This window comes from Sturnira hondurensis, unplaced genomic scaffold, assembly GCF_014824575.4.
Source record: "Sturnira hondurensis isolate 20B ecotype Veracruz unplaced genomic scaffold, ASM1482457v3 Scaffold0012488, whole genome shotgun sequence".
Classification (NCBI taxonomy): Eukaryota; Metazoa; Chordata; class Mammalia; order Chiroptera; family Phyllostomidae; genus Sturnira; species Sturnira hondurensis.
The window spans coordinates 1,739,134-1,883,312 of record NW_028085119.1 but is presented as its reverse complement, the minus strand read 5'-3'; the positions used below and the strand labels follow the sequence as shown (position 1 = coordinate 1,883,312).

General features: G+C 38.3%; 1 protein-coding gene, 1 long non-coding RNA gene and 2 pseudogenes across 6 annotated transcripts in view; 3 read left to right on the top strand and 1 right to left on the bottom strand.

Moving 5' to 3' along the window:
- Positions 1–10,602, top strand: part of LOC118997133 (uncharacterized) — a 15,322-nt gene extending 4,720 nt beyond the window's left edge. Inside the window, exons 2-3 of one of the 2 annotated variants that reach the window (XR_005068620.1) lie at positions 7,894–7,971; positions 10,368–10,602. This is a non-coding gene — a long non-coding RNA (uncharacterized LOC118997133). Of the gene's footprint in view, positions 1–7,893; positions 8,051–10,367 lie in introns of both variants that reach the window. The other variant, XR_005068619.1, reaches the window with a different exon arrangement.
- Positions 10,603–33,735: 23,133 nt separating this feature from the next.
- Positions 33,736–35,227, bottom strand: LOC118997156 (keratin, type II cytoskeletal 8-like; annotated as a pseudogene).
- A 12,680-nt stretch (positions 35,228–47,907) lies between these two features.
- MINDY3 (MINDY lysine 48 deubiquitinase 3) lies at positions 47,908–143,213 on the top strand. 4 transcript variants are annotated; one of them, XR_005068618.1, is made up of 16 exons: positions 47,908–48,227; positions 55,639–55,718; positions 60,043–60,103; positions 61,756–61,932; positions 65,078–65,129; positions 65,945–66,059; positions 68,914–68,987; positions 69,875–69,954; positions 86,904–86,974; positions 91,536–91,616; positions 111,154–111,226; positions 131,509–131,581; positions 134,116–134,203; positions 139,179–139,250; positions 140,378–140,504; positions 142,282–143,213. XR_005068618.1 is itself a non-coding variant. In XM_037060760.1 (15 exons), the coding sequence occupies exons 1-15, from the start codon at positions 48,134–48,136 to the stop codon at positions 142,429–142,431; spliced, it is 1,341 nt and encodes a 446-aa protein (XP_036916655.1). In that variant the 5' UTR covers positions 47,908–48,133; the 3' UTR covers positions 142,432–143,205. The 4 variants fall into 4 exon arrangements, 3 of the variants coding, with proteins under 3 accessions (XP_036916655.1, XP_036916657.1, XP_036916656.1); XM_037060760.1 differs by lacking the exon at positions 140,378–140,504 and having other exon boundaries at positions 142,282–143,205; XM_037060761.1 differs by lacking the exon at positions 140,378–140,504 and having other exon boundaries at positions 47,939–48,227; positions 65,052–65,129; positions 142,282–143,205.
- LOC118997132 (voltage-dependent anion-selective channel protein 2-like) lies at positions 89,438–90,373 on the top strand (annotated as a pseudogene).
- Positions 143,214–144,179: the final 966 nt, after the last annotated feature.

Genomic DNA, 144,179 nt, shown 5'->3' with positions numbered 1-144,179 from the left:
CTTCCCTCCATTGCCTTTGTCTTTGGGTCCTTTATACGTATTCCTTGGTATTTTAAAATTCCTCAAAATGGCTCCTGCCACCAATCTCCACGGCCAGAAGCACCGAGCTGGGCAGCAACAGCGGCAGCTGCTCCACCAGAAGGGGTTGGGCAACACTTCACGTGCACCTACGTACTTGGCCTGCATACACGTTCGCTCCACTCACAAACTGTCACTCACACTCACCTGGATTTTTGAGTTGATTGCTCTGTGGTTTAGCTGCAAGACGGGTGTGAGGCTGGGAGCAAGTGGATGAAACTTCCAGCTACTCTGCATCATCTTGGATTCCTTGGTCATTATTTCTTCAGTTACATTTTCAACCCCTTGGTCTCTCTCTGGTAGCCCTATGATGCAAATGTTGGTATACTCAATGCTGTCCCGGGGTCCCTTAAACTATGTTCATTTTTTAATTTCTTTTTTCTTTTTCTTTTTTTAAAAAGATTTTATTTATTTTTAGAGAGTGGGGAAGGGAGAGAGAAAGAGTAGAAGAGAAACATCAATGTGAGAAAGAGAAACATCAATTAGTTGCCTCCTGTACATGCCCAGACCAGGGCCTGACACTGCAGCCCAGGCCTGTGCCCTGACTGAATCCAGCCGCCGACCTTTTGTCTCGCGGGATGATGTTCAACCAGCAGAGCCACACTGGGCAGGGCTGGAGTCGTTTCCTTTTGCAGTTCCCGTTGGGTGTTTTCTGCTATTTTGTCTCCCAGATGACTGAGTTGCTCCTCTCTGCTCCATCTACTCTGCTGATGATTTCCTCTAATGTATTTTTCACTTCAGTTACTGTGTTCTCATTTCCAACTGGCTGTTTCTTATGTTTTCTGTCTCTTTGTTGAAGTTCTCACTGAGATCATCTATTTTTCTCCTAAGTTATTGATCATCCTTATAACCACTGTTTCAGTGTTTCGAACATTCAGTACTTGGTACATTGCTTATCTCCATTTTCTTTAATTTTTTTCTGAAGTTTTGTTTGGTTCTTTGTTTTGGGACGTGTTTCTTGGTCTCATTTTGGGTGATTCCCCGTGTTTCTATATATTAGGTAGATCTCCTCTGTCTCCCACTCTTGGCAGTGGGGCTTTGCATAGTCTGTGTCCTGTGAGACCTAATGGTGGAGTCTCCTTATCACCTGAGCCACATGCTCCAGGGATGTCCCCTGTCCCCTGTCCCCTGTGTGAGTTATGTGTGCCCTTCTTTTGTACTTGAGACTTGATTGCTGTTGACACAGCTGTGAATAGGATTGACCTTCAGGCTGACTGGCTGTGAGGGCTAAAAATGATTACAGCAGACAAGCTGTTATGTGGGATCTGGCTGCATGAAATGGGAGTTGTTTTCGGGGGCCTCTGGTGCCAGTTAAGTCTACCTTTCCTGTGTGTTGTTTGTGGTGCAGTGCTCAGGTGTCATCTGAAGCCAGCCACTAGGTATGTCAGTTCCGGAGCCTCTGAAGAGGGGCTCCAGCGCAGGTCAATTCAGCTTCCTTTTGGGCCCTGGTCAGGGCCACCCGGTGGGAGTTACAAAGTGATCTGTGCTTGGTTGCTGCTTGTACTGGGCTTGGAGGCACTTGGGAGAGGCCGTGCTGTGAACTGAGGTGAGCTACCACTAATGTCAGCCTTGGACTCATTGGTGGGCTCCACAGTGGGCTCCTGGCAAATTAGGTCCGTTATTTGCCAGGTTGAGGGCCACCTTACGGAAGTTACAATGCAAGTCGAGACTCAGCCAGGCTCAGGCTTGCTTAGCAAGGGGTACAGGCCACACGGAGGCCAACCACTGTTTGTCTGGTACTTTTGGACCTCTGAAAGATTTTAGGGACATCTTCAACACCTGCCGAGAAAAGCTGCGGGTGTGGAAAGGCCTCCACAAGTGGCTCCAGCCAGGTGCGCGATTTGGTGGGACGGGGTCTCAAGGAATCACCAGTGCTGGCTGAACAGTTTCAGCTATGTCAGTGGAGAGCTCAGATTTGGCACCTGACAGTTGGTCCTTCCCAGGAGAGACTTGCCCTTACCTCTGCCCTTCCAGCCTTTGCCCTGAATTTAGTCAGTTTAATTCCTCCCTGTATGTCCCTGTACTTGTGAGTTGCTGCCTATGTGTTGGAGCCCAGGGTGAGAGAGTTTACAAGTAAGGGGGTCTGTGCTCAGGCCCTTTAAGAGCATGTCTTGGTCTTCATTAGTCCTCTTTCTTACTCAGAAGCAGTTCTTGCTGGTTTTCACAGGCAGATGTTATTGGAGCTCCTTCCCGGCACTGGTGTCCCAGGTTTAAGAACCTGGTGTGAGGCTGGACCCCTCACTCTACAGGGGGGGGCCCTCTGCATCCGAGAAATCCTTCCTGATTTGGAACCGCAGCACAGTGGGCTCCATGTCTCTCTCCTCCTGCCAGTCACATAGCAGTGACTTCTCTAGATCCTTATTTATAGGGTCCTGTTCATCTCTTCTTTAGGCGGATCTCAGTGACGGTGGTTCTGTAACTTAGTTGTAATTTGGGCCTGGTCTAAGAAACTGCTGCAAGTCCGTGAACCGTGTTTTGAGAATTGATTATCTAGGCTTAAAATGTTGTTCAGTGTGTTCAATGAAATTGAGACATGGGAGTAAAAGATGTTAGTTATAGATTAGTTCATGGACTCTGGCTTGCTGAGTCCTTTACTTTCTTGCTGTATATCTGTTCTTTCTGAGAGGACATCATATGTGTTTGTCAGCGTATTTATTTAAAATATGGCAATTACCTGCTACATAGTCAAAGGAACAATTTGTGATGCCAAAATAACATTTTGGGCGTGGAGAACTGTAGCTTGGGCTGCGGGATAGTACAAAGACCTTAAGGAACAGAGTTCTAGTCCTGCCTCTTACTCATGAGACTGAGTGATGGGGTTGTCACCTTTCTAATTCTTAATGTGTCTCCCCTCTACCACGAGATTCATGTTATTTGTCCCCACCTTTCTTAGGGTACTTTTGGGTTTTGTTTTTTTAAGATTTTACTTATTTATCTTTAGAGGGTAAGGGAAGGAGAGAAGGAGAGAAGTATCAATGTATGGTTGCCTCTCGCGCATCCCCTGCTGGGAACTAGCCTGCAACCCAGGCACGTGCCCTGACTGGGATCGAACTGTGATCCTTTGCTTCTCAGGCCTGCGCTCAATGCACTGAGCTACGCCAGCCAGGACGTCAGGGTGGTTTTGATACTCAGATGGTAGCATCAGTTCCTTAGCCCAGGTCTAGCTCCATCGTTACATCTATAAAGCTGTACTAGGTGTGTGGTAGATGTTTATTGAGTTAATGTATTTTAATATATATTAAATGTACTTTAAATATATTAAAATGTTTAATATATTTTATTATGAAAGTTTTAAACATTCCTGAAAACATAATTGTATAATGAGCCCCTGTCTGCTCTTTGCTTAATACATTTGTAACTCTAGAAAACATGAACATGTTTTTATATAAACAAAATGGCACATAACAAAATTAAAATTAGGCCCCTGATATCATCAAATACTCCTTTCACATTCAGCTATCTGCAATTGAATTAAAATATACACATACATATCTTTTTATAGTTAATTTGTTCAAATCAGCCCCACACAGAGCACAGTCACAGTCATTCATCTGTTTGTTTTGACTCCTGGTTTCTTTTCATTGTAAACATCTTTATTCCCTTAGATCTGCCCCTCTTGGATGTTGTTTATTTGTTGGGGAAACTGGGGGTGGTTTTGTAAGACTTTAGTGTTTGATTGTTTCCCGGGGGTGTTATTTACCTCGTTCCTCTGTTTCCTTCATTTCTGGTGAGCTTGGCGGTAGCCCCGAGTGTTTGATTAGGTTCACACTGACCTTTTTGGCAGGAATACTGTATCAGCATGTACCTTCTACATGTATCACACAGGACAAAATGTTCACACAGTATAAAACAAAATGTTGTCTTGGTGCCAGGCTTGATCAGGGCTCTGGTTAGCAGCTTGGCCTTTCCATTGTCCACTGTCAACCTTTCCTGTGATGGTCTTAGCATCCATTGGTGGTCATTGCCTGAGCGAATGAGCTTTGGACCATAGTGCTAAATACCTGAGGGGGTGGTCCTGAAGTACTGTTAAAATTCTTGCTGGTAAAATAAGGCATCATCTTTAGTTAAGCACAGTCATCAGTGGAATAAGAGCTATGGATAGTAACAAGCCTCCAAATTAGGGACTATATAGACTGAACAGCAAGTAAAGGCAAAAATAAATGAATGAGACTCTATCAAACTAAAAAGCTTCTGTCAAACAAAAGCACAGCAAAAAAAACCCACCTGCAAAACAAAAAGCTTCCCTGGCCGAGTGGCACAGTTGGTTGGAGCATCTTTTCATTTGCTTATTGAACCTTTGCAAGTTTTCAGGTCCTTTGCCCATTTTTAATCACGTGTGTTGTTTTTTGTTCTTAAGTTGTAGGAGTTTCTGTGTATTCTGGATATCAGCCTTTGTCCCATATACGATTTACAGATACCTTCTCCCTTTCCGTAGGTTATGTTTTTCACTCTGTTGATCAGGTCTTTGAGGCATAAATGTTCTTTAATTTTGATGAGGTCCCACGTACCTATTTTTGTTGCGGTGTGTGCTTTGGTGTAAATAAGAAAGCATTCCCAAATCCAGTGTCATGAAGCTGCCCCCTCCCTATGCTTCCTTCTAAGAGTTTTATCATTTTAGCTCTTACGTTTACATCATTGGTCCATTTTGAGTTAATTTTTATAAATGGTGTACAGTAAGGATCCAGTTTTAAGGCTCCCGTTTTTATTAAATGTTCACAAGCTGGATGTGACTAGAATGTGGAATTTGCTGCTTGTTAGAGACGTGGTGATAGCCTGTGGTATAGATGAGACAGTAGTTATACTGTTGGCATTCACAGCAGTCCACAGGTGGTTCTCCGTGATGGCAGGCTGTCCTTTAACTGTGATTGCCTTGCAGTCAGGGGACGAGCAGGGACGGTGTTTACTGACTCCTCCATCTCCACCAGTCATCTGAGATGAAGTACACTTACTAGTGGTAAAAAATTAAGTGAAACCTTGGTGAAATTTCATACTGCGTTTAACTTTCACCTTTCTCAGGGATTGCAGAGTGATCTGAAAGCAGCTTTGGATAAGATTGAGCGGCAGTAAGGAACCTGGAGAGGAAGGCACACAGAATGATTTGAAATTTCGTTTAAAAAACGCCACGTTGAAGAGTTAGGGGTGACTGCTACACTCGCTCTACCTCATCCCCTATCACACCTCTCACTCCCTGCCACAGATGGTGGAGTTCGTCAGTCTGCTCAGTGCAGAGCACACTGCTGTCTCTGGTCATCACAGAGGCTCTCCTTTTGTTCCATGCTTTTTATTTATTACCTCTTTTTTTCTCATTCTCTGCCCGCATTCCCCTACTTCCTGTCTTCAAAAGCAGTCATTCTGATGTTTGATGTACATTGTTTTACTTGTTGGTGGTCTTCTAAAACCAGCAGTGTTTTGTGTGAATGTTATTTCCATAAATAGCATTGTACTGTGAAATTCTTCTTCCTGTTTTTTTTTACTTTTCCTTTTTATACTTTGAACTATGTTTTTAATAGCCAATCTTGATGCGTTATGTACAGCTAAATCTATGCATTTAACTGCTAAGTAATAGTTCATACCCTGTGGTATTCATTGCCTTTGGCTTTTGTCCCCCACTCTCAGTCCTGCAATGACAGACAACTAGGTTACTCCAGCTCCCCACCCGCACAGACAGCTCTGCGGTGAATAATGTTGCACACCACCACTCCGGTCTGAACCCCACCAGCAGGGTGTCTCTTACATCCCTTCATTTTTTCCAGCACTGGCCAGTCTTTTGCTTTCTAACTTTTGCCAGTGTGCTGAATGTGGAGTGATGTTTATAATCTCAATTGTGAGCAATGTTGTATCACCCAAATAGCAAACAGTGTGGCTTAATTAAAGCTCTTAATACTTAATAAAATGTAAACTATTAGTGTCCTTTTTCCTTTCATTGCCAGCTCTGACACCTGCTAGGGCAGGAGTTTGCATGCCCTAAACGTTACTAATTTAAAGTGTACACGCAATTCAGTGGTTTTTAGTATGAGTATAGTACAGTTATCACCACAATCTAATTTTAAAGGAGTTTCGTTCCCCTGAGAAGAAATCTCCTGTGCATTAGCAGCCACTCCCCTTGCCCAGTCTCTGTCTTTTGATCCATGAAGATAACGTGCTTTCACAATTTAAATGGCAAATCAGTGTTTTTAAAAACATTTATCTAGAAATTCCATCAGGTTTTCAAATAGCAATTAGACAGTTTCGTAATAAAAGGCCACCTTTAGACTGGCATTGATAACATTCAGACTGGCGTTGATAGCACATCCGTTCAGTGGTTGCTCTTCGCTCATGAGCAGGGGCGTTGTTTTTCCTCAGGCCTTGGGAGAGTCTCCAGGGAAAGGTGAGGACCACAGAGACGTGGGCATCACCACCACGTTCTGTAAGTTCTGTAAGCTGTGTGCCGTTAGGCTGAGAAAGGAGGACGTTTGGGTTGGTTTATAGTTTTGGACTGTCGATCGTTAAAGAGTGGGAAGGGAAGGTCAGTAAGCATTTCTGGCATGCGCGCTGTTTATGATGCTCCTCTGTACTTGGATGTGGAAGTTAATTGAAGACTGTATATTTATGTTCCTCTGACACTTCTTTAAAGCTGACTTACTAACATAAACACAAAGAAAAGAATTACAGCAATGGAATGAACAAGAAGTTTGGAGAGTTCTATTTTTTTTTTAAATGCTAAGAAGTAGTGTAGTGAAGGGAGAGTTCTGGAAGCTTTTATGAGGGGTGATGACAGTGAGGCAAGGAAGGAGGGAGGAAGACATTGCCAGTGAAAAGAGCAAACACATGAGTAACCGTTCAGAGACTGTTCATTTTCTCAGTTCTGCAGACAGCTGCTTAGTCTTGTCATGATAGGCTCATTCCATCTTCCTTCTCAGCATTTCTGTCTTTAGTAAACAGTTTTCTTAGAGGGTATGCAAATTCCAGATTTATTTCAGCATTTATTTACAACTTATTTGTGTTCAGACCACACAATTTAAATGCGGTAAATGCTTTTACTTACATTTACAGTTTAAGTGTAGCATATCAGTCATCCAGATTCTGAGTCTGTTGAGGAAATGATGTGGAACTAGGTAGGGCATGGGAACTAGTTATGAACCAGAGTTTTCTCTTGGAGTCAGCCTCTCTGTATAGGACTGCAGAGGCCATGCCACTGGGGGCTATGTTCTCCTCAGCCTCCCCTGTTTATCTGCCCCTAGGTGCTCTTTGTACAGGTAAACCCAAGGCACCAAGGTGGTTTTCTGGGGTGGGGGAAGGTCGGGGGAGGGTGTGGGTCATAGTTTTTTTTTTTTATTTCTGTTCCTTTTTTTCTTTCCTTCTCCTTTAGTTAGGTCCTTTGGTGGGAATTTTTAATTGGATTTTTTTCTATTGTGAAAATAGTCCAAATACTATAACAACATACTTGGGGGATTATCACAGCACTTATGGTATTATGGCTGATAATCTAGATGGGTGAATTTTATAATATGTAATAGAAATATGAATAAAAGTATTTCTATCCAATAGTTATGATATTTGTGTAATTTGGTAATTCTCTTTAGGGAGAAATGGATTATCTTTGAGCTAGGAATATAGAATAGGGATGTTTATGAATTGCTGAAGGCACTACTTGAAAACATACATAACAGAATAAGCAGATATAGTTCATTAATTAAATATTAGTGGATGATTTGTAATCAGTTGAGATATTTACTCTAAAGGTGACAATTATACTGTTTTATGTGTTAGGAAACTTTTAAAGTTGTTCAACCACTGGGTGGCACTGTAGTCTAAATTTACCCATTCTTTCCACAGTTCCTTCTCAGTGTTTGGGCTGAAGGATTGAATGCCAGAGATCGTGTGGAAGATGCAGTGTGCAGGTAACCTGTGCAGGTAAGCTGACCAGTGCTGCTTAGAAACAGGCAGAATCCTGTCTCAGACACCTTTTCAGAAAGCTTGAGAAAAGGGTGAGGTTTCTCAAAAAACAGTTTTAGTAACTGACTTTTTAAAATAGAATATATAAAATCAGAATAAATGCAGTCTGTAACTACACACAGTAGCTTCCAAAATTAGTTATGCTTCTATTCTTTTCCAGAAGTTTTCTGCTGATATTAAAGAATTCATAACAGATACTATTAAATTCATGTTACAGAGAAACTGTGAAAATATGCTATCTGCTGTGCATTGGAAGTATGAGTATCAGCCTATTTAGTTTGTGTGCATAGTATGTGCATTTAGTGTGGCAGTGTTTTATGTAGGAGATTAAGAATAAATGTGAAATGAATTAATGGTAAAAAAAAACCATTTTTTTAAACGTATTGTCGGCTTTATTGTTGAGCATTCAGTATTAAACTTTCAGACCACACTGTGGTCTGAAAATATTTTTTAGTCATTTCTTAGTCATTTAAAGTAGATATAAAGATTCTTTAGATCATAAACTTGGTATACGTAATGTTCATTTCATGAATGGGACTAAATTTCAAAATTTCACAGGCCAGCTGTAAAAAAATTCATAATAGAGTTTGTACTGTTATGAATAGTACCACCCTTTGCACTTGTTTCTATGAGAATGTGTCCCATGGCAGCCTGCCAGCGCTCACCTCTCCCATTTCAGGACTGAAGCAGTCGCAGACCCCTTGTTGGGGAAGACTTGCCCCTGGCTCCCTCCTGAATGGGCCCTGGGAGGCGGTGGCGGTGGCGTGGGGAAAGAGCTCCGGTGCCCACGCTCGGCTGGGGTAGAGTTTAGAAAGGGGAGAGTGGGGGGCTGTCCGTTGGTGGAGCAGAAGGAGAAGAGAAGGGTCTGGTGCACCAGCGGTGGAGACGGGAAATGGGACGCTGCTCGGTGGGCCGTAAGCTGGGGGTGAGGAGCGGGGCTTCTGGTGGCTGTGCCTCCCGTGAGAGTGGCGGTGGGGAGTATCGGTGCAGCGGTTCCCGTGCAGCAGTTCCGGGTCAGTAGGCAGGGCCCCGACAGAAGGGCGGGAACGCCATTGCTTCTCCCTGTGCTCTGCGTGTCTGTGCTCAGAAGGGGCCGCTGGCCTTCCTGGGCGACTGGGTGGGCTCCTTGATCAGAGCCTCATGAGGCTAAAGTATTGTTTTTACTCTCTCTGCATGGGAGCCAGTTAGTTTTATCAAGGAAGATGTTTTTGTTTTTATGGCTATAAATTCCATTTTTGGATAGTTTCTGTTAGTTGCATGCTGCTTACCAAGGACAGCATTGGAATGGATGGATAAGGCCACCATCACTTCGAAAGAACTCAGTCACCTGCCTTTCCTCTTGTTATGTTTCTCATCCTCATATATAAGAAGGTTTATACTGTATAAACTGCACAAAGAACCAAGAAACTAATAACCTATTGGAGAGCTTTCTTTGGAAATTTAGGGAATCTAAATATTGGAAATTTTCTCAGTTAATATCTAGTGTTAAAATTTACACACATGGGGATCAGTGATAAAAATGTATATATGCCCTTTAGAAATTAAACTTTTAAAAAAATGAGTAGAGCTATTTGTGGTGTTTGACTTTTTTTTTTAAATTAAAATCTCTTTGAGGCCTGGCTATATAGGCTTCCCTGAAGCCCTCAGGGTGTTTTAGAATTTCCTTGCTCTCTGTTTTGTTTTTCTTCCTCTTCCTTCCTCACAAGTTGCCAGGCTTGGTTTAAAAAAAGAGACGTTTGCCTTTATTGGTTTCTGTCTTTATATTTTATAGCTTTTATTTTAAGGGTCTTGGCAGATGGGAGGTTGGGAGGGCCTGAGTGAGCCAATCCCACCCTTGAGCTCTTTGACTCCAGGGCCATATTCATTCTCCGTTTAACCCCCTGCCGTGGGCCTATGTGTGGCCCCCGAGTGCAGAGCCCCCGCTGCTGCCAGAGGTCTGACTGCTGTGCAGGGAGCGGCACCGTTTCAGGTTGGACTGTGAGGAACTAGTCAGCCCGTGTTCTGTGTGACCACCTGTGGGGAAGACCGGGTGGAAAGGGGATCCAAACTCGAGCGTTCCGTCAGTACATCAGATTACCTGCCTGGTGATTCCAGATCAAAATGCAGTAACACTCAGTGCACAAAGGCTGCCGAGGAATGTTTGTCTTTTTACTCACAAGGTTAGCTTTGGTTTCAGTTTTTCCATGGACATTTGTGGTCTGGGCAGGGCAGTCAGTCATCCCATACTTTAATTTCTTTTGTTCAGGTAAGGGGAATGAAAATTATACCATGAAAAGCTGTGAGATACTTGAAATAAAAATTTGGATCAACATAATATTTCTGATTTTCTGATCTCTTCTGAATCTTTTTTTTAGGCTAGTGATGCTTGTCTTCAGGCGGCCATTGGAAATGCCCTTTGGCACACTCGTGTCGCTATCCATGCCAGAGCTGGTAGGGAAAAGATTTCCCCCAAGATGTTGCAAATGTTCTGAATGGTGAAACAGAGTGGAAATATATTCAGGTAAGCAGCTTGGAGGGAAGACATTTCCCTGGAGGTTAACATTCTCCAGTTCGAAAACTGTACATTTTGAGAGCAAAAGAACCATGGCAAATAAGGTGTAGCGTGATAGGATACAAGTCCATATAAATACTTGTTTTAAGACATCTTCACTGAATAAAGTATAAGGAGAAACCAAAAAACACCCAGAATGTATTTATAAAAAATTGTATTTATTCTTACAAATATAAACTTTAGTCACCTTCAGAATACCTTATTTGATGCAATACACCTATCGAGCCTTTTTTTTGCATTGTTTAAAACATTTTGAACGCATCGATGTTGATGCCTTTTAGTGCTTCTGCCATTGTTTGTTTGACCTCTTCCACATCAGTAAAATGTTTCCCTTTGAGTACTTTTCTCATTAGGGAAACAAAAAAAGTTGCTTGTGGTGAATAAGGAGGGTTGGGCATGGGGGTCATGCCATTATTGGTCAGAAACTGCTAGACACTCACTCAGCACAGTGTGGGCAGGTGTGCGCGTAAATCCCCCATCATGAAATGGGCAAACATGTTGAAAGAGTCAAAAAAATTCACTGAAGCTGAACACATCCTCTCACACCAACATCAGCTGGTGCACTGATACCGATGGGCTCCTAGAATATCCACCTTGGGGGGAAGCTTGTATTACCAGGGGTCTGTCCTCCTGAGGATAATTCCAGTTTTGGGGGTGTCCATTCTCATAAAACCTTTCGAGTTTTGTATATGTTGCAAGACAGGGTGAAGGGTTGTGCTTTTAGTTCCCTTAGCATTGAAATAAGACTGTTGTGTGTTTGCTTTGAGAGTTTAGCGAAGAGCAGCAAATTTAGAGTATTTTGCGGTAAATCTCATTTTGTTATTTTTAGGTAGATTTAATATCTACTAGTATAAAAGGTGTAAATTAGTAGAGATTTGGTTTTAATGAACATAATTTTTAAGTAGTATAAAACAACATTTCTCTACACAAATAGGTCTGAAGTACTTTTAGTTTATTTTCTTAGTTGTATTACACATACCTTGCATGAACTTGTGTGCACTTGTTACAGGTTAAATTTTTCTGCTTAGTGAGAAAAAAAATCAACTGTATTCTTAGCTTTTGCCTTGTTGTCAAGAATCCCAGGCTGTGGCTGTGTAATGACTTTTGCTGGATATTCTAAAGCTGGAAGACGATACTCGGGAAGTTAACTTAAAATTGAACATTCACTTAAAATGCACGAAATGCTTTCAGATTTTGTGCCAGAGAGCAGTCATTACCATATTCATGAATTGTCTTTTTGTTTGTATTTCACTTCCAAGTGCTGAATGTTAATTTATGCTATGCTTTATTCACATATATTAGCATTTTAAAAAATGATTTTAACCTGTTTTTTTGTATAAATGGTAGAATTTATAGAAGTTCTAATATACTTATGGAAATTTTAGAACATTTCCATTTTTTTAAATAACTACCAGTGAATGTATTGAAAGCAAAAAAAAAAAAAACTTTTAGTAGGAAGTTATTTGGCTCTAACAATAGAAAACAGTTTCCAGTGAAAATTTGTTAGTGTTCAGCTATACCTTGTTCAAAGTACAGTATGTAGAAAAGTTCATATAATTATATAAATTGACTTAACTAAGTGCATTTTTAAAAAAATGGTACCTCCTCATAAACTGATTTTCTTTTTCAAAGTATACCTAATATTTACTTTTAAAGCTTTCTGATTCATATTGGAAGCTAGATACTGACCTATTCTCCTTCAGTAGTTCATCCCTTTTAACTGTTACCTCCTCATTTTAAAAAATTAGTATTTTATTGTTTATACTTTTACACTTGTCCTAATTTTTGCACCTTTGCCCCTTCTACCCAGCCTACACACACACACACACACACACACACACACACACACACTCACTCTCTCTCCCTCTCTCCCTCTCTCCCTCTCTCCCTCTCTCCCTCTCTCCCTCTCTCCCTCTCTCCCTCTCTCCCTCTCTCCCTCAGGCCATTCCCACACTGTTGTCTTTACATGGTGAATAGGGAATGTCAGTGTAAAAATAAATAAATTTTTCCCACCAAGATTATTAGGGAAAATTGGTAAATGTACCGCATCTGAACTTTGGGAGGGAGTTTGGCCTAAACCAAATAATGTCTTTGTGGGCAAGTGTAGACACAACAGTGCAGTCAGGTGGTTCCCGGCTTGCTGAGTGAGGGGGGTCATGTAGCACTGAGTAATGAATCCCTGTCTACTGGGGTGCGTGCTAGTGACGTATGCTGTACGTTCTTAGTGACCGCAGTGCTGTCCTGGTCAACACTGTAGTGACCTATTCAGGTGGTTATACAGAGAGGTATATTTATCAGATTTACAGACAGCAAGATAGTAGAATGTATAGGGTGGGTGCTAAGAGGTAGGAAAGAACTGGTATACAAGTTCTTGACAGACTGAAGAAAAGGGCAGATTCTAAAAATACAACATTTAGCAAATAAAGAAATTTGGATCCAATAACCTAGTTGTTTTGAGTATACATCTGAGCAATGTATAAGAAGAAGAATTTGGGAATTTAGTGGGCTATAAGCATGATAAAATTAGTAATATATTACCACTGGGAAGTCTAATAATAGCTTGTTACATTAGCAGGTGTAATAATTTAGTGTTGGTTCCACAAAGCAAGAACATAGTTCACTGCTATACCCCCCGAGTCTAGAACATCCTACACTTACGGTGGGTGCTCAGTGAATGTTTGCTGATTGAATGAATGCTCTGTGGCAGCAGTCCCCAACCTTTTTGGCACCAGGGACCAGTTTTGTGGAAGACAATTTTTCCACAGACTGGGGTTGGGGAGATGGTTTCGGGATGATTCAAGTGCAATACATTCAAGCTGGCCTCCTGCTGTTCGGCCTGGTTCCTAACAGGCTCTGGCCGTACCATTCCATGACCCCTGGAGGTTGGGGACCCCCTGCTCTACAGGACAAGAGAGTCCTTGAGAAAGGAGACTCTTGGCAGGGACCTGGGCAAGAGAGTTACAGATACTGGAAGAGCTTTCTGGTGGAAGAGGGATTAAACTTGTCATACGGTATGTGGTTACAGACTGACTTACAGGAAGGAAGACAGATTTCCAATCAGTGTAAGGAAATGCTCTCTTAAACATTTTATTTTGAAATAAACATAGGTTCACAGAGGTTGCACAAATAGTGTGAAGAATCTCTTTACTAAGCATAATTACCCGAGGTAGGAATAGGGCCGCTCTGGAAGAGATGGGGGAGGTCCCTGCCACTCTGTCGGCAAGCTTCGAGTTCCCTGTGCCCTTCCTGGTCCTTCTGGCCCTCAGGTTGCTCTGGTTCTTTTCTGTCATTGTCCTAGAGGCCACTGCTCGCACCTGAGGTTGTGCACTTGCATGCCCTGGACAGCCAGGTAACAAGTGAGCTGTGCGTGGAGGAACACCTGACTTTCATGTCCCCACTTTTCCCGCGGGCGCTCCCAGCAGCAGTGTTCGTTTCTGCTCAGCGCTGCTGTGAGAAAAGTGGGCGGTGCCAGCACCAAGTGAGTGTCAGCCGGCGCTGGGGCAGGTGGTGTCGGGGTCACTGCGGCTCGTTTCGGTGAAGGAATGTGAGTCCAGTGTTGCTCTGTCTTCCTTTCTTTGTCTGAGCAGCCAAATCTTGGTGGTTTTTATTTTAAGTGGACACCCCTATTTTTAAAAAATTAACACCAGGGGAGCACTGGGGTGGGGGGGCAGAGCAGGGAATATAACAGAAAACTATACTTGAATAAGAATTAAATAAATTAAAAATAATAAAAATAATAAAAATTTAACACCAAATTTTAAAAAATTAACATTGTGTAAGACCAAATAAAATTTTAATGTGTGACCTGTGTCATTACGCCCATAGTGCATGCAGCTCAAGGCCAAAGAAGGCTGCCTCCCCTGTGGTAGAGGTTTATGAAATTTCTTAGTTACTTTAACTGAGTGATTTTCCAAAATCTCCTTGTTACTTTAGTATCTGGTTGAGGTTGATTTGAATTATCCTAAAAAAGGGACAGTTTAAAGATGTCACTTGAAGTTTAAGTCTGGTGTCGGCAAACCTTTCGTTAAAGGATCACAGGCCTCTGTTGCAACTACTCACCCCAGCAGCTGCCGTGCGGACGCTGCCTGTGGCTGTGTCCCCTGACACCTCCTTTATAAAACGGAGTGTGAAGGGCACTCATCTTGATTGCAGAGCTCAGTGATTCTTGATGTGTGTAGTTTGTATTAAGATGTGAAACGAGATCTAAATCTAGAACATTTCTAGCAGCACCCAGAGTTGCCTTCATGCCTTTTCCCAGCCTGAATCAGACCAATAAAAAGTTATTAGGGAAAGTTATTTCTTACAGTTGATATGCTAAGAATATCACATTTTTTGGTGATTGCTTTCGTAAAGCAACTTGGAATCCGGTTTTAGTAAATGAGGCATCCAGTGTAAATAAAATAAAACTGTTAAATGAAAACATTGAAAAATTGTATTGTCATTAGAGTACATAAAGTAATTGAAGCCTTGAGTATAGAAGTGATTCCTTTGAAAAGTTATGTATAAGGAAAAAAGGGGACTTGGAGAGTAGGGAGATTTAAGTGAAGCCTGTAAAAGTGAGCAGTGGCAGTAAACAAACCCGAGTATTTGCAGAACTGCTTGACCCGATGAGCCCCATGAGGGACCCCATCCGCCTTTCGTTTCTGTTACAGCAGCACCTACCCCAGGGCCAGGCTGGTAGGCACTCCACACATGATTTCCTACGCACAGTCGAATGTTGTGGGGAGGGCGGGAAAGCTGCAGATGCCCTTGGCTATGGCAGCTGGATGACCGGGGGTGTGTGCCAGCAGGATGGCGGGTAGTGAGTGAAGAGTGAGTAGGGCGTGAGAAAGAGAAGACGGCAATGGAGGGCACGTCTCTTCCCAAACGGTTTGGCTCAGAAGAGAGATGTGGTAGTAGTTAGAGGGAGATAGACTGTTAGGACTTTTTTTTAAAATTTAATTCTTGTTCAAGTACAGTTTTCTGTCTAGGACTTTTTATTTTAAGATGAAATATATTGTTGTAAGATGTGAGCATATTCATACGTTTAAGGGTAAGAGCTGATGGAGGAGTAAAAAAGGATGAAGTTAGAGGAGAAGGGAGAATGACAGAGCGAGGCCCCCAAGAAGGCAGAAGTGGGGGTGCACTTGTGGGGGTGCACTCAGAGCAGGGATGGATTAGCTTCAGGAAGACAGGGAATCGGGGAGGGAGAAAGGACCTGTGTGGCCACTGAGGCATTTCTGGCAGAGGAGAGATTTAGAAAGAGCTCACGGGATGACCTCTGTTTTTCTCTATTTTGATAGTCTTCTATTTGGGAAGCTACTCTGGGAAAGAAGATAATGTGTAGACAACTCTACACTTCAGAAAAGCTCAAAGTTCCTAACAAAAAGCAAGTATCTTTCCTCAAAGGTAGATTGAGAAAGAAATTTAAGCAGGTCCAGGAACTCTCCTATGAATAGGTATGTGACTAAAGTAGAAGAGAAGGCTTAATCATTTCTCCCAAATAATTAAAAGGCAACAACTTTTTGGAGTACAGAAAAAATATTAAGAAGAAAATGATGTATTTCAAAAAAGTGTGAACATTTACAAACTCTTTAATCACATAAGGTGCTAAAAGGCCCAGAGAGTGTGTTCCCCTGTATTAAAAGGATAGCAGAAGAGAAAGGTCACCTCAGAAATCAGGGAGAGTTAATATTTAATTTAATAGTTTAAAAGATACAAGTTGGGTTTGGTGACAAGAATGGGCAATGTGTTGAAATGTGGGTGACCACAGTGGAATGGGGAAGGATTTGATGAAGTTCAGGTTCAGTAAACAGCATCTAGTTAAATCCTTAGGACCTAGTGACTGCATTCCATGGTGGTAATAATGTCTAAAGTTCTAGGAATGGTACCATTAGATACCATTGTAGGTGATTCTTGTGAACTTGAGACAGTGGCTGAGAATAACGCATCGAATAGTGCCTGTATTTACACACAAATAGAAGTGCATGACCTTGAAAATTAAAGAGTTTTAAACGTGCTTAGCAAACATATCTATACATATATGTGTGTGTACATATATACACACATATATACATGTACATATATACACACACATGCATACACACATTTGGAAGAATTGTTAGGAAAATATATTTCAAAATATTTTGTTTTTGGATAACACTGGACAGCAGTAAAAAAAAATCACAGCCCTCTCCTTCTGTAACAGTGGCAAGTCTGGGAGAGCAAAGGAAAGCTAATAGGAGTAATGAGATTTAATTAAGGAAGAGTTTGATTTTTGTGATAAAAGCAGAGACCTTGCTGCTGATGGCAGAATATTCTCTGGGAGGACTTTATGATCGGTGTTTTACAAGGTCTGGAGTAAACTTACCCGTTTATTCATTCAATACCTGAGCCCTTACCATATGCCATGCACTTTTTAGGTGTTATTTTCAAATTTCTCTTAGAGTAAGAAATGGCTGTGAGAGAAGTAAACTGTCCTCTTAGTATCTGTCATGAATATAAAAGATATATGAGAAAATGCATAATTGCAATTTTATCATTTGAGGGGAGTGTCTTGATATGTTTTGACTTGTTATTACTACAATTCTTTCTAAGACAGTGACTCACATGACACTAACCTGGGCCGGAACAGTACATGTGTTTTTTGTCTTTTATAAAAAAATGTTTTCATCTAAAATTTGGAAATTGGCTTGTCCTTTATATAACAGCAGATTTTAGAGCCGTTGAGTCTGTGTTTTGACTAGGAATGTGGGAGCCATCGGTGAGTGGACCAGGCACCACTCAGGGGAAACACCAGCTGGGCTGCTGGCCCGTGGGCGCTGGTTGTGAAGATGCTCTCTCTCAGCTCCCACTGCACCTTCATGCTCTGCTCGGCGAGGAGACTCTGCAGGCAGATCACAGTTCTCCTTCGCCGGCTGGCGTTCTGGGAGGTGGTTCCACCAGTAGTAAGCATGTGAGAGACTGGAGCCAGAGGAAGGAAGAAGGGATCTGCTGCTCCGTGTCAGCTCCGTCCCTAATAGCGATGCCACAGCCTTGGTTCTGCAGCCCATTGGCAGCAGCTACTTCCTGGAGGAGGAGTTGGTGCCCCTTCCACGTTTTCCATACTTGTACAATTTTGTTGTCGCACTCAAAGATCACAGGTACTGTCGGACAGTGCCCCCTCTATGGAGGTTTGAACCTGGCTCTAGGGCCCTGCTAAGGTCCCAAGGCACAGGTGCCAGCGGAGCAGCATCCACTCCTCAGGTCAGATCCCCAGCTCCTCAGGCTGCCACCTACATGCAAGCTTCTACGTCCTAATAATCCCTTGTCTTTGTTCCCATTCCTAAGAGCAGCAGCTGCTTCCTGTGCGTATCATCTCTGTGACATCTCACTGTCCTCCTTTCACTCTGTCACCTCTTCACAATCTGGTTAACAATTTTTTTTAAATCTCTGTTAAAATAATTGGTGTGGGTTTGGTCTCCAGTGAAATAGGCAGCCAGATTCGCAGCTCTTGCACAAAGGGGATGAGACCCAGGTGCTCATCCCAGCAACCCCGAGCTCAGATTGACATTCACTAGCATGTGTCAGCACGACAGAGGGACTTTTCCATGTTTCAGTTATTGGATTGCATGGTTCTCTCCACACAGGGGTAGCCAAGGTTATGGGAAAACCAGTATTTACCGGCTGTCCTGTCACGGAGCCCTGCCCTTGCTCCTTCACTCCTTTATTTCTCTCTCTCTACCCTTTTGTCTCTCTGCCACGCCACACTGTAAAACCTAAGCCTCTGTCATTCCCCCGTCTCCTCCCATGCCGTGGCTAGTCTAAGGTGCCAGGAGGGAATGCACAGCCACCAAGTGTCCAGTGGCGGCTGGGCCCTCAGTGAGGCCTGGAGGGCATCCTCCGTCTTTATTTCCTCTCGGCTGCTCTGTTGTACAACCTGGTCCTCGGGACTCCACTCCGTCCTGACCTCACTCCCTCTTGCCCCTCTCACCCGGAGCGTGGTCTCACCTGTCTGTTCTCGCAGCTGGGTGAGTCTAGAGCAAGCTTAAGGCCTCTTTGCACTTCCACACCTGCCAGCAGCTTTTCTTGCCTGACTTGGAGGAAAAGGTATGCCTCCTGCTTGTCAGAGGCTAAATCCCCCACTGTCCCTGCGTTCTTATCATGTTGTACACCTTATATACTTTACCTTTTTCTTTTCTCCAGCCCTCCACCCCACCCTCAAATATCATATAAATCTCTTAAATGCAGGGATTTGACATCCATGTGTTTCGCTGCAGACGTGGGGTGTGAGAGGCAGAAAGCGATCGTGGATGAGTCCCAGATTTTTGGCCCAGGCACTGGAAGGCTGGAGCTGCCCGAGATGGAGCTAAGGAAGGTCATTAATACAGCAGCCGTGACGGGAGGGCCAGATTCCCGTCTGGACACATTAGCACCTTAGACATCTGAGTGGAGGTGTAGGAAGCCCAAGTCTCAGAGAGGAGGCCCAGGATGTAGGGACGAGTGTAGCTGCCACCAGCACAGAGATGACCTTTAAAACCACGAGGTGACATGCGAGCTACAAGAAGAGTGATTGTGGGTAATGAGAAGAGAAGGAGCCCAAGAACTGAGCCCTGGGTCATTCCGCTGCTAAGAAGTCAGGAGGTGAAGAAATACTCCCAAGGGGACTAGGAAGGCGTCCTGTACTCACAGGAGGAAAACCTGGGGTCCAAGGGAAGAAACGTTACAGTGAAGGAAGCTCCTAAGAGGGATAGGCTGTGTGCAAGAGGGCTCGACCGGCGAGTCCCACAAAGTGAAAACAGATGGAGTTGGCCTTGTGGGGGTCATTCTTGACCTTGACAAGAGTGGTTTTGGTAGAACAGGGGGAATGAAAGCATGATTGGAGTGAGTTTGATAAGAAATGGATGAGTGAATGAGAAATAAAACTTGTAAGTTTGTGGGGATACAAATTAATGAAGAGGAAAAAAGTGTTTGTGAACAAAAGTACTGTGGGCAATTATAAATGAGCTGTATCAAATAATCTGCTCACTGTTCGAAGTCCTGAATTGCAACCCAGGCCCCCCAGCTCTTGCCCGAATAGATACTGACTGTGCTGGAGGCATGGCCTTGTCCCAGGCCAAAGAGGTGGTAGCTCTGCGGGTTCTTTCGGCCTTTCTCTGCCATCTCTTTGACCAGCCACCTCCTTGGATGAGGAATCAGTGAGATCCTGTTTACTCACTCGTTGATCTCTTATTCCTGGGACTCATTTTAATCTTTTTCTTCTGTTTCATGCTGGTGAACTGGCTTTTCTCTATGCTGTGGTCATGTGCCTGTTCCGTCTAATACTTCAAAGTATAAGCTTTTGAAGACCTGGAGCGGCACGGAACATGCAAGTGAGAGACTTCAACTGCATCCTGATGGATCTGTGGCTTTCTCCTCTCTTTTTAGAATAGCACACTTAATGTTAATCACCTCCAATGCCATTTTTGGTGTAAATTATTTTAAGGTTTCTCAGCTTGGGTTCACAAAAACTAAAATCACCCAGTTCCTATCACAATCACAGCAACAATGGAATCCTATCAGAGGACAAAGGTTGACTAGGTTCAGGCTTATATTAGACATTGAATATGAAAGTGTATATAATACACCCTGCCTGGTACTTAATTAGTATTTCCCCCCCACTCCCCAAATTCATTTTCTGTTCTTGAAACAATACAGTGAAATATCATCTGCTCTTAAAAGAAGCAAGAGCCTCGTGCCTTAGTGGGAAAGCAGGGCACGTGGCTACGCCTGCCCAGTGCGACAACAGAAGAGCGGCCCCGGGAGCCTGAGGAGGAGAGGTAAGGAACCGCCTGGAAATGTTGGCAGATGTAACAGGTACCCCACCTGAAACACCACCAGGCATGTAGAACTCTTAATTACTCTGTAATTACCTAAGTATTCAAACAAGTCTCAAGTTCAGTGAAACTACCGAAAACAAAACAAATAACAAAAATCCCTGCAAAATCTCTTTGGTCCCATAGTAGGGAGACAACACAAATATGAATTACTTCTATGAACTGAGCATTAATTCGACAGATTCAACATCAGTGAAAGATAATTTTCAAACATTTTACTTAAAGCAATTTGTAGGTTCAAAGACTGTCCACACGGTGCTATTTAAGCATCAGGAGTGTGGAGGGAGGTCGTTTTTCATCCGATTTCCAAGAAAAAAGACTTTTGCAGCGAAGAAAGACCATATAACTTACTTTGTTCCTTTTTTTTCCTTTTTCTTTTTGGTTTTCTTGTGCTAATCAGATGTTTGCTTTAGATAAAGACCATTCCTTCGTGGTCCAGCTTCTTCTGCTGTGAAATCTAATCTTTTGTATGCAGAATTGTGATCTATATGGGTGATATCAGTAATCTGTCACCTGAGATTTCCTGAAGGAATAGCTGAGAAAAGAGGTGAAGCAAAGAAGAATAATACTTGATTAAAGACAAATAGCTTTAGTGAGCAGAAAAATATTGCAAAAATTAGGATGAGCAAGTAAAAGGCAAAACTGATGGAGGTAATTTTTCTTATAAGAACTGAAATCTTAGGAACTTGCCCCTGAAAGAAGGTATCTGTGAGGTTGATGTACCCACACCAAGCAGAATCTGATTTAAAAATCAATGCTAGTACCTTGTCTGAGATGGTAACTGCCAAAAGTTCGGAAATCAGTAGTCCAAGCCATAAGCAGCTTACAGTACGATAAATTTTGCAGTGAGGACTGACCGTACACGGCACAGATTTTTAACTTGAAGGGCCAGTTTCAGGACAGCATGGGGTTATTTTCCAAATGGAAAGAAACTTTTTCAACTGGGTCCTCAGGATTTCACTGTCAAATTGTCTGTGATGCTTAGACTAGTGAGGCAGAGAGCTGTTTAACTCACTGCAAATAGCTTCTTAAACACTGGTGGTATTTTTGCATACAGTCTTTATTTTTATAATAGAAAAATACTTCTTTGTTAAATCTTTACTCAGGGCCTATTATGTGCCAAGCACTCTCCCGGGCTCTGGGAATACAGCTGAGAACAAAACAAAAACTCCCCACCCGCAATAAGGTTATGTTCTAATAAGGGCAGTCAGACAAGAAACAAAACAAGTATGTAACACACCTCACACGTTAGATCACAGTAAGCACTATGGACAAGTGTAAAGCAGGGAAGGGTGGTGTGGAGGTGAGGGGCATGACTGAAAGGCCTTGGCTTGCTCCAGGCGAACTAGGGGACCACTGTGGGGCTCTGGGCAAGAGAGAGACAGAATCAGGTCTATGACTTCACTAGATCACTCTGGGTGCTGTGCCCAACTGAAAGGGCAGGGACAGGAGCGCAGAGGCCACAGCGGAGACACTGCAGATGACAGAGGTGGCATCTGGACCCAGGTGTCAGCAGTGGAGGTGGTGAGAAGGGATAGGATTTCAGACCTACTTCGAATAGAGAGCCAGCAAGGTTTGGAACAGATAGGATAGGGACTGAACTATGGAGAATAGTCGAGAATAATTCCATGTGTTGTGTGTTGTTATGAAAAAGAAAGCACATAGCTCTTCCGTCAGACAAGAGCAGTCCTGTGCCCCACCCTTTCCAATCCCTCATTACAGTGCCCCAGAGGCAACCTTCCAAATTTCTTAAGTGTTTCTTCTGGTATTTACTGCCCTATTTCCAAATACTATGCTGAAACTGCTTGTTTTATTGTGATTGACTGATTTTTTTTAACCTACTGACTTCCAACCATGAAAGCTGAGGATTTAATTCTCTACATCACGCCCACTGGCTGCACATAAGCACGCACACAACTGAACACACTTTCCCCACCCTCCCAATCACAATACTTAGGGAACACAGTATTGAGCGTGTACCTTACAACATCCACACAGATACTCTTCAAACGGAACCACACAGTGTGTGACGCCAACCTCTCTTTGCACAGGTGTTCTTCCCCATCTTTGTGCTCTTCTATGCAGACACCACCTTTCGCTCTCATTGTGAGAAACTGTCAGTGTGACCAAACACATCGGTACTGGTCTGTGCCCACCTTTTTTCTTCCTGGAGCCCTCTGCCTGCCTGTGCCAATCCAGGCCGGCTGGATTCCGGACCTCCTTGTATACTGCTGCCATCTGAGAGCATCCCTTCTCCTTCAGCCTGGGAGCTCCTTTTCCCTGCTCCTGGGCTGGATCTCACCTCCCGAAGCCTTTTTGTTTGTTTCCTTCACATGGGGAACACATCCTGAAGTAGAGGCAGTATCACGTAGTGGAGTTAAGACAAGCCAGGTTCAAATCCCAACCTCGCCACTTCCTAGCTGTGTGGCCTTGAGAACTTAATTCACTGTGCCTCGGTTTCCCCACTTGTCAAACAGAGAAATCGTAATATCCTCACGCTGTTGCTCTAAACTGGTGAAGTGAAGCACACAGATGGCATCACAGAAGTGCTAGCTGTCACTGTGGCAATTCCCGAGACGGGTATGTGAGAGGGCACATTTTGAGACTTCACTGTCTGGAGATGCCTTGAGCCTATATTCACAATTGACTGTTCAGATGGAAAGGGAATCCATTCAAAATTATCTCCCTTACTATTATGGAGGCATTGCTCCACTGTCTCCTGGCTTCCAATACTCTTAGTGAGAAGTGTGACGGCATTTCAATCCCTGAGCCATTATAGATGCCTTGTTTCATTCCTCCAGAAGCATTTAAAATCCTTCTCTTTATTCTTACCCTCCAATATTTCATTATATTTTGCCTTGATGTGAGTTCTTTCCTATTCATTTGCCTGTGTACCTGGTAAATTCTTGTTTTAATTTTGGGATCTCCTGTCCTTCAGCTCTGGGAAGCTTTCCTGCATTCAGTGTTTATGTCCTTACCCTCCAATTAATTTCTCTGTTCTCCTTTCCCCAGCATTTGGACAGTTGCAGACCTTACAGGTTGATTCCTTCATTCTTTTATCTTTCACATGGCCAAGATTTCCTCAACTTTATCTTTTTTTTATTTAATCTTTACATTTCTGCCACAATGTTTAAGTTCTAAGAGCTCATTTTCACCCTCTGCCCTCTCTCTCTTCATAGTGTATTGTTCTTATTTCACAGCTGTGACTTCATCTAAGGCTGTTCAGTTTTTAACTGAGGCTGTTTTCTCTTCCCTATTCTGTAACCTTCTCCCTGAGCCCCTCCTTTTCCCTGTTTGTTTTGGCCTCTGTCTTTTATGTTGGAAACTTTCTCTAAATCTCTGAGGGTCCCAGGTGAACATTCATGTTACTGAGTAGGGCTCTAAATGGCTAAAGGGAACCCCCTGAATAAGGAGGCCTCGTCAGTGGAACCTCATCTTCGGACACTAGGGCAGCAAGCCAGTTTTGTCACTGGGTAATACTAAGTGTTAGTGATTGTAGGTCTTTTCTCCTGGATCAGTTCACAGAGACCAAGCTCCAATTTCCTGACTAGGGTTAAAAGCCCGCTGTCAGCATCAGAGCAGCCAGTGGAGAACAGGAACTGGAAAGCTCATTGTTCAGCTCATAGACTTGCAAACACCACAATCTTTAAGAAATTGTTTATCAGAGCCAAGAATGCCAGGAAGTAGCATGAACCACATGATGTATGATGTATGACTTGATGCATGAGAGTGTTTGCCAATCAACTGTGATATTATACCTTAATATATTCAACGTATGGACCAAGTTGTGATCACTCATTGCAGTATTGCTTCTGTTACACCATTTTGGCAATACATGAACATAGTATAAATTTATAAACATCCCATGAACAAAGAAATATGGCAAATGCTAATATAGAAGACATAGCCATAACCTGAAATATGAATTGAAGTCACGGATATAAAATGTTGGAATGACATCTTCACTAGGGAATTTACAAGCAACTTGGTCAGGTTGATAAAAGCCAGGTTTCCAGGACATGGGACAAGGTGAGGAAGGATGGAGAGGGGTCTTCAGAGGACATAGCCCTTTGATGTCAACCTCACGCTTTCACGCTTCCCTTCCACACTGGCAAGAAACCGCAAGATGAATCTTTTCAAGAGATGTCTTGAAGTGACCTGAATTTTCAAGTCTCTAAATAATCAAGGGCTTCCTATAATCTGTATAAAGGGAGCTTTATACTCAAATCTGGGTCAAAAGCTACAACTCTATTTGGCAGAAGGAACAAAGTCTTTGAAGTTACTGTCATCAATTTATTTTTTTAATATATTTTATTGATTATGTTATTACAGTTGTCCCATTTCCTCCTTCATTCCCCTCCACCCTGCACACCCCTCCCACCCACATTCCCCCCCTTTAGTTCATGTCCATGCGTCATAAGTTATTTAGCTTCTACATTTCCCATACTGTTCTTGCCCTCCCCTTGTCTATTTTCTACCTACCATCTATGCTACTTATTCTCTGTACCTTTCCCCCCTTCTCCTCCTCCCACTCCCCTGTTGCTAACCCTCCATGTGATCTCCATTTCTGTGGTTCCGTTCCTGTTCTGGTTGTTTCCTTAGTTTGTTTTTATCTTAGATGTGGTTGTTAGTAATTGTGAGTTTGCTGTCATTTTAGTATACATGTTTTTTATCTTCTTTTTCTTAGCTAAGTCCCTTTAATGTTTCATGAAATAAGGGCTTGGTGATGATGAACTCCTTGAATTTGACCTTATCTGAGAAGCACTTTATCTGCCCTTCCATTCTAAATGAAAGCTTTGCTGGATAGAGCAATCTTGGATGTAGGTCCTTGTCTTTCATTAGTTGGAATACTTCCCTTAGATTTGAGGCTACCTAATAAGCTACAGAACTTTGCCTTGCATGGTGAGAAAATCCTCCCTGAGGTACATTTAGTTTTGGGGAGAAAGGGAACACTTCAACCAACTTGCACAGTTCGATTCTACAGAAGTTTGCATAAAACCCAAGGATGAAATCATATTATAGTTTAATACTCCCTTGATTGCTTCCTACCATATTTCATAAAACAGATATTTTTCACCAGTATTTCTAAGTAAAAGAACAATCATTCCACACTTTGCAAGATTCCATTAAAATGATGTTGGAGAACAAGCAAAGTTAACCAATAATGACACAAATCAGAACAGTTGCTATGGGAGGAGGATTCAGGCTGGGAAAAGGCATGAAGGCAACTCTGGGTGCTGCTAGAAATGTTCTAGATTTAGATCTTGTTTCACATCTTAATACAAACTACGTACATCAAGAATCACTGAGCTCTGCAATCAAGATGAGTGCCCTTCACACTCCGTTTTATAAAGGAGGTGTCAGGGGACACAGCCACAGGCAGCGTCCGCACGGCAGCTGCTGGGGTGAGTAGTTGCGACAGAGGCCTGTGATCCTTTAACGAAAGGTTTGCCGACACCAGACTTAAACTTCAAGTGACATCTTTAAACTGTCCCTTTTTTAGGATAATTCAAATCAACCTCAACCAGATACTAGAGTAACAAGGAGATTCATAGGACAGCTTAGAAAATTACTCAGTTAAAGTAACTAAGAATTTCATAAAACTCTAACACAGGGGCAGCAGCCTTCTTTAGCCTTGAACTACACTATGGGCGTAATGACACAGGTCACACATTAAGATTTTATTTGGTCTTGACAGAGTGCTAATTTTTTAAAAATTTGGGGCTAATATTTTAAAAATAGTAGTGTCCACCTGAAATTAAAAAACAAAATCAAAATTTGGCTGCTCAAACAAAGAAAGGAAGCTGGAGCAACATTGGAACCACATTCCCATAGGCAAGGGTGTCAAACTCATTTTCACTGGGGGCCACATCAGCCTCGTGGTTGCCTTCAAAGAGCCAAATGTCATTTTTGGACTCTATAAATGTAACTACTCTTTAACAGTTAAGCGAGAGCTCGGTGTTGCCCCTGGGTAGAAACAAGGTGCTGGGCCACATAAAACAAGGTGGAGGGCTGGATTTGCCCGTGGGCCTTGTGTTTGCCACCTGTGCCATGAAGTAACAATGAGATGCAGTGACTCCGACGCCACCAGCCCCAGCACCGGCTGACACTCACTCAGTGTCGGCACTGCCCGCTTTTCTCACAGCAGCGCTGAGCGGAAACGAACACTGCTGCTGGGAGTGCCCGCGGGAAAAGTGGGGACACGAAAGTCAGGTGTTCCTCCACATGCAGCTCACTTGTTACCTGGCTGTCCAGGGCATGCAAGTGCACAACCTCAGGTGTGAGCTGTGGCCTCCACCAAACACGTCTTGTTTGCTGTTGTGCAGGTGCACTGTTTTTTTCTTTCTGTGTCTGGCTCCGGTGATATCAGATGTTGAACTCTTCTGAGACTTCCAGGGATCTACTGTCTGTGGCTGTCTCCTTTAGTTGTTAAACCTGGTTGCTCTGCACTCAGCAGTCAGGCTTAAGCACCATATGGTGGGGCAGAATCCCTCCTGGGGTTGGGGCTATCATTTCTCTTCAGGATACTTCTGTTCAGAGGGGAGTGGACTGCCTGAACATTATGGCTGCTGCTGTCTGGGGGATGACTCAGCACTGGGACCCCAGCTTCTACTCTCTCAGTTCTCTCTCCAAAGCTTCCACCCCCAGTCTCTCCTCAGGCATCTCTAGTCACTCTGTCCCTCACTTTTGCTGGATCCCAGGGTAAGTGGCTGCAAACAAAAACTTGCTCATTGGTCCTTTAAACAGCTCTTTGTATCTCCAGCTATCCATCTCTTGCAGAGAGCAACCCTGCCACTTTTCGACACTAAAAGACTGGTTGTTATCTGTGTATTTTGGGGGCTTTAGTGCACCACGCTGGAATCCCAGCTTAGGGTTTAGACCCACTCTTCTCAGGGGGATCCAACTGGCCACTTAGTTATCCCTCTGACGCTGCCACCTATGGGTGCTCAACCAGCCTTCTTGAGTCTCTCCACTGCACTCCTTACCAGTCAGGTTGTGATGAAGTTGATTTTTCTGTCTGTCTGAGGTTAAAAGGCTTCTCTCTTGCTATTGTTCAGTTGTTTGTTCTGAGTGATTTCTCCTCTATTTAGTTGTAATTCCAGATTGGTCCTGGGAGAAGGTGAGTGTGACTTCCATCCACTCCCCTGCCATCTTCTAGTATACCAGTTTCTTATGAGCCTGTTAGTACCCACCCTCTCCCTTCTAGTTTCTTGCTGTCTATAAGTCTAATAAATATTTCAGATTTATCTATCTGTATAATCATCTGAATTGGTCATTAAAATGTTGACCAGGACAGCCCTGAATGGTGTGACTCAGTGGATTGAGTGCCGGCCTGCAAACCAAAGGGTCATCAGTTCAAATCTCAGTCTAGGGCACATGCCTGGGTTGCAGGCCAGGTCCCCAGTAGGGGTCAGGTGATAGGCAACCACACATTGATGTATCTGCCCTTCTCTTTCTCCCTCCCTTGCCCTCTCTAAAAATAAACAAATAAAATCTTTTAAAAAATTGACCAGAACATGTAGCTCAGTGGATTGAGCACAGGCCTGTGAACCAGAGGATCGTAGTTCGATTCCCAGTCAGGGCACATGCCTGGGTTGCAGGTTGGTTCCCTACAGGCCAACTCCCAGCAGGGGATGCATGAAAGGCAACCATACATTGATGTTTCTCTTCCTCTCTCCTTCCCCTCTAAAGATAAATAAATAAATAAAATATTTAAAAAAAATTGATCAGAACAGTACTGCAGTCACTAAGAACCTATGGTGTTTGTCACTAACATGCACCCTAGTAGTCACCTGACTGCATTGTCATGTCTACATCTGTCCACAAAGACATTGTTTGGTTTAGGCCAGACACCTTCCCAAAGTTCAAATATAGCATGTTCACAGGTTTCCTCTAGTCGTCTTGGAAAAGAAGGAGAATTTTTTAAAATGCTAAGATAATAGTTAAAAAGAATGAACAACTGTGGAAGGATAGGTCACTGTGTAGTTTCTGATATAAACCAAAAAGCTTTAAAAATAAATACTAGGTATACTTTTAAAAAGAAAATCAATTTATGGGGAGGTACCATTATTTTTAAAATGCTTCTTAATGAAGACAATTTATCCAATTATATGAACTCTTGTACACACTATAGCTTTAACCAGGGTATAGCTGAACAATTAACAAATTTAATTATTGGAAGTTGTTTTTTATTGTTAAAGCAAACATCTTTTTTTCCCCGCCAACTAAAAGCTTTTTGCCTCCCATAACATCACTGGCTCTTAATAAAATAGATATGTCCTAAGTTTTCTATAAGTATATTTGAACTCTATACCAGGGATTCAGATTGAAATCATTTTGAAAAATGTTAATACAGGTGAAGAAAGCATAAAGCTTAACATAAATTAATATCTACCACTTGGAAGTGAAATACAAACAAAAAGACAATTCATGATATCGTAATGATAGTTCTTTGGCACAAAATCTGAAAGCATTTTATGCATTTTAGTTAAATTTTAAATTTTAAGTAAACTTCTTGAGTATTGTCTTCCAGGTTTAGAATGAACATCCAGCAAAAGTCATTACACAGCCACAGCCTGGGATTCTTGACAACCTGGCAAAAGCTAAGCATACAGTTGATTTTTTTTTTCAGTGGGAAGAAAAATTTAACGAATAACATTGAACACAAGTTTATGTGAGGTATGTACTACTAAGAAAATAAACTATAAACACTTTAGGTCTATTTGTGTAGAGAAGTGTTGTTAAATATTATTTAAAATATGTTCATTAAAACCAAATTTTTACTGTTCATACCTTTTATCCTAGTATATGTTAAATCTACCTTAAAAGTAACAAAATGAAATTTATTGCAAAATACTCTAAATTTGCTTTTTTCACTAAACTCCCAAAGCAAACACAATAGTCTTATTTCAATGTTAAGGTAATTACAGCATAACCCTTCACCCTGTCTCGCATCATATATGAAACTTAAAAGGTTTTTATTTTATTCAGCAAAGATGTCTTAACACAAGTATTTACAAAAAGTGGACTTACATCATATCATGCTGTGTCATATTCGCTATATTTCTTTTGCTCACCAAATACACAGTTTTGGAGTTGGAGAATGTTCACCTGCAGAGAAGGCTTTTCCCCCTCGGGACTGCTTACCTGAATACATTTCTGCTTGCTTTCATTGTTTAAAATACGTGCACTATGCTTGGAGAACATCTTTTCCCTACTAGTTCTGGCATGAGTTCCAACCACAGTGACACCAACGGCCACCTGAAGATAAGCATCATTAGCCTAAAAATAAAGATTCAGAAGAGATTAAAAAAAGCAGAAATATTATGTTGCTCCAAATTTTTATTTCAAGTATTTCACAGCTTTTTATGGTGTAATTTTCATTCCTTTTATCCAAACAAAAGAAATTAAAGTATGGGATGACTGACTGCCCTGCCCAGACCACAAATGTCCATGGAAAAACTGAAACCAAAGCCAACCTTGTGACTAAGACAAACATTCCTCGGCAGCCTCTGTGCACTGAATATCACTGCATTTTGATCTGGAATCACCAGGCAGGTAATCTGATGTACTGACGGAACACTCGAGTTTGGATCCCCTTTCCACCCGGTCTTCCCCACAGGTGGTCACACAGAACACGGGCTGACTAGCTCCTCACAGTCCAACCTGAAACGGTGCCGCTCCCTGCACAGCAGTCAGACCTCTGGCAGCAGCGGGGGCTCTGCACGGGGGGGCCACACATAGGCCCACGGCAGGGGTGTAAACAGAGAATACTGGCCCTTGAATCAGCTAAAGCGTGGGATCGCTTCACCCTGGCCCACAAACCTCCCACCCGCTTAGAACCTTAAATTATTGTAAAGCTATAAAATGTAAAGACAGAAACCAATGAAGACAGATGGCTTTTTCTAAACCAAGCCTGGTGACTTGCGAGGAAGGAAAAGAAGAAGAAAAAAGTAGGAAGCAAGGAAATTCTGAAAGATCTGGAAGATTTCAGAGAAGCCTGTAGAGTCAAGCCTCAAAGAAATTTTAATTAAAAAAAATCAAACACTTATGTGATTGATATATAGGGTTGATTTTTTAAAAAACAGGTACTACAAATAGGTTAACTAAAAGATCGTTTCTACCCTAAAGATAACTTTGGATTTGCTGTATGCAATTTTTTCTTTTAGAAATTTTAAGGATTTTATTTTATCTATTTTTAGAGAGAGGGGAAGGGAGGGAGAGAGCAAGAAGGAGAGAAGAAACATCCAGGTGAGAGAGAAACATCCATCAGTTGCCTCTCTCACACTCCCAACTGGGGGCCCAGCCTGCAACTCAGTCATGTGCCTTGACCAAGAATCAGTGACCTTTTGGTTCACATGCTGGTCTTCAACCCACTGAGCCACACCAGCTAAGGCTCTACTCAAGTTTTTCAAAGCTTAATTTTTAAATGGCATATATACCTTTTTATCACTGGATATTAACAGATAAAATTTCCTATATTTAGTTTCCCAAAACTTGCAAAGAAAGTTCTCCAAACAGGTTATTAGTTTCTTGGTTCTTTGTGCAGTTTATACAACATAAACCTTCACCTGATTCTCCTATATGAGGATGAGAAACGTAACAAGAGGAAAGGCAGGTGACTGAGTTCTTTCGCAGTGATGGTGGCCTTATCCATCCATTCCAATGCTGTCCTTGGTAAGCAGCATGCAACTAACAGAAACTATCCAAAAATGGAATTTATAGCCATAAAAACAAAAACATCTTCCTTGATAAAACTAACTGGCTCCCATGCAGAGAGAGTAAAAACAATACTTTAGCCTCATGAGGCTCTGATCAAGGAGCCCACCCAGTCGCCCAGGAAGGCCAGCGGCCCCTTCTGAGCACAGACACGCAGAGCACAGGGAGAAGCAATGGCGTTCCCGCCCTTCTGTCGGGGCCCTGCCTACTGATCTGGAACTGCTGCACCGATACTCTCCACCGCCACTCTCACGGGAGGCACAGCCACCAGAAGCCCTGCTCCTCACCCCCAGCTTCCGGCCCACCGAGCAGCGTCCCATTTCCCGTCTCCACCGCCGGTGCACCAGGCCCTTCTCTTCTCGTTAAGCTCCACCAACGGACAGCCCCCCACTCTCCCCTTTCTAAACTCTACCCCAGCCGAGCGTGGGCACCAGAGCTCTTTCCCCACACCACCACCACCGCCTCCCAGGGCCCATTCAGGAGGGAGCCAGGGGCAAGTCTTCCCCAACAAGGGGTCTGCGACTGCTTCGGTCCTGAAATGGGAGAGGTGAGCGCTGGCAGGCTGCCATGGGACACATTCTCATAGAAACAAGTGCAAAGGGTGGTCAGATTCCACGGCATCTTTAGTACAGTGTTGAGCTCTATTATGAGTAGTAGGTACTTAGAGCTACATAAACATTGTTTCTATGGAAAAATTTGTTCCAGGCTATAACCAACAATCTGCAAATTTTGAAATTTACTACCATTCATGAAATGAACATTACCTATATGTAGTTCATGACCTGAAAAATCTTTAAATCTACCTTAAACATGTCTATAAAATACATTGTGGTCTAAAAGTTTAGTATTGAATGCCCAGCAATAAAGCTGACAATAGATAAGAAAGAAGGTTACTGCTAATTAATTCATTTCACATTTATTCTTAAATCTCATGTGTAAAACATTCCCATGCTAAATGAATATATTATGTACACAACCTAGATAGACTCATAACCATGATTCCAATGCACAGGATGGCAATGTACCTTCACATATTCTCTCTGCAACATGAATTTAATAATATCTGTTGTGGGTTATTTAATATCAGCAGGAAGATTCTAGAAAAAAGTATAATTAATTCTAGAAGCCACTGTATATAGTTACAGATTGCATTTATTCAAATCTTATATATTCTATTTTTTAAAAAGTCAGTTAAAAAAGCATTTTTTGAGAAACCTCATCTTTTTCCATAGCTTTCTGAAAAGGGGTGTGAGACAGGATTCAGTCTGTTTCTAAGTGGCTCTGGTCAGTTTACCTGCACACTGTGCTTCACCTAGACTTCTCTGGCATTCAATTCTCCAGCCTGAAAACCTAGAAGGAACTGTTGAAAGAGTGAGTAAATTTAGACTACAATGCCACCCAGTGGTTGAACAAGTTTAAAAGTTTCCTAACACACAAAAACAATGTAGCTGACCTCTTAAATTTCTCTACTGATTACAATATCACCCACTGATATTTCTTTCTTTCTTTCTTTTTAAAAGATTTTATTTAGTTATTTTAGAGAGAGGGAAAGGAAGGAAGGGAGGGAGAAAGAGAAGGAGAGAAACACCAATGTGTGGTTGTCTATTGTGTTCTCCCTACTGAGGACCTGGCCCGCAACCCAGGCACGTACCTTGACTGGGAATTGAACCGGCAAGCCTTTGGTTTGCAGGGGGGTGCTCAATCCACTGAGCGACACCAGCCAGGGCCTCGTCCACTAATATTTCATTGATGAACTATACCTACTTATTCTGTCATGTATGTTTTGAAGTAGTGTGATTGGCAAGTCACAACTTCCCTACTGTATATATATTCCTAGTTCAAAGATAATTCATTTCCCCCTAAAAAGAATGACCAAATGGCATAAATAATTTTCACAGAAATAAATTTTTACTTGTATTTCTATTACATAAAATTCAACCTGCCTAGATTATCAGCCAGAATACTATACGTGCTGTGATATTTAATCAGTTCCCCAAGTATGTTGTTGTAGGGTGTGGACTTTGGACTTTTGCAGTAGAAACAGTAATTCAATGACAAATTTCCATTAAAGCCCCTAACTAAAGGGAAAGGAAAGAAAACAAGGAATAGAAATAAAAGTAACGATGGCCCATACCCTCCCTCCACCCCACCCCAGGAAACTACAGCAGTGTCCCTTTCTTGGGTTTACCTGTGCAAAGAGCACCCCTCTATGTGTGAGAAGAGGCAGATTAACAGGGAAGGCTGAGGAGAACATGCCCGCCCCAGCAGCAATGCAGTCCTGTCCAGGGAGAGGCTGCAATTCCAACAGAAAACTCTAGTTCATGCCTAGTTCCCATGCCATTTCCTCAACAGATTCAGAATCTGGATGAACGATACAACTATGTTGTATGTATGTATGTATGTGTGTATGTATGTGTGTATGTATTAGGGTTGGCAGAGCCAGCTGAGACTTTATTTTGGGTAAAGAACAATTGATTTGGGTTTTAGTCTGGAGCACAGGTAAGAGGGGGTCCCCAGGCAATAAACTCCCCCACCCAAGGGTGAGCTGAAGACCAGAGCTGAGCCGCAAGGGGGTCTCCTGTGCCCTCTGGTCCCCAGCATGACTCCTTTCCTGCTGGCTCAGAGGACAGGAGGGACCGCAGTGATCATTCCCTTGGGCAGGACATCAGATGACTCAGACACCAGCTTCCTATGGTGGGTCTCAATCTTCCTCACAACCACCATCTTGGAGGAGCTGGTGCTGGTGCAGCTGAAGGATCCAGAGGCCCCACCAGGGCCCACATTGGCCTGGAAGCCCAGGTCGTTGTGGAGGTTCCTGGAAGCCAGGTTCAGCCCACCTGAGTAGTGGCTGGCAGTCTCAGTATAGATACTCATATTCTGAATCCCAGACCCCGTTCAGTTCTCCTCACCCTTCAGCAGCTTGTGGTCAGCAGGTCCAGGGCCAGCTTGACGTTCACGAGCTCCTAGTACTGTGCAGCTTCTAGGCTATGTCCTGCTTGGTTGTTCTCAGAGCAGCTTCCAGCTCAGTCATTTTGGCCTGAGCAACCTTGATGGCCAGCTCCCCACACTGTTTGGCATCAATGCTGGTGGCCTCCAGGGAAGCCCTCAGGCCTTTGAGGCTTTCGATCTCAGCCTGAAGTTGGCTGATGTTCCAGTACACCTCAGAAATCTCTGACTTTGTGTGATGCAGGTCATCCCATGTTTCCCAGCCGATGTCTGCAGCTCCTCATACTTGACCTGGTGCGTGGTGTCAGCCTCAGCCCAGCTGCAGTTGGTGATCTCCTTGTTCTGGGCCTCGACTTCAGCAATGCTGCTGTTCAAGTCCAGGGAGCAGTTGTTTTCTATGGACAGCACCACGGACACGGCAGAGATCTGGGTCTGCAGCTCGGGATTCTCCTCTTCATACAGCTGCCTGTAGACGTTGATCTCATTGGTCAGCCTTTCCCAGTGGACTCCAGCTCTATCTTGTTCGTGTAAGCTTCATCCACATCCTTCTTGATGAGGACAAATTCATTCCCCATCTCTGTGCTTGTTGATCTTGTCCTCGTACTTATTTTTCAAGTCTTGCACCAGCCCCTGCACATTTCCAAACTTTGCCTCTAGCCTCAGTTTCTCCTGGGCCAGCCTTTCCAGCTGCCACTGAGGATTGTTGATATAGCTCTCCAACGTGTCATTCATTTTACTCTGAGTTATCTGCTGCTGCTGCAGGAAGGTCCACTTGGTCTCCAGAATCTTATTCTGCTGCTCCAGACTCCACACCTTATCAATGAAGGAAACAAATTTGTTATTGAGGCTCTTGATCTATTCCTTTTCCTGGTTGCACATGGCCTGGATGTGCAGGCCATGCCATGGTGGGGCTCAGGGGGCTCAGCAGGCTCTGGTTCACTTGGATGACTCTGATGCTCCGCATATGCCCAGCTCTGCCAAAACCCTTGGCCAGATTCATGTTGGCACCCAGGCTAACATGGTAGCTGCTGCCCCCCTGGGAAAAGGTTGAGAAGCTGATGCTGGGTCCGTTTTAGTCTAAGAAGCTGCTGAAGGCCTGGAGACCAGAGGTGGACACCTTGTAGGTCTTCTGGGTCACCCTTGTGGCCATGGTGGAGGCTGGAGTGGAGGCCAGGAGGCTAAACCAGACAGAGATTCAAGAAAGAGCCAAAAACTCTTGCTTCTCAACTATGTTGTATTTAAACTGTAAATGTAAGTAACAGTATTTGTTGCCTTTCAATCTCATGGCCTGAACACAACACAAAAAATTTGTGAAGAAATGTTGAAATGAATCTGGGATTTGCACATACTCTACCTAAACTACTAGAGAGAGAAATGCTGAGAAGAAAGATGGAAAGGGCATATCACAGCAAGAATAAGCAGCTACCTGTAGAACTGAGAAAGTGAACAATGTCTGAGAGGTTATTGATGTGTTTGCTTTTTTCACTGGCAATGTCCTCCTTCCTCCTCGCTTTCCTCACTGTCGTTACCCCCCATGAAAGCTTTTAGAACTCTCCCCTCACTGCACTACTGCCCAGAATGTTTTTTAAAATGTAGAACCCCTCAAACTTCTTGTTCATTCCACTGCTGTAATTCTTCTCTTGGTGTTTATGTTAGTAAGTCAGCTTTAAGGGAAAGTGCCACAAGGAACATAAATATCCCTTGTCTTCGGTTAAACCTCTATACCCAAGTACAGGGCAAAATCATAAATAGTGCACATGGCAGAAATGCTTATCGAGCTTCCCCCTACCAACCTCTAACCTCCATAATCTAAAGATATAAAAACAGTTATTAACCAACAAAAGGCCCTCCTTTCTTAGCCCAATGGCACACAGCTTACAGAACGTGGTGGTGATGCCCACGTCTCTGTGGTCCTCACCTTTCCCTGGAGACTCTCCCAAGGCCTGAGGAAAAACAACGCCCCTGCTCATGAGCGAAGAGCAGCAACTGAACAGATGTGCTATCAACGCCGGTCTGAATGTTATCAACGCCAGTCTAAAGGTGGCCTTTTATTACACAAACTGTCTAATTGCTATTTGAAAACCTGATGGAATTTCTAGATAAGCATTTTTAAAATAACACTGATTTGCCATATAAATTGTGAAAGCACGTTATCTTTACGAATTAAAAGACAGAAAATGGGGCAAGGAGAGCGGCTGCTAATGCACAGGAGACTTCTTCTCGGGGGAATGACATTGTCCTAAAATTAGGTTGTGGTGATAACTGTACTACGTCATGCATACACTAAAAACCATTGACTTGTGTGTACACTTTAAATTGTGTGTACACAATAAATTTTAAGGTATGCATATTTCTCAGTAAAGTTGTTAAAGAGACAGAAAGGAAGAAAAAAGGCCCGGAAGTGGTTTCTCACACCAGTTATTCCAATAAAATGTAGAGCCCATAGACAGGTCTTGAGGTTGGGGGTACAATTAAAAGGACGTCCTCCTCAACGATGACATCTGCATGTGTCAGAGCTAGCAATGAAAGGAAAAAGGAAACTAATAGTTTACATTTTATTAAGTGTTAAGAGCTTTAATTAAGCCATACTGTTTGCTATTTGGGTGATACAACATTGCTCACAATTGAGATTACAAACATCACTCCACATTCGGCACACTGGCAAAAGTTAGAAAGCAAAAGACTGGCCAGTGCTGGAAGGAATGAGGGATGTAAGAGATACCCTGCTGGTGGGGTTCAGACTGCTGCAGCCCTTCTGAAGAGCGACTCAGCAGGCCTTAGACCAGCTAAAGTGCATACACCCAGCCACCCCACTCCTGGGTCTGGAGGGGTGAAGTGCAACATTACTCACCGCAGAGCTGTTTGTGGGGGTGAGGAGCTGGGGCAATCAAATTGTCCATCATTATAGGGGAACAATAGTAAAAGGCAGTGAACCCCACAGGATATGGAATATTACTTAGCTGTTAAAGGCAAAGATTTAGATTTACATACGGCTTCAAGGATGGACATTAAAAACACAGTTCAAAGTATAAAGAGAAAAAGTAAAAGCAGAATGAACAATTTCATAGTACAGTACACTTATGGAAATAAAAAACACATGTACACATAACACTACTGGTTTTAGAAGACCATCAACAAATAAAACAATGCACATCAAGCACATTAGAATGACTACTTTTGAAGGCAGGAAATAGGGGAATGTGAGCAGAGAATGAGAAAAACAGGGAGTAAATAAATAAAAGCATGAAACAAAAGAAGGGCATTTGTAATGACAAAAAATAACAGTGTTCTCTGAACTGAGCAAACTGAAGAACTCAACCATTTCCTCCATGGAGTGAGAGGTGTGACGGGGGATGAGTTAAGGTATGGCTAGCAATTACTTCTAATACTTCAACTGTGTTGTTTTCTTCATGAACTTTCTTTCTTTTTTTAATTCTTTTTTTGTTTGTTTTTATTAAAATTTGGGGGGTGACACTGGTTAATAAAATTATGTAGGTTTCAGGTGTACAATTCTATAATACATCATCTGTGTATTGTATTGTGTGTTCACCATCCAAAGTCAAGTCTCCTTCCATCTCCATTAATCCCCCCATTTATCCCCCCTTTACTCTCTTCTATCTCCCCCAACCCCCTTTCCCTCTGGTAATCACCAAATTGTTGTCTTTGTCTCTGAGGTTTTTTCCTTAATCCTTTTATCTCCCCTTCCAACTCTCCTCCCCTCTGAAGATGTCATGGTTCTCTGTCTCTATGAGTTGGTTTCTATTTTGTTAATTTTGCTCACTAGATTCCACATATGAGCGAAATCATAATGGTATTTGTCTTTCTCTGACTGGCATATTTCCCTTAGCACAATGTTCTCCAGGTCCATCCATGCTGTCTCAAAGTATAGAACCTCCTTTTTCACAGGCCAGTAGAATTCCAATGTGTAAATGTACCAAAGCTTTTTTATCCGCTCGTGTATTGATGGCCACTTGATCTGCTTCCATAGCTTGGCTATTGTAAATAACCTGCAATAAACCTAGGGGAGCATACATTCTTTGAAATTAGTGTTTTAGTTTTCTTTGGGTACATTCACAGAGTGGAATTCCTAGGTCATAAGGCATTTCCATTTTTAATTTTTTGAGGTAACTCCATACTGCTTTCCACAGTGACTGTACCAGTCTGCATTCCACCAAGAGTCCACAAGTGTTCCCTTTCCTCCACATTCTCACCAACACTTACATGTTTATTGACGATAACCAGTCATAAAGGTGTGAGCTGGTATCTCATTGTAGTTTTAATTTGCATTTCTCTGATGATTAGTGACATTGAGCATCCTTTTATATGGCTATTGGCCATTGGTATGTCCTCTTTGGACAAGTGTCTGTCTATTCGGGTCTTTTGCCCACTTTTAATTGGATTATTTGTTTTTCATGTTTTCTTTTTGATGGAGAGTTTTATAAGTTCTTTATAATATTAGGATGTTATGTCCTCTTATCAGATGCATCAGGGGTGAATTTATTCTCCCATTCAGTGGGTTGCCTTTACATTTTGTTGATAGTTTCCTTTGCTGTGCAACAAACTTTGAGATCATTCTTGATCACCTACAAGTTCATCGAGGTATTGCAGGTTGATTTTTTCCACAGCTGCTTTCAGATCATTCCTCAATTCCCTGAGAAAGGTAAACAATTCATATAACATTTCATTTGATCTTTCCCATGTTTTTTGCTAATAATAAGTACAATTCATCTCAGATTACCAGTTAAGATGGTGGAGTCAGTAAACACTGTGCTTGCCTCCTCCCACGACCACATAAAAATTCCAACTAAATAATAAAACAACCATCCCCAAGAACCACCTCCAGACTACTTTAAAATCCAAAAACTAGTGTCTTATTTATATCCTAGGCCACCAGTTCATTTCTAGCACCAGCAAATTCCACATTCTAGTCACATCCAGTTTGTGACCATTTAATAAACATGGAATCCTTAAGGCTAGACCCTTACCTTACATCATATGCAAAAATAAACTCAAAATGAATCAAAGATCTAAATATAAGAGCTAACACTATAAAACTCTTAGAAGAGAACATAAGGGGAATGCTTTATAACACTGAATTTGGGAATGATTTCTTGAATACAATGCCAAAAGAATAAGCAACAATAAACAACAAAAATTGATAAGTTGGACTTCATCAAAATTAAAAAGTTTAATGGATCAAATACACTATCAGTAGAGTGAAAGATAACCCCTGACTAGCGGGGAAATATTTGGAAGTCATATATCTTACAAGAATTGATATCCAGAATACATAGAAACTCCTACAACTTAACAATAAAAACCAACAAGTATTAAAATGGGCAAAGGACCTGAATAGACTTGCAAATGGCCAATAATAAAATGAAAAGATTCTCAACACCACTACTAAGTAGGGACATGCAAATCAAAAACACAATGAAATATTACTTCATACCCATTAAGATGGCTGATCAAAAACAAAACAAACATTCCTGGCTGGGTCATTGAGTTCATTCCAATACACTAAGGTTGTGGGTTCAATTCCTGGTCAGGGCACATACAAGAATCAACCAAGGAATGTATAGATAAATGGAACAACAAATAAGTGTTTTTCTCTCTCTCTCCCTTCCCCTCTCTCTCTTAAAAAATCAATAAAACCCCCCAAAAGTTAAACAAAACAAACAAACAAAAATCCCAACTCAGAAGCTAGGATATGAAGAAATGGAACACTTGTACATTGCGGGAAATGTACAATGGAGCTACCTATGTCTTTTGATTGTGAATATTGTACCAACCTTGCATCCCCTGAATAAATCTGACATGATCATAGGATATGATCTCTTCAATATATTCCTGGACCAGGTTTGCTAATATTTTTTGAGGATTTTAGCATATATGTTAATCAGCGACCTTGGCCTATAATTTTTTTTGAGTGTCTGTCTATATTTGGTTTTGGATAGGATAATGCTGGCTTGTAAAACTAGTTTGAGAGTCTTCTCTTCTTTTGAAATTTTTGGATTAGTTTGAGAAGGATAGGTGTTAGTTCTTTGACGTATGGTAAAATTCACCTGTGTTTGCTGGGAGATTTTTGATTGCTGCTTAGATTCCATTAATTGTAATTGGTCCAGTCAGATTTTCTGATTCTTCCTGATTCATTTTTTGGAAGATTGTATGCTTCTAGAAATGTGCGCATTTTATTCAGGTTGTTCAATTTGTTGGCATATAGTCATTGGTAAAATTTTCTTATAACCTTTTGTATTTCTGTGTAGTCAGTTGTTACTTTACTTTCATTTATGATTTTATTTATTTGGATCTTCTTTGTTTTTTACTTTATGAGCCTAGCTATCATTTCAAAGAAAAAGCTGTTGGTTTCATTGACCTTTTTATTGTTTTTTAGACCCTAAGTCATTTATTTCTACTATAGTCTTTATTATTTCCTCCCTTCTACTTACTCTAGGCTTTGTTGTTCTTTTTCTAGTTCTTTAGGTGTAAGGTCAGACTGTGTGAGATTTTTCTTTAGGTAGGCTTGTAATGCTATGAATTTCCTCTTAAGACGGCTTTTGCTCTACCATAGATTTTGGTTTTTGTGCATTCATCTTCATTTGTCTCAAGGCAATTTTTTCTTCCTTGATCTCATTGTTGACCGATTCATTGTTTAGTAATATGTTATTTAGCCTCCATGCCTTTATGTGTTTTACAGTTTTTTCAATTCTAATTGCTTTCTAGCTCCATACCATTGTGGTTGGAGAAGTTGCTTTATGATTTCAATCTTCTAGACATTATTAAGACTTGTTTTGTGTTCTAACATGTAGTCTATCCTAGAAAATATAGAATGTATATTTTGCCGCTTTGGGATGAAATACTCTGTGAATATCAGTTGAATCTGTCTGGTCTAGAGTATCATTTAAGGCCACTGTTGTCTTGATTTTTTGTCTGGAAGATCTATCCATTGATGTCAATTGGGTATTAAAATCCCCTATTATGACTGCATTACTTTCAACACCTTCTTTTATGTCCATCAAAATTTTCTTTATATATTTAGGTGCTCTCATTTTGGGTGCATATGTGTTTACTAAGGTTATATTCTTTTGTTGGACTGATCCCTTTAGCATTATGTAATATCCTTCTTTGTCCCTTCTTATGGCCTTTGTTTCCAAGTCTCTTTTGTTTGACATAAGTATGGCTACCCAGGGTTTTTTTTGTTTGTTTCCTTTTGCATGGAATATCCTTTTCTATTCCCTCACTTTCAGTCTGTGTGTATCTTTCATTCTGAAGCGGGTCTTTTGTAAGCAGCTTGTATGTGAGTCATGTTGTCTTATCCATTCAGCTACCCTATGTCTTTGACTGGAGCATTTAGTTAATGTACATTTAAAATGATTGAGAAGTACTTACTTATTGCCATTTTGTTCTTTCTACCTATGTTTCTTTTTCTGTCTTTTTCTATTTTTTTCTTCTTTAAGAAGATCCTCTAACATACTAATTTGGTGGTATTGAACTTCTTTAGTTTTTTTTTGTCTTAATTTTGCTTTCAATTTTTAAATGATAGCTTTGCTCAATAGAGTAGTGTTGGATGTAGGTCCTTGCTTTTTATCATTTTGAACATTTCATGCCAATCCCTTTTGGGTTGAACTGTTTCTGTTGAGAAATTAGCTGACAGCTTTATGGTAGCTCCCTTGTAGGTAACTCTCTTTTTCTTGCTGTTCTTAATATTTTCACTTTATCTTTAAACTTTGCTATTTTAATTATGATGTGTCTTGGTGTGGCCCTCTTTGGTTTCATTGTTTGGGGGTCTTTGTGCTCCCTGGACTTCTGTGTCTTTTTCTTCTACCAGGTTAGAAAAGTTTTCAGCCATTATTCCTTCAAATAGGTTCTGTATACCTTGCTCTGTCTCTTCTCCTAATGGTATCCCTGTGATGCACATGTTGCTGTACTTGATGTTGTCCAAGAGTTTCCTTAGCACTTCCTCATTTTTTAAAAATTATTTTTTCTTTTCGTTGCTCTGTTATCTTGTCCTGCAAATTGCTGATTCGATCCTCTGTTTCACCTAACTTGTTGCTGATTCCTTCTACTACATTCTTTACATCAGATATTGTATTCTTCATTTCTGATTGGTTCTTTTTAATGGTTTCTATATCCCTTTTCATGCTTACTACCTCTTGGTTTAAGTTCTCACTGAGATCATCTGTTCTTCCCTTATGGTCCTTGGGCATCATTTTAACCATTGTTTTTAATTCTGCATCTAGCTTCTTGGTTGCTTGCATTTCCTTTCATTGTTTTCTGGGATTTCTCTTGTTCTTTCATTTGGGGCATATTTCTTTACCTCTCAATTTTGTCTGTTTTTTTGTGCTTGTCTGTATTAAGTAGATTTGCTATGACTCTCAAACTTTTTATGCTGGCTCCATGATGTAGGTATCTTGTGAGGCTCAGTGGTGCGATATTCTAGATCACTAAACATAGGTGCTCCAGGGACACCTCTTATATCATTTATGTGCACCCTCCAGTTGTGGCTGAGTCTTGAATGTTGTTGGCCCATTCGTGGGTAGACTTAACCTTCAGGTAGCTGACTATAAGGATAGACCTGGGTCATGGTGTATGTGTTGCTACACAGGGGCTACCCCCTGAAGCAGTTGATCCCATCAGGTCTGGTGCCTCATGGAATCCCCCTTTGGGTGTGCTGCCTGTGTGGCTAGTTAAGTTGAGCTCTGGTGTGGTCCAAGTCCGCCACTGGTTGTGTTGATCCTGGGTCCATTTTGTCATGGTTCTGGTGCCAGCTACTGCATGTGACTTGCCTTGGGCTACTATCTGGAGCTACCACACAATTCACACTGTTTGTGGCTGCTCTACTGGGCCTGAGTGTGCATGAGAGGAGCCAAGGTGAGTACAAGAAAACACCCATATTCTGAAAAATGTTTCAGCGTACATTCTGGGATGGAAAAGCCTGGGTTTGCCCCTTAGTTTTTCCATTTATTGCATGATACAGGGCAAAGTTACTATCCTTTGAGGAGATTATTATTATCATATTTATTTCACAAAATTGTGAGGGTTCTGTGCCATAATTCATGTAAAGAGCTTAGTACTGTGACTACTACAAAATGTGATCAATAAATCTTACCTTTATATTCAATGTTCTTAAGATTCTGGTCCTTTATAGAATGATCTGCTCCAGATGTCATAACAAAATATCAGAGATTGGGTAGCTAGGTTTTTTGCAGTTTTGGAGGCTGCAAGTATTAAGTTATTGTGCCATCAGGGTTGGTTAATGGTGAAGCCTCTCTTACTGCCTTATAGACAACCATATCCTTGTGTCCTCAAATGGCCTTTTGTTTGTTTTCATGTGGAGTGAGAGAGAGAGATCTCTGGTGTATCTTCTTCTTATTATTAGGACACTAGTTCTATTAAATTAGGAACATATATCTTGACTTCATTTAACCATAGTTATCTCTTTTAAGACCTCATCTCCAAATACAGTCATGTTGGGGGTTATGGCTTTAACATATGGATTCAAGGAGGACACAATTCAGTTTATAGCACCCTCCTTAATGTGCCACTGACAACTCATCTCTCTCTAGTGACACAAATGCCAGGCTCTGCCACAGTAATGCTTCATGACTAAAATCACATCTTCTCTTTTGTTTCTAGTCAAAAGTCTATCCAGTTCAAACTTCTCTGAAGATTTCTCTAGTACAAATGAAGAAACAACTCATTTCTCATCTTTGCTCCTATGGTATTTTCTTCAACTCATTAATAAAGGTAAAGTAGGAATAGTATTTCTAAATGTACATATTTCTTTTATATACAGTTTTCTCTGTTAAATCCCATAATCATTATATGTAATTATTATTAATAAGCTTACTTTATTAATTTTGCAAGTGAGCCTCAGAGAGGGTATTTAACAGTACTTATTCAATCAAAATTGAGAACACTAAAATATGTGCTTGTTTGTAGATGATGGTACCATTCACTGATTATGAAGCATTGAAGGAGGAGCAGGTTTTATGGGAAAACATGTTTGATTTGACACATACTGAGTTTATGGTGCATGGTGCATCCAAGTGTGCAAACATCATATATTTAATATAGCCATTCTTAGATTGATACACAAGTTGAGCTTTGATTTTCTCATTTTATAATATTAGCATGAGTAGGTGATAGGTGGCAAATAACCTCTTTTATTCTATGTTAAGAATAGTGCTAAATGATTTCTTGCTCAATGTTCTTCTTCCCACTCTTTCCATGTATTTTAACTTCTACACAGCTATTTTTTAATATCATAGACCTGGACAGGATCTGAAGTGAACAGGATCTTAAGAGATTATCTAAATTATTTCCCTTCATTTATAGATGAAGAAAGCACAGTATAGCTAGTTAAGTGACTCATCCAGGTCATAGTTAGTACCCAAATAAGAACTAGCATTCTTATTTTCTAACTCCAATTGAAAGTCTATTCCATTATACCAGCAATTCCCAAACAATATTCTACAGAACAAAACTGTGTGAGAAGCTCAATGGGTGAAATAATTCAGATGTAACTTTTAACACTGAGTACAACCCCTTCTCTTGGAGAGTTACAGTGAACAACTTGTTTAACTTTACTTAAATCAGCATTTAACGATTTAACCCCTTTCCCACCATATGGATATGGTTCAGGCACTCTGAAAACTTCCTTTTGACTACAGAAAAGGTTGCTGCAGTCAGAAATGGAGTATAATGCTAATAGGAACTGCTTTGGGAATGCACTACGCCCTATTTATGATGATGCTGGCCTTAAAAGGAACTTGGTAGGCTTAGTAGAAAAACTACCTGGCTGAGATAAGGTGAGGATGATGCAAACGGAGGGCTTTTGTTTCCATGACAGATTAGTGTTGTTCTGGGAAGACATAGAGCATAGAAATTAAATACTTTTTATTGACTATTTAATAAAAGGCATGAGATTGTTTTATTAACCTGCCTAGAATTTGTTCGTTTTACTGTAGGGTAAATTTTTTTTTAAAGATTTGACCTCTCCTTGATAAGTGGTGGTGCAAATACTCTGAATTAGGAGTTGAGGACTCCCAGTTGGAGAATTGTTCTTCTCATGGTAATTTACAGGACACAGGTAATGAAGCTGTTGTGCTTTTATTTGTCACAGGAATTTTGGGAAAAACAGGAAAATAATTACACACAGAGTTAGAGTTTCATGAGGATTTAATTTTGTTACTGTAATGTAGTAAAGATGGCTACAGAGAGTTAATCATGATGGAAATCTTAGCCCAGTTTTATGAAAGTGCCTTGACTTGAGTTAGAAAGAGAAGTATTACTAATAAAACTTTCTATAAACTTTAAGTTTCTGGTATTTTAGGACTCTTTTAGGACTAAAGATCATTCATGCAACCTATGTACATCCTGATATTACATATCAGTTTAATCAAAACTACAGATTGTCCTGAAGGGGAAAAGTGAAAAATATAAAGTAATACATATACTTGAAAGAAAATTTAGATAATTTTTAAGCCATTGTAATAAAAGAGAAAGGCCTTATTGTCATATAGCCAACATAGATCCCACAAACTTCACTGCTTCCAGTATGTATTATTGTTACATATAATTACTAAGAAAAATTTAAATAAATATTAATTTGCATTTCTATTGTAGTCTAAGCAAGACTACTATTTTATAATTATAAAATTTATAATTTGTTATAACTAATGAGTCATTGAGCAATAAAAATAATTTAACAATAATCAAATATTTCTTCTTGAAAATGTCAGGCTAATTTAAAAATTTTAAACGTTGAAAATAAAGACTATAAAGTAAAGGTGGAAGGGATAGATATATATATATCAATATCTACCCAAGAGTTTGTCAGCTTCACTACAGCTGGACACTAAGAAAAATCACAGCTCAAGAAATCTTCCATTTTTAAAAGTACATTTTGAAAGGATAGATTTTTCTTCATATCTATAGTTAATCAAATCTATAACAACTATATGTATATTAGTAAAATGAATATGATGTGGTATTATATATACTATACCATTAATATTTCCTGTAACAAAGGAGCTCCAAACCTGGGAGATGCTTAAGCATTCGTGGTGTTCTGACAAAACCACCCGGAGGACTAGCAGATGTGGACCTGCCCTTTGTTACCCACATTACAGGGGAACGCACTGATGGCTGCAGGTTGGTGAGCCTGCACTTTCCCGAGCTGGAGACTTATTTTAAGGAGTCCCAGACAAAGGAGGCACATGTCCTATGCTTGACTCTTAACTATATTACCTCAGTGTGTACAAGTAGAAAGAAGACATCAAGAAACAGTCATAGGACAAGAAGATGCTCCCACAAGGAGACAAGGAGAGAGCTACAATCATTCCCAAAACAATACAAATTCCTTCTGGCCAGTAGCCCACCTGACTAGCCCTCAGTCATGGGAGGGGGAAGGGTCACCCATGTATTGACCCCACATTTTCATATATTAATGGAAAGAAAAATATGGCAAACCTCTACATTCTGAATTTAGAAGTTCATCACTTTTAGGGTCTATGAACACAGACCCTTCTATATCTTTCAGGAAGGAAAATAATTATGTAAGTTGTAGACCACTATGCAAATGATATTTAACTGGACTAGTCAATACTATATTCCCTGATTCCTTATTCACTGGAAGGTAGTGAATTATTATGTTCCAGTAAAGACACATTTCATTTCTTCAACTAATACTTACTGAAATCCAGCAATGTTCAAGGCTGCATACTAAGTACTATGAATAAGACAGGTCATTGGCTTTCTTAAATTGATAACATAGGAGACAAGTAAATAATTCTTCGCAAATATAAAGACGACAGTAATTGTCATAAGGAAATTCCAGATAAGATAGAAACTATGAAATTTTAGAAACCCAAGTTTTTATTTTAGGTTGCAAAGACAGAAGAAAGCTTTATTATATATGGAATTTATATTAAGTCAAGGACTGGGTAAGATTGATTTGTAAAAAATAGGGTAAAGGAAATAAAAATTAGGAGGAAGGCTATGGATATGATTTGGGCACTGTGATCAATTCTTTTTAACAACAGCAAAGGTTGCTGAAGTCAGAATTGAAGTGTAAATTAGCAAAACCTTTTAATTTGCAACCTGGAAGGAACCTGACAGATTTTGTCCTTTTTTTAAAATTTAAAGTTCAGAGAATATTCTTTTTAAGTAGCACAAATAGAAGTTTTCACACACACTAAATTTAACTGATTGCTTGGTAATGGTTAAAACCCTGACTTTAGGTCAGGTGTTGCCCATAAACCCTACAATCTCGATAGGTAGAGATGAAAATGCTCTACCATTTACAAACCGGCTGCTTTGAAGCTGTTTTCCTACAAATAGCTTTGTCATTCTGCCTCACCCTTGGTGGAGACATTACTAACGTACATTATGCTGCATTCAGTTATGCCGTTAATAGTTTGTTCAACTTTATATGATCTCTTGAGGTACAGAGGCTGAGAGCCTTCAAATTAATGGGGGCTGGGGTTCTCAAACACATGCATGTTTCTTCATTGAGACTCAACCACCGTCTTACACTTTAGTTTAGCATAATTAACATTACGAAATTTAAGGAATAGGCTATGTTCCAGGCCCTTGGGCTTGGGCTTGATAGCTCCAGCTAAGATCATAGCAGGGAGGAAGTGTTCCAGGATTTCAGAAACATGGCAGCGCCCACGGTAGTGGCGTACCTGCTAACACAAAAGCTTCTACTCCACCAACTGGCCGTGGATTGCGCTCAGAAAGACCAGTAGCCTGTACAGTGGTCCGCAACAATTTCCACGCCCCACTTCCGCTTCCGGGAGGTGACTCGGTGCCCGCCGGAGTGGGGGAGGTAGCGAAAGAGGAGCCGGAAGTGGCCCAGGCACTTCCGGTAGGGGAAACTTAGCTGCTGCTTTAAGAGGTCTTGACAGGCGGGGTCTCTGCTTGTAGCTCTCTCCGTCTTTTTCGCGTCTAAACTTCCAACCGCTTTGCTGCTGCTGTCCCGCAACTCCTGTCTCCGGAGTCGCTCCTTCCCCATGTTTCGGGGCAGGAGTTCTGAAAGCAAAGATCCGCTGGCCCGTACCCCATCATGTCCGAACTGACTAAAGAGCTGGTGGAGCTGGTGTGGGGCACCAAGAGCAGTCCCGGTCTCTCTGACACCATCTTCTGCCGCTGGACGCAAGGTACCCAGGCTGGGCTCCCACTTCCAGCGCCGCTTCCTTTGCTCTGTGAGAGTCTGGCTGTGACGCCTCTCGCGCCAGCCAGCCCTCTCGCGTGCCCCGCACTCTGTCCCAATTCCCCTGCCCAGCTCAGAAACTGGAAGTTTCTAGAAACGCCCTGCCTGACCTGGAGGGAGAGGTTGAGTAGGAAAATGGTTACAGCTGTCCATTAAAGACCCGCAGTGCCTCAGCCTCTCCCTGGACTGCCCTTCCGCTGGAGAAGAAAAGGGTGGTTTTTGAGCTGCAATGGCCCTGAAGGTGTGCCTTGTGCTCGAGTGTCAGTTTCTCGAGCAGTGCTGTCTGTGGCTGCCTGAATCTTTAGCCCCTAACAAGGAAGGCTTTATGTTATTGGCGTTTGGTCTGATTTCGAAGGAAGGGACTTCCACTGTAAAGTCAAACTGGCTTTAAAGTCAAAATCCCAGAAAGCAATTTTGTTGTTTTTATTTTAATTATGTGGTTAGGCATGGTACTCTTGCATGAATACAGCGTTGCTTGCTACAAAGTGTTCTCTTAAACCAAAGAACCCCTGGGTTAGAGTTGGTTTAGTATCTGTTACAGTTAAAAAGACCCTTTTTGAAAATGAATCATAGCACTTCCTTTTGAGTTACATAAGAAATTTTGTTGATAATATGAGTGATAATGAAATGAAGTGACCATTTGTCAAATTCATGCACTGTGCCAGGCCTTACGCTAGGCACTTTATACCTGATTCTTAAGTTTTAATATGAAAACACAACGGACACATTACTTAAGGTGACTTAACAAAGATTGGTGAAGTGAGATTAAGAGTATAGCCTTTGGAGTCAGTAATGTATCAGTAATATATGTGTGTATGTAAAACAGGTCAACAAATAATAGCCGTTTATTATGACTTATTAAAATATTTATTTAGAGAATACCTGTTGTTAGAAGATTTGGAGGAATTTTAACAGTAAATCTATCCCCTTTTCACAATGTGTATTTTGTAACAAAACTTCAGGGTGTAAATAAGCCTTCCCTCCCTCCCGGATATTTTTCTTTTAATAGCTGGTAAAATTAGAATCATAATGTAGTAGAGTCAAGTTGTTTAGTCTATCACTCTTATTTTGCAGGTGAGTGAGGAAGAAAGAGTAAATGATCAGGCCAAAGTTGCACCCAAATTGATAGAATGGGGAGTGAATTACGTGTAATTAGTTTGGCTCTTTTACTTGTTTAATGGTCACTTAACTAATATTTTCTAAAATCTTGGACACCCACATTTGCAGACTTTATTTTAAAACTTATTTTCCTCTTTGACTTATCCTAGTAGTAAAGTAGGGGAAGGATTTACTTCCCCTGTAATTAGCCAACACTAATTAAGCTTTTACAGTGTAGAATAAATACCATTCAGCGTCATTTGCATTTTAATACTGTGATGCAGAACTCGAGGGGAACTAGATTCAGGCAGTTCTAGTAATGGTTGAGAGCCCACTTTGGAATAGGCACACTTGAATTCTTGGTTGAAGTTGTGTCATTTATTTAAGCCTCAGTTTTCTTCTCTGCAGATAACAGTAGTGTCAACCTTATAGGGTTGTTGCGAGGATTAAAGACATGTAAATACACTCAGGCACTTAGCACAATATCTGACATATTATAAACACTCAGAAAGTGGTAGCTTAATTTAAAATGTGGTTGCAGAGTAAGCCAAAGATCCCTCTCTGGCAGTGGCCTGACAATTACGTGAAATTATTATTTATTTTATAGGTAACCATTATTTAAAATAGAACTTTATAATGACATTATAATGCTCTGCCTCCCTTTAGTTATACACATTCCTTAACAGGGTTCATTCAATCAATATGATTTTAAAATAAATGATTTGTTTGTTTATTTTTCAGAGAGTGCTGTTATACTGTGTCGATGTAATTCTTCAAGGTCTTACATTGACCAAGGTCTTTTAAAGCAACCAAATGATGTGTTTAAGTTTGCACCTCTGAATCAGAAGGATATTGTTACTGGTTTTGCTGTATTTACCATTGTGTTCATTAATTTGTAGAGGCGGAAACCATTCATTGTTAAAGGTTGCTGGGGCAGTCACTTGGGATTATGGGGCTAGGCACAAGGGACACTGCATTCAAAATATGCCATTAACTTTGAATTGGCAACAGTAATGTCATTAGTCTTTTGGAAGCAAATTATAGGTATAAGTAGTTTGGGGCAAATATTTATAAAATTGGTAGGAGAGTTGTCTAGCAATGGAAGCGTTGTGGGTCCCCTGGTCTGAGCACAGAAGATCCGGGGTCCCTGTCCCCAGTCCTCATCCCAGGTATGAATGGGAGGCAATCAGTCAGTGTTTCTCTCTCCCTCCTTCTCTCTCTAAACGCAATGAAATAAAAATGTTCTCAGGTTAGGATAAATTTTTTTTTCTAGAGATATTTCATTTATGAAACTATGTTGATTTGTCATGTTAAATTCTTTTGATATGTGAAAACAGTAAGCTGCAGGAGTTTGGGTTTTTTGCTTTGTTTTAATTGTTTAGCATTTTTAGATAATATGTTCACCATTAAGCCTCAACAGTGGCACATAGCTGTTTTTAAAATTCATTTGGCAGTTTTAGGTAATTCTCTTTTGCAAATCCTTGGGTTTTTTGTGTGTAGGGGGTTTGCCAGTTTTTATTTTAAAGGCAATAAGTCACATTGATTTAAAGGTTTAAAGTTGTTTTTTAACTTGGAAATTTATTCTCTACTCTTGCCTGCTTTCCTCTTATTCAGTTGGAAGATAAGCGTGTGTTTTCTACTTTCTTATTTATAAGCATCGTTTATTCTCCCTTCCTTTTTCCCCACAACAGTGTTCCAGGCCTCTGCAACTTAGATTCGGTAGGGTGGGATAGAAGGCAAATCATAAACATGATACAGCATAAATTAATACATAACAGTTAGAAGGTAAATAATTAGGGAGTTATGGGATGGGGTAGCCTGGATAGGCCTCATTTGAAGATGAGATTTGAGCAAGACTGGAAATAACTGAGTTAGTCATGCCGATAACTGGAAAAAAAAAAAAAGTTCCAGGCAGAGAGAATGGCCATTATAAAAGACTTAATGCAGAATGTTCATGTTTTTTTGTTCAAGCAACAGGACAGAGGTTGGTTTGGCTGGAGAGGGGATGAGGGAAGGGGAGAGTAATAAAAGATGTGGCAAGACATCTGTAATATAAAAGACACATTTTTTCAATTCACCAATAACTTTATTGAATTGGATACTTTGAGTATGTTGGCTCTCTCCTGCTCTTGGCTTCTAGTGTGTAGAGGCCAAGTGTGCTGTTAAACATCTTCCAATGCATAACACAGTCCCACAGCCAAGAATTATTTACCCAAAATGTCAGTAGTACCAAGAAACTTCGCAAACCACTTTTGACATGTTTGATCAGTCATACCACACTCTGAGGAGTTAATACCTTAGCTGAGTCGTTACAAATGTGAAGAATTCAGCTATGTGGAGAGAGAAAGAGCATTTCATGCAGAGGGCACAGCAAACATCAAGGCCTCAGGTGAAGACTTGGGATGTTCTAAGGGCTTGACGTCAAGATGACGAAGGTGAGGGCGAACTGAGGAAAGATGGATGTGATTATACATTGTCTTTAGGTCATAAAAAGGAGCTGGGTTGTTATTCTAATTGCAGTGAGAAACCATTGAAATGTTTTGAGCAGGCTGTGACAAAAATCACAATTGCATTTCTAAAATATCCCACTGGTAACTCTGGTGAAACCTTGTTGGAGGCTTGGGGGTATGGAATGGAAAGATCTGGTTGGAAATTCTTAAGAGTATTCTATTCTAGGTGAGAGATTACAATGGTTTGAACTTGTTGGTAGACTAGAGAGGGGATAGAAATGGACAGACAACAAGATATGTTTTGGAGCCTTGAACTAAGAGGACCTTATCTTAAGGTGAAGCCTAAAAGATGTTGGAGTTTTTCAGAGACAAGATTAGCATGTGTTTCAAGCTGAGGCAACATTCAAAGGGTAAGAAATCAGAGGAAAAAAATGGGTATTTGAGGACCTGAAAGAAGCTCAGCATGTTTGGAGCCTAAAGAGGGAGAGTGACAAAGGATGAGGTAGGAAATACACCCAGAAGCCAGATCCTCCAGGACCACGTTGAAGCACTTAGAGCCTGTCTGTGACTGGGCTGAAGAAGACCAGCTACCCAGGGAGAATGTTCGGAATAGAAGGGGACGTGGGCACTGGGAGGGTGGGGCGCCGGGGGCAGTGGAACAGGGACACCTGCAGTAGTGTCAACAGTAAAAACAACGAACATAGATTCCAAAGCCAACTCCTAAGGAACATTTAAAAGGAGTTGATTAAGGAGACTAAGAAGAAACAGAAGAAAACAAACTTGGAGCCAGAGGGACCAATAAAGCCAAGGGACAAAGGTTTTTGAGAAGTCAGTGGTGAGCACTTCAGATGATTCTCTGGGAGACTGAAAAAGAAAAGACTTGAAGGAATAGCTTTCATTGGTCAGTGGTGAACTTTGTGAGAATGAGTTTGGGGTAGCCACAGGTTGAAAACCAGATTATTGTGGGATAAGTAGATTGTGAGGTAAGGAAATTGAGACAGTGCATATAGACAGCTAGGTGGGCTTTGAGAGAGAGTGGTTGGAGTTTTGGGTGGAATGTTTTTTTTTTAAATGGTCAAATGATTGTTTAATTAAAACTTTACTTTTTTAGAGTAGTTTTAGGTTCACAGCAAAATCGTGGGTAAGGTACGGGGATTTTCCATGTGCCTCCTGCTCCCACAACAGAATGCATAGCCTTCCCTGTATGAATATCCTCCAGGAGAGTAGTAGGTACATTTGTTATAATCAGTGAACCTGTATCAATACATCATTATCATCCAAAGCCCATACTTTACATTAGGGCTTACTCTTGGTAAGAGTAAGCCCATGCTGTGGGCCTTGGCAATTGTACAAACTCCTTTGGGCAAATACTGATGAGCTTTTGGTGGAATCCTAAGATGTTTTGTTCTTAAATATGTAAGATGCATGTTTAAGTGCTGTTTAAAAGAGAGAGATGAAAGGTAAAGAGGAAGGATGTGCGTTGGGATGGGAAGGATGTGCGTTGATTTCTTACCCTTTGAATGTTGCCTCTTCTACTTGTCATGGCACCCATACATTGATTGCTAAAATTCTGCCACACACCAAAAAATAAATTGTTGCCAGTCTAACAAAAAATAGGTATAATTTTGAGTGATTTACAAAAATAATAATAATAGTAATTATCTATCCTTTTTGCTCCAAAGTGACTTTTTAAAAAATCAGGCGCCTGTACTTATATATAAGGATTTCTGGTACCAAGAATTAACCAATCTGATGCAACCTTGTTGTGCAATGTGACCGATGAGATGCAGCTCTGTTACATGACCTATATAGCTATGGTTGAAGACAGGGCATTCACACTGGATCGCTGTTGTTGTGTTGGTTGTTGTCATTTTTTTTTTATTTGACAGTCTAAAGTACAGGTGGCAAACACAAGGCCCATGGGCCAAATCTGGCCCAGCACCCTGTTTCTACCCAGCAGTGCTGTGCTCTTGCTTAACTGTTAAGAAGTAGTTACAGTTATACAGTCCTACAATTACATTCAGCCCTTTGAAAGCAACCATGAGGCTGATGTGGCCCCCATTGAAAATGAGTTTGACACCCCTGGTCTAAAGGAAAAGAGGTCAGTGCCCCTGACTGAATAGTCAGATGTTGTACGTTGTAAGCATTCTTGAGCACACTGGTTGAAAAATCGCTTGCTATCACTTAGTATCTCAAGCTAGGTACTTCTGTGTGTGTGCACATGCGCACGTGTGTGTTATGTGGCTGATAAAACAGGCTCATCCTCATTCTGGTCACGTAAAAAAGAAAAAGTGTGATCATATTACTACTTTAATTAGTACTTGTTATGGTGTGGCCCTCTCCACTGTCAACCTCTTGTCAGTGTCCCCTCCTCCTGTGCATGCTCTCCCCTGTCCTACCCCGACACTGCTTTTCAGGTACGTTAAAATTTCCTCCATATACCTGCCCTGCTCTGACTAACCCTTTGCCTTTAATAAAGGTGTTTTCTTTACCTGAAAGTCATCCTTCCACTCTTGCTTCTCTGGCAGATTCCCATTCCAGATCAGCCTCAAACTCACCTGTTAGCACTTGACTCAGGCAGAGTGAGCCATGTCCACAACACTGCTGTCTTCCTTCTGTTGTGTCATTCATTTCTTTATTTTGGTGATTATTTGTTTGTGTGTTTGTCTTCACCTGGACTGTAGGCTCCTCCGTACTAGGGAGTCAGTCACTCATGTGTATATCCTAGATGCTTAGTATAGTATTTGATGCTCATTAAATAGTTGTTAGATGAATGACCAAGTATAATCTCTTAGTGAAACTTTACATATTCCTAGTCTGTTGGAATCGTAGTGATCCTTTTAAAGATAAATACACTGAGGCTAAGAGAGGAGAAATGATTTCCTAAACCAAGAAATCACACTGTAATTCTCAATTACAACTCAATTCTCCTCACTTCTGTATGTGCTACAAGGTGCCAGTGCTCTCTGCAACAGCTTCTACTAGCTGCTCTCAGTCGGTATTGGTCAGGTAATATTTAAATTAAGAGGTACCCTGGCCAGTGTGGCTCAGTTGGTTGGAGCATTATCCCATAGACGGAAATGTTGTGAGTTTGATTCCTGGTCAGGGCACATACCCAGGTTACAGGTTTCGATCCCTGGTTGGGACAAGTAGGAGAAGGCAGCCAATCAATGTTTCTCTCTCTCCCCTTCTCTCTCCCTTCTCCTCTTCTCCTTCTCTCCTTCCCTCCTCCTGCTTTCTCCCTTTCTCCCTCTCTTCCTCTCTCCTCACCCCGTCCCCTCTGTTTAGAAGCAATGAAAAAACATCCTCAGGTGAGGATAAAAAAATTAAGACAGAGCCAGTGTGAGTACGTTCACTGTTGTGTATGATGATTTAATTTTTAACTTACAGAATGTGACACAAAGATTGGGGCAAAATATACATGTATTATACGGAAAGGGTCCTAAAATTTTTGTTTGAATTCAGTAGACTGTCTAGTCTTCCTTCAAGTAAAATGAAACTATATAAAACTCAGATGTGGTGTCCTTTTCCATACTTTATCCCCCTCATCCACTTAGAGGGGTCACTGGATACAAACTATTATGTATATATGTACATATGTATGTGTTTATGTACATTTTGTGGGTGGGAATAGGTTCCATATCTTTTTTCAAGGGTTTCTTGATCCTCCTTGAAGTTACCACTGCTCCTGGCTGAAAGATACTGTGCTGCTGTGATAAGTGATCTTTCTCCAAGCAAAGTACATTAAAAATTCTTTTGGCTGCTGTTTGAATTGCATTTTAAATCTTTGCTACTTGCTTTCATTTTTAGGGTTTGTGTTTAGTGAATCAGAAGGATCTGCATTAGAACAGTTTGAAGGTGGCCCCTGTGCTGTTATTGCACCTGTTCAGGTAACAGATTACTTTACCAACTCCTTAGTGGGACATGTTCAAATGTTTCATGCTATACTTTTTGTTTTCTAGTATATGTACTCTGTAATCATGAAACTTGATCAGTTAACTCTTAACTTTTGTTCATATAAATTGCTGTAGGTATCCAAAATAAAAGTGAATCAGCAGAGACAGACAACAATATGGTGACTACCAGAGGGGAAGGGGATTGTGGGGAGGCGGAGGAGGGTGTAAGAGGGGTAGGTGGGGATGGAAGGAGACTTGACTTGGGGTGGCAAACACACAAGGCAATATGCAGATGATGCGTTATGGAATTGTACACCTGAAACCTATGTAACTGTACTAACCAGTGTCACCCCAATAGATTCAATAAAGAAAGTAAAGTGAATTCAGAACCTGAGTAGGTTACATGGCAAGAGCCTTTTGGCTATATTTTCAAGAAAACAAAATAAGTGTTCCCTGATTTTCAGGAAATTAGGAATTAATGATCATGTCATCTTTCTAATACAATGATCCTATTGAGTACTAGCATTTTCATTCTACAGATTAAATTGTAGCAATGGTACTGTTTTCATGTGATCTCTCTATAAGAATGATTTTACTAAAAAGTTGGATATGAGCTAATACTTTCATGGCCTAAAACTTAATAAATTATTAAAATAAGTTGGCAGTTTATGATATTTTAGGCTACAGCTTTGGCCTTTAAAATAAAATCGGTTGCAACTGATTTGAAACAGAATTCCCAAAATGAAAAATTATTTTTATCTTTATTTTATTAACCCCGTAAAAGATAGGGTTAATCTGAATATGTGTATTTGATTTTGAATCTTGATGTGTTACATTATTTGAATTTCAAAGGCTTGTTTGTTATAAACTGTTACATTGTTAAGACAAAATATTGAATTTTTGGTTTACTATTATACTTCCATCTGAGTTATAAAAGAAGTTAAATTTATTGTTTATGTTTTAATAAGTGGGTTTTGAAAATACATATTTAATGTTATATTTATTATTCATTGTACATAAAGAATGAATTCCTGAACTGTTGGCTGCAAAGTAAATTTCTCTCTCAAAACTTATATTTATACACTTACATAATTAAATTAAATATGTATTTTTCTGAAGGAGGAAATAAATCTCCCTTCATAGCTGATTACAAAATATATTCTTTATAGTTCATTATTTTATTTCTTATAGAGTTGACATGTATTTTTTTGCATTAGCGGAATTATTAAAAATTTTTATTTTTATTTTATTTTTTTTAAAGATTTTATTTATTTATTTATCTTTAGAGGGGAGGGAGAGAGGGAGAGAAACATCAATGTATGGTTGCCTTTTGTGCATCCCCTGCTGGTAGTTAGCCTGCAAGGAACCGGCCTGCAACCCAGGCACGTGCCCTGACTGGGAATCGAACTGCAATCCTCTGGTTCGCAGGCCCACGCTCAATCCACTGAGCTACACCAGCCAGGGCTAAAAATTTTTAAAAAATGAGTGCTTGAACTTTCCTTGGGAGTTACTGAATATAAAGAATAAAGTTTAACTATAAATTAGTTATTAGAGCTACTTGTGTTGAATAATTGAGGCAGATTTTGCTTGCTAGTAGGAATATTATTATCTGAATTTGAATATTCCTTGCACTTCTCATTTGCCAATTAGATTATATTAACACTGTCCCTCTTGGGCCATTAATACTACTTCGGGTATTTATTGGAAGTCTGTGAATGTAGTTAAATGCAAGGTATGCCATAGGAGTTTTGTGTTTTATGAAATTCCAGAATGGTAGTTATTTTTGCAGGTAGGGGTGCTGTGTAACGAGGGATAATTGTAGTGGTCGAAATCCTGCTGTATCTTGGAGGTAGTGATTTTTAGTTTCATAGTCACATAAATCTTTTCAGTCATAGAGCAATTTTGTTTGTATTACAATTTCAATTAAAAGTCAAAGTAAATCATTAGGAGTGGTGAAGGGAAAGGAGCAAGTCCAGATGTTAAAACTTTTAAATTGTAAAAATTAAAACATGGCACTGTTGCTAGAAGAATAGTCATACTATGGAACCATTAGATAATACAGTGGTAGACCACATTACATGTAACAGTTTACCAAGAATTTATCAGGTACTGTGATAAAGAAGCTGTATATATCAGTGGTGCTAAATGGTAATGGAAAAAATACAATAAAGATTAAATTAAAAAATAAATCAGTGGTGGAATAAAATGAAATTTACTAAATGTCACTGATATGATTGCCTGGCAATTTGAAGGGAAAATGAATTTTGATCATCTAATACCATATATCAAACATATTCTTAGTGTAATATTCAGCTACAGGAAAACTAAAAACAATGTATTGTCAGCTGTCTAAGAAAAAGGATGAGTTCCAAGTACGAAACAATATTTTCAGTGAATCTGAACAATAAATGGATATTGTCTTTTCTTATACAAAAGAACTTATACAAGTTGGTTATAACCCAGACCACAGAGGTGGAATGAGCATTCATACGCAACCGTAACAGGTGCAGTGATGCTGGACAGCCAAAGAACCAAGACATGCGAACTCAGTAGGAATCCAAGAAATACAAATAAAACTGTAACCAGACCCTACTGCTTACTCTTTCTAATCTTTTTTAACAATCATTTTTATTTCTCAGTTACAGTTTCCATAAGTTATTATATCAGTTTTGGGTGTACAACCCAGTGACTAGACATTAAATAACTTACTAAGTGATCACCCTGGTAAATCTCACATTCACTGGCAACACTCATAATTATTAGAGTGTTATAAACGGGAAAATAGTTTCCAGTGCATCTAAGGTAGGATGGTTTTGACATACTCATGTATCGCTATGTAGTGCAAATTTGTACTTTGATTTTTTGGGAAGGAATTTTACATTATACTTGGAACTATGATAATGCAGATTTTTTATCTTTATTAGATGTACTTCTGTGGATCTTAACTAAAGAAATCATCTTTAATATGGGAAATATTATATTCAAGAAGTAGCTTTTAAAAAATCTGCAAACAACCTAATGTACAGTCATTTAAACATGAAGTAATGTTTAAGTAAATATTGGTAGCTTGATAGAAATTTAGTGATTAAGAATTATAATTATGAATTCTGTGGGAAAAATTAAAACGGAAAATAATCACGTACTTGTTATGCTTCTATTAAGTTTTGTAATAAAATTTACAAAAGTTGCGAAAGAAAGACTAGAAATAAATATATCAAAGTGCTAAGTGGTTGTATTAGTGGTGAAATAATGAGTGACCCACCTCACTTTCCCCAAATTTTATTTCCTCACTACTTCATTTTATGGTTGTTACCATTTTGGGTAAAAATCAGAAGCACTTGATTGTAAAATTTGTAGATTTTATTTCCATGAGAATATGTCATATTTAGTTTTTTCTTAAAATTCTTTGAAATAATTGCTTGTTAGATGCCAGGTACTGTGCTAAGTGCATTACATAGATTATCTCATGTAACCCTCACTGCAACCTTTTGAAGTTTGTGTTATTTTTATTTTTAACTAGTAGAGTAGTAAGACTTACGATTTAAACCTGTGTCTGTCTGACTCAAAGCAGTCCTCTTATCTGTTACCACTGCTTTCAAACACATATGAATAAGAATCACCATAGTAACCTCTTTTTCTTGAATCTGCCCCCTTGAGATTCAGAGACAATAGAGCATAAGAATCTCCATTTTAAATAAGACTAGGTTGCAGATAGTCCCTGAACTGTAGTTTGAGAAGGAAACATTGTATTACACTGCACTGCTTTTGCATTAAATCACTGCTTTGTAGCGGAGTTGGCTCATTTAAGGAAAAGGTTAGAAATCAGTTTGTTTTTTCTTTTAAACCTTACATCTGTGAGTTAGACCAGGAAGTTAGAAGCTTCTTATAATAATGACCTTGCAGTGGTATTCTTGTATCACAAATCAGAGCTAATAGAGCTATGACTTCTTAGATTTTGTATTTAGATTTCTTTCCTCCCAAGAAATCAGAGAAATGTAGACTTGTTCCTATTCTGTAGGGCCTTCCCATTATGTTTCTTCAATTTTCCAGTTTTGTGTCTTATTTTGAGTCAATTCTTCTATTTACCAGGAATTGTGTGTTATAAAAGAAGAAGAATTTTATGGCTATAGAATTAAGTTTATAATAGTACATTCTGAATAGATAATTATGCCCAGTTACTATTGAATGTGAAGGGGAGCCATTTGAAATTTTTATAGGCCTATTCAAAAGATTATATAGGAGGTACAAATTAGTTTTTTTTCCATTTCGATTTATGTTTATAATGTATGCTAATAATTATTGCTTTAATTGTATAAAGGCATTTCTTTTGAAGAAGCTCCTATTTTCTTCTGAGAAGTCTTCTTGGAGGGATTGCCCAGGTATGTTAGCTGTCTTTCATAAAGTTTTACCCAGCTTTTGTTTTATGGATGACCCGTGCAGAATTCATTGGTAATAGTTTAGTTAAAATTATCTCTCGTAAACTATAAACTATTAATGGGATATTTTTTCCTGAGGTTTATTTTTTTTCATATTTTAGAAAGATTCATGGACAGTGACTCCAAGTTTTAAAATACATATATTTCCAAATTTGGTTTCCTATAAGATAGGATAATATAACAATATAAGGGAAAAAGCTTTGGCCTCTTGCTAAAACAGTGTACATTTAAATTAAATGTTAAACTGTTAAATTAAAGCATACCATAAGGAATAGTCATTTATGCATGTTTGTTTTGTCTTATTTAGCTTTGAGCAAGAACTCAGAGTTATTTTTATATTTCTGCATCTTTTGGTATAATGTTTTACACTGTAAATAATATTGCAAATCTGAACTAAATTGCACATGAAGCTGTCATAGCTTGTGCAATATAATTAGGGCAGAGAACTGTATGGTACTACCTGATAATAAAAAAATTTGCATTCCACCTGACAGTTTACAAGGATTTTTACTTCACTTACACAATTTCATGAGGACCTCACAATAACTTCTAGAAGGAGGTAGGATATACTGTAACCTCAGTTAGTGTATTAGGGCAAAACAACTTCCAAACCATGCATGTAGAATCTACTGGTGATCTGTAATTCAAGAGTTAAAATGTTACTGCCTTGCACTTTTAATTCATTAATAGTGGGAATGCAAAATAAATTTTAGTGAGAAGATGCTGTTTAAGAGATACTATTAACATGAATTTTTAATAAGATTTCTTGCACAGAAATATATTCACATTAATAAAAAATTTATATTGCATTGTCATAAGTGCTGTGAAGGTTATGAAGTGAATGGCACAGTTTCTGCCTTTAAAGACCATTAAATCTGTCAGGAGAGGTGGAAACCTCTGTAGCATAAAATTTTACATGGGATGTTTATACATCTTATTCCTTCTGAAAGTTTAGAAAGCAGTACTGCTTTCAGAGAGTAATACTCCCTGAAAAGAGGAAGGTGGCCAAGGTTCAGAAAGAAATTGAGCATTTATGCTTTTAAAATAAAAATCTATAGATCAAATTATAGCAATACAGTCTCAGTAGCATCTGTCACGAGGTGTAACAACAGTGGCCTCTGCTAATGTAATGGGCTGAAGGTATATTAGCTCATTATTTTTACCCTGTGGGGCAGGGAGATCAAAGACATTAGACTAATTCAGAAGTGGGGAAAATATAGAGGTCTCAACAGGCCCTTACACAGTGCCTGCTTCTACAATAAAGGCAACCTCATGGCTTAAATGCTTCAGTTGCAGCTAAGAGAGAGGTGATCAGTATCAGGTAATATTTTTTTCCTCCTAATGTTTAATTCTGCATTTTTCAGGATTCTTTTTCTCATTAATGGAATTATTTAGTGATGGTGACATTGTAACTCTCATGTACATTATTTCCTAAAATATAATTTAAGATCAGTTGTGGATTTTTCTCCTACTTAAAACACTTGATTTTCACCATTAAATTAACACATTCTTAGGATTTGTATTCATGCCTGGATTATTTTTGTTTGTTTTTTTCCCAAAGAAAACCATTATGACTTATACTTTGGTTATTTTAGAGGAAGAGCGGAAGGAGCTCCTTTGTCACACCTTATGTGATATTTTGGAAAGTGCCTGTTGTGACAACTCTGGATCATACTGCTTGGTTTCATGGTTAAAAGGAAAGACAACGGAGGAAACTGCTAGTATTTCCGGGAGCCCTGCAGAGTCCAGTTGCCAAGTGGAGCATTCTTCTTGTAAGATACATTTTTTTCCTGAAGTAATTTCTTATACCTTTGTTTTAATAAAACTATTGAAACTTTTAAAGAAGTAAAGATTAAAATTTTCATAACATATCTAATTAGCCTAAGCTTAATTCATGAGCCTTAGTTTTTTTCATTTCCTTTTTGATGATTCTGATTACTAGAGGATACTGCATTTATTTATTTTTGCTTTCATTTTTGGAAAAAAAGGAAATGTATCTCTTAAACTTAAAAAAATGTTCTAGTTAACCTGCTTGATGACATTCTCTTGTGAGCTTTAGAACTGTCATTTAGAAAGTTTAAAGAACATATTTCTATATACTTTAATTTCAAATGCCTTAATTGTTTGCTTTGGTATTGGGGAAAAAAGTTTTTTTGTGACATTAGGAAATTCTTAAAATATTTTTAGTTGCTTCATAGAGCAAAGATGGGGACTATTTTTTTCACTACGTTTTCTTTCCTCCTAAACTTTTTGGACTTTGTTACTGTATATGAATTGTTTTAAAGTAATTTTAATTATGAGTTTTAATTTTACATTTATTTAAGTTTTCCGACTTTGGAGGTTTCTCTTTAAAAGAAATAAAGTAACCACTTTTCTTATAAAAATCATATATCCTGTGATTTTTAGCCTTTGAAAATTCTTATGTAACTGGACTAAAAACTGCCAGAATGAACTAGTGGTACAGAAGTGGATAAAAGGAGTTGCTGTTCTGTTTTTCTGTTCAGGAACTGTCTTGCCTGTAGGTGGCTTTTGATAATTGGTATTTCCAAGTGCTTATATTGAATACCTGGCTTACTCTCCCTCTAATGCTTTCCATTAACGATCATCTATGGAAGTGGTTATCAAAGAAATTAGTGGACTTCCAGAAAGTAAATTTTGATTGTTTGTGATATACAGCTTGCTCTCCCTGTAGGACTGACTGTCTGCAACGCACTGTTGCCCCCTGGAGCTGGAGTGTGTCTGTGACGTCAGTGTTTGCTCTGTGCTGCTGCAGTTGCAGCAGCGCATTCTCATGACTGAGCATCTGCAGGAAGAATTTTTAAAACTAACTTCAGTGGCGTTGCTTTCTCAGGCCTTTCAACATAAACTTTCAAAAAATTTAACATATTTTTAGAGTTGATAATACAGCTGAAGGAAATGAGTGGGACATATTCACAAGGATAATAGTAAAAATGGCATTAAGATTGGTTTTAAATATTTTCCAGTTTTGGTGGGTTGCATGTAAGCATGTTTAAGAGTTTCATGAAGGTGATCAAAATTTTAACAGGAATAGTTGAACTAATTCAAAGTTCTTTTAAAGACTAGGTGCTTAAAGCCAGACTATATTGAAATGTAAGAAAATAGTAAGATCTTTTTTTATAACATTTTTTATTGGTATCTTATTATATACTGTGTGCTTACTATGGATTATGCTATACATTCCATAGTGATGTTAAATGGCCTCACAAAATGTTAATGTAGGGACTTCAATAACTAATTTAGGTAGGCTTACTGTAGTGAATTTCCCTTTGAAAAACATATTTTAGTAATCTTTCAGTTTACTTTGCCTCATTCTAATAGTGGACATGAATAAAACCAGATTTACAATTTGTTTTTTTTATAATCATAGAACTTTGAAAAAGTTTTGTTAACTGAAAATTTGAGAATTTACCCTTAGATGTTGACAAATGTAATGAACTTACATTAAAATTTTATTCCATGTAACAATCTGCTTTACCTATTCTTTCCTTTATTCCCAGCTATGTTCTTTTTCTTGTGTTTTATAGTTTTTCACCATCCTGCCTGCTAAGCTTTTTATTTTGCTTGCCTCCTTTCTCTAAAATTACTATCTCTATGTCAACTTTTGTAGTGTATGCCCAGTAAAATTATTTAGATAATCAGGCACAGAAAGAGTAATAGTACAGTTTGGAAAAGGTTAGATAGAATTTTAATTTTTTTCTGAAATTTTAAATGTGATATTTTCCCCATTATCAATATTACATTCTGTGCAAACATTTATTTCACTGGCTTGTGTGGTGTGTATAGTTTTGGCTTCTGGTGACGCACAATTGTTTGCAGTAGTGAATACTCAGGTTCAATTTCAGTTTGTTTCCTACACAAATGAAAAGATTATTTAAAGATTTTAAAAAGTAATTTGAAACATTTGCAAATTGAAACTAGACTTTGAGAAGCTAGCATATTGTGATCTTTTAAATTGTAAATAAAAATTTTTAAATTTTGAATTCTTGCTGAATCAATTTCCATAGTGAGAATTAAGTACTACGCTCTGCTTCATAAATGCATATACACATAAGAAATTGTTCATTTTGATCAACTAGAGTTGGCATTTGGATTCGACTTTGCCTGTGGGGAGCCAAGACTCTCTGGGCCGCAGTCTCAGCTCTGCTGTTCACAGCTGCGGGCGGGCACATGGGAGGGCTCTCCTGGGAGCCCTCTGCCTCCTCTGGGAAGGGGGGACCAACAGGGCTGTGCTGCGGACTGAGTGAGGAAAGGGGCCGGGCACTGGGAAAGTGCTAAAGATTGCCTCTGATTTAAGTGCTTTCTTTGATTTATTTTTATTTAATTTTTAAATTTATAATTGTACAGCATTAATTCACATAATCTAAATAAGTTATTGCAAACTTTTCAACAACTGTATGAATTAACGAGGAAACAAACTTAAAGCTGTCGTTGAACCTGTATAGTTTCAGAGTGCTGTGCCTTTTTATACATACTTGTTTAACAATTAAGCATTAAACCTAAAGATTTTATACTATATAAAGGAAGACTAGTTTTGTCATTTTACTTGGATCTGTGGATCAAGAGAGTATTTAAAAGTGCAGGACACATTACAGTGATGTGGCGCTATGATTGCCAATAATTTCTCATTTTATAAACTTTCTGAACTGAATTAAAAGAAGTGTTTATTATTTAACCATCCTTCTACACTCTTATAATTGTGTCCATTTAGTTATAATCATGGTAACTAAGATGTTGAAATATAAATTTATATTATAATGAAGTTGAAAACAAACAGGATTTTAAGGGAGTAAGGAAAGAGGGAAAATTTTGATTGCTTGAAATATTTACAGCCTGCTGTGTGTATCTTGTGTCATTTATTTGCCATGTGTAGTGCTGAAAAGTGTCTTTTATGTATAGCTGCCTTGGCTGTCGAAGAGCTTGGCTTTGAGCGATTTCATGCATTAATTCAGTAAGTAACATTGGGACATTTAAAATACTTACATTGCCATTTTAAGTCTGTTCATACTGGGGAAAGGTATTTAGATTTATATGCCTGAGGATTAATTTGTGTTCAGATTAAAAAAATAATTTGTAAATGTGTACTTAAATTATTTGGATTCCTAAATTAACTATCAAAATACACTTTTTATAACATTAAAAACTTTTTCATCATTATGATAAAAAGTAATTTTAACTGAATGTTTCTCTGTCCTGAGTTTAATGGTTTCTAGTAGAATAAATATTTTAGTTATTATTTATCATTTGCCAAAATATGCTTTCTATAATTTTCATTAAAAGTGCCATGTTTTCATTAGAGCTTTTAAACATTTTTTAACAAAATAGACAGTAAGGATAGCTATAGTGATAGCAGTATAGTGGCATTTGACTTGAAATAAAACTTCTATTTCTTTTAAAAGAAGTTACAAAGGTACAGAAGTCAAGTTTTGTTTGTTCTTAAGCTCATCTCAGAAGAGGGCCACTTTATTCCTAAATACCAGTATAATTAGTGAAGAATTTATCAATGCCAGACAGTGCACCTAAGAGATGATGAGGTTCCCTACAAAGTAGACATTCTACCTTAATGAGATGTGTTATATACAGGGACAGTTGTCAGCAATAGCTTTTGTTCTTAATGGCTAAACTTGTGTTTGAATATTTGAGACACTTGCAAAAATCTATTTGTATGTATACATTTTGATGTATAAGACAGTTTAAGCATTTTCCCATTTATGAATGTAGTATGCCTCAGGATGGTACTAATACTTAGTTCTTTTCACCCTCCAGAAAAAGATCATTCAGAAGTTTATCCGAATTAAAAGATGCTGTCTTGGACCAGTATTCAATGTGGGGAAACAAATTTGGAGTATTGCTTTTTCTGTATTCTGTGTTACTGACAAAGGTGTGTTTAAGAAGATGCTTCTGCTGGTTTTTGTTAGTTTGACTTTAGTATATTTTCTTCTCCTATGAGGAAAATTATTCTTGGTTCTGTTTCTAAATCTCAGAATAAACATCTCTTAATGCAGTCCCTGGCTTGTGTGGCTCAGTGGATTGAGCACCAGCCTACAAACCAAGGGGTCGCTGGTTCGATTCCCAGTCAGGGCTCATGCCTGGGTTGCGGGCCAGGTCCTCAACAGGGGCCATGTGAGAGGCAATCACACATTGATGTTTCTCTCCCTCCCTTTCTCCTTCCCTCCCTTCTCCTCTGTCTAAAAATAAATTTAAAAACTCTCATGCTGATAATAATTCTCTTTCCTCATCACTCACTTGTTAACCACTTTGAAAGTTACTTTCACTCATGGTCTTCTGGACTGCAAAGGTTATCAGTAATGTACTAATCATGAAGTGTACTCAGTTCTTAGTTTCTGAGTTCTTAGTTCTGAATTTTAGTTTCTTTGTTCTTAGGAATGCCTGGCAATTGATACCTTAACCTGCTAGAAGGTCTTTCTAACCTCTCCTCCCTTTCTTAACTTAGCTAATAAATCATTGTACAATGTTCTTTCTGTGGCGTCCCATAATTACTTTTTTGTTTATATCTTTCTTTCCTTCTTTACCTGTTATTTCCTGGTTCTTTCTCTTCTCTACTAAGCTTTCATATTTCAAAAATTTCTGTCCCTAGGTTCTGTACTCTGCTTCTTTTATGGGTGGTTTATCCTCTCAGCTTACCCTTCTGTGTTTCAATCCAGTACGTACAGCCGGAGTCTCATGTCTGCAGTAGCCTGATAATCTCAGTTATCCTGCTAGATTCACCATGTCTACAGTCAGACTTCTTATATCGGACAAGTGTTTACTGAGTATCTCTCTACTAAGTGCTGGACTTATAACGTGGGATATACTTGTGTTTAATGATTCCTCTTTGGTGTCATAAAGAACAATTGACACACATTAACTATTTCCATTATGGCAGTGTGTGTGTGTGTGTGTGTGTGTGTTGTGTGGACAAAGCATGAAGGGAAAACAGTACTGGTATGCCTAAGATTATTTGGTGTAGTCAAAGGAGAACTTAGATGAGGCAAAATTTTCTAGATGAAAGAGCTCTGGGAAGATTTTCCAAGCAGTGGGAATAGCAAGTATAAATGTACGGCCACTTGGGGGTGTAACACATGTCTGGGGAACCTTAAGTAGGTACCTCCGTACGACTGTGGCATAATACACCAGGAAGGCAACTGTGGGAGATGAGGCTGGGCAGTTATGTAGATAAGGCTTGGACTATGAAGGCCTTTGTATATTATGGAAAAACAGTTTAGATTTCATGTGGCCAAAATGAGTACACAACAAGAATTTTCAACAAGGAAGTAGCAAGATGGTTTTGTTAATAAAAGATTCTGTAAATTGGGATAAGAGTTGTGCTGGAGGGAGTTGGCGTGTGGAGAACACATGGAGGTTCAGGGAAACTAGAAAAGTGGTTTTGAAATAGATGAGCCTAAGCTAGGGCAGCGACGGTGGGAATGGAAAAGGAAAGAAGCATATTTAGAAGGATGTTTTAAGTTTAGAAATTTAAAAACACTTAGGAGGATGTTTAAGTGAAAGCACCAAAAGTATTTTGTAGTTGGTTGGAAGCAGTGAATGACAGTGGTGTCGAACTAAGGTAACTGGCTTCTTATGCCTTCATCTTAACCATTCATTGTTTGGCAGTTTTTTTATGCTCAAGGCTCGTGATATTTCCTCTGTCTCTTGCCCTTCACAGCCAATAAACCATCATGTTAGTTGTTCTTCCTTGAGCCTGTCTTTGAAATGATGGCCCTTCCCTCCCTGATGAGTGTGTCACTTGTTCCTGTGGTTCATTTTGGCTGTATCAGAGCCTGCTTTGTCGTGTTGTTTGCAAGGAGGGCAGGTGCAGGATCTCATGCTTGTTTTGCCCTCCTACATGTACTTACACAGGCATTACATATTTTGATCATTGATTAATAATCTCATTAATCCTTAGAAGTGGACTGTAATCTGATAGAACCAATGGTTGAAGTTAAATGAGTAGCTCAACAAATGGCAGATTATCTTTGTTGTTTCGGAGCTGATCAAGTGAAGATGCCTAGGCCTTTTTGTAGTGATCCAGTATCTAGACCTTTTAGGATTTGGATGCCATTTTGGGGATTAAAAAATATCATAAAATTGTTTTCAAGAAAATAAGAAGCTTCCTGGCTCTCTTAATTTATATTTTTGTCAGTACACATTTAAATTACCAGTACTTGTGAGAATACACAATCAGAAGCAAACCTTTCATTTTCTTATGTATTGGTTATACCTTTTGGATTTAAATTTATTATGTCTATCAATACACCTTTTGGATTTAAATTTATTATCTCCAAAGCTTTTGGATTTAAATTTATTGGTATGTATTTAGTACCAATATGCTTTTAAATGCCCTAGGAAAATATAGCACATGCTTTAGCCAGGTATATTAGTTTTCAATTTAGCCTAAAGTTAAATAAATACCAACTTTTGGGTTAAATAATTTTCTCTTTCTTCCTCTTGAAACTTAAGCATTCTCTCTCTCTACGTGTTAGTCAACATTAGATCTATTACCTGTATTCTTTATATAGAGCCCATGAAAGAAAATAAAAAGATATTCTTGGGGAAATTTCCATTACCATCTCAAATGCACCCCTTATTCAAATCTTTTAAATTCTTGGCGGGGCGGGGGGATTAGTTAAATAATTGTGTTTTATTAATGTGTAGAATGAACTGTTCAGTTTTTAAACTACTGTGATTTTCATTTCTAGTTTTTGAAGTAAGCCAAGAATATTTGGGTTTTTTAGGGCATTGAAAACATCAAAAATGAAATTGAAGATTCAACTGAACCTTTAATAGATCCTGTGTACGGACATGGCAGGTAATTTGCTAAACTTCATTATTTCCTCAAATGAACTTTAATTTTTAAGAACTTGACTTAGAGTGAATAAAGTTCTACAGAGTCAGAAAATTTTGCTTGCCAGTTTTGAGAGCATTAAGTCTATGAATTTGAGCAGCCTTGTGCTTTATGCATTGCTTTCCTTACGTATGCAATGTCAGTTTCCACTTTAGGTTGATGTATGTGGTGCATTTGTTGTAGCAAATATTTTGTTTCGAGATGGCATGAGAGTATTGTAACAACTTGTACTTGATGTTCCATTAACGAAACTTGAATAAGTGAAATTTATTCATTTTGACTAGAAATAAGTATATCCTTAGCTATTTATAAAGGCTTTCCTGTGTGGATGAAAAGTTTTGTTTCTTATTTTTCTGTATGAAACTGCCTTCTCTCCCAAGTATTTTTCTAGCTCTTTTATTTAAAATTGATAAAAGAGTGAAAGCTCACTCTAAAAAAAGTTCATATTTATGAACTTTATATTACTTCTCTTTAGAACTTTCTGCCTCAGAGGTCACATAGGTTCCATCAAACACAAAATAATAACATTTATATATGTATTTTAAAAGATGATTATAAATATTAAGTAAATTATCAGTCTGTCTTTATTCATTTAAATGTGGTATGTTGGATAAAGTTGTTAAATTTATGTGAAAATACAGAACAACAGGCACCATTGTGGTGATTCATGTAGTGATACACAGTTAACAGTTGTTGAATGCACAAAATGAAAGATGTCAAGTTTTTTTAAACTTTGTTTCATAAACAACATAATTTAAAGAGTCATTGCTTTGTGCCTTACCATAAGAATAATTTTTTATTTGAAAATACATTTATTCATACTTTAATTACTTTTTAACTTTTATTAATAGCCAAAGTTTGATTAACCTCCTATTGACGGGACATGCTGTTTCTAATGTATGGGATGGTGATAGAGAATGCTCAGGAATGAGTAAGTATATTTTTGTGTGTGTTGATCTCTTTTATGATTAATACTTCACTAGAACATAGTTGGTTGCTAGACATCTGTTTAATGGCTTGCGTTACTTGGAAGTTAAGATAAGTGCTTTAGCCCTGGCCGGGTAGTTCTGCTGGCTGGAGCATCATTCTGATACACTAAGGTTGTGGGTTCTCTCTAAGGTTGAGGGTCAGGGCACATACAAGAATCTGCCCATGAATGCATGGATAGGTGGAACAACAAATTGATCTTTCTCTCTCTCCCCCCCTTCCATTCCTCTGTCCCTCTGTCTCTAAAATCAATAAAAAATCTTTAAAAAGTTTTTAAAATGATAAGTGCTTTATAATAGTAAAATCCTTTATAGTTTTGAAGTCACCATAACCTATAGAACATATTTTTTGGAGGCAAACTTGGGCTATCAGTGTTTGGAGGCAAACACTGCTACCAAGACTTCACAAGGATAACACTAAAAACAACTACAGACCAATGTCTCTGATGAATACAGAATCAAAACTCCTAAAGAAAATACTAGCAAATCAAATACAACAATACATTAAAAAAAATAATACAATACAACCAAGTAGGGTGTATTCCAGATGTGCAAGAATTGTGCAACATATGCAAATTGATCACTGTAATATACCATACTAACATAACAAAGGGTAAAGATCATATGATTTTAACAGCAGATGCATAAAAAGCATTTGCCAAGCAACAACATCTATTTATGATTAAAATATCCAATAAACGGAGTATAGAAGGAAAATACCCCAACGTAATAAAGACCATATATGACAGACCCTCAACCGGTATCATACTTGGTAGTGGAACACTGAAAGCTTTCCCGGGAAAATCAGGAACAAGACAAGGACGCCCTCTCTCACCACTCTTCTTCAACGTGGTTTTGGAGGTCCTGGCCAGAGCAATCAGACAAGAGAAAAATAAAAAGCATCCAAATGATTTGGAAGGAAGAAGTACAAGTGTCACTTTTTGCATGTGACATGATTCTGTATATAAAAACCCTAAAGACTCCTCCAAAACAGTATCAGAAACAATAAATAAATAGAATAAAGTTGCAGGACACAAAATCAATGTATGAAAATCCACTGCGTTCCTATATACTAACAGTGGAATTCAGAAAAAGAAATGAAAAAAGCAGTCCTTCTGCAATTACAACCAAAAGGGGGTCAAATATATGGTGATGGAGGAGATTTGACTTGGGTGGTGAACACACATTGTGTGATAAAGCTGATGTATTATAGAATTATACTCTTGAAGCCTGTATAATTTTATTAACCAATGCCACCCACAAATAATAAATAAATTTAAAAAAATTGTATAACTTTAGAATGAAGAAGTGCTTTGGCATTATCCATCCCTTCATTTTACTGTTTAAGAAATTTAAGAACTACCCTCCCTCCTTACATTAGATAATATAAGGAAATTATTCACTTCATGATGAGGTTAGGGTGAGAACCCGATTTTACTAATTTCTGGTAAAGGTCAACATTTAAACACTAATATTCACAGGCAAATAACTACTCAAGTTATCTTGCTCAACTTTTGTGATTGAGCCCCTCCTCTTTTCCTGAATCCTCGTTCTGATTGACAGCTGAAAGCACTTCATCCTGCCAGTTAAAGATGTCAGTCTCTCTGGAGTGATGTGCAGGTTTCTCCCCACCCTCCCCACGATGCCCTCTGCACATCTCCTCTTCCTTCTTCTCTCAATGGTTTCCAGGCACTGAGGTATCTTACGTCATAGGAGAAGATTAGGGAGGGGGTATCTGGTTCCTGCTGAACTTTACTGGAGGTCTCATCCCACCTGGCCTCTGTTCAGACTCTGTGTGGTGTGGCTCAGAACTCTTTCCACCTGGACTTCTGTGCCTTGCTCTGGCTCTTGGTACTAGTTAGCAAGCTCCTTCTTTCTACACATTTTGTAGATGCTCCCAGGCCTCTCCTTTTCCCAGAACCAGAATATTCTTCTTGTTTCCCTAGGCATTTCCTCACCCAGCCACCTATAGGCTTTTTTTTTCTTGTCATGTACTATCTTTACAGAATATTAGTCAATTATTCAAGTTTTGGTTCTTGATATGTACAAATTCATCCTTTTCTGTTTCTTAAAATACTGGCTTTCAGAGCTGTTGCCTTGCCATAGGTTTATATTAAGAATAGTTTAAATATCAGAACTAAGCAATGACTTTGAAATAATTCTTTTGGAAAAGAAGATAGCCAGGGTGTATTTCTTTCATTTTCCCTCAACTGGTAGGAATGTTGAGTTGAAGTTGAATTTGTTTTCAGTCACCAAACTTAAAATAAAAACTTTATAGCCATTCAGCATTTATTGGATGTTTTTCTGCTCTTACAATAGGGAGGAAGCTGTAGAATGTGTAATATACAAAGAAAAATTATAATTACGGTTAAAATCCTTAGGCAAGCCATTTCTCATTGTTTCAGTTTCCTTACTCATAAAATATGGAGTTTATACCTTCCTTAAAGGAGGGAATGTTGTAGGGATTAAGATTAAATTTCTGAAATGCCTCAACTTGTCATAAGAAGAATTCAAGTTTCCCTCAAATGCCTAGTTTGGGGAAACAAGAACATGCCCACAAATAACTATAGTGCAAGGTAAAATGAAGCATATTGAAATCAATTATTACAGAAGTTCAGAGGAAAGAGAAAACTTTCTTTACTGTGTTTATGTTGGGGTAAAGGAAGAGATTTTATATAGGAGTTAACATTTTAATGGGGCCAGATGGAATGAGTAAGAGGGTATTTTGGGAAAAGTACAGGTTATGGTTCAAGACAGGAAGGTGGATCAGCCTGATTGGAACAATGTTTTTTATTTATTTTTATTTTTTATTTGATTATTTTTTAAAGATTTTATTTATTTATTTTTAGAGAGGGGAAGGGAGGAAGATAGAGAGGGAGAGAAATATCAGCGTGTGGCTGCTCTTCGCACACCCCCACTGGGGACATGGCCTGCAACCCAGACGTGTGCTGTGACTGGAAATCGAACTAGTGACATTTTGGTTTCACTCAATCCACTGAGCTATACCAGCCAGGGTGGAGCAGTGGTTTCTAATCCTGACTACATTATCATTTGGGGAGCTTGAAAATATGTCAGTGCTCAGGCTCCAACTGAGAATGAATGAATGGATGAGAGAAAAAGAGAAAGAGTCTGTAGCTAGTGGGGCCTAGGCATGATAATTTTCAAGTGACCCCAACTAGATGATTCTGGTACAGTCAGGTTTCGGATCCAATGGATAAGAGCATTGGAACTGTGAAGGAGACTGGTAAAGTGAAACAGCATAAATGTAGGGTTGGGTAAGAACACAGGATTTTAAATTCCTAGAAGTTTTAAACTTTAGTTGGCAAGCACTAGGAAGAGATTCATTGAAGACGTTTCAAAAGAGCAACAACATAAGACTTTTAGAACAACATTAATCTGTCAGTTTGTAGAATGTATTGAATGGGATGACATCTCAAAAGCAGGTAGTCCTGACAGGTAAGAGGTAATGAGATGAAAACAGTCTTGGCAAAGAAAGAAACAAAGAGATCATCTAGTATTTATGTACTTGGTGTGCTAAGCAGTATGTTTTGCTATGTGTCTTCATAAGCTCAATCTATAGTCATAGAAGATGAAGCTGAGACAGTTGAGTAACTTGCCCAGCATCGCACAGCAGAGACTTTGCTGCATGGATCACACCCAAGGCCCATGTTCATTCCACCATAGCACTTTCTCCTGCTGCACCACTGCCTCTGTGGGAGAGACTGCAGGAGAGCAGTTAGTCTCGACCTCAGCAACTAGTTATATAGATGAGGGAATATATTAATTATTGAATTAATGAACACATGAAAGAAACATCATGGCAAGTTCACTTGAAGCCACTGTATATGTTTTGGCAGTGGGAAAGACATACTTTGTCCTCAAGTGTTTCATTTTCTTAGAAGAGCAGTTACAGCTATTGATTAAGAATGCTCATTATGCAGCAGTAGCAAACATTTATATAATAATGCCAAACATTATTCTTAGTACTTAGTAATTATATATATGTATATTTCCATTTACTCACTTCGTTCTTTTAACTGTGAATGTCATAGAACAGAGGAAACTGAGGCACATAGTCATTGAATATCTTTTTTCATTTCATGCAGCTTAATGTCAACGTAAGAAACGTCCAAACCTGTGAGCATTTTGGAATTAATTTGAGCCAAACGGATGCCAATTGGGGAGCTTGAAAATATGTCAGTGCTCAGGCTCCAGCTGAGAATGAATGAATGGATGAGAGAAAAAGAGAAAGAGTCTGTAGCTAGTGGGAATTGCTGGGAAGTAAAATCTCAATGAATTGAGAACATGCTCAGGAGAATGACAATTTTGCAACTTATTTTATAATTAGAATCAAGGGAGGAGTTGTAAGGAGAGTTATGTAAAATTCATTGGTAGTAGATTATGGAGTGGGGAGAAATCAAAGCAGGGAATCTCTGAGACTGGATGAAAAATAAAACAGGCAGTTCTTTTACATTGAGGGGTACGGGGTAGTTAACAGTTAACAGTTACAGCACACAGAGATTGATGTGGGAGAACAAGAAACTTATTGGTGGGAGATTGTGCCCTAGGAGGTCTGGAAAAAGGGGATTGCCCTGACATTCCAAAGGTATTTATTGGAGATGCAAAAAGACAGACAGGCTCACTTAAGGTAAGGGTTGACCTTTGTCAAGAAAGACACTGGTCAGGATATGACTACCCACTGTTACTTGCTTTTAATTTCAGACCACCCTATGTGGTTACTTTAGGCTTCTGAGTTTATAAGGGCCACCATGCAGGCCTGCACTTAGCTTGTCAGGTTATGTGGCCACTTTTTTATGCGCATTAGTAAATAGAGCTGAGATTTGAACCACGAATATCTGATTCCATATAACCAGCATATATTTATTAATATTATAATATATTAATCTTAATATACTGCCTTATATGCTACACTTAACAGAATCTTGAGTGAAGTAATGAAAGATGATTTGGAATAAATTTATTTATTACATTTCACAGTAGTCCTAAGAGGAAATTTGCTTCATTGATAAGAGAAACAGACTGAGAATTTAATCCAAAGACTCTTGTCTGTCATGTAGAGTTAGTGAAGGAGCTATGCTTTACATCTCACTCAAGGAGAATGAGGACTAAGAATAGGCTATGAATGTTCACCACCCAAAGTCAAGTCTCCTTCTGTCACCTTTATTTCCCCTTTACTCTCCTTTACCTCCCTCCACCTCACTGACCCTCTGGTAATCACCATACTGTTGTCTGTGTCCATCTGTGTCCATGAGTTTTTTGGGGGGTAGGGGTGGTGGTGGTGAACACAGTACAATATACAGATGGTGTATTGTAGAGTTGTGCACTTGAAAACTATATAATTTTATTTATCCAATGTTACTTCAATAAATTCAATTAAAAAAAAAGTACATATGAATTTAGCAATTAGCAAGGTCTTTGCTTTAAAAGACCCATTGAGATAAAAGCCCAATCATAGAGAGTAAATATTTTAGCATCATAAGTAAGTAAGTTTGCTAGTGAAAGGATGGAATGATAAGATTTCAGTTACTTGTTCGTAACAAGGCCAAGGGGTGATGTACATAGTTCTTTTGTTTTAAGGGATAGATCCCCTAAATTGTTGGCCAGGGGAAGTCAATCTCTTTTAATAGAAGAGATACTAAGTGGGATCCAGAATAACAATAACCTTGGAAAGATGCACAATTCTTTTAAAACAGGAGGAAAGAATGTGGTGAGAAAAGAAAAAGGCATTTTGAGGTGTGAAAGATTTAAATTGGGAGAACTGGAGATTTAAAATCTGCTGAGAGAATGGACATGTTAGAGGCATATAAAAGTATGAAAGGAGTTGAATCTACTGCTTTAATAAGAAATAGAAAAAGGGTTGTGGCTGGTGTGGCTCAGTGGATTGAGTACTGGACTGTGAAGCAAAGGGTTGCCAGTTCAATTCCCAGTCAGGGCACATGCCTGGGTTGCAGGCCAGGTTGCCTGTAGGGGGTACATGAGAGACAACTACACATTTAAGTTTCTTTCCCTCTCTTTCTCCCTCCCTTCCCGGTCTCTAAAAATAAATAAATTTAAAAAGAAAAAGGAATTATGAGAGAAAATTATTATAAAAGTGTAATCAACAGTAGAGTTGAGATTAGGTTATGAAGAGTATTTTTTAGAGTGGAACAAACCAGGAAAGCTTATTTTTTAAAAAGTATTTTTCTAGCACTAATTGTCAGTATGGCATTGAGTAAGAAATTGGATGCTTATGTGTATGCCAGGAAAAAAGACCAGCAAGTTTCAAGTGAAACTTGAAATATTAGGCACTCATCTTGATGAAGGATATCAATACTTTATCTGTCATACATAGTAAACGCTTTTTCTGAGTTTGTCATTTGCTTTGAGTTTACTTACAGTGAACATTTAGATGGTTTGTATTTTGGGCTATTATAAGCAGTGCTGAAGTAAACATTTTTTAAAGTGTATGTCTTTTTGTGCATATTCAAGAAGTCCTGTAGGATAGATTCCTAAAAGTAAAATGTGTGTTACAAATTTTGGCATGTGTTAATTTTTTTCACACATAGGGTTATTGAGAAATAATTCACATATCATATAAATTATCTGTTTAAAGTGGACAAGTCAGTGGTTTTCAATATTAGAACTGTACAGCCATCACTGCTTCAATTTTAGAATATTTTATCACCCCTAAAAGAACCCTTGTACCCGTTAGCTGTCACTCCTCATAATTTCCTCCCCCTCAGCTCCTAGCAACTATTCATCTCCTTTGTGTTTCTATAGATTTGCCTATTCTAGACATTTCTTATGAAGAGAACCATACAACATCTGATCTTCTGTGATTGGCTTCTTTCACTTAGCATAATGTTTTTAAGGTTCACCCAGGTTTTAGCATATACTGGCACTTTACTCTTTTTTATTGATTAATTCTATTGTGTGGTTATACCTACCACATTTTAGTCATTCATTCATCATTTGACTTCCTTCCATTTGGCCATCATGAATAATGTGGTCAGGAACTTTTGTGAGAATATATGTTTTTCCTTTTCTTTGGTCCTGCACTCATATGATAACTCTACTATGTTTAACCTGTTGAGAAACTCCTGTTAAACTTCAATAATGCCAAATGACCTTCTAAAAGTTACCGGACTGGCAAAGTACAGACTCACGTCTCCAACAGTATAGAGAGTTCCTATTTTCCTGCAGTGTGGCCAACACTGAGAATTCTCCATCTTTAATATATTGCCAGTTTATTAACAACTGACAGCCTATTTTAATTCACATTTCTCTGATTCCTAGCAAGCCTGTTCTTGATCATTTTTTGTGTGTGTGTGTTTGTCAGCTTTTAGTATTTCTGCTTGGGGGAATTATTTCTTTATATTATTTTGGCATTTGGGGCTGGGGTTATTTTTTTTAATTCAAAATTTTTAGGAACTCTTTTATAAATTCTCTCAGGTTTTTTTTTGTGTTAAATGTGTGTGGCAAATATTTTCCCTCATTCTGTTTCCTTCAGTCTGTTAACTTTGCTAATGGTATCTTAATGTTTGGTGCTTTATTCCTCTTTCCAAAAGAATTACATAATATCCTAACTCCAGTCAATTCTGCACAGATAGGAAACATCTTCTCTATCAGATACATTTTCCCATATGTGTGAGTCATTTTTTGGACCTTTCTATTCCATTAATCTATTTGTGAGTTCTTAAGCCCAGACAATCCTGTCATATAGTTTTATAAATATACTTTGATATTAATCAGCACATATTTCCTAATACTATACTTTTTCAAAATTGTCATAGTTATTTCTGCATTATTCCAATTGAACATTTTTTCAGCTTTTGCTTTAAGTTTCAGTTTTAAGAAATCTGTTAGGATTTTAATTGAGGTTACATTAAATTTATAGATTTTTTTTTTTTACTTATTTTCTCAAGTCCATGAAATTTCTATTTTATTACAGTTTTATATCATAGTAGTTCAGATGTGTTTCTCTACAACTACTGCATTGTAGTTCCTTTGGATTTCAGTTATTTTGAACATGTGACTTGACCAAAGACTTTGAATCTAAATAAACGTAAAATTTCAAGTCATTAACTTTTAGATGAAATGGTTAAGAAATAAAGTCTTAGGTGATGGTTGGGGTTGTTGATTCCCAACAACACAGTGTGTTGAAATGTTTCTTCTGATATAGCAGGGGTTTTTTTGTTAACATATTTTATTTATTTATTTTTAGAGAGAGGGGACGGGAAGGGGAGAGTGAGAGAAACATCAATGTATGGTTGCTTCTCGTGAGTCCCCTACTGGGGAACTGGCCCGCAACCCAGGCATGTGCCCTGACTGGAAATTGAACCTGCGACCCTTTGCTTCACAGGCCCACACTCAATCCACTGAGCTATACCAGCCAGGGCTGATTCAGCCGTTTTAAATGAGAACCTTCAAAAAACAAGGACAGAATCAAAGTACAGTAAAAGTTTCTACAGCTTAAGCCAGGAATAGTCCTAAGCCTCTGATAGAAGCAAGGTAAAGCATCTTTCCTGAATATTAAGTGGGTTTCCAGTATTTTCCTTGCAGTTGAGCTTTCAGAGATAGATGTTCAACACTTATCATTAATGTGTATGTACCACCTTAGCTCTGATTGTATTCATTTTGCTGAAGATTTAATACCCATCCAAGTCCAAAGGTGGAAGCACACCTACATTGGTATGGTCATGGGCAAGAGCAGACTGTAAAAACACAGGCTGGTTGAGCTTCGGCAGCCCTGCAGGAGTTTTCTTCCACAGTGGCCGAGTAGAACAACAGTCCTGCCAAAGAGACCAATGGGATAAGGGCAGCCAGCGTAGGAGGAGATAGAAACAGTCTTCTCTCTCACCAATTACCTGCCACCCTGACTTTTTAAAAGGTAGATGGTATTAAGAAAATTTAGTTGTATTTGTTGTTATTTTTAATTATGATCTAGTGATGCTCCGTGTCTTCTTGTCTTTTGGTTTTGTTGTGTTATCCTAGCTGCCTATGGTATCATATTAGGAATCTCATCAATAATTGGGTAGGCTCTTCATTAATCAATTTATTTGTCACATCTGGGCAGCTTCTTGGAGAGGGGCATGTCAGGAATGACGCTACACCAGGTTGAAGGCATGGCGTGGGTCCCCACCATCCTCTGCCAGACCCAGCTGCTCAAGCTGACCTCCCTGTAGATTCTTTGAAAAAAATGACATCTTTACAATATTAAGTCTTTCCATCTAGCTTGTTTTTATGTCTTATTTTATTTTTAAAAAACTCTTCTACTTACTGTTTAAAGATTTTATCTACTTTTAGAGAGAGGGGAAGGGAAGGAGAAAGAGAGGGAAAGAAACATTGATGTGAGAGAGAAACATTGATAGGTCGCCTCTCCCCAAATGGGGACCAAACCAGCAACCTAGGCACATGCGCTGACCAGGAATTGAACTGGTGACCTTTCACTTTGTGGAATGATACTCAGCCAACTGAGCCACATAGGTCAGAGCTGTTTTTATGTCTTTTAATAAAATTATATATTGTTGATCACATAGATCATATAGTTCCTAAAACCATGTACTGTATTCTACCTTACTTGTTAGAACTGTTTTCTGCTTCTGCAGTAGACTAGAAATAAAACTGCAGTGGAACTAGTCACCTAGTTTCCTTCTTGCCCACTCCCTCAGTCCTTCACAGCGGCCACCATCATATACTCAATGCTAAATCAGGTCATGATTCTCTTACTTGAAGCCATTCAGTGGCTGGCTTGTCCATGCACTTAGCATCCAAGCTCCTTACCTGGGCTCTTGGACCCTTTTGTGGTGCGGCCTTGCCCCCCTGCCGTCTGTCTCCCTTCTGTCCTGCTGCAGGGCCTCGGGCCAAGGTTTTCTTTGATTTTGTTGTTCTGTAGATCAGCTTTCCCATGGTCTCTTTTCTGTTTCAAAGGAGCCTCTCTGTATTTGTATGCATTACACATTCTTCTGTGTGTTTATTTGATGATTATTTAGTTTTTATTTTATGCGAATCATATAGTCAGCTCTTATAAACTAGAAATCTAGAAAAGTATTTGGTTTATCAGGATTGATGTCAGAAAAGATTGAAAGTGTGTATTTTCTCCAAATTTTATTACTTGTAAAAATACATTTAATTATATAGTTAGGACTAAGTTGCCAGGTAAAATATATCGGATTCCCAGTTAAGTTTTAATTTCAGATAAACAGTGAATTTTTTTTTAGTGTATGTATATCTCATACGGTATTTGGAATATAGTTAATATTGAAAAAATATTTTCCATCTGATATTTAAATTTAACTGGGCATCTTGTGTTTTACTTGTTACATCTCACAGCCCAAGCTAGATGCCAGCTCTCTAGCAACCTGACTTCTTGGGAATCCAACAAACAACCAGCAAGTGGGTTTAAAAAGCTCCTCACGTTCAGAAACAGGTTTCACAGAGGCTGTGGCTCAAATTGCATGTACTTTGCCTGTGAGATAACTAAGCCTTTCTACTGTATGTTATTCCTTTTATTCCTTTTATTCCTTTTATTCCTTTCTACTGTATGTTATTCCTTTTATTTTAGCTATTCTAACCTTCTGATTAATAAGTTAGTTTTAAAATTTTTTCAACTACTGATTCTGTATCTTACTTACCTAAGGATCTTACATAATTTCATCCCAGCTAACTTGTCAGTCATCATGAACCTACACTTGAACAAAATTATGCTACTTTGTCTTTTCCATGCTACTCCTTGTGCCTACACCCGTACCATCTATGTCTGTCCAGCCCTGCAGTGCCCCGGCCATGTGCGGTCCCTCCCCAGGAGAGTGTCTACATTCCCACAGCTCCAAGGGGTGTCTCTTACCTCTGAGCTCCATATTCTAGGTTATAGCTATTTTTATTTGGGGGAGGATGAATTTTTAAAGTTGTAGCAAGAATACGTAGCATGAGATTTACCATCTTAATGAAATTTCGAGTTAGGATACAGTGTAACCATAGATAGGTTGTATAGCTGATCTCTAGAACTTATACTCCTCTTACATAACTGGGACTTTGCCTCTGTTGAATAGTACACCTCCCTGCCCCCCGTTTCCTACTCCTCCCAGCTGCTGGCAACCACCATTCTACAGTGCTTCTATGAGTGTGACTACTTAAAATATTTAATGTAAGTGGAATCATGCCGTATTTCTCCTCCTGTGACTGGCATGTTTCACTTAGCATAACGTCCTCAAGGTTCATCCATGTTGCCATGTGTGGTGGGATTTCCTTCTTTTGTAAGCCGGAATGATATTCTCTATCATGTGTCCCACAGCTTCCTTATCCATTCATTCCTTACTGTACATTTCGGTTGTTTCAGCGTCTCAGCTACTGTGAATAGTGCTGCAATGAGCATGAGAGTGTATGTATCTCTTTGAGATCCTGATTTCAATTCCTTTGGATTAAATACCCAAAAGTGGAAGTGCTGGATCGCATGGTAGTTCTATTTTTAATTTTTTGAGGAACCTCTATACTGTTTTCCATAGCAGCTATTCCTTACCACATTCCTACCAACAGTTTACGAGGGTCTGGATTTTTACATATCCTCACCAACACTTGTCTTTTATTTTTTTTGATAATGTCTACTCTAATAGGTATGAAGTGATATCTCATTGCGGCTTTGATTTACATCTCTCTAATGATTAGTGATGTTTTCCTCATTTCATCTTTTCATACACTGTTGGCCATTTCTACTCTCATATGTATTCTTTGGAGTTCTTTGCCCAGTTTTTAAGTGTATTGTTTGTTTTTTTTTGTAACTGAGTTATAAAAGTTCCTTATGTAATTTGGATATTAATACATGGTTTGCAAAGGGGATGATCTTTATTTCCATATTTCTATACTATGCTTAGCATTGTTCTTTTTAACACTTGACACTTAGGGTGTATTTGTTAAATGAATTTAACGGATTACCTGGTTTCCAAGTCAGCATCAAATTTGAAAGGCCCTAGAGAGGACCTTGGGGAGATCCTCTGTGACTGCAGTTGAGATGATAGTTGAGAACTGAAAAGACTCCGGTTTAATTCCCAGTCAGGGCACGTGCCTGGGTTGTGGGCCAGGTTCCTGGTTGGGGGGTGCGGGAGAGGCAGCCCATACATGTTTCTCTCAACACATCGATATTTCTCTCCCTCTCTTTCTCCTTCCCTTCCCCATCTCTGAAAATAAATCTAAAAAATAATTAAAAAAACAAACTCACAAATATAAAATATATAAAATTCTGCACATATATACACAGTTTCACTGACCAAAGGAAATAAGGGTTGATAGGGACTGCTAATGTTTAATCTTACTTGCTAGGCTAAGAAAATAAATTAGAAAATCCTAAAATATAATGACATGTTATTAGAATTTTCTGCAAATATAAATAAACTTCTTTAGATTTACTGAGAAAAGTTTCATAAGTAAATTCTCTAAGTTTTAATATGTGAGAATGTTATAACTCTAACTATAACTTTGTACAGTAATATTTTTAATTGAATTTATTGGGGTGACATTGGTTAATAAAGTTATATAGTTTACAGGCGTGCGATTCTATAATACTCTTCTGTGTGTTGTACTGTGTGTTCACCACCCCAAGTCAAGTCTCCTTCCGTCTCCCTTTATTCTCCCTTTACCCTCTCGTGCCTCTCCCCATCCCGCTTTCCCTCTGGCAGTCCTCATACTGTGGTCTGTGTCTATGAGGTTTGGGTTTGTGTCTTCCTTTTTTTCTTTTTGCTTATTTCCTTGACCTTTTCTACCCAATTTCCCACTCTGACAGCTGTCAGTTCTCTGCCTCTGTGAGTCTGTTTCTGTTTTGTTTGTTAGTTTATTTTCATCTGATTCCACATATGAGTGAAATCATGTACTTGTCTTTCTCTGTCTGGCTTATTTCACTTAGTATAATACTCTTCAGGTCCAGCTTTGCTGTCATAATGGTAAGATTTCTTTCTTTTTTATGGCTGAATGGTATTCCCTGGCATGAATGTACCACAGCTTTTTAGCCACTCATCTACTTGGGCTGCTTCCAAATCTCAACTGTTGTAAAAATGCTGCAATGAACATAGGGATCCATATACTTTCCAATTAGTGTTTCTAGTTTCTTTGGATATATTCCCAGCAGTGGAATCGCTGGGTCATAAGGCAGTTAATTTTTAAATTTTTGAGGTAATTCCATACTACTTTTCATGGTGGCTGCATCAATGTGCATTTCCACCTGTTGGGGCAGGGTTGCAGGTTCCATCTCTGGTTTGAACCAGAGACAGTCTCTTATCTGGTGAGATAAGAGACAATCAATCAATGCATAAAAAGTGAAAAAGTGCACGAGTGTGTTCCCCTTTCTCCATGTTTTCACAAACACTTATTCTTTTGAGTTATTGATGATAACCATTCAAACAGGTATGAGGTGATATCTCATTGTGGTTTTAATTTTGCATTTCTCTGATCACTAGTGACATTGAGCATCTTTTCTTAAAATAATAAATATTCTTAATGATGTACGTTAGCTGTCAAAGGCAATGAAAATCTTAGGTATAGATTCTGCTTAAGGAAATAGGATTAATAAATTTTTAAACTAATACCATATATGCTTAAACATGTGATTGCTGACCTAATATGAATATTTATTATTCAAGAATTATGAACAACTACTTTGTTATATTGAGTATCATGACATTCTTATAAATATACTTTTTTTAGACATTTGTTTAAAATTCCAAGGAAAAAGATGATGTAGTAGCTAATCATAACACTAGGTGGTGGTAACTGACTTCAGAAATTAAAGTGTGAAAATATTTCTAACATATGTGCTCTTTTTTGAGCTCAAAAACACTTAGTGCTGCTTACATTTCAGAAGGCAAGGAGGGAAAAATTTACAGGTCCATACAGTACCATTTCTGTGCATTTGGGCTGCTCACCCCACTCTCTTTTTCCTTTGAATGCCCCTTACACTCTTAAAAATTAGTGAACATCCTAAAGAGCTTTTGCTAATGTGGGTCATAAGCAAATAATGATCAGTGTTTTTCTTGTTAGAAACTAAGACTGAGACGTTTAAGCCCTGGCCTGGTGGTCCAGTTGGTTGGAGTGTCCTCCCAATAGGCCAAGATTGTGGGTTCCATCTCTGATTAGAAGCATATACAAGAGGCAACCAATCAATTCATAAAAAGTGGAACAATAAATCATTATTTGTCTCTCTCAAAAGTCAATTTAAAAGGAGACAAATATAAAAAGATTTATTAATTTATTTAAAAATAACAATAATATGCCCAATACTGGTTAATATAATTTTTTAAAATCAATAACTACTTTCCAAAACAAAAAAAAATTGGGTTAGCCAAAAATCTGTATGTTTTTTTCTTTTTGGTAAAATAAAAGACATTTTTCATTTTCATCAATAGGTTTATTGTTTGGATATTTTGAGTATGTCGGCTATTGCTTGTGCGGTTTAAAATTAATTGCTCTCAATGTTTTGATTTGTTCACTGTTCACTTCAGCTGGTCTACCTGACTATAGAACATCATCCAGTGAGCACACTCTCTAGCACGAAACTTCACAAATCACTCTTGACACATCGATCTTTCACAGCACCTTCTCCGTACACTGCACAAATCTTTTTTTTCATTTCAGTTGTGTTTTAACCTTTTTTGAGATAATAAAATATAACATACCAAAAACATTGTGTATTTTCTTCCACCTTCATTATTAAAATGGTTACATAAAAATTCACCAATTTTGATAAGTTTGTAAAAAATGCATGCTGATATGACAACTGTCACAACAATCTAATAAAATTGTTTGAATGAAGTTAAAGACAGCTAAGCACTACGGAGCCATCTTATGGAAAAACCAAAAGAACTTTTTGGCCAACCCTATAGTAAGAGTTACTTTGTTTTAAATTTTTAAAATCCCTTTAATGTCTAGGTAGCTAGTAGAAAGATTCTCATATTTATTTATAGATTCATTTTGTTGGATGATAGCATATTATTTGGCTCTGGAAAATTTCACTCTACACTCTTGTGGAAGTGTAAGAGTAAAAAGGCAGCTGAACTAATGGCTTTTTATGAAAATCACTTTTAATTTTATCTGTTTTCTCAAAGGGTCTTGTGGATCCCTAGGAACCCAATACTACAGTGTGAGAACCACTGCTGTATCCTCTGTGCCTGTGAGAAGCTAAGGAAGGCAGACAAAATATACGCATATGTACCTTCTGTTTACTTTGAATCCTAAAGGTTAAACTGCCTGTGTTTGGCTTACACAACTGGATGTTGTACTTAAAGATACATAGTAAAATATTTGTAATAAAAATGAATGAATTGATTTTATTACATTAATTGACAAGAAAAACATAATTTCCTAATAGGAAAAGAAAGGACAAAAGATGACCAAATAGTTGAAGGATGCAAAGTTATATACATTAGGTTTACACTAGATGTATTTTTTAACCAGAAAAAAATTTCTTAACTAGAATACATATGGACCCAATTTTATAGCTGTGGCCTATGACGATTTTGATATCATCACAATGACAACTCTGCTATGAAGTAATCTCTTATCTCTTCATTCTCTGTGCTTTGTTCTTTCTGACCCACATCCAGGACGTCCGCGCTCAGCTCTGTGCTGATGCTTCCCGGCACTGTGTGTCCGGCCCTGGCCTCCCTTCCCCGTGTTGCTGAGCCTCCCTTACAGCTGTGTCTCTGTCTCGGGGCAGAAGTCCTGAAGGTCCCTAGGTCTCAGTCTGTGTAAAACCAGCCTCGTGTTCTCCCTCCACACCACTCCAGAACCTGCTCCTCCTCCATTCTTTCCTTTAGTTAATCACCATTCATCAGATTCCTAGGCCAGAAACCTTTAAGGAAGCTTTGACAATTCACCCTTTAAATACGTTGAATTTTCATATCTCTTTGCTGTTTCCTCTGCCTTGAATTTTCTTCTTATCCTGTTTTTGACCTGGAAAATTCCTACATATACTTAAAGATTCATCTCAAGTGTTACCACTCCTGTAACAGTTAGCAGACAATCATATATTGTGAGTGTGTAAACAGAGAGAGAGCACACATTTTCCATCTGTCTTCCTTGTTAAACTACCAGCCTTTGTAGGGCAGGTGCTGTGTTCTGTTCGTCTTTATTTCCCGCCTTAAGCACACTGCCTAGGTTTGTTTACAGGACAGAGGGGTGGTACCGGCCGTCCATGTCGAGAGTATTATGCAAGTTCACTGCTAGCCAGTGATACATTTTACAAATGACAGTTAGCATATCCATTTGTTTTCCTAAATCAAAGTCAATTCAGTTAGTCATTTTACATGGGTATGATAAAGTATCTTTCCTCATTTATTTTTGCCAAAAATTCCTTCGTTTCACAGCAAAAATACCTCCATTAAAAAAGTTACACTAAATGTAAAGTTTCATAAGTACATTTAAAAAAAATACTCACCCAGGGATATGTTTGATTTTAGAAAGAGGAAGGGGGAGAGAGAGAGAGAGAGAGAAGGAAAGAGAAACATTGATGTGAGGGAGAAACGTTGACCGGTTGCCTTCTGTACGCACCCTGACTGGGGGTCAAACCCACAACCTACGTATAAGCCTGATAGAGAATTGAACCTACAGCCTTTTGGCTTACGGCACAGTGCTCCAACCAACTGAGCCCCCCAGCCAGGGCTCATAGGTGTATTTAATGTACATCTGAAGTATCGCAAACCTGCTCCAATGGTATTTCACAGTGAGTGGTCCTATAATGATGACTTGATGTAAATTCTTAAATGTGTGCTAGGTTTTAAGTATAGTTTTGGCCAAAAGTAAAAGTTTTGGAGTAGAATATATATGTTATACAATGAGTATACACACATATATTTACATGTAAGTACTTTTCAGGTTTATGTATGCTAATACAGAGCTGACTTTTTTGCAGAACTTCTTGGTATACATGAACAAGCTGCTGTAGGATTCTTAACGTTAATGGAAGCTTTAAGATACTGTAAGGTAAGCTGATTTTTAGGGTACTTTGAGTGGTTTTTATTCACATGTTCATTCTTGTGGGTAGTATTTTTCTCCTGTGACAACGTAGTTTAGCTTACTGCTGTTCTTATAGACTTCAGATTCCTCCCCGGCTCCCTTCCTAACTCGATGCGCTTATTAGAGGTGGAGTTAAGCTGGCTGATCGTGCTGCGTTTCCCGTGTTTGAGGTTTGTTCTTTTTGAGGGCTGGGCGGAAGAACCCAGTACAAAATAATCTATGCCGATACAGACATCTGCTGTTGAATATAAATATGCTTTTGGTAAAGTGAGGGGAAGGAACGTACTGTTTCTCCTCACCAACTGACAGTGCGCTTCACCGAAACGACCGGCAGTACTCCATCGGCAAAGAAAAAGAGGAGGCCGGATGCCTGAAATTTGGACTCGCCTGTTCCACCTGAGAAATGATGTCACACCAAAAAGGGAAGTCCAAGCATTTGACAGCATTAAACTGCAACACATGTGCTGAGTTCAGAAGCTCTCATTCGTGGACATATATTTCATTACGTTCCTATGTGATTCAAAATAACTATTGGATATTCCAAATAGTTTTAAATGAGATTTAAATCATTAATGATTTGCACTTGACATGTCGTCATTTTGGAGGAGGAAAGACCTACTTTTCTTTTCCGTTTATTGACAGAGTGGTGGTTCCATGGCGGTGGTTCAGGTGGTGGGGGTTAGTCTCAGTGACAGGACAGTGTTGTGCCTGCTCTCCCTCTCTCCATTCTTCCCTCCTTCGGTCCTCCCTCCCTCCCTCCCTCCCTCCCTCCCTTCCACCAGACAGCATTCCTCTTTCATGACAACACTTGGACAGGAGTGATGTGTTAGGAAAATCAAACAGGTTTCATCCTGCCCTTGTTTGTTGGTAGTGATCATAATGTTAAACAGTAGCAACTCTTCCTTTTAGTGACTTGATTTACACAGGCTAAAACAGTTCTGAGTCAGCCCGACAACCATAGAATCAAGCTGCATTCTCTTCTCCAAACACACATACATGTGCATAGACACAAACATTTATATATTCAAAAAATTGTGTGCACACAGAAAAGGTGACTATATAGAGGTGGTGATATGGTAATTAGATTGATTGTAGCGATCTTTACATAATGTATACATATATCAAAACATTAAGTTCTACACCTTAAATATATACAACTTCTATATATACAAAAAATGATATTTTTTAAGAAGTATGTGTGTGGGCATGTACATGTCTGTGTATTGCAGGAGGTTGGGGCATGGCCATGTTCACTATGACATTTTCACCATGTGGCTTTAGGCCGCTGGTGATCTGGGTCCTGCTGTCCTGCCAGAGCGGCAGGGCTCTCTCCATTGCTGCACTCCAGCCAGGCCGGTCTCCTGTGGCTTCTTAAACACGCCACACCCTTTCCTGCCTGATAGGCCTTCCTTCTTGCTATCATTTCTGCCTGGAATAGTCCACTCTCCCCTTCAGGTCCTCCTTCAGATGGTGCCTCAAAGACCCTTTCCTTGACCCTGCCCTCAGTGACTGTTTTCAACATTATTTCCTAGGAATATCACTCTGATGATCTCTTTTGTTCACTTACTTTTTTTTATAATGTGCAATGTTTTTCTGATGTCATCCCTTATGGAATATAGACTCTCAGTAGGCAAGCAGGCACCTTGTTTCTGGGTACACAGCAGGTGCTCACTAAATACTTGTTGCATGAATGAGTGGAAAATTTTACCATAATCGTAAGCTTCTCTAAATGTGTGCTTTTGCTTTTCTCTAACTGTGAGGTACCACAGAGGAGTGTGCTTCCCCCAGGAGCTTAGTAGAAGGTCACAGCTGCTGTGTGTTCCCCTGCTAACATGTTGCTCTAGACTCTAGCAGCAACTATATTATTGGATAAGATCAGAGGATTCCTTTAGTAGCAGACACAACACACTGACACTTGGCTAAAGCAAGGCAGAACAGCTAGTTACTGATGGCTCCCAACCAGAGAGGGCCTCTTGGCCAGGCCACCCAGGGTTACACCTGGGACCAGGCCACCAGCAAGCTGCAACCCTAGGGGGCACCTTATGTATGAAAGTGGGGTCTTGAGTCATCTAGGTTTCATGGGCTCAGGGTGGTTTGGCTAATTTGAATAGTTTCTGTGAACTCTGGGGCCTGAGGGCTGGCTCTCCCACATCCCGTGGTACCAGCTCCAGGGCCGTGAGGGCAGTGCCTTGTGGCCTGGAGTGGGAGGCACCTCTAAGGAAAGGGGCCGGGGTGCAGACTTACGTGGCAGTCTTTTTTAAGGGAACTGGCCAGCCTCAAGCCAGGGCCTCAAAACCGAGTCAAGACAGCATTTTTTAAAAGCAAACTTTGGTCCTTCACTTCACTCTCTAGTTGCGGCAGCCACAGCCCAACCTTGAGCATGCCAAACACAGGCGATACCCCCCCTCTGGACACCACTAGATCACCTTTTTCCACAGCCTCGCTGTGGTAACCTGTGGACTGAGCTGCACTTGGCCAATGTGTATCCCTCCACCATATGCTGACCTTGGCAAAGCTGCCAGAGATATTTTCAACAAAGGATTTGGTTTTGGTTTGGTGAAACTGGGTGTTAAAAAGTCATGTAGTGGCATGGAATTCTCAACATCTGGTTCATGTAGTACAGACACTGGTAGAGTTACTGGGACCTTGGAGACCAAATGTAAATGGCGTGAGTATGGTCTGACTTTCACAGAGAAATGGAACACTGATAACAGAAATCGCAGTTGAAGACCAGATTTGTCAAGGTTTGAAACTGACATTTGATACTACTTTTTTTTACCAAACACAGAGAAGAAAAGTGGTAAAATCGAGTCTTCTTACAAGAGGGAATGTATAAACTTTGGTTGTAGTGTTGGCTTTGATTTTGCTGGACCTACAATCCATGGTCCAGCCGTCTTTGGTTATGAGGGCTGGCTTGCTGGATACCAGGTGACTCTGACAGTGCCAAATCAAAGCCGACAAGGATTAACTTCGCAGTGGGCTACAGGGCTGGGGACTTTCAGCTAATGTCAATGATGGCACAGAATTTGGAGACTCAATTTATCAGAAATACGTGAAAATCTTGACACTTCAGTAAACCTTGCTGGAACATCAGGTACCAACTTCACTTGCTTTCGCATTGCTGCTAAATATCAGTTGGATCCCACTGCTTCCTTTTCTGCAGAAGCCAACAACTCTAGTTTAATGGGAGTGGGCTGCACTCAGACTCTGAGGCCTGGTGTGAAGCTCACCCTGTGTGGGCTGGTAGCTGGGAAGAGCGTTAATGCTAGAGGCCACAGACCTGGGCTTGCCCTGGAGTTGGAGGCTTAATCCAGCTGAAAGAAACCTCTGGGAATGGATATCAGGAGATTTGGCTTCAATATATTTCCAGTGTGACCAGCAGGCCTTTTGCCCTCCAAGAAGGTGATCAAAGTAAAGGATGAGCTTAACAACAGCTGTGTTTTAAATATTTAGACGGTTACTTGTTAGCTGGTGTCTATTTGAATTGGTTGTCTGTCTAGTTACCAGTGCTGCTGTTGTGTAGCCTCCTATACATTATTTAAATGTGTTCAACTATTCAGTGAGCTGCCCGCCAATAGTGAAATAGACCTTTGTGAAAACTAAAAAAAAGTAAAAATAAAAACAAACTTTATTATACTGTGCTGTTCATATGTATGTACTGTAGGTATCATTATCAAAATCTATGTATGTTTACTTAACACCAGATGTTTAGAGAAATGGCATTAAGGAAATACTTGTGTTTGTATTAGTTTTGTGAACCTGAGCATTTCCCTGTGGGTAGTGTAGCAAATTGCCCTTTAGAAGTAAAATTAACATTTTCATGTCATTTTGACCATACGAGGGTGGGCAAAAGTAGGCTCATGAAGAACTCTGTGCTAAAGTGTGCTTGAGTGTATAGCAAGTAGATTACAAGGATGTTTAAGAACGAAGGCCGGCAGTTTCAGCACTTGTGAGATTGTACTGAGTGCACTCTGCCATTGGGGCTTCTTTTGAGTTAGTAAAGTTATTGTAATAATCATAACCTGCATGTGTTCTTCCATACAAACAACTGTAAGCCTCCTTTTGCCCACCCGTGTGTGTATTAATACAAAGGAAATGATATTTCTGTCCTGCTCTTCCTGCTTTTCCTCCTCTTCTCTCTCTCTGTGAGTATATGTACACACACGTGTGAGCAAGGAAGGCGATCGGTGCTTTTGACCTTTTAAAGAATAGATATATAACTTGTACCATGAAGTTTACTATTCAAAGTATATAATTCAGTAGTTTTTATATATTTATCAGTTAATAGGTGCTTCCACTTTTTGGCTATTATGAATAACACTACTGTGAACATGCCTGTATAAGTTTTTGTGAACATGTTTTCATTTTATATTCAGCATTTAACCTTTATGGGTAAGGCATTCTGGCACAAACAACATTGTTTCATTTAAATATTAATTTAAATTAGTTACATTTCAAATATTCATGGGAAAATATCTAAAAGACAGTATAAAATTTTCATTTATTTATTTTGCTACATTTGTTCTAGGTTGGATCTTACTTGAAATCTCCAAAATTCCCTATTTGGATTGTTGGCAGTGAAACTCACCTCACCGTATTTTTTGCCAAGGTATGCTTACAATAGGATTTTTGGAAAATATGACATCAGCAAACAAGTAATGTGAGTCCATGTTTAGTTCAGATGTTTGTGCAAACGCTGGTATATTCCCACTAACAAGTGGATTGTTCCAAAATCTAAAATACTAATACTGAAGAACATACTGTTATACCATCCTAATTTTGGAATCATTTCAGTAAAATTTTTGATGACTTAATTATAACTACTTTACCTTTTCTGACTTTAGTGCTTTGGCTTCTTTTTAAGAAATCACTTATGTTATGATAAAAATAATTGAATTTAAAGTTTGAGATTGTTCTTTTATAGAGAAGATTAAAATCTCACTTCTATGATGTGAAATAATTTTAGTTACAACATCTAGGAAAATATTTTAAAGTCTGTTAATAGTGTAATGGTATTAAAGTCAGTCTCTCTTTTAAGATGGAATACTTCCCACAGTTTTAATGTATACATGGTTACAATATTGAAATAAATTAAATGTACTTGAACATGTTTCTTTTAAAATTTGGACAACAAAACCTTTTCTAAGCCCTAGCCTTTAACGGTGATATTTTTTCTTCTGCAATTGAGTGGTCAGAGCTTTGGAGTCAAGACAGCCTTTGTTTGAGTCTCAGCCTTGCTACCTCCTAACACTGCTCAGCCTCTTTCTAATGTATTTAAAGTGGGGATTAATAGTAGTATCTAGCTCTTAGAATTATCATCAGGCTTAAATATAAAATATTCAGCAGTACTGTTTATTACAAGTTAAATGCCCAGTAAATCTTAGCTGTCATTATCATCACCGTCATCATTTTCATTATTCTACAGGCATTTTATTAAATGTCTCTTGTATTCCTAGATAGAGTCTCTATGTGGTGGCCTGAAGGGGGAAAATATATAATTGTGTTTTTGAGGTTTCATAATTCAGTGCACTTTTGATTCCTCCATGTGTGTTTTAGCTTGTACTTATTCATGTAAGTTTATTTATGCCTGGTAAGAACTGCGAATAGTATAAACTGTAGCAAAGACTGAACTGACTGCTAAATTTTGTGGCTCTATTTTGTTATTTATTTAGAAGGGAGGGAGAGAAACATCAATGTGTGGTTGCCTCTCACATGGCCCCCTCTGGGGGACTTGGCCCGCAACCCAGGCATGCGCCCTGACTGGGAATCGAACCAGTGACCCTTTGGTTCACAGGCGGGTGCTCAGTCCACTGAGACACACCAGGCAGGGCTAAGAATGTTTCCTTGATGAATAGGTGTCTAAAATGAGCACTGAGGTATCAGACTTAACTGTGGGAAGAAGGAAAAAAGAATTTTTCCTACATGGGAAGTGTCAATAGGTGGAGCAAAGAAACAGCTGCGGAAGCAAGAACTATGGTGTGAACAAAGAACAGTTTGGGCACTCAGTATTCTGGGGGCCAGGTGTAAGATTAGGTTGCAAAAGTAGGCAGGCCATGTGACTCTGTTTTAAGAGTGATGACCTCCCCTAGACTTTTCAAAAACTGGTAGTGGGAGTTGTTTTGGGGAGATGGGAAGGAAGGAAAAGAGTTTAAGTTTACATCTTGAAAAGATCACTCTGAGTAATTATGGCAAACAGACATATTGAAGGATAACCTGGGGAGTGAATAAACAAGACTTCTTTAGTGTTCCGGGTAAGCAAAGAATATAGTTTGGTCCAGGGTAATGACAGTAGAGATAGTGAGAAGCACATAAATGTGAGAGATTTATTCCGGAGTTAAGCTGACGGGAGGTAGTGATAGATTGGATTGGATAGATAGAGTTAGAGAGGTCTCATGACATGTTTTTTTTCACTGAGTAGATCTTCAAGCCTCATGAAGAACTCAGTAGCTTTGCTGTTGTAGAATGTACCCAGCATTTATTTTTCTTTGGGTAAACTGACCAGGTAAAGAGAAAAGACTGAGATACTACAGTTTGGGAACAGTTCAGCCAAACAGTCCCCATGGTGAGGTTTGTAAGTCCTGCCCACAGAGATGGTGCTTTTTTAGTCTTTCAACTAGTAGCAGACCCCCAAGGATTGCCAGACCTTTGAGGAATGCTTACATGAAGATAGAGTCAGAATAAATAGGGGAAAAAGGAACTTAGAAGAGTGGAGACAGTATAGGACAGTGTAGGGATCAAAAGAAAACTTAAAACAAAAAAACCTAGGAGAAAATATACCAAAAGAATCAGAAGTTACAGAAATCCCTCTCTTAGATTGTTGCAGTGGTTTTCTAACCAAGCACCATGCTGTTGCCCTGTGTGGGTCTGTCGTATCTTCTCATTTCAGCAAGTGGAATGACCCCGAAACTTCACGTCATTTTTCTGCTCAAAGCCTTATATTAGTTCCCCTTTCACTAAGAGTAAAAGCCAAAGTGCTTGGAATAACCTTCTAGGGCCTCCCTCACCTCATCTGATTCTGTTTCCTCTCTGGTCTCATTTCCTGCCACTCCCCTTCCTGTCTTTCTGGGCCACACTGGCCTTCCCTCCGACTCAAAAATGAGGCAGTGTCCCCTTTGCTTAAAATGGTCTTTCCTCAGATGTCTGTATAAAAGATTCTTTCCTTTGGGTCAGTATTCTAATTTCACCTCCTTAGTGAAAACTTCCCTGGCCATCTTTTCTAAAATTGTAATCACTTTCCCTTACCACTTATCGTTAACGTTCTCTCTCTCTCTATCTCTGTCTTTTTTTAAGTATGTGTATTTTTAAATTATGGCGAGATTCACAGAACAGGATCGAATCTTTTCAAGTGCACAATTTAGCAGCATGTACCGTTTTCACAGTGTTGTGCACCCACCGCCTGTGTCTGGTTCCAAAACATTTTCATCATCCTACAATCCTAAAATAAAACCCTGTGTCCATTATGCAGCTACTCCCCGTTCCCTCTCTGGAGCCCCAGCAACCACCAGTGTGCTTTTCCTCTCTGATTTTACCTGTACTGGACATTTTATATAAATGCAATCATAAAGTATGTGACCTTTGTGTCTGGATTCTTTCCCTGAGTATAGTGTTTTGGAGGCTCATCCTTATTGTAGGATATGCGGTACTTCGTTCCTTTTATGGCTGAATGGGACTCCATTATATGCATATAACACAGTTTAATTGTCCATTTATCAGTTAGTGGACATTTGGTTTATTTTCATATTTTCACTGTTGTGATAGTGTTGTTGTGAACATTCCTACACAAGCGCTTGCTTGAGTTTCTGTTTGCCGTTGTTTTGGGTATATACCTAGAACTGGAGTTGCTGGGTCATGTGACACTTCTGGTTTTAACTGTTTTGGGAACTGCCAAACTGTTTCCATGGCTGTACCATTTTACCTTCCCACCAGCAACATACAAGGATTCCACATTTTGCACATCTTTGCCAGTACTTTATTTTATTATTATTATTATTATTACCACCATTATTATCTTGTATATATTAAGTGGTCGTTGTGCCTTTGATGTGTATTTCCCTATGAATAATAGTGCTGACCACTTTTTGTGTGCTTTTGGCCATTTCTGTATCTTCTTAGAACTATCTGTTCAGGTTCTTTGTCTATTTTTGAATTGGGTTATTTGTCTTTTGGTTATTGAAGTGTACGGATTTCTAATATATTCTGGATACCATGCACATACTAAATATTTTGCTCGCTTGTTTTACAGATTACTGTCTCTCTCACTAGGTAAGCTCTGTGAGAGCAGGCTTTTTGTCTGTTTTGTTTCTCACGGTTTCCCAACACCTGGTGCAGTGCCAGGCAGTGTTGGTGCTCAGTAACTTTTTGTTGAACAAATTAATTGCAGAAAACACCGAAGATTTATCTCACCAAAAATTGTATTATAACCATATTGGTACTTGATAAAGGAGGAGAAAGGGGTTTAATAGTGCTAAGTTGTCTTACATCATAAGAATTCAGTAGATCTATAAGCTTATAAATCAAGAAGTAGCAGTTGATGCCCGTAATATTCTATATGGAAGCAAAAACAGAAGAACCAGCTTTTGCTTTTTGGTCTGATCAACTTGAACTCACATACATACAAATTCTTTCTTCAGATTAATGAATAAAATAAAGTGTGATGAGTATTTATAAATAAGCATTATCATACTATATAACCTATCATATTTAAGATTTATACTCATAGTTTAATGATGAATAAAAAAATTGTTTCCATTTAGTGAAGTAACTTCTTGCCTATCTGTTTTGGTTTTTCCTTTTGAGATGAACAGTTAACTTTTAAGACTCTAAGTAACTATACCACATTTTTTGGACTATAAGACACACTTTTTTTTAAAACCACATTTGTTTGCTTCAAAAATTTTCCCCCTATTTTCCTCCTCTAAAATGTAGGTGTGTCTGGGGTCCACACCATAAGACATGTCTAGGTTTTAGAGGAGGAAAATAGGGAAAAAATTTTGAAGCAAAAAATGTGGTAAAAAAAAGTGCATCTTTTAGTTTGAAAGTACAGTAATTTTTTTTTAAGAGGAGTTAAATTCATGATTTTAAATTTTGAGTGTCAAACCCTTTACTTCATTAAGTTGTCACTTCACATTTGAGATGCCCCGTGGTTCAGAACTTAACTTTTTTATGTTATTGGAACCTTCTTCTTCACCCAGGAAGAATCATTTAACACATTTTATAGGATTAGAAGAGATTTTTCATAATTGAGTTTTATTTCAAAATCAATAGTAAAGTAATTAATAACAAAATTTTATGAACAGGTTGTAAAACTTCAGATCAGTGTTTGAATTTAACTACCATCTTTTATAAATCATCCTACTTTCTCTCTGACACAGTGATCTTACCAGGCGTCTGTATCTGAAATAACTGGTAGTGTACTCTTCGACATAAATATCTTAGGGATTATGGCAGAAAGAAATACATGTAAGTTATTCTGTGTAAATGGGAGTTTTATATTTATTATTGGAGGGGGATAGCACATAATGGAACTGTAGGGACCTGTAGGAGGTCGGAGTCATCAAGCCACAGGTGCCCCACAGAAAGGTTTAAAAAGAGGATGTAGGTGAGGTGGAAAGCAGTAGGTAAATGAACCTCTTCAAAGAAGGGAACTTAATTTTTGTTGAGTAGGGTGGGAAATTTTCCTAGCAGGTTGTCTGAGCTGTGTGGCACAGTAAAACTTCAGACCTGTTCACTGTGGGGGAGCGTGGTCTGTGAACATGGGCGGTGCCTTCAGAAATTGTTCCAGGGGCTTTTGATGAGGGTAGTTGAAAACGTGCAGACTTGCATGGGTTCAAGAAGTGATTTGGGGAAGTGGATGCTTAAAGAGTCTAAAACCTATATTTAAGTGTTTATATATTTTTAATTGTCTTCCCTTTGAGTTTTTTGTCTTTATTTTTTTAATTTGGGTTTTAAGAATAAATCATTTGGGTCACTTTTGTAATTTTCTCTGGAATTGAAACTAGTTATGAATTTAATTTTAATGCAAATTCAAGATGAGGGCTTTAAATATTAACATATTTGAAAATACAAATATACTAATTTAATAGAATTATATGTATAAAGTAATAGGCAAAATAGATTTGCCACCTTTGTTTTTATTGGGCATTTGAATCAGCATGTGGTGACAGCTGTTAATACAATATAAGAATAGCTGGAACCTACCTATAGCATCTAGTTTCACCGTCAGAAGATCAGTGACTCATTTCCTTGGTAATCCATTTCAGACTTTCTTTTGAAGCCTGGGAGATGAGTTTTACATCCTTTTTTCTTTTCTTTTATGGTTATAAAAGGACTCTTTGTAAGTGTATGCAGATTGTCACCTTTGAACTTTCCTATGATAAAGCAGTTTTTCTTTCAGGTAAGAACACATGAGAACACATTACTATTTAAATGCAAAAATATATGAAGAAACTGAATTTCAAGCAAAGGAGAAACAACATTCAACTGTTCTCGAGTGCGCTCACTGTTCTTACAGTGGTATCTGTTACTGGGAGTCGAGATAGAATTTTGACTACCAGGCAGGCTCCTTTTTTGTGTTACTCTTTGGTGTAATATTAGGAAGACTATTGCTAGTAAGTGTTAGAGACCTTTTTTCCGTGTTTAAAAATTGGACAGTTCTACTTTACTATTAATACATTTTATGTTAAGCACAATTTTAGAAAATGAAGTAAAGTGATGCTTTATAGGTTTTATTACAAAGACATTTCACCTCTATGTACCTTCATTATTATATAAAGTGACTTGGAATACCATTAAATTCACAGTTGGTCATTTTATAGTAGAGTTTTCCTATGCATCAATGCATTTTAGTCATCCAGTCCATTTATATTAACTAAATTTTAGGTTTTGTTCATATGTTTAGATTTCATGCCTTACCTTCTATAGAAATGAAATTAATTTAAGAGTCTAAAGGACTTGTTTTTATAGCTTAAATTATAAACTTGTCACATGACTTTTAACACCTAATCTTCAAGCCTAAAAATAGCAAGCTTAAAGAATCCTGAAGTCAATCTTCTGTTATTTGAATTACTTGGGAAGTTTGGGTAGAAGTCTACACAGATTAACAATTTTAAATTATTTGAATTATTAAAAACCTGTGAGTTTTTACCCACAAATTGTTTCCTAACTGCTCAGTAAACTTTAGGGCTAACTGTCCTTAGACGTCCCGGGTTATGCCAGTGATTCGTGCCATGATAATACTTACAACTCGTTTATTTCTGATTATTTTAGTGGGAAATCTTTGAAAAATGTAGTATAAATACTCTTCCTCCTTAAAGTGAAAATTGATTGCTCTCATGTACTCTCTTCTAGTATTCTGAATGCCCTCATGCGGCTGTTTCTATATCTGGTTTTTATAAATGTTCTAAAGTTTCTTTTTTCTTAGTTATCCCAATCATGTAAGTGATATTAACCTACTTAGTAAAAGTAGTCTCTCTCCTCCTTAAGTTTGTTACTTATAATTTTTTTGTTACAGTAGAACTCAAATAATTGTCTAAACAAGGTAAAATATAGGAGGCCCTTGATAGGAGGGCCTAAAGGTATTCTGTCATGAGTAAAGTCTATGAGTTTTAATTAGAATCAGTATTGATAAGTTTACCCCTCTAGCTGTCTTTCCATAATTGATAAAAATAATTGTAGCAAATAGAGTTGATAGCAGAATAGGGCAAAAGGTCTCAAATAATATACTTGATATATGGTAGTAAGTGTTAACAGTGTATGATTTTATTTTTCTGTGTTTTTGTATATTTCATCCATGGTTCTCCGGGATGTGCTGATCAAAATCCTGCTCAGCATTCGTAGTCCAACCTCGACATATTCTGTATGGTGACTGCTGATTTTCCTTGCCATTCCCGTGGTCAGTGATACTACGTGATTTATGTGTTTTTCCACCGTGCTTAGTATAGTGGACAGTAGGCGTTGTGCCAAGTACTGTTGAAATGCAGAAATAATACCTTGTAATAGCTTACTGGTTACATTAACTGAGTGCTTTCTGTGTGTCAGGCACTGTGCTAATAAGCATTTTACATGCGTTCCTCGTTTAATCCTAAAGCCACCCTCTGAGATATGTACCTTTTCCACCTACATTTGATAGTCTGGAGCCAGTGGAAAATAATATCTGCAAAGTTATGTATGAGTGAGTACTGAAGCTAGGCTTCAAGCTCAAGTCTTCTGACTCTTGAGCTTTGAACTACTTTTGTCCCTTAGGAAAACAAAAAAGAGATCATTTTACTATGGTGGCATAGAGACTGAAAGAAGGAGAGGTGGGTACATAAGAGATGATACCTGGATTAAAAGGACATAGTAACTTATGAAATGAGGGCTGTTTATGAGGCTTGGGAAAAGGTGAAGCAAAAAGACAAGGGACATGGGATGTGAAAGTTCATGCTGCATGTGGAGAATAGCAATTGGTTCAGCATGGCCATACTGGTTGTGCTAGGAGATTAAGATGGAAGCAGAAGTTGGGATCAGATGCAGGACCAGATAGAGTAATCATTTATTCCCAGACCACCCTCACTATGCTGTGTTTGCATGTGTATCTTGATATGAAAGGCCAAACACGGATATCCAAGGCGTGACTGTAAAGCATATTAATAGAAGTAGAAAACCTTCTTAGTGAACAATAGGAACTTCCCTGGAATGCTATGAAATGCTATGATAAAACTTAAGAATATTAGAAATTTGAGTGCTGTGAATGTTTTTCACAGTCAAAGCTTATTTAAAATAGAAAAGGAGGTAGGGTTTGTTGCGGGGGTGGGGAGGTAGGGTTGTGGGTGTCCCTCACTTTCCACTATAATACTAATATAAACTTACAAAACTTAAATTGCTAGTATTATGTGGGTTACAATTTCAGTAATATTTTAGGCATTCATTTTTATGTGAAACATGCGAAGTCCATTTATGTGGAGGTTCCCCTATTGCAACTTGTGTTGTTAAAAATCACTGTCAGTGGGTAGCATGAGGGAAAAGATGAAGGAAAAAGTAGGCCAACTAGGAATAGGAAGAGCAGATATAGTACGTGTGACACAAGCAAAATAAAGCTCCCGCCAGAATATTTACTTTTATTTCTTTTTGCCAGCGTCCTGAAATAACAAAGAACCCTAAAATTTTAGCAGTTTACACAGTGGTATTCAAGAAGGGGCAGTGAGATCAGTCCACCTCAGGCAGGAGGGGTGTTTGGCCAATGCCAGTGTGTGGATTTGCTGGCACCTGGTGATGATTTAATAAGAATTAGACAGAGTCAGTTTTGTTGTATTCATATTCTCTCTAAATAGTGCACCCTCTTTGTGCCTATATTGGGCACAGTTTCTCCCATCGTACCCCTCCCTTCAAATACATGCACCAGAGCTTATTTCTCGTTTAACTTACGTGCTGGCTGCGGGTGTGCTCCATGTGCTGCTTCATGCTAAGATCGGGACTGAGGAGCAGGCTCTGACAGGAATGTGCAGTTCTCCTGGCAGAGGAGAGAGACACCGGGGTAAACCACAGAGGGCACTTAAAACTTCTTCTAGGAGCTAGAGTAATGTCACTTCTCATGTTTCTCTGGTCAGAAGAAGTTACCTGGCCAAGCCTGGTGTCAGTGGGCCAGGAAGTAAATTCCTTCTAGCTGCATAGGACAGAGAGATGAATTCTGTGGTGGAAACCAGTTGCTAAAGGCTGGAAGGATTGTGAGCATGAGTTGTACAGTTATGGAAATAGGGAGAAAAAGAAGTCCATTCATTACTATTAATAATTGTAATTATAGTAAATTATTTTGTTGGAGACTTTTCCTCCTACTTCCTTATTTCTACTTGTACATTTAGAGTTTATGTTTTTATGGAGAAAGAATCTCAAAGGGCTTTGCTTTATGTTTCCTACCCTCACTTCTCTGCTGATAAAACACAAATTGACAATCACACAGTGGTGGGCTGTTGTGGAGATAGTCTGGGAGATAATGGAAGAGTAAGAAAAAAGACCACTGTCCTATCTATTATGAATTGATGGCATTAACTGAATTCGGTGTCTAACATTGGCACTGAAGAACATGATATACTTCAGAACATTTGGAAATTTTAAAAAATTCATTTGATAGTGGTTCCCAAATTACTTTCACAAGTATAGCTAGTAAGTAGTCAATGTAAGATATATTATAAAGTGATTTAGTACAATTTTACTTAAAGCTTAAAGGTAAGTTATATACCAGTAACTGTATTTTTTTGGAAGGGCTCCTAATAGTACCATAAAATGCTGTCTGCAAGCTAAAATGTAACTTATATATGTGTGATCATTCCTGAAGTTAGATAAAGCTCTCAGAGGTTTTTTGATTCCTCATGACAGCAGATTGCTCTTGATAATGGTGAAAAGTATACTGAATAAACTTTAAAGACCTTTCCAGTAGTGAATTACTTGTACGTAGCCAACAAACTGAACACAGGCCTTCTTTATATTTCAGTAGATGTTTAGAAGGTTAGCTAGTGTTTCAACATTTTAAAAGGTTTATGATGAACAGTGAATAATTATACCGATAGTACAAACAGAGCTACATGGAAAAGGTATTTGTTTCACAACTATAGGTTATTAGATAGTCCCATTACAGCTGGGTTTTTCTTCTTCTTCTCCTTCTCCTTCTTTCTTCTTCTTCTCCTTCTGTAGCACTTTGTCAATTAAGGAAAATTGGGCGAGGCTAGATAATTTTAAAAGCTATATTGTCTAGCAGTCCCTGTAGACTAGTAAGTTGGCTGCATTTAAATGGTTTGCTCTAGCATTCCTCTGATAAAAGCTTCTTATTGTATTTGAATAATTTAGAGAGAACTACTTTCAGAGTAAAAATAATTTTGATGGTAAGTCAGAGTTTAATTAGTTAACTCAAACAGTGTTTAAATATTTGACTCTTATGTTTAGGATCTTTTCTTAATGGTGTTCCTACTCGTGAAAGAGTTTTAGGTAGAGTACATACTGAAAATTTCTTCTAGGTACTACAATTAGTACCTAGACGATGGAAAATAGAAAATGCTTACAAGTATCCTTACTCACTTAGATACCTTGGAATTACGTCATTGGAGTCTATTCATAACAGGTTTTTTTAGGGTGGGGTGACTTTTATTTTAGAAAGTAATTTTCCTAAGATAACTTTAATGATATTCATGGAAATAAGCATATAGTAGCATTTCCTTCTTCCTTCCACTAGATTGTAAGCCTAAATGTTCAGATTAGGTCTTTCTCTACCATTTAATAAGCTTAACAGTATTTAAAATGGTATGGGTGTGGGGATAATTATATGATGAAAATATACTAAATAATCAAAAATTCTTGCTGTATTAAGCCTTGGAAGTGGGAAATCTGAGGGTTAGAATCCTCTTCTTCATATTGTTCTTCACACTTACACGGTTATTATGTAAAAGTTTTGTTTTACTTTTACTTTTTGTTTTACTGTAATGAAATAATTTTCTTTATGTGCAGTGAGAAAAAGATTTCAATTATATTCTCACTAAAATATTGTGCTTAAGATTGCAAAGAACTGTCCAATTAATAGAATTCTATGCTATGAAATGTGAAATATATTTAATATTAATTTGTTACCAAATTTGCTACATAGATCATTCTTGCTATAGATCTTGTTCAGAAGTATTTAAGTTAAATAAATTGGTAAAAAGTAGTGTTGGAGTTTATAATTTTAAATCAAATTGGAAACTTAAAAAGAGTTCAGCATGGAATACTTTTTTAAGAAAAAGTGCAATCCTCTTACTCAAGTGAGATGCTGGTGCCAGTTTTGAACGTTGATGACATATTTACCAATTAAAGGGGTCAGTGTTAGTTGATTTTTAAGGTAGTAAATTCTGTCTCTAGTGGTTTATGTCAGGTTCATTAATAACTTTGGACTCAGAAAGATACCCTGTCAGTGTCATCTTCAGAGAGGATACAGTGTTGAGGATGTTCTTATTTCCTAAGGCTGTGAAATGAACATGTGGTTTGGGGTGCCACCCAGTATCTTCAGGACTGGTGTCATCTCTTCTTGCCTGGCTCAGGGCTGTGTCGGTGTCACTGTGGCAGCAGGGTCTTCTAGTGTTGTCTCCTCATAGTGACAAAACTTCAGCTCTCTGGAAGGCCCATCATGGCTTGTGGTAGGGTCAGCAGGTGCCTGCTGCCTTTCCTTCCCCGCGTCTACTCCCCCGCATCTCCTTGCCCTGCTCCTGCCCGTGGACCAGTGCTGCGTATCAGAATGCCTTTTTGGTCTCACAAAATATTAACACTGCTGTTCCCCGACTCCCAGTCTTCTTTGTTCACTTAAATGTTTCACAAAACTTTTTCCAGAAAGTCTTTCTGAGTTCATCAGAGAACAGCAGCTCTCCATGGTTTAGCAACCCACCTTAGTTTTGAAAGAGGGACTTGCAACACCGCTGTCCTCAGTTGCCCCAGTTGTATGTTGATCTCTGTCTTCATCTGTAAAGTGGACTTACTTACCTGTAACCTGAGTTGGCCTCTTGGACTCTCCATCCTCTCTGCTTGTCTCCAAATGTGGGACCTGCACACTGAGTAGATAGGCTTTCGTGTGGGGCACCGTGGTTTTACTTTGCAGTATTTGGGGGTTAGCACTGTACATAATTAGGGAATTTGTAAGTGCTCTGGTGACTGTTCTCAGAAATCTTTTTCATACCTAGCTTTTCCATCCTCGAGAAAAACATATACACTGAACTTTCCTGACATTTCTCAAATTTATCTCTTAGGTGCTTCTCTCGTGCCCTTTCTTTCTTATTTTCTTTTTTTTAAATTGTATTTTATTGATTATGCTGTAACAGTTGTCCTGATTATTTTCCTCTATTGCCTCCCTCCTCCACCCAGCACCCCTGACTCCCTCAGGCAGTCACCCCACCACTGTTCATATGTACAAGTTCTTTGGCTACTCTGTTTCCTTTACTCTACTGTACATGCCCATGGCTATTCTGTAACTACTGTTTGTACTTAATCCCCTCACCTCTTCACCCATTCTTCCCTTTCCCCTCCCATCTGCCAACCATCAAAACGCTCTCTGTCCATGATTCTGTCTCTGTTCTTGTGTGCTTAGTTTGTTTTTTAGATTCAGTTGTTGATAGATACGTATTTTTTGCCATTTTATTGTTCATAGTTTTGCTCTTCTGTTTCTTAATTAAGTCCCTTTAACATTTTATATAATAATGGTTTGATGATTATGAACTTCTTTAGTTATTTCTTGTTTGGGAAGCTGTTTATCTGCTTTTTGATTCTAAATGATAGCTTTGCCGGGTAGAGCAATCTTGGCTGTAGGTCTCTGCCTTTTATAAATTTGAATATTTCTGGCCAATCCCTTCTAGCCTGCAAAGTTTCTTTTGAGATCAGCTGACAGTCTTATGGGAACTCCCATATGGGTAACTAACTTCTTTTCTCTTGCTGCTTTTAAGAATTTCTCTTTATCTGTAACCTTCGGCATTTTAATTACAGTGTGTCTTGGAGTGGGCCTCTTTGCATCCATTCTGTGTGGGACTGTGTGCTTCCTGGACCTACGTGTCTATTTCCTTCAGCAAATTAGGGGAGGAAAGTTTTCTTCCACTATTTTTTTCAAACAGATACCCAATTTCTTGATCTTTCTCTTCTCCTTCTGGCACCCTTATGAGGACAATGTTGGACCTCTTGAAGTTGTCCCAGAGGCTGCTTATACTGTCCTCATTTTGGGGGGATTCTTTTTTCTTGTTTTTGTTCTGATTGGGTTTTTTTTTTTTTTTCATCCTTATGTTGCAAGTCATTCATCTGATTTTTGGCTTCATCCACTCTACTGTTGTTTCTCTGTAAATTGTTCTTTATTTCAATTAGTGTATCCTTCATTTCTGATTGGTTCTTTTTTGTGCTGTTGAGGTCCTCAACAGTACCGAGTTCCTTGAATATCCTTATAACCATTGTTTTGAACTCTGCATGTGATAGGTTGCTTATCTCCATTTTATTTAGCTCTTTTTCCAGAGTTTTGATCTGTACTTTCATTTGGGCCATGTTTATTTGTGTCCTTATTTTGGCAGCCTCCTTGTATTTGTTTCTGTGTATTAGGTAGAGCTGCTTTGACTCTTGTGTCTGAGTTGAATGGCCTAATGTAATAGGTGTCCTATAGGGTCCAATGGCACAGCCTCCCCTATCACCCAATCTGAGTAGTTAAGGTGTGCCCTTTGTGTGGGCTGAGTACACCGTCTTCTTGTAGTTGAGTCTTGGTTGCTATTGGCAGATCAGTGGGAGGGATTTACCAGGCCAGTCAGCTGCAAGGACTGGCTGTGACCACTGACCACCAACCTCCACTCTGACGTGGCAGATCATCAGTGGTGGTGCTCTGATGACTCTGTGGCTGTCCACTGGGTTCACAGGCTCTGGGGTTTCCCAGGTGGTGCAGGCCAGGGTTAGCACCCTTCTGTGTCCTGCCCAGGGCCACCCTGCATGAGCTATAAAGCAATCTGAGATGGCTGCTACTTGTGCTGGGCTTGGAGATTCTGAGGTACAGCCAAGCTGTGAATCTAGCCTTGCTGGTGCTGGTGCTGGGCCTGGGACTCACTGAAGCCAGCTCTTGCTTGTTCGATAAAATTTAAGAAGTTATGAAGCATGAGCCAAGACCAGCCATTCATGGAAAAGCAGCTTGGGTGAACCTGGAAGTTGGGTGGGGTGGATTTTCTGGGGATCTCCAAGGCAGGTCAAACAGTGTTAGCCAGGTTGTTGTAATCTCAGGTGTGGCATCAGCTTGCTGGCTCTGTCAGGGTAGGATTTAGAAAAGGGACAATGACCTCTATTCGCCTTGATACCAGACACTTCAGTTCCTCCCTGTATACCACTGGTGCCTTTCAAAGCTGCTACCCCAGTGCTGGAGCTCAGAGGGAGTGAATCTGAGTAAATGAGTCTGTTGTGTGGGTTTTTTTTTAAACAAGAAGAAACATTTATTTGTTCAAGAGCAAAGCAAAAGACTTTTCAAAAAAATATGTTTTATTGATTATGCCATTACAGTTGTTGTATTTCCCTCCTTCATTCCCCTCCACCCTGCACACCCCTCCCCCACGATTTCCCCCCCTTTAGTTTATGACCACATGTCTCACGTTCTTTAGATTCTATATTTCCCCTACTATTCTTGCCCTCCCCCCATCTATTTTCTACCTACCATCTATGCTACTTATTTTCCGTACCTTCTCACCCCTTCTTCTCCTCCCACTCCCCTGTTGCTAACCCTCCATGTAATCTTCATTTCTATGGTTCCACTCCTGATCTAGCTGTCCTCTTAGTTTGCTTTTGTTTTAGGTGTGGTTGTTAATAACTGTGAGTTTGCTGTTCTTTCACTGTTCATATTTTTATCGTCTTTTTCTTAGATAAGTCCCTTTAACATTTCATATAATAAGGGCTTGGTGATGATGAACTCCTTGTGTGAGTTTGACCTTACCTGAGAAGCACTTTATCTGCCCTTCCATTCTAAATGAAAGCTTTGCTGGATAGAGCAATCTTGGTTGTAGGTCTTCGTTGTGTGGGTTCTGTGTGGGTTCTTTAAGAAGAACTGCTTGGGGCTCCAGTAGTTTATTCCATGAACTCCATCCCTGCTGATTTGCAGCTGGAAGTTGTGGAGACTTATCTTCATAGCACTGGAACCCTGGGGTAGGGGACCTGGTGTGGAGTTGGGACCCCTGGTTCTTAAGATATCCTTCCAAAATTTTTATCCCCCGACGTGGGTGTGGAATCAGCCCATTCTACATCTGTGGCCCTCCTACCAATCTTGGTGGATGTGGTTTCTTTAAATGCATGGACTTCCATTCAACTTGATTTCTGATGTTTCTGAGTGACGGTTCTATATTTTAGTTGTAATTTTTATGTGGTTGTGCAAAGAGGTGAGCCATGTCTGCGTATATCACCATCTTGACTGTAAAATTCCAGCATGAAACATTTCAGTAGGAATAAGTGGTTTTGTATTTTTTATTTCATCTAGAAACATTAAACATACATATTTTAACAAGTTTTAACTAAAAGATTATTTTCTACATAATCTAAAAAGCATTGTAAGTACTTAAAATAAGCAAGCCAATGATCAGTTTAGAAGACTGTACTGTTTTTGGTATGTGGATGAAAACTTTTGGAATGCATTCGTTAGAGTTTACTGTAATCTTTTTTTTTAATGCCATACTTTCTTTCCACTTTTTCCCTCCTGTAATATAAACACATCTTAAAATAAGTGGTATGATTAAGAGCAGTTAATTCTTAAGGAGTTTAATAAATTATTTGTTAGTATATCACTGAGACTGAAGGAACAAAGCAAGATGTTTTTTGAATCATTCAAGACATTATTTGTTTTATTAGTAATGACACTTAAGAGTTGATGGTTTTATGATGTGGAACTTGACCGATATCATTGGGTTGTAATTTGGGAGGAAAAAAAGGAATTTCTGTTTAGGTAGTTCACATACGGGTTTTTTGTTGTTTCCTCATATACAGGGTTTTGAGATACTTGTTTCAAACTTCTAAACTTCAACCCAATAAGTTGTCTAAATTTCTTTTCGGAAATACTCTGTTCTGATGTCTCTGAAGTAATCTGCTTTCATCTGTTTCAGTGTCTTACCTGGTAGGTTCTCCAGCCCTAATCTCCTCTAGTGCACATGTGTTAGTTCTGCTGGCCTGGAAGCGGCATACTGTTGGCAGCCAGGGAGTGTTCATCGTGCCAAGAATTAAGATAACTCTGTAAATGTCTAACCATTAAGCTGTACACCTGAAACTAGTGTAAAATAATATTGAATGTGAACTGCAATTGAAAAAATAAAAAAATGTTTAAAAATAGAAAGATAGGCCCTGGCTGGTGTAGCTCAGTGGATTGAGCGCAGGCCTGCAAACCAGAGGATCACAGTTTGATTCCCAGTCTGGGCACATGCTTGGGTTGCAGGCCAGTACCTGGCAGGGGACACACAATGTATAGTGTGTCCCTGGCAGAGGCAACCATACATTGATATTTCTCTCCCTCTCTCCTCCCCTTCCCCTCTAAAGATAAATAAATAAAATCTTTAAAAAAACACACACAAAAAACAAAGGTCTATGAAAATATAAGAAAAAACAATCTTCTAAAAAAATTTAAAAAAATAAGAATAGAAAGATAACTCCATGTTCTCTATTTAGATGTTTAACCATCACCTCCAGACTGTATGTTCAAAATCAAATTCATTCTACCATCAAAGATAATTTCCCTTCCTAATTCCTCCTTTTCTTTCACAGTTCACCGTCCTCTTCAATTTTTTCAGCTCCCCCATGTGCTATGCTAACTTACTCTCCCTGCCTTTTGTTTCTTCTAGTTAGAATTTTCTCTTCAGGTGAGAGCCAAAATATTTTCTTTATAAAACCTGTTAAGGTGATTAAGATGTCTTTATATCTCCAGGTGCATCCAAAAGAAGGCGTGTTTAATCAGTGTTAGAGCATTTGGGGGAGACTGTTTAGACAACAGATTCTCTCAAAGTAATGTTTATAGTCTCTAAATAGTGGGTCAGCAAACCATGGGCCACAGGCCAAATCACACCACCAATTAATTACATTAAAAAACCCCACAAAAACAACCCAGCCTCTATTCTATAAATGAGCATTTGTTAAACCAGAGTACATCAGGAATTTGCCCAACTTCCAAGTATTAGGCCAGCATATATAGCCTATTCAAATAAGAATAATAGCATATTTCTAAAGTCTAAGTTTTATGTGTATTCATAACCAGAACAAGAGGTATTGGTGGACTTTTCATTAAGTCTACTTTAATTCCTTTCTATATTAGCACACTATTTTTTAGTTGTAGCACTTGGAATGTAAAGACAAGGCATTCTGTAGTTGATTTTAAATTCCTTTTTGTGCTCCTGTGTTTTCTGAAATCTTTAGTGTTGGAGCATTTGATATAAACCTTCTGTGGAATATTCCTCAAATCCCTAACTTTATAAACAGTGGTAATGTTCTGTAACATCAATCTATAGGGATATTAAAGTAATGCTTCAATTACATTCTCTGTCACCACTTCCCTCAAAAAGATTCTTTTGCTTTATTAGCCAAGAAAAAGTTTTTCTTTCCCTCTGATTAGATCATGGTATTAAGTAATATTTAGAAAAGTCAAAGTAATGTTTTAAAACTAATTTCAGTCATTTCCTTATCACTTGCTGGCAACAAAGGAAGGTTGAAATGCAGCAGTTGAATAGAGTGAATGACTGTAGGTTCATCTTGTTCTGTTATAAATTCCTCTCTGCATAAAAATCTCATGCACTGCTATATACCTTCTCAGCCAAAATTTCAGTTTGGTGTTTATCCACACATTCCAACAATTACTTAAAGAGAAAAGTTTTAAAAAGAGAGAAGTAGAGTTGGAAACAATTAAGTGATCTAAAGCTTATAGTATAAGCTTTATAGAATAAATGTAGAAATTTTTGCAGTTCCGTTTTGAGAGTGATAAGAGATGCTAATGGGTAATAATAATAATGGCCTTAATGTTAGTAGTTTCTCCCTAACATTGAAGGCTGATGCTATAGTCCTGGCTTTGATAAAACATCAATTATGGAGCTAGGACAGCATTGCTGATGTAGTAGGAAAAGGAAAGGATTTTAAGAAATATTATTCAGGATAGGTTAAAGGAATAAACACAATCCAAGAATATGGCAGTATTTACCAAAATTATAAGTGAACTCTTCCTTTGACCTGGCAATCCTAACTGGAACTCTGACCTACAGATACAGTGGCACATATATGAAATTACATGTTCAGGTTTATTTGCTGCAGCATTTTTTATAGTAACAAAGGATTAGTCCAAGTATACAGCGACAAAAGACTGGGTCGTAAAATCAGAAAGACATTGAAAGTTATGCCAGCTAAAAACATGGCACTTGACATGCATATTTGCTGCAAAATTATCTCGAAAAGGATACCCTAAAAGTAGCTATTAAGGAATGGGAAATGGGAAATAACTACACATTATGTTTTAAAATAATCAGAATTGCTTTACTTTACTTCTAGTACTTAAAAATGTGTAAGAGCTTGCATAGATTGCCTTATTTTAATTCCCATTCCTATTTGATTTATACTACCGTGTAAACTGAACACACTGTGAGGGTGGTGCTCAGGCACCTGGTCTCATGGTTGAGTGAGAACTACTATAATTGATTCTTACAGTTTGTTCCTTCATTTGTGAGGTAAAGGTGGGCTCATTAGGACAAACATGCATCACTACATTTCTTATAAAAATTTGTTTTCCACAGAGGAACAGCATTTCAAGTTGTGTTTATCATTTATGCCCCATAAAAAGTATCCATGATGCTAAAAAGAAATACTTGCCAACTTGTTCTCTGATGAGGTTTGTCTGCGTGAACACGATTATAGACACAGACTTAAACTAAAGCTGTGAATAGAGGAAAACTTCTGGAGCCCACATTCTAGACTCATCTCAGTTAAAGCAGTAGAATTTCCTAGCAGTTCAAATATGTGGGGTGAAGCTTGCATAGGATCCAAGATAACACTGAATTTTGTGCTTATTTTTATTAAATTGTAATATTGATTACTGGGTCACTCTATATTGATTATTGAGAATTATGTGGGAAAAAGAGCTACTTCTGCCTTTTCAATATTTCCTTAGAGTTAAGAAAAATTAAAATTCTGGACGTGAAGAACTTGAAGGTGATCTGTGGCTAAGTTTGCTGTTACATGCTCACTGAAGTAATAAACTTCAAGTGCACTGCTATGAAGTTGTTTGCTGTCATATATCTCTAAATTTACTTTTCAGATATTTGAAAACTAGAGTATATTTTAAGTATATTTAAGTAATATTTCTTCTTTCCTGGACAATAATGTGAAATAAATATATGTCATTAGTATTTTCAGATTGCATTTTTATGGTGATTACCTATATAATATTAAACCTTAAGTGCATATAAAGTTTTGCATGTTATTCTCACAGCAGTTCTTTATAGTTGAAGGATTGATTTTTCATATTTTTTAAGACCCAGAGAGTTTGTGACTTACTTAGTCACCAATTTATGATTTTAACTATAGTTCAGTCTTCTGCCTCCAAATGTCATCATTTCTTCATTTTAGCCTAGTATTTCTTTTGTTCATTTTTAATGTCATGCCATTGCGACTACTTGATGGCATCCTTTTTATCTTTTCAGGATATGGCTTTAGTTGCACCTGAGGCTCCTTCAGAACAAGCCAGGAGAGTTTTTCAAACCTATGATCCAGAAGGTAGAAGATCTTATTATTTTATTTAACATTGACTTTCTTTTATGTTTTTGTATATTAGAAATATTTTGATATTTACTTGAGTTTTATTCATAAGAGTTGTTGGATTATTAAATGAAACATAGGTTCTGTTTCTTCAACACTTTAACTGGGAAGTATGAAAATGGGAACAAATAAAAAAGGATACTTAAGTGCTTGTCAAGTTCTGATACGGTATAAGGTTTTCATGTTTCTTGGGCTCCTGAATTATGGTTACTTGAATCTTGACTTCTTATAGTCAGTGTTAAACAGAGAAAAATAACCACCATCTGAACCAGCTCTTTAAAAAGTAAGTCAGTTCCTTCCTTGTTCATTTATTTATTAAATAAACAGCCCTTCCAGTTTATTTTTAAATTGAGATATACTTGACATATAACAATCTCTAAATTTAAGGTGTACAACTTGTTGTTTTTATGTTTCTGTATTGCAAAATCAGTGCTACAGTAGTGTTGGCTACCGCCTCTGTCATGTCACATAATTATCTTTCTTTTTTTATGGTGAGAACAGTTCAAATCTAGTCTCTTAGCAACTTTGAAATTTATAAAACTGTATTGTTGACCATAATCACTATGCTGTGAATTAGCTCTCCAGAAGTTTTCTCTATTGGTTGCAGGTTTCTACTCTCATACAACATCTCCTTCGTAGCCCATCCCCTAGGTCCTGGAAACTACCATTGTAGTGGTTTTTAAAAATTCAGCTCTTTTAGATTTTACATATAAGTAATATTGTACAGTGCTTGTCTTTCCCTGCCTGGCTTCTTTCAATTACTATGTGCCCTCAAATTCTTTACTCAATAGAATATGTTACAAAAGGCAAGATTTCCTTATCTTCATGGCTGAAGAATACATTTTTGTGTGTGTAATCCATTTCTTTATTTATCTGTCGATGGACACCTAAGTCATTCCATATCTGTGCTATCAAGAGTAATGTTGCAGTGACTGGGTGTGCAGAGATCTCTTTGAACTACAGATTTCAAGTCCTTTAGATATATAACTAAGAGTGGGATTGCTGGATCAGATAGATGGTGGTTCAGTTTTTAAATTTTTGAGGAACTTTCTATACTGTTTTCTTTAATGGGTGTACCATTTTGCATTTTCACAGTAGTGTGTAAGGGTTCCCTTTTTTCCACATCCTTACCAACATATATCTCTTGTCTTTTTATTTGTTTATTTATTTTTAGACAGATGGGAAGGGAGGGAGAAATAGAGGGAGAGAAACATGTGTGATTGCCTCTCACACACCCCCTACTGGGGACCTGTCCTGCAACCCAGGCATGTGCCCTGACTGGGAATCGAACTGGCGACCCTTTGCTTCACAGGCCCGTGCTCAATCCACTGAGCTACACCAGCCAGGTCTTCTTCTCTTTTTGATGAAAGGAATCATAACAGGTGTAGAGTAATGTTTGTATGTCTTCTTTAGAAAAATACCAATTCAAGTTCATTGCCCATTTGTTTAGTCACATCATTTGCTTTTTTTTTGGGCTGTTGAGTTCTCTGCAATCTTTATTTATTTGGGATATTAACCTCTTATCAGATATATTGTTCAGGAATATTTTCTCCCTTTCTTTAGGTTGCTGCTTTGAATTTATTGTGTTTCTTTTTGTGTGCAGAAGTTCTTTAATGTAGCCCCACTTGTTTGTTTTAATTTTTGTTGCCTGTACTTCCAGTATCTTGTACAAGTAATCATTGACAAGGATTTTTCCCTTATATTGTCTTCCAATAGTTTTACAGTTTCAGATCTTATGTTTAAGTCTTTGATTTACTTCAAGTTAATTTTTGTGAGTGGTGTGAATTAGGGATCCAGTTTCATTCTTTTCATGTGGCTATCCAGTTTTTCCAACATCATTTATTGAAGAGACTGTCATTTTTCCATTGTGTGTTCTTGTTCCTTTGTCAAAAATTAGTTGGCCATATATGTATCGATTTATATATGGGCTCTTTATTTTTTTTTTTTACAGTGGTCTATGTGTCTGTTTTTATGCCAGCATCATACTCTTGATTACTGTAGCTTTGTAATATTCTTGAAACTAGGTAGTGTGATGCCTCCTGCTTTGTTCTTTTTTCTTGGGATAGTTTTGACTTTGCATGGTCCACGTTTAGAACACACTTTTTTTCTATTTCTGTGATAAATGCCATGGAATTTTGATAGGGATTACATTTGAATCTGTAGACTGCTTTGGATAGTATGGACATTTTCTCAATGTTAAGTGTTCCAGTTCAAGAACATGGGCTATGTTTTCATTTACTTGTGTCTTCTTCAGTCTCTTTCATCATTGTCTTACCACTTTCAATGTATAGGTCTTATACCTCTTTAGTTCAACTTATTCAGAAGTATTTTACTGTTTTCTATGCTATTGCAAATGGGATTACTCTCTTAATTTCTCTTGGTGATGGGGTGTTTTTAGTGTACAGAAATGCAACGGATATATATGTACGTGGGTTTTGTATTTTGCAAATTTACATAAATCATTTATTCTAACTGTTTTAGTGGAGTCATTAGGGCTTTTTAGATAAAAGATCATGTCATCTCCAAACAGGGATAACATTACTTCTTCCCTTCTAGTGTGGATACCTTTATTTCTCTTTCTTGCCTAATTGCCATGGCTAGGACTTCCAATACTATGCAGAATAGAAATGGTGAGAGAGGTCTCTCTGTCTTGTTCCAGATGTTAGAGGAATGGATTCTAACCTATCACTATTGAGTATGATGTGAGCTGTGGGTTTGTCATATATGGCCTTTATTATGCTGAGGAACATTGCTGCCATACCAAATTTTTAAAACAATTTTATTATGAAAGGTTTTTGTATTTTTCAAATGCTTTTTTTGCATGTTAAGATGATCATATGATTTTTTTGTTTCATTTTATTAATATGGTACATATGTCAATTGGTTTGCCTTTGTTAAAGCATCCTTTCCTCCCTGGAATAAATCCTACTTGATTGCAGTGCATGATCCTTTGAAAGTGCCATTGAATTTGGTTTCCTAATATTTTGTTGAGAATTTTTGTATCTATAATCTTTAGGAATATTGGTCTGTAATTTTCTTTTCTCATAGTATCTGGCTTTGGTATCAGGTAATATTGACCTCATAAAATGAGTTTGGAAGTGTTCTCTCTTCAGTTTTTTGACAGAGTTTGAGAAGGATTGGTGTTAATTCTTCTTTAAATGTTTCATAGAAGTCACTAGTGAAACCATCTGGTCCTGGGGATTTTTGTGGTGGGAGATTATTGATTATTGGTACAATCTTTTTACTATTAATCTGGGCAGATTTTCTATTTTTTCGTGGCATATTTCTAAGAATTTACTCATCTCTTCTAGGTTGGCTAAATGTTGGCATGTAATTGATCATAGTAGTTGCTTGTGAGCCTTTGTATTTTTTTGGTATCAGCCATGATGCCTCCTTTTTCATGTATAATTTTTTTTCCATTTGAGTTGTCACTTTTCTTGGTGAGTTTAGGTAAAGTTTTGTCAATTTTTAAAAAATCTTTTTGAGAATCTACTTTTAGTTTCTTTAATCTTTTCTATTGCTTTTCTGGTCTCTATTTCATTTATTTCTGTTTTAATTTTTGTTATTTCCTTCCTCTACTAATTTTGGGCTTTGTTTGCCCTTTTTCTAGTTCCTTCATATATAGTATGAGACTGCTTATTTGTGATCTTTCTTCTCAATGTAGGCATTTATTATTATAAACTTCCCTCTTAAACTGCTTTTGGTGTGCATCCCTTAGGTTTTGATATATTTCCATTTTAGTTTGAAGATATTTCTTGATTTTCCTTTTGATTAATTTTTGACCCATTGGTTGTTCATGGGCATGTTGTTTAATCTCTATATAAGTGAAGTTTCCAGCTTTCCTTCTGTTATGGATTTCTGGTTTCATTCTGTTGTGGCCAGAAAAGATACTTGGTATTATTCCCATCTTCTTAAATTTGCTAAGATATATTTTGTGACCTGTCATGTTATCAAACCTGGAGAATGTTCTGTGTGCACTTGAGGAGAATATGTATTCTGCTGCTGTTGGATGGAATGGTGTGTATGTGTATGTTAGGTCCATTGGGTCTCAAGTATCATTCTAGTATTTTATTCATTATTGATTTTCTGCCTGGATGATCTCTCCATTGTTGAAAATGAGGTATTGAATTCCCCTACTATTGAACTGTTATCTATTTCCCTTTTCAGATCTATTAATAATTGTTTAATATATTTAGGTGCTCCAGTCTGTGGTGCATATAATTGTTATTTCCTCATAATGGATTGATTGTTATCATTATGTAATGATAAAAACTTTTGTTTTTTGTTACAGTTCTTGACTTAAAATCTCTTTTGTGTGATGTAATTATAGCTACCCTTGCACTCTTTGGGTTCCCATTTGCATGGGATATGCCCTTTTTGTGCCTTTCCCATTCAGTTTGTGAGCATACTAAAAACTGGAGTCAGTCTCTTTTAAGCAACGTACAGTTAGGTTTTGTTTTTTTATGCATTCAGTTATATGGCGTCTTTTAACTGGAGAATTTAAACCATTTGCACTTAGGTAAAGACTTAAATTGCCATTTTGTTAATTGCTTTGTGGTTGATTTGTAGTTCCATAGTTTCTTTCTTTCTTTTTTTTTTACTGTCTTTGTAACTTGATTTTTTAATAGTATTATGCTTTGATTCTCTTTTCTTTATTATTTATGTATCTATTAAAGGTTTTAGCTCTGTAGTTAACCATGGCTTTCATTATATATGTTATAGTTATAATTGTCAACTATAAGTTGGTAACAGCTTTAGTTACATCAGAAAATTATACCTGTTTTCATGCCCCCAACAATTTATTTTGATATCCCAATATACATCTCTCTATATTGTGTATCCATTAAAAGAATATTGTAGCTGTAGTTCTTTTTAACACTTTGGTTTGTGAGCCTGTGTGCTTAAGTTCAAAGTGATTTACACACCACCATTATAGGATTAGAATATTTTCTAATTGCTTTTGTTTTAACAGAGATTAATCAATATATAATATTACATTAGTTTCATGTGTCCAACATAATGATTTGATATTTATATACAATGTGAAACAATCTCCATAGTAAGTCGAGTTAACTTTCATCACCATACATATTTACAAAATGTTTCTCTTCTCTGATGAGAACTTTCAAGACCTAGTCTCTCAGCAACTTTCAGATTTGCAAAACAATATTAACTATAGCCAATATACTGTACATTGTTGTCTCATGACTTATTTATCTTGTGAGTGAGGTCATACTGTATTTGTCTTCTCTGTCTTTTTTCACTTGACATAATGCCCTCAAGGTCCATCTGTGTTGTCCTGAATGGCAGGGAGTTTTCTTTTTTTAATTTATTTTTATTTTTATTTAAAAATATATTTTACTGATTATTGCTATTACAGTTGTCCCATTTCCTTTCATTCCCCTCAACCCTGCACACCCTCTCCCACCCACATTCCCCTCCTTTAGTTCATGTCCGTGTGTCATTAGTTCTTTGGCTTCTACATTTCCCGTACTATTCTTACCCTCCCCCTGTTTATTTTCTCCCTACCGTCTATGCTACTTATTCTCTGTACCTTTTCCCCCCCTCTCTCCTCCTCTCACTCCCCTGTTGCTAACCCTCCATGTGATCTCCATTTCTGTGGTTCTGCTCCTGTTCTAGTTGTTTGCTTAGTTTGTTTCTGTTTTTGTTTTAGGTATAGTTGTTAGTAATTGTGAGTTTTCTGTCATTTTACTATACATCCTTTTTATCTTCTTTTTCTTAGATAAGTCCCTTTAACATTTCATATAATAAGGGTTTGGTGATGGTGAACTCTTTTAACTTGACCTTATCTGAGAAGTACTTTATCTGTCCTTCCATTTTAAATGAAAGCTTTGCTGAGTAGAGTAATCTTGGATGTAGGTCCTTGCCTTTCATGACTTGGAATACTTCTTTCCAGCCCTTTCTTGAATGCAAGGTCTCTTTTGAGAAATCAGCTGACAGTCTGATGGGAACCCCTTTGAAGGTGACTGTCCCCTTATCTCTTGCTGCTTCTAGAATTCTCTCCTTCATTTTAATCTTGGGTAATGTAATGAAGATGTGTCTTGGTGTATTCTTCCTTGGGTCTGAGCTTCCTGGACTTCCTGGAAGTCTATTTCCTTTGCCAGACTGGGGAAATTCTCCTTTATTATTTGTTCAAATAAGTTTTACACTCCTGGCTGTTCCTCTGCCCCTTCTGGTACCCCTATAATTCGGATGTTGGAACGTTTAAAGGTGTCCTGGAGGTTCCTAAGCCTCTCCTCATTTTTTTGAATTCTTGTTTTTTTCATTCTTTTCTGTTTGTTTGGTTGTTTCTTTCTTCCTACTGGTCCACTCCATTGATTTGAGTCCCAGTTTTCTTCCCATCACTATTGATTCCCTGTGCATTTTCCTTCATTTCACTTAGCATAGCCTTCATTTTTTTTCATCTAATTTGCGACCAAATTCTGCCAATTCTGTGAGCATCCTGATCACCAGTGCTTTGAATTGTGTATTTGATAGGTTGGCTATCTCTTCATTGCCTAGTTGTATTTTCTCTGGAGCTTTGATCTGTTCTTCTGTTTGGGCCATTTGCGGGGGTGGTCTGGTCTCACCTGTTACATATGAGGGGCAGAGCCTTAGGTGTTCACCAGGGAGGGGCAACCCAGTCTCTGGTTTGTGACACTCTATGTGAGGATGGGGTCAGAGAGGGAACAACGGCACTTGATCCACTCTCTGTAGGATCTCACTCCCCTCCACCTCTTCCCTTAAGCAAACTGGGCCTCTCTGGTGCTGATTCCCATGTGGGTGGGCTTGTATATGTTCTAGGACCCTGTGGGTCTCTCCAACAAACTCTCCTGTGAGGCTGGGAGTCTCTCCCTGCTCTTTAACCCCTACAGGTGTTTTCAGTTGGTGTTTTGAGGCTTTATCTCACAGCGCTGGGACCCTGGGTTATGCCATCTGTCTTGCTCCCCAATTTTACCTGGTTTGTCTGTGTGGGAATGTGGGACCGCCTGGTTATCCACCTTGCAGTACAGTTCTTCACTTCAAAATCACAATCAGTGCTTGGGTCTGCCCATTGCTACCCTGCGCCTGGGACCTGCCAGCTGCAGTCTGTGCACCCAGGGCCTGCCCACTGCCATCTTGTGCACCCAAGGTGCCTTTCGTGCCCGGTGCCACTGCTTTTTGTGCCACCACCCCTCTCCGTCCAGCTGTCTGACTCCACCTCGCCTACCATTCTGGATGAATTGTGTCTATTTTATTTCCTTGGTTGTCTGACTTCCATACAGTTCAATTTCCTGTCAGTTCTGGTGGTTATTTAGGCACAATTCTAAATTGTTGTTGTCCTTATTTTGGTTATACTAGGAGGCACACTGTGTCTGCTTATGCCTCCATCTTGGCTGGAAGCTGGGGTTTTCTTTTTTATGGCTGAATAGTATTCTAGTGTGTATATATACCACGTTTTCTTTCTTCAATAATCCATTGATGGACCCTTGGGTTGTTTTGATAACTCAGCTACTGTAAATAATACTTTGGTGAACATGGGGGTACATATATTTTGATGAGTTAGTGTTTTTGTTTTCTTTAAATACCCTGAAATGAAATGGCTGGATCGTGTGGTGGTTTTGTTTTTAGTTTTGAGAAAACTCCATACTGTTTTCCATAGTGCCTGCACCAGTTTACATTCCCCCCAATAGTGCACAAGAGTTTCCTTTTCTCCACATCGTTGCCAACACTTGTTATTTCTTGTCTTTTTGATAATACCCATTCTAACAGGTGTGAGCTGATATCTCATTGTGATTTTGATTTATATTTCCCTGATAATTAGTGATGTTGAGCACTTTTTTATGTAGCTATTTGCCATCTCTACCCATTTTTTAATTGGATTGTTTTTTTGTTTTGGTTTATTTTTTTTGCTATTGGGTAATGTGAGTTCTTTATATGTTTTGTAGATTACCCACTAGATATGATTTGCAATTTTTTCTCCCATTTGCTGAGTTGCCTTATTATTTTGTTTATGGTTTCCTTTGGTGTGCAGATGCTTTTTACTTTAATGTTAGTCTCACTTGTTTATGTTTCCCTTTGTTGTCTTTGCTTGGTATGAAGTCCAAAAATAATCATCTTCAAGACCTATGCCAAAGACCTTATAGCCTGTATGCTTTTCTAGGGGTTTAATTGTTTGAAGTCTTATGCTTAAATATTTAGTACATTTTGAGATAAATGTTGTATATGGTATAAGATAATGGTCCAATTTCACTCTTTGCATAGTTTTTTGTCCAGTTTTCCCAACACCATTTATTTAAGAGACTATCCTTTTCCCCGTTGCATATTTTGGTTCCTTTGCCTCAAATTAATTAACCATATATGCATGGGTTTATTTCTGGCCTCTCTGTTCTGTTCCATTGATCTGGGTGTCTGTGTTTATGCCACTATAGTTTGATTACTATAGTTCTATAATATTGTTTGAAATTAGGGAATGTGATGCCTCCAGCTTTGGTTGTTCTTTTTTACATTACTTTTGCTATTTGGGGCCTTTTGTGGTACCACACACATGTTAGGATTGCTTCTTTATTTCTGTGTAAAATGCTCTTGGATTTTTATGGAGATTTCATTGAATCTGGAGATGTGTTTGGGTAGTATGAACATTTTAACATGATGAATTCTTTCAGCTTTCCATTTATTTTTGTCCTTTTCGGTTTCTCCTATCAATGTTTCATATTTTTCAGTGTACAGGTCTTTTATCACCTTGGTTAATTTTATTGCTAGGTAGTTTATTCTTCTTTAAGCTATGATAAATGGGATTATGATTATTTTTTAAATGTCTCTCTCTGATAGTTTATCGGTTTATAGAAACGCAGCAGGTATTTATGTATTGATTTTGTATACTGCAAGCTTTGAATTTGTTTATTAATTCTAACAGTTTTTTTTTCTTCAGGACTTTCACTATATAATAATATCATGTAATTTTACAAATAGGACAGTTTTACTTTTTACTTTCTGATTTGGATGCCTTTTATTGCATGGGGTTTTTGTTTGTTTGTTCATTTATTTTGCCTAATAGTTGTGGCTAGGACTTCAATACTGTGTTGAATAAAACTGGCAAGGCTGGGGTGTCCTTATCTTGTTCTTGATCTTGTTCTTGTTTGGCAAAGCTTTCAGGTCTTCACCATCGAGCGCCATATTAGCTGTGAGTTTGTTATATATGGCTTTTATTAGGTTGAGGTACTTCCCTTTATCCTACTTTGTTGAAAGTTTTTATCATAAACATATGTTGAATTTTGTCAGATTCTTTTTCTGTACCTAGCAAGAGGATCATGTAATTTTTATACTTCATTTTCTTAATGTGCTATATCATGTGGATTGACTTACGGATTTGAACCATCTTCCCATCTCTAATAAATCACACTTGACTATGGTATATAATTTTTTAACATATCATTGGATTAGATTGTTAATATTTCGTTGAGACTTTTTATACCAATGTTCATCAGGGATATTGTCTGTTAATTTTCTTTCCCTGGTAATTTTCTTTCCCTTGTCTGGTTTTGGTGTCAGGGCACCTTCATAACATGAATTGGGAAGTATTCCCTCCTCCTCTTCTGTGTTTCAGAGGAGTTTGAGAAGGGTGGTGGGTATTGATTTTTCCTTAACTGTTTAATAGAGTATACCAGTGAAGCCATCTGTTCCTGGACATTTGTTGATTGGGAGGTATTTCATAACTGATTCAATCTTTTTCTGTTGTGGTTCTGAATTTCTATTTCTTCATGATTCAGTTCTGGTAATGTGTATGTGTCTAGGCATTTATATGTTTCTTCTAGATTGTCAATTTTGTTGGCATGTAATTGTTCATAGCAGTCTCAATGATCCTTTGTGTTTCTGTAGTATCAGTTGTTACATCTGAGCTTTCATTTCTGATTTTATTATTGTGAGTCTTCATTTTCCTGCTGAGTCTAGCTCAAGGTTTAGCAATTACCCTTTTAAAACCCAGCTCTTAATTTCATTACTTTTTCCTTGTTGTCTATTTATTTAGTTTCTGTTGCATTTGTTTTTCTTCTTATCTTTGTTCTTTTGTTTTTTCTACTAATTTTGGAATTCATTTGTTGTTCTCTGTCTAGTTCCTTGATATAAATAATCTAACTTTATGCATCAAATAGGGAGTTTTGAATTTGATTATATATTCAACTTGACCAGTAAATTTTATAGTTTCATGTGTTTTGATGTTACTAATTAGTGTCCTTTTTCAGTTTATAGAACTCTATGATAGATTGGGTTTAGTGGGGGAAGTCTTTTATCTGGAGGTGACTGTCGAGGGCCCAGGTGGGTAGGATGCAGTATCTTTGGTCTTGAGAGGGTCCAGTGGTATAGTCNTTATCTTTGTTCTTTTGTTTTTTCTACTAATTTTGGAATTCATTTGTTGTTCTCTGTCTAGTTCCTTGATATAAATAATCTAACTTTATGCATCAAATAGGGAGTTTTGAATTTGATTATATATTCAACTTGACCAGTACATTTTATAGTTTCATGTGTTTTGATGTTACTAATTAGTGTCCTTTTTCAGCTTATAGAACTCTATGATAGATTGGGTTTAGTGGGGGTTTAGTGGGGGAAGTCTTTTATCTGGAGGTGACTGCCGAGGGCCCAGGTGGGTAGGATGCAGTATCTTTGGTCTTGAGAGGGTCCAGTGGTATAGTCTTTGTGCAGGTCCACTGGCTGAGGTTGACATTTGGCTATGCTGCAGGGATCTTCTTTTGGTGAATACTGTAGAGATTCTGCGTGTAGCAGAGGCAGATAGGGCTGTTGGGCTCTTCCAAAGTGAAAGCTGCTGGGTCTTCCTGTTCCCCCATTTTGCCCACTGGAGAAGTTCTAGCAGAGGGAATCCTTGGCCTCTGGTGTCCTGGCACAGAGCAGTATCAGAGCTAGGGCAGTGGAATCAGGTACGTGCAGAACTACGACACTGCTTGAGTCCTGGGGCCCCGGTACACTTGCTGTGGCTTGGTACTGGTGTCTGGGGGTGCATGCATGGGCAGATCTCTCATGGAACCGGGACTTGGGTCTCAGACATCACTGTAATGACTGGCTGGCATGCATGGATGCAGCAATGGTGTATGCCTTGAGATGAGGAGGTATAATGGTAGATTGGGGTCTGGGAGCAGGATGTAGAGTAACACAGCCTGGTGATGGTGGTCAAAGTCTCACCTCTGGTCCCAATGAGGCAGTCGCAGGTCAGCAGCAGCATGACCCCATTTGTAGTCTGTTATAGCCACATGTCAGGATCCAGACTTTGAGCAGTGGCAGCCCAGCCCAGCAGTGATGGTTAAGAGCTGCAATATAAGACCCTTCATGGGGCTTGGGGCAGCAGACACTGTCCTGGTAATAATGGGACAAAGTCAAGATCGGGGGCCAGATGTGGGCAACAGCAGTGGCAGCTCCCTCTCACCTATAGTGTGCTGTGGTGCCCCATCCGTGAGATCAGGGCACATCAGTGACTGGGGCCCCTGGAGGTAGGTGTCACTGCAATGACAGTGCTAGCCTCTGGGAGTGGATGGAGGTTGGGAGGGGGAAGGGGTGTGCTCTGGGCAGCTCCGTCAGCAGGAATCAGCATTGTTGAAGACTGTAGGAGACATCTGTAGGAAAGGCCGCTGCCTCTGTAGCAGAATGAGGCTTGCTGGGGTTCTCCTTTTCCCCTTGTAGTGAGCTTCCTCTGAGCAGACCCCTCCTGATGCCAGTTTGCTCTAGACTGGGGGATGGGATGACACAGGTAATGTGCTTCCTGTATTTATTTATGTGGTCATCTTCGATTTTTGAACTCTACAGAGTTTTTGCTAATTTTTTGTCATCCAGAGCTTTCTCCAAGCTGGTTTCTTCAGTTTATAGTAATTTATTTATTGTTTTTTTTCCCCATGTGGGAGATAAGCCCTAGGGCTTCTGAGCCCCTCTATCTTCCTGGCGTCACCCTCCACCCCCCACAATATATCAGTAAAATGGATTGTGCCACTTTTGAAAAGTTCACATATGTATTCCTGTAATATACACTGTTAGCTAGGTTGTTTTGACACCTTTGCACTGTGTAATTGTAATAACTAAGGTATAATAGCTAACTCACTGACTTCTCAAGTGTAACTTTAACACCTCATCATATCTTAAATTAATACATTGTAAATTACCATGTAGAAATTTAAGTTGTTAGATCGTTGAAGATCTTATGAACTCAGAGTGGACTCAGTTATCTTTATGAATATACTTTATTCTAAAAAAAGTTTTTACTCTTGAAGATCTGCCCTATTTGTCTCTGAAAATTTGAGTCACAGAACTTCTACGAATAGTCATGTGCCACTTAACAATGGGGACGCACATTGAGCAGAGCATCATTAGGATGTTTCTTTTTCATCCTTGGACAAACACCGTAAAGTGTGCTCACACAGCCCTAGGTGAGGGAGCCCACTACTGTAATAGTATGTGCTGGTAGTGCAATAAGTTTGTTTACACCAGTGTCACCACGAATGTGAGTAACAGGTTGTGCAGCAATGTTAGGACAGGTACGACATCACTAGGCGAGAGGAAGTTTTTGCCTCTGTTAAAATCTTATGGGACCACTGTCGTATGTACTGTTATATGGCACATGACTGTATGTCTTTTCTCTTACAACTTAATAGCAGTATAATTATAAGTTAGTTGTTTTTAAGTCTGTAGGGGTGTTTTCTTATATATCAAATGAGGATAACCGACCTATTTCTTGAGTTATTGTGAGGATGAATAATTCTGTGGAAAGCACTCTGCCCAATGGTTAAAACACACTAGGCACTTTATAAATGTCAGTTCCTCTCTCTCTCTACTCAGTTTTATTGGTGCTTGCACGTGATTCGACTTTGAGTTAGCTTCTTCCAATACGCATTTTCCCTAACTTAAGAAGCATATGAGTTTCTTTGCTCTTGGAATTAATAATCTTTTAAATGCTAGGCAATGTTGTATTCTAAACCTTTAAACAGGAAATAAAAAAGATTGACCACTGAATGAAACTAGCCTTAGAGTAAACCATCAGCTCTGAGTCATTGCGTGTGTAGCACCTTGAGCTCTGGCACGGAGGGTGACAAACTAATAGTAATTTTGTTGGCATTTTGAATCCTCTGATGGAAAAAATAAATAAATCCTTTCTAAATATACTTAATGTATCTTGGGCTAAGAGTCAAACTTTCTGAAGGACAGTTTTCAGAAACTGTAACAAGTTAATATGAAAATAATATTGATATTAATAGTGTAAGGCTCAAAGAAATGTTGTCATTGTAGTGAATTTAGACTGGTCAGCAAGCTATCACACAGACCTGAGGAGAGAAGATTGCATCGGCAAACACAAAGCAGAGAAAGTGATTATACATATGAACACAGGTGGAAGATAGTAATTTATATGCATGAAGTAGCCAGCAAAGGGTTCCACCTTAGTGGAAAGACAGGGAAACAGAAAAGTAATTTGTAGAAGTGATGCTAGAGGCAAGAGGTTATTCAAATAACCAAGGAAATTAATGGTGATGGACTGGATTTATATCTTAAAGAAGTATATTTCAGAGAATGAGTTGAGCGATTTCCTGTGGCATACCTGTTTAAGGTGTGCGTTTTCTTCCTGCCATCTCTCACCCTATTCCAGGTGCTCACCTTTTCTGTGCCTCCTCATGTTCCGAGGGAGAGCACCACTTTGCAATCGTACACAGACATGTGTAGTGTTCGCTGTGTTTCAGGACATGTTTCCACCTACACTAATATTAATTACAGTAGGAGATGTAAAACCCTTACAGAGTGGAATATTATAAGACAAAGTGGGTAAGATGGCATGATCTTACATACTTCTGGTGTCTCCCCAGGGTCCCATCAGGGCTCTGTAGTGCTGCTGAGTTTCAATTTGAAGTGACTGTCTAAGACGTCAAGCATACACTGTTATCCAAGTGCAGCCGCCACAGACCGGCCCAAAAGCAAACGTAGAGTTTTCATGTGATCTGTGTCTTTGAACACGCCTCCGTTTGTGTCACTGGTGAAAATTTTAGAAGTGAAATTGAGACTGAGTTTCTTGAGAAAGGGAGCATACAAGCATATGATCAGAAGATCTTAGATGATGATAATTTATTGAGTAAAGGCATAAAGAAATGCCTTCAGAGCAAGGAGTATTCATAGATGGGCAACCTGAACTTCAAAAAAGCTAATGTTATGTTAGAATGCCAATTTTTCAAAAATCCATCAGTAAGACAAAGAAACTAAAACTTAAGGTTTTAAACGTAGGATACAGTTGTCATAAACAGTAGGTGTGTTTGTTTGCTTGTTCACTTTCTGTAAACTTTTTTGATCGTTAATGAAAGAGCAGACTTGTATTATTCATTTCTTTCTACCAATTTACAAAGAAAGCTAGAATTTCTTATATTATCAATATTAAAACTATAAGCAGTGGCAGTTTTTCAGAATTGAGTTCTCATAGATAACATATGAAAATAAATTTGCCCTGTTTTTACTGGAGAAAGAAAATTATTGATTAAATAAAAGTTGTTTTCATCTATTTAGTTCTGTGTGTCAACTTAGCAGGACTCCAAGCTGAATTAAGAAGAAAGCAAGTAAAACTCGTTCAGCTACCTCAGAAAAGGTATCTTCTATATATGACTTACCATGGAGAAAAGAAGTGCCACTTTTTCATCTGAATACCATTGTTGTGGGTTAGCTATATGTAGTTCACTCTAAGAGGAGGGTTAAAATAGAATAATTTTTCATTTTTAGTCATTTTAGTCACTGTCACTTAGAAACTAATCTCATTTTTCCCCCAAACATAGATGCTCTTGATTCAAGATTTAAACAGATCCGACTTTCTCAGAACACTTAATATTCTTACAAGCTTCTACTTTCCACTTTCCATTTAGCAGAGGCTGTTAGGGGGACAGTTGTTCTTTGTCACCTTCTTCAGAATATTTGTAGAATAATCGACCTAGAGTGAAGAAAAAGAATTTGAGTTCTGGTACTGATGACTGTCTTTGTGCCGGCTCCTGCCCTGGCTGCTCATGGGTCTGCCATTTAGGGAGACCTGTGATAACCCTGTGGGCACCATGCTTTAGGCATATTATGAATTAAATGGACTTGTGCAGGTTAATCACCACTTATAGCATTGCTGCTGTGAAACTACATTTTCAGTGTTCTACGCAGGTAAATTTATTAATGATCTTTTGAAGCTGGGGCCTGTCTAAAAACGGAAATAATTATATCCTCCTTTGTACGAGACATAAAATTTATAAAGCACTTTACCTGTATGGTTTCATTAAAACCTTACCTTAAACCCACAAGGTAGGCAGAGATTATCATTACCATTTTCTTCAGAAAACTAACCTTGTGACAGTTTATAACTTGTTGAGAACTAAAAGCACTCAACTGGTATCAGGAGCTTGGATTTAGAGACCACCTCGGATACTCTTATTAACTGTGTGGTGTTCTTAACCTCGGTTTTCTCATCCATGAATGGACTTGGTATCTACTTTACATGATTATTTAAATACTCAATAAATTGACCATATTGTTGTTTTATAAAAAATTTAAAAAATGTGTGCCATAGAGCTTATTCAGTAGTGTCCAAAGACACAGAATTCTACATAGATAGAATTTGAAGCGATAGACACGTTTTCATACTACACCCAATGATTTTTTTAAATTTGGTGTTTTTTTTTAACTTTCTCAGAATTACATCTCAGGAAGGAACCCTATTTGGGTGAGGAAAACAGTGATTTGAAAGGAGCCCTTTAAATACTATTTTTAAAGTGGCTAAAATATATTGAGAGCCATCCTTTGTCTGAATGATTTCATTGTGCTGCATTTTTTAATCTTGAAGAATAATTGTACTTGTAGATTGTTTCAGTGATACCAGTCCTTAGACATGACCTAAAAATTGTCTTTTGCTTAATTCAGTGTTTCCTATGCCTTTTAACCGATACTGTCTCCTCCTCTGCATTCTGGCTGCTTCCTGTTCCGCCCTTTCCCCCACCGTTCTTCCCTTTGCTGCGGTGTTGCCATCGCTCGCTCTTTCTTTCTTGCTGCCCCAGCCATAGCTTTTTTGTGTCTTGCCACTATGTTTTGCTTTGCAATTTTTTTCATCCCCTGATAGAAGTGATTCTCCAGGTCAGGTCAGAAATTAACTACTCACTTCTTTCTGAACTTAACACATTCAGTTCACAAACCTGTTTTTGAAAAACCATGGTGTCTGAATGGACTGGTTTGTTGAAACTTGAAGTGAGGATTAGCTTGAATAATTAAATGTCACAAATGTTACTGGGCAGATACTTGTACCAGGCACGGACCCAGGCCGTGGATTTAGGGACCCCTGCCATCCAGGAGCTCCTCACCTGCCGCAGTCAGCTGAGCAAACCAGTAGGAATACTAAGGCAAGGAGGCCAAGGCAGCTGAAATATGAAAATGTCTTAACTTTGCTCAGGGGCCAAAGTCACATACTTTTTTCAACAAGAGTTATATTAAATTGTAGGTATGTTATTAAAATTTTAAAATAATAGGTAAAGTCTAATGTAACATTTAGTAAAAATAAAATAACTAGTAATTATTTGACTAAAACAAATAGCAACCAGCTTTTAATATTTTTTCTATCCCCATTTTCTTTTTATTCCCAAGAAACTCTTACCTGCAATGGTTTGAAAATGTTGCAGTCCCGAATGTTTGGCCCCAGGCTCTTCACGAGCTGTCCCTGGCCCTCTGCCAGTTCCTGACGTTTGCTTTCTTCTCGAAGCGCCTGGTTTCGCTCGTGCCCCAGTTAAAAGGGACCTGACAGGATTTTCCCCTTCAGGTGCTCCCTTGTATTCCCTCATCTTTCAGAACAGACTGGTGCTTTTCTCCATAAAGTCTAACTGATTTCTGCACAATGATGGGATGGTTTTCTAACCCAGGAAACGACAGACTCACTGAACTAATATTCACCCCCTGCACTGCTAAGCCTTTGCACTGAGGTGTTTATCCTCTCAGCTGCTAGGAGCTTGGCGGTTCTCACAGTTTGTTTGCTGGTTTGAAAAAACAAACAAGCTTGTTTTTAAACAAACAGCTTTTTTTCCTCTTTTTCAAGTGTTTTAAAATACAATTTAACTGTATTCAGTTTTTACACAGTAGCTGCTTACCATTACTACTGCTGTGCCTTCTTTAGTCCTCCCTCTCCGAGTCCCTATTCCTCTGAGCCTGTGAAAGTCTGTTTTATATTCATTGGTTAACTTACCAATGTATTCAAGTTCTGTGTGTTCTTTTAGTGGTTCTTAGGTCTGCCGACTAGTCAACAATTGTACTCTTGGATTTTTTCCGCTCTTTTTTGCTGTGTATTGAGGTCTTTATCATCATCGTGTCTGTATTTCCGTATTCTCTAAGGAATCAGTTGAGTAAATACTAGTTCCATCTGGTTTTAGGCTTAATGATTATGTTCTTTTTCAATAATTTTATGAAGAATTTTTCTGATAGGTATGATTAGAGAATAAAGTAACATCAAAATAAATGTTTCAAAGAGGTAAGCGGTTTCCAGATCTCTTTTAATCTTGGGTAAAGTCTTGGAGGTACTGAGAAAATTATATTATAGTCTTCAGTTATAAAGACTGTATGTACAAAATGTACTGGTTTAGTGTAGTTATTGCTGCACTCCAGAGAATGCTTACAAGTTGTAAATCTCATAGGTACCTTAAAAATATGTTGGAATATTTAAACTTGATGTTAATCGTATTTGAGGCAAGAAAAAAACTTTGTTGTTTTCCTATCTGCGGTTTGTGTCTTTATTCAGCCACTTAGTGCTTTCTGGGGCATGGGAGCTGAGTCTCAGGCTATAGTGAGACTAGATAAGACTGTCACCATTCAAAACCCCCAAAGAACAGGTAACGCACACTGCTTCTGTCCAGCCAAGTGGATGTCCATGATAGCCTGCAAACACAGAAACTGTTCCAGATTACTGTTCCTGCCTGCCAGGGGCCAAGTGAAGCCTGTTTTACTTTTAGAGATACTGAGTTTTTTGGCTGTGACTTAACTGAGCAAAAATATTTTCTATATTTCAAACTCATCAAAATTAGGTTTATAGAGCTTGATACAAGTTCATTATTCACTTTACCTTATACTATTGGTAACTTGACACATTTGAATTATTCTGAGACTTCACTTTTTAAAAATTGCACATTTTTACTACATTTTATTGTATTATTCCATTACCGTTTATCCTGATACCCTCTTATACCCGCACCCTCAACCTCCCCCCACTGCAGTCACCTCATTGTTGCCTATGTCCATGAGTTCATTTTTTTTTTTTACTCAATCCCTCCACTCCCCCAAATACCATATCCCCAGAGCTGTCAGCCTGCTCTCTGAGTCTGTCTCTGTTTTGCTTGTTAGTTCAGTTTGTTCATTAGATTCCACATATGGGTGAAATCATATGGTATTTGTCTTTCTCTGACTGGCTTATTTCACTTAGCATAATGTTCTCCAGGTCCATCCATGTTGTAGCAAAGGGTAACGTATTCTTCTTTTTTACAGCTGAGTAATACTCCATTGTGTAAGAGTACCATAGTTGTTTTATCCACTATCCGCTCGTCTGCCAGTGGACACTTGAGCTGCTTCCAAATCTTGGATATTGTAAATAGTGCTGCAGTGAACATGGGGGTACTTATGTTCTTTTGAATTTGTGTTTCAGGTTTCTTTGGATAAATTCCCAGAATTGGAATCACTGGGTTATAAGGCAGTTCCTTTGTAATGTTTTTAGGTAACTTTATACTGCTTTCCACACTGGCTGCAGCAGTCTGCACTCTTACCAACAGTGCAGAACGGTTGCCCTTTCTCCACATCCTCACCAACACTTGTTTGTTGCTTTATTGGTGATAACCATTCTGACAGGTGTGAGGTGATATCTTGTTATGGTTTTAATTTGCATTTCTCTGATAATTAGTGACTTAGAGCATCTTTTCATATACCTGTCAACCATCTATGTGTCCTCTTTGGAGAAGTGTCTATTCAGGTCCTTTTGTAATTGCATTGTTTGTTGTGGTGGTGGTGGTGGTAAGTTTTCAAAGTTCTTTGTAAATTTTGAATATTAATCCCTTACCAAATATATCGACGAATATGTTCTTCCATTCAGTGGGTTGTCTTTTTATTTTTTGATTTCTTTTGCTGTGTAAAAACTTCTGTTTGATACAGTCCCATTTGTTTATTTTTTTCTTTTGCTTCCACAAAAATTGTACATTTTTTAAGTACCCTAAATGAATCTTAGCCTTTTCGTCAAGGCAGGTTGTCTTCAAATGAATAAACATCTGCTTATGAGGTTTAAGAAAACACCATTTTAAAATCGTAACCACTCAGTTTCCTTTCCCATAGCGACAGAGCGGTGCTGCATGCTGAAGAGCAGCCACACTTTATTCCGTTATTTGATTGTCTTGGACATCTTGGTCTCCATGACAAGATTATTTTTAAAGTGTCTAATCCCTGAAAAGGATATTGTGTTAGACGTTGATTTAAAGCTGAGACAGTCTTCAGGAATGAGTAAAGAAGTAGAACTCAGGCACCGCACATTTAAGGGAATGAACAACTTGCTCATTTAAAACCCCAGCGACGTCAGACTGTCCTGCAGGCTGTGTGCGTGTGTCACTTTCTGTCCCATCACGAGAGCCAGGGGCCATGTGCTAGCGCTGTTTCCTCATCAAGTCCGAGAAAAGGCATGTTTTCCTTAAGCTAGTCTTTATCAACATTTGATTCTACTTTTTCCAGTGAAAGCTGCAGCTTTCACAAGGATATCTTTTCTTGTTCATATATTGTTAGTTATCTGAATATCAGTGGATTATTAACATTCTTCAAAAAGTTAACATTGTGAAGACAGGAATTTTTTGGTAAAGAATTATTTTAACTTGATTTCTTAAAGGGAATTTAAAGGTTCACATTATTGAAAGATATACCTAATTAGTAAATATTTGTTATAACTGAGTAGAAAAAAATTTTATCTTTTTAATTTATAGGCCTGTTTTAAAAGGTAATTTGGCTTTAAGGTTTCCTTTGAGTTCTCAGAAACTAACCTTGAAAATAAATATTTGCCTATGTGCCCAAGAGAATGAATATAAGAAAATGTCTAATAATAATAGGCATTGTACCTAAAATAAACTTAATAAACTGTTTCTTAACTCTTTATATTCATTTTATGTGATTCCCCACCCCTCCACCCACTGGAATCTGATCAGTGGTAATGGCATTTCTCGAGTAAACTTGTATCCGGGTTGTGTCCATTTTCCCCCCAGATAATGGATTCATCCCCGATTCACTACTAGAAGATGTGATGAAAGCGCTGGACCTCGTTTCAGATCCTGAGTAGTAAGTAAATAGGAACCGTTATATAACCAACTAAAAAATTCCACTAAATTGAAAACGTACACAGTTATGCTCTTTTAAAAATCTAAACCTGCACATATGAACCATAGCACTTTACATAAAGCAAAGATTTATGAGTAAATCAGACTAATCAGTGTTAATAGCAGAGACTTCACATGCTTAAAATGATTGCCCCTTCCCACTGTGCACTTACTCTCCTGCTGAAAAAGTGCTAAAAATGTAAAATGTCTCTTTTAACAAACTAAATGTTGTTTTCCTCATTGCAAACCTTTTCCATGAAAAATTTTGTCCATATCTTTAGTAGTTTCAGCACATGTAATGACAGGTCTTATAATATCTATATTGCTAATCGTCCTGCTTAAATAAGTGGGATTTTCATTAGATCAAAGATGTTTCTAGATGATTAATTAACTGATCAGAAACCTTGTAGGTGACCCAGAGTATCAGAGAACAGAGTTTTTCAGTATTGAAAGTATGGAAGTATTGCCTAACACTACTAATATTGTATCTTCTGTCTCACTGTTATACTTGTACATTTGTTACATATATAACTTCCTCCATAAATTTGGGATCTTTATTGTATATGAGAATATCTTTCTTGTTAATTGGACATAGGCTGATCAAAAGTGGAAATAAAATAAAAATCACCTATGATCTGCGCTAACTTTTGTTTTATCTGCACAATTTTTTTACCTTCTGAACATCTTTTTGACAATGAACAAAAAACATTTAAGGAAAGAGTTCAGCAAAAGCAACGTAAAATATGTTGATACACATGGTTTTTAAAACTTGATCCGATTCTCTTTTTAGGTAAATCAGGTGTTTTCTTTGACAGTATGAAATACATATACATTTACAAACCAATCACGTTTGAATTAATGTCTCAATCTTACTGTCAAGAGCTGTGATGTTATCCAGTCTTAACAGACATAATTGCTGTTCCCAGCTTAAAGAGGAGAAATTCAGAGGGTGTTTAACTGGACCAATAAATGGAATAATAGTAATTAGTGTATTTCTTCTAAACTGATTTCCAAGTGGAGACCATCTTGTTTTCATTGTTCTAATTTGCAAAAGAGAATTTAATTTAGGTATTTTTGGTTACTGCCAATTCTTAAGACAGGAAGGAGGGAAAAAGAAACGTTATTATTTTGTTTTCAAATTCTTACATAGATAGCTATATATTATGTACAGCCATACCTCGGGACTTGGTAAAACCACACTCAGAGCTCGTCAGACCCTGTACTTGTTGTATTTTGACGAGAAAAAAGTGTTTCAGCACTCAGTGCTTGCTGGGGACTGTTGCACTTGTTAGAATTTACATGCGTCACAATGCGCCACCCTGTAAGAGAAAATGCTTCATCACTTGTCACTAGAAAAATGCATTCAGTACTCATTGTTTTCGGCACTCAAGGTTCTGGAGCGAATGGACCAGTACCGAGGTACCACTGTACTTCATTTTTCCTTGTTTCATCCGAATACATAGCATGCCTTGAATAAAATGAGTACAATTTAGTCAGATAGTTTTTCTAGAAGTAGCTAAAAAATTAGACTCAGTTATTCACTCTGTAATTGGGTCTAGTTTGTAATACACGATGGCCCATAAATTCGCAGGGCCAAACTTAGGATTAATAACTTAAATGTATTATATATAATGTGCTTTACCTTCATTTGTTTGGTGTCATAACCTCTGCCCTTACTCAGACCCTTTAAAATGTCACATCCTTTGCATGTTTAATAATAAGGTGTACTTAACTTGGCATTTATTGTTTGGAAGATAATATGGAAAATGAAAATGCTCTGTTTAGAAAGTTTTCATTTTTAAAATCCTTCAAACTGCAGTCTGCTATTTCTCTCTGCCTTCTTTCTAGTCAAACTTAATACCTTTCACCAGCCTAAATGGTAAGGGTTATGCAAAGCACTGTCTAGTTGAGGCTGTTCCTGGAACAGTGAAGGATACTTACCACTTACTGTAATTCAGTATACCTTAGCTCTTTGAGAATTATCTTCACCTCTTTAACCTTCAAGTTACATTACCTAAGAACTTCAAGCCTTCACCTCATTCTTTTCTTAAAAGTAAGCTTTTTATGAGATGTTTTTGATTATCTGATGCACTACTTCCCTTGGACACTGTTTCTTTTTCTCCTTGAGCTTAATATAAGCATTTTTAAGTTAAGTGCTTCATTTGTTAAAATGGGGCATACCTATGAAGCAAAGAGAATTTGCCTTTGTGGGGTTGTAAGCCTGTGTTTATAAGCCTAAGTTTTAAAATTACTTTACCTAATAAGGAGCAATATTCCAAAGTCATCGTCATAATTTAAATTCTAAATAGTAACAGATTATTCTGGTTTAAAAATAACCAAGTTTTGGCAAATCAGATGTCATTAAGAGGCTAAAAGGAACAGTTCTTAAGATTTTTGGCAGTCAAAGTGTTATAGTACCAGTAATTTAATCATGAAAGAAGAAAAACAAACTTTTTTTCTTTTGGTATCCACTATTTTTTTCCTCTCTCCCCACAGTATAACTCTCATGAAAAATAAATTAGACCCAGAAGGATTAGGAATCATACTCTTGGGCCCATTTCTTCAAGAATTTTTTCCTGATCAGGTAACATAGTTGAAGAAATTAATTTTGTTCTATTGGGATAATCATCTGTGATTGTTTTAGCATTTTTTTCTCCTACTCATGTAAAATGTTCTAACATGCAGATCTGAGACTAAAAAAAGCAGTATTATGTAACTTGGCGGTACAGAGAGGATAGAAGGATGTGTGTGTTTCGACACAGTCATACAGAACTTTGAGGTGAGGAGTGGTGGGACGTAGTGTATACCCCCATACACCCACACAACAGAACTGTTTTTCCAAAGAAAGCGTAAAACTGAGAAGTATGGGGAGTAAAAAGAGAAAGACTCTTATCCACTGTCACCCCTGTTTTCCTTCTGTCAGGTAACTAGTGTCAGTAGATTCGTGTGTATCTTTTTAGAACTTTCTCGATACTAGAAAGGTAAAGGAGCCTATATGTAGTGGGAGCTCCCAGTAGTGAACCTGAGTTCCAGGAAAATTCTAGGTGAGTCAAAGAAAAACCTTTGAGTAGAGCTATGCTGCTTTACAGTGGGACATGTTTCCCACTGGGCTCGGAGAGCAGCTCCGTTAGTAAGAATCCGTGCTAGTCTCAATACTCTTTTGAGTTATGTGTGCATCATTGGCAAGCCATTTCTACAGCCTACACCTGTCTTTTCCTGTGTTTTCTTATTTATGTGGAGGATTTGCCATAAACCAAATTATTTAGCTAGGTATATTCTCATCCCTTCATCAGATATTACCATAATTTAAAGTTCATTGTTTTAATAGAAATGCCTATTTATATTCTGTCTCTATTATAAAAGAGATGTATTGTCAAGTGAAAAAAATCCAAAGTATGTAAAGAACTCATACAACTCAACACCAAAAATACACCAAATAATTCAATTAAAAAATGGGCAGAGGACCTGAACAGACACTTCTTCTAAAAAGACATACAGATGGCCAACAGATATGACAAGATGCTCAACTTCACCAGCTATCAAGGAAATGCAGTTCAAAACTACAATGTGGTTCCACCGCACACCTGTTAGAATGGCTGTTACCAACAAGACAAGTAATAAGTGTTGGAGAGGCTGTGGAGGAAAAGGAACCCTCGTTCACTGCTGGTGGGAATGTAAATGGGTACGGCCACTAGGGAAAACAGTATGAAGCTTCCTCAAAAAATTAAGAATAGAGTTACCATATGACCCAGCAATCAATCCTCTTATGGGTATCTACCAAAAAAACTTAAAAACACTTACTTGTTGGCAAAAATATATGCATACCTGTGTTCATTGTAGCATTATTCATGGTGGACAAGACATGGAAACAAACAAAACATCCATAGATGATTGGAGAAAGAGGGTGTGGTTACCAGAGGGAGAGAGGCAGTAAAGGGTAAAGGCAGCCAAATATGTGGTGATGGAAGATGATTTGACTTTGGGTGGTGGGCACACATGCAGTGTACTGATCATGTGTCATAGAAATGCACGTCTGAAACCTAAATAATGTTATTAACCAGTGTAACCCCCAAAATTTAATTATAAAAGGATAATTAAAAAAATAAGTGATTAAAAGTGTTGATAAAATGATTAAATGTTAACATATAATTGTTAATTTGATATCATTTATATTGTCTTTAATGGAGTAGACAATATTATTGACATTTAATCTGGGTAACTAAAAAAGAAAAAGGAACCCATATTTTCTAAACATCTGTGAGCAAAGAGTGAAGGAAAATTTAAAAAAGTAACTAATGATATCACATTATAGCTATTAGACTTTTAAAAGTTTTAGTAAATGCTTCATGCAAAAATAAATTTTTTTCTGATATTATTAACGAGACTCTTGGATTGTTATATTTGTTCATACTCCCAACTGCTAGGGTGTTTTGAACAGTTCTTTTTTAGACTCTAATACTATGTTTTAGATATCATAATAAATATTTAACAAATTTTAGCATTTTAAATGTTTTAGACAATAATGTTAATTTTACTTTTAATTTGTTTCAAGACTGCTGTCAGAACATTTTAGAGACATATGATTTTTTAGTTATAAGACAATAAAAAGATAATATTTGTTTTTAATTTTGGGAAGATTTTGAAGTCATTAGGAAATATAAACAAAGTAAATACCAACCATAATTATATTTAGTTAATTATATAATATTTCTTATAGTTCTAAGAACTTGATAGTTTAAGAAATTAACTTTTTAATTTTAGCATTCTTTGAGGTAATTAGAGAATTCCAGGCTCCTTCTCTTTTACAGATGACAGACTTTACCATTTTTTTTTGTTCTCTCCAAGTTCATGCCTTAGTGGTTATTTATTTCCTGCCATTATTATTCTGAACAAATGCAGCATCTGAACCTACTTATCTCACTGTTCCTGTGTAGTTCATGCTCTTTCCTCAACCAAAGCATGTTACTCTGCTCTTGGTTTCCTGTAGAGCCATGAGTTCTCAAAGTGTGGTCTCCATGAACTTGGGAGAAATGCAAATTCTCAGTCTTCCCCTGACCTAGTAAATCGGAAGCTTTGGTGGGGGAGCCTAGCAGTGGGTTTGAGGGCCTCTGGGGGATTCTGATGTGATGTTGCCAAAGTTTGAGACCCACTGCTTTAGAGATAGACCTGGCACGTTCTTACCTGTTCACTGCGCACGAGAGCTCAGACCTCTCTCCGTGTCCCAGAACTTCTCTGATCATAGCTCATACCACTGATGTCCTCTTTCTCTATAGTCACAAATGCAAAATGACTGTCACTCATTTGGGCCATTGTTCACATACTGCTTTGTACTAACAGACCATGATAGTGATCCTTGGTAAACATTTAATTAATCAGGAATATATTAAGTCAAAACTAGAGTCAGAAGGACAGCCAGGAAGATATGTAACTTCACTAATCTTTACGAATGCTTAAAGTAGGTACTAGGGAAGAGCATTTCTTTGCTATGAAACAGAGGCAGGGGGAAAGTTTTTGAAATATTCATAAGCATTTAAGGCAATTTGTTTATAAGAATAGCAGAAGCAGCTACCATATACTATTCACCAGGCACCATGTGCCTTATAAATTAGGTAATATTTTTCCCATTTTGGCAATGAGAAATTTTAGGATTAGAGAACTTAGGAAATTGCTTAAGATTATATAGCAATAAGGGGCTGATTCAAGAGTCCAGTGTAGTGACCTGACCCTAGAGACTAAGCACTTTACCATTTCGTTAAACTGCTTTGTGATACTTTAGTATTTTATGCCAGTTGTTAATGACTAGAACTAGAGAATTTAAATTGTATTCAACCACAGTATTTATATTGTCAATTAAAGTACATTAACTCTGAAAATCAACAGCCAAATTATCTAAGTAAATAATTGCACTGACTCAGTATAATTGAGGAAATGATCAAATAAATTGATTTTTCTATTTGTTATGAAGCATTGTTGGTAAGATAAAAAACTTGTAAGAGAGCTTGGATTTTAGGTGGGAATATAAGAATGAAGAGTTAAAAATAAAATTTTAAATAATCTTTCAAAATAACAATTGAAGAGATAATACCAAGTAGTATTTCCAAATTAAGTTTTGAGAAAGTTATTGTTATAAAGGCCCCAAATTATAAACAATCCAAATTAATAAACAGGTGTATTTATGTAAAGAAAAACTTTACAGAAAAAGTAGGGTTTGAACCAGGTCTTGAAAATGAGAGAAGAGAAAAAGGCATTTGAGAGAGAAGTGAAAAACGATCATAAATATGCAAAGAAGAAACAACAAAAGGTCTTTTCGTGGGAAAATGAGTGATGCGTTCAGCTGAGATGAGGAGCTAGAAAGGTGGTAGTTGCAGACAGGACCGAAAAGGTGGGTTAGGTCCTGTGTTTTAAGAGTCTTGGCTGCAAGTCACAGACTCCAGTCTGCACTGACTTAAGTGGGAAGGACGAGTATGAGTTGGCAGGAGTAGTTCGGAGGAGTCGAACAAGCACTGAAGGCAGCGCTAGGACCCTCTAGGACGGGGCAGTCTCTCCATCTTGTATCCTTCCTCCCTCCGGAGTATCTACACTCTCTCAGCCTATTGTTTTCCGGGAAATGGAAGCTACACACAGTTGCCAGGAACTCTCCTCCCTTAGTTCCAATTGGAAAATAATTCTAAGGAGGGACGCTGGCCCAGCTACGTATGTCACATTCCCCATCCTTGTATCAGTCAGATATGGCCAGAAGACAAGGGATAGGCACAGGAAGACAGGTATAGGCCCTGAGAAAAATCGGTGGAGCCAGGCACCTTCAGTGCACCAGACCATTAATGAATGGCCTTGAATGCTAGGTTAAGAGAGTTGTACTTGACCCCAGGTGCAGACAGTAGGAATGTGCTAGTAACTAAGAACCAGGGTGCAGGCAGTAGGAATAATACGATCAGTTTTTCTGAAAGTTTGGTATAATGATTTATACAGTATCCTTTCTTTACTGAATATTAAAGTCTCTAAGCATTAATTATGTGTTTTCATTTCTCACAATGCTGTCTTCAGTATTTAAAAGTTCACAACATTCAAGTGATATTTGGGGGGATGGAAACCCCTAATTCAGTACTGTGGACCAGATTGAAAGTATTGCTGCATATATGTTTTGTGGTCTGAGTAAAAGTGATATTCCTGCCTTTTCATACTTGCTGAGGAAAGTTATTTACACAAGAGAAAAAAGTCAGAGATGTGTTTTAGTAAATACTTTTTGTGTTTTAGAACCTTGTTCTTTTTTAAAAAAGTTATGGTAATACATGTAAGTAGTTAAAGCATAGAGTACTGCGGAAGAGCTAACAAAAATTGGCACTTCCCCGCTTTCCAGCTTCTTCTTGAGAAGCATCTGTTTCTGCTTTTACATTTTCTGGTAGTGAACCGCATAAGTCAGAGTTTCTTGTTTTATTAAGTGAGTCTCCCATCCAAGGATGAGGATTTAAGAACCTCACATTTTACTGTCAATTGCTAATTAGAAATTGCCTGATGTAAAGATGTAGTTCAAAGTTTTAATAGTACTTCATTTCTAATAGGGCTCCAGTGGTCCAGAGTCCTTTACTGTTTACCACTACAATGGACTGAAGCAATCGAATCACAATGAAAAGGTATGATAATTCATTCCCATAGTGATTTGTCTTCACTTGGGTTGATAAAACAAGTATATCGGTATATGACAGTGTTTGATTTCCACAAAATTGCTACCTGAGGAGATTATTCCAAGAGTCTCTTTTCCGTAACAATGTATTTTAGAACTGGTCATATCTTGATTTATGTGACACTGAGATCTTTATTGGAATTTTGGAGTAGTAGTTTCTCTGTGACAAAAGAACTGCATCTGTATAAATGTTACCCTTGTCTGGGTGGATGTGACTAAGTCAGCACAGTTTAGCCCAGTGAAAGTTACTGATCCACTTCAGTGAAGACACGGATAATAGATTTTTGACTGAGAAAATATTTTTAAAGAATTTAAGTTAATAACCATAAGTATGATCTGTATATGCCCGTTTTACAGAAGAGGAAACTGAAGTGCAGGAAGGTAAGCAACTTGCTAAGGTCAAGCAGCAGGAGGTGGCAGAGCTGGGGCTGAACCTTAGGGGTCTACCCGCAAGCCTGCACCGCAGCCCACTGTGCCTTGCGGCTTTCCTCTGTGAATGCACCGATGAGGGGAGGCACCAAGGTGACTCACCTCCGATATACTCGCCTGGTATAATCTGAAAGTTGGTCTCCCTGATCCACCCTTTTTTATTATTAGCTTTGTCTCCATGTATGAGATATCTGTGTTAGCATTTATTCAAGTAGCAATCACAGTAGATATAGCTAATGTTAGAAGGAATGAAGCCTAACATATTTTTATTTGAAACAATCATGCTGGTTTCATAATTGTCTAGGTTAAGGATGGTTACAGAAAATAGATTGTTATATATGCTAAATACATAATTTTAGTTAGAGCAAATCCAAAACTGAGACTTATATTCCTAACAAAACATATATTAGGAGTTTTATTAAATTAGGTCTAAAGATCTCTCCAGAAGAAGATAAGTTATTGATATGTACATAGTAAAATAACAAATTTGTCAATAAGAAAACTTGGACTATTTTCTGGTGTCAATGAGTGCTTCGTGTAGATTTTGAACTTTGACATGGCCTTGTTCATAGAAGGTACTTTCGAGTCACTAATTACTCACACAATCCCTGCAAGGTAGGTCAGTCAAATATTGTCCGTATTTTACAGATGAGGCATCTGAGACAGGGAGATTAAGTGACTCACTCAGGGTCACACGGGAAGTCACTGGCAGAGCAGGGATTGGAACTGAGTCCCTGATTCCCAATCCTGTCCTTGGTCACGCTACCTGTGTATAGTAAGTTTTCCAATCATGCTCTTGACAAGCGTCTGACATACTAACAGAGATCCGAAATTGAAGGTTAAATGTTAACGTGACTGTAGTGTGTAAGTACTATAAAGTAAAGTGTGTTTGTCATTAAGTTGCAGAGGTATAATGTTATGAAGTTACTTAGGAGCTAGAAATACGGTAGACTACCTTAGTCAGATAGTGTTAAAAATATCTGAGGAAACAAAGGGAGAAGGTTGGTTAAGTGGGCGGGAGCATCATCCAGCAGCCGGCAAGGTGTGGCTCAGCCCACCAAGGTAGGTCACACAGTACTTCGCCCAACCAGCTCTGCTGTAATCAGAATACGATTTTTGTCTGATACTCCCCTGCCAGTTTGTATTTGATCTGACCCTTGCCACTGCATATAAAGTACTTGGTTAGTTTTACGTATCAACCTTTCTCTGATTTTTGTTTGTCCTGACATCCTTTTACATTTTTTCTCCATGGTTTTCATTCAGTTAATTATAATGAGTTATATTCTTTGTAGACAACTTGTCATTTTACTTGGGGGAATTGGAAAGCATGAGTTGTAGTTTTAGTAGTAAATTTATCTCATCAAAACTAGGAACAAACTAATATTAACCAAATAAAGATGAAAAAATATATTTCACTTTGAAGTATGTCTTTAGAGCTTCCTCAGAAAAGGAGTACGTTGATGAAACCAAATTATCTTACCTACTAATGCAACATATTCTATTCCTGTATTTACTAAGGAAATGTTCATTTAAGGATAATAATGTGATTTCTTTTGGTTCATTAGTCAAATAGCTTCTGACTTTCATATTGAAAGAACATAATTACAATCGCGTATCATCAGCTATTGAATGTGTAAAAATAAGTATACATACTTTGGAAGAAGGCAGTCTAATATCTGTTTTTTCTTTAAACAATCAGACAAAAATAAATTAATGATTGAATGGCTTAATGTACACAGTGAGCCCTTTATAATAAGTTAGGTTTAAATAAGTATTCATAGATACTTCTAAAAGATTTTTATTGTAAATTGATCAGACTAATAAACATTTTTTCTGACACCAACCTGCTAGTTTATATTTGGTATGATCATTGCTACTACATGTAGAGGACTGTGTTAGTTTCATGTATCAACCTTTCAGTTTGATTTTTGTTTGTCCTGACATCCTTTAAAATGTTTTCATTATTTTTCATGCAGTATAAAGTACAGTCATGAACAGCATTTAAAAATGTTTAATATAACAAATAGCAAATTTCATTGTCAAACATCCAAATTGCTTTCAACTCTGGAAAATCATTGCTTAAACTGAAGAGAAAATTAAGTTTTTAAACTATATGGCTGTACTTGTATTGTAGCTTTTCATTTCATGAGGAAGCAGGATCATCTGATGCCTCCATGTTAAAACAGTAGGAACTATATAAATTGTTATATAAATAGTTTCTTCCAAGTGATGTATGTTATTCGAAGAATGATTCTTCTTTTATCAGAAACCGTGTGTGTTCAGATCTTTGAATGCTTATTTTGGCGGAAAACTTACCGTCTAATAATCAGCTGGTCATCTGGCAACCTGGCAGTTAAAATTTGTTTTGTTTCTTGTTTGCAAATTTATGTTCACATTAGTCACAGATATTCTTGCTTATATTTCCTATCATAATAAAATTAGATATAAAGTTTCATATGAAACCATTATTTGCTAGCCTGTGAACAATTTTGCGTCCCTCATAAAATGTTGAGAATATCGGTTTACCTCGGTGGCTTTATTTTGTTCAACAGGTAATGTATGTGGAGGGTACCGCGGTGGTTATGGGTTTTGAAGACCCGATGCTACAAACAGATGACACGCCCATTAAACGCTGCCTTCAGACCAAATGGCCGTACATCGAACTGCTGTGGACGACAGACCGCTCTCCTTCCCTCAACTGATTTGCATACGTGTTTAAGGAAGATTGTAATAGCAGATGCTGAAAGAGGGATTGGCTATACACTGGTATCACTGACTAATTGTAAATAACGTAAGAACACATTTTCAGTGTTTAAGATATGTTTAAATTATTTATGTTAAAGGTTACCCTATTTTAACTCTGTGAAATTTACTAGCAAAATTAAGCTTTAATCAAAGTCCACCACTTTTACAGTCAGGTAATTGGTCATTTATCAAATTATAAATATCGATTAATACTATAGCATTTGTATATTGAGTATCAGTTACTATTTATAAACTTCTATTTGGGGGTTTTATTTCATTTAGGCATATTTTATTGTTTAAATGATTCTGGCTTGCAATATTATCTGCCTCCACATTGAAATGCAGGGGAGTTTAAAAACTGAAACGGAGAAACACCATTAGAAGTATTGATAAACAACCATTTATCCACTTGGATCATTTGACATTTGGCTTAGCTCTGGCATGTTTATAAAAAGTAGAAACTATAAAGGAACACTACCATTTATTCACAGATATATAGAGAATGTATTTTTTAAAAAGATAGGGAAGAGAATCTGTTTGATAGTCTTAACACTGTTAACTTTCACTGTATTGCCAAATACCTTCCTCTAAATTTATCCCAATAGCCCTGTAAGCCAGGTTTTTTGTAAATTTATAAATATGATAAGTGCATGAAAACATCTGTTATTACATTAGTATATTGCATTATTTATTACAATCCTAGTCAATGGCCTAAATAAACTTTTTTTCTTTAAATGTACACTTGCTTTTTTTTTATGGTAGTGTCTCAGGATAAACATACTTTTAAATGTTTTTGCCCAGAAGCCCTGAGAGCGCGGCATAGAGCAAACATCTAATGGACTCATATGTTACCTTGAAAAGAAAACCAAGTGCTGTGCTTGCCTCAGAGCTGTTACTCACTCAGATGGAAGAACTAGAACCTGAGTGGTGGGACCTGGGTGGCAGCTGTCTGGACCAGTGGGCAACAGTACAGAAGCCCAGTCCTGTTCATCTTGGAGATTAAACTTACTTTGATCTCTTGTCCAACAATATGAAATGTGAAGAGCCAGAGATACTTTTCTTTTTTTACTTACACTTTTTTTCTTGTTCAATTACAGTTGTCCTCATTCTCCCCCATTATTCTCCCTTGCCCTACCCACCCCTGCCTCCCACATTCAGTCCTCCACGAGCCCCGCCCCCGGCCCCAGTCCATTGTCTTTGTCCATGGGTCCTTTACACAAGTTCCTTAACAAGTTCCTTCCATTTCTTTCCCCCATTATCTCTCTCCCTCCTCCCCTCTGGTTACTGTCAGTTTGTTCTTTGTTTCTATGTCTGTTTTTATTTTGCTTGCTTGTTTGTTTTATTGATTAGGATCTGCTTATAGGTGAGATCATATGGTATTTGTCTTTTCGCCTCCTGGCTTATTTCACTCAGCATAATGTTCTACAGATCCTTCCATACTGTCTCAGAGGGTAGGGGCTCCTTCTTTCTTTTTGCCGTGTGGTATTCCATTGTGTAAATGTACCATAGTTTTTGATCCACTCATTTACTGATGGGCACTTAGGCTGTTTCTAGGACTTGGCTATTGTAAACAGTGCTGCTATGAACATTGGGGTGTTTCTAATGTGTGAAACACCATTAGAATTGGTGTTTCGAGATTCTTAGGGTATAATCCTAGGAGTGGAATTGCTGGATTAAAAGGCTGTTCCATCTTTAGTTTTTTGAG

Coding starts and splice junctions, on each gene's coding strand:
- MINDY3 (XM_037060760.1), top strand. CDS start 48,134: ATGTCCGAACTGACTAAAGAGCTGGTGGAGCTGGTGTGGGGCACCAAG. Junction 66,060..68,913: donor ATTCTGTGTTACTGACAAAG/GTGTGTTTAAGA, acceptor TGGGTTTTTTAG/GGCATTGAAAACATCAAAAA. Junction 69,955..86,903: donor TAGAGAATGCTCAGGAATGA/GTAAGTATATTT, acceptor ACTTTTTTGCAG/AACTTCTTGGTATACATGAA.